Raw genomic sequence first — 144,179 nt, forward strand, 5'->3', positions numbered from 1 at the left:
TAATGCACACACTCCACACCTTTACCACAGTGAAATTTGGTCATAAATCATTACTAATCCTATGGTTCTGATTATGATGAGTATTACAGTATAATGAATAATTCCACAAGGATTGTGTGTTTTGGCAAGGTGAAATGATGCCTTAAACAGCTTCAGCAGAGCCTCTCCTGCTTTAATCTGCTCATAATTGCTGTTCCTCTGCAGTGGGTTGTTAAGGGGGTTGCTAGTGGTACCCGTGCCCACTCTGGGTCACGGGGGGAGGCTATATATGTGGCCAAGTAGGAGCCTCACGCCTCCCATTTGCCGGCTGGCAGCCCAGGAGGAGAGCACCGGATGCTGATGTCATTCATTTTGGCTCAGCTCTACCTCGCCCACACCTCCGCTCCACCATGTGGATACTTGATGGCAACCATGTCACGTACGGAGCCGAGCTCCGCTGAAAATAGTGCGCGCCTCCTCCCAAAGCTCCCATGATATCATCGGGCGCACTGGAGGACATTTTGTCGCAGCTCTTCTGGTGTAATGGCAGAGCGTAATTGAGGCACCTGTGGTAAAACCCAGCTTTGTGTGTCTGATGAATGGTTGGACCTGCTGTCATTATCATGCCCCCCTTCCTCCATTGCACCTCCTCCTCCTACTTGCAACTTAAGCGGGATCCAAATGCAGGGGTTTTATTTTGTTGTGTCGTGTGCCATTCCCAGTGGGGTGTGTCAATCACATATCAATGAGGACTATGATGTGCTCAGTTTAGCCTTTTCACCTCTCTCCTCCTCTTCACAAGCGCTCGCTTGACAAAAAAAGAAAAAGAGAAAGCACATGCATATTTCGAGGTGTGGGCGTGTGCCAACGTGGAGTATCTGTTACAAGCAGTCTCTTGCTCTTTTTTTTTCTTCCCTTCTTCAGCTGCAGCAAGCAGAGCTTTGACGGGATGCATTGTGTTTCGGCTCGGCTGAATCGTGTGGGCTGGTAGCACTATTGTCCTGCTGTACCTGCTGCCTACGCCTCTGGCAAGGACACTGGCAATATTAGATGTCTAATAGGTTACACCTTGCCATGTAATTGGAGCCTATTCATTTATGCACTTAGAGGACACATGTTAAGAGGAGCCGGAGCTGTGTTTTGCCATCACAAAATCTATGCTGGTTCAAGGCCAAACGGCAGCACAGCATGGGAACCTTCTCTCTCAAATTAAAAAAAGATTTTAATACGTAAAGAATTCCATTGCATTTTTACTGCATCTTGTTATGCAGCACCAGCATTCCTTTAAAAATAAAATATTATAGATTGCACGATTTTAGGTTTTAATATTATATTCATGCATCACATTTTTTTATGTTTCAAAATAAAGGACCACACCTAAATTAAATGTTTTTAAAGCAAAATATTATAGGTATTTATACTTAGTGTTTAGATGACTGTGGTGTTGGAAATGTGGAGTATATGTCATTGGAATGTGTCGCATGCATATTATTATTTTCATGCATTGTGCATCCCGCAGAAAACCTTAATTTTCCACATCATCAGATAAACATGGACTCACTGCTACTGAATGATAGTTTGGAGCTGCCATGTGAATAATGCTGGTAATTCATACACTAGATGACCGATAACACAAGAATCTTTTGGGTAAAATGCCTCAAAAATAGAAACTTTTAATTAGGTTTTTTCTAGGAGTTGCATGAGACCTATTCAAATTAAGCTTTTCATGATTGTAATTGTGAAAGTGTACTGAATAGTTTTGTTAAATTATATATTTATATGCTTTGTGTTTTATATATATATAAAAAATATCACATACTAGATAGACTGAGACATCTGTGGATTCATTTGTAATTTGATGCTCTTCTATTTTGACAGCTATTGTGCGCTAGACAGGGCAGAGTAACCCTATAGACAACATTACCAACAAGGCATCATGCAGTCTGTGCTGGTTTCCCTAAATACAGAAAGAGTCCGACCTGGAGGACCTGACTGGACAATTGAGGTCTGAGGAGATACCAGAACAAAACGACACCTCAGCAGACACGTCTTCTCAAGTCGATTCATTCCAACGTGGAAGAAGTACTTTTATAGTCGCTTGACAGAGATTGGATTGTTGTGCAATGTCATTGGCCTTATGACTGTTATTTAAGACTGTTCTCCTCCTAACTCCCTCTCCTCTTTTAGGATATTTTTTGTTTGTCACTGCGTTGACGATCTCACCTCTTCTCTGGTATCTCTGGGCATATACTGTGGGATGTACTTTGGATATACTGACCTTTGAACCAAAGCAAATTCAATGATTTCCTTCTGTTCAGGATAATAACCCCTAATCATCAGCACTTTTACAATGAATTTCTTCAGATTCCCAGTCCAGTTGCAGCTGCTGATCAGTACTATGCTTGCGCCCTGCTTGGGCCTGGAGTTTACAGGGTTGCAAGGCCAATGGGCACGCTATCTCCGCTGGGACGCCAGTGCCAGAAGTGACCTCAGCTTCCAGTTCAAAACAGACGTGTCCACTGCCTTAATTCTGTACTTTGACGATGGTGGCTTCTGCGACTTTCTGCAACTCATGGTGGTCGAAGGGAAGCTCCAGTTGCAGTTCAGCATTGATTGCGCAGAGACCACAGTTGTATCGGACAAGCAAGTCAATGATAGCAGCTGGCATTCTGCCACCCTGAGCAGGTACAACCTGAGAACTGTGATGGTTCTGGATGGAGTGAGCAAATCGGGTGAGGTGCGGCCACAGAGGCAGTACATGAAGATCGATAGTGACCTCTTCCTGGGCGGAGTCCCTCAAGATATTCGTATTTCTGTGCTCACTCTCCCAACGGTGAAGGATCTTCCGGCATTTAAGGGAATTATCAGGGAAATGAAGTACAATAACAAGGAACCTATCCTACTAAGCAGTCAGAGGGTTCGTATGGACATAGAGGGGATCTGCATGGAGAACCTATGCGAGAACGGAGGAACGTGCTCCGTTGTGGATGGGGAACAACTTTGTGATTGTTCTAAGACGGAATATGTGGGCCGATTCTGCAATGAAGGTAAAACTGTTTATACGTTACATTTTGTTAAAGAGCAAATGCAATACTGACTTTGTAATGTATATGCAATGTCAATTTTTATCCCAAACATTTATTGCCTAATTTATCTAATTCTATTTGAAATGGTCAGTCTTAACTGCTGAAATGTGAATAATGTTTCCCAAAATCCTTCTTGCCACTGAAGTTTGACTCTAAGGTCCAGGTTAATGGCGTCTCTTAGCTTGTCTACAGAAAGCTGCCCTGTTTTGTGCATTGGCAGCTTCATAAAATCCTCCTCTATTCCCCCATCGCTTCTTACGGTCAATTGAAAGTGAATACACTACTAGCAAAGCCTGCATTTTACCTCTGTAAAGCATAAAAGCTGTTTGTCTCTGGCAAGCGTTTGTGTGTGTGTGTGTGTGTTAATCGTACCAGGCTGAGGAGGTGGGGAGTTAGGATGCCTTTTCAGGTGCCTTTTCAGATCCCTTGGTTGTTTTTCTGAAGTGGCCATTTTAGTTTCTCTGGGGATTTGAGGAGGCCATTTCACAGCTCTGGGTTTTGTTGTTGGACCTCTTCAACAGAGAATGAATCATAGACAGGGGATATAATTGGCCATTTCAAACATGTCAATTGCAATTCTTTATGGCAACATTACTGGTTTCTCTAGAAAGAAAATTTTCTGACCTTGGTTATTGAATGTGCTCATTTATATACAGATTTCATGGTTTGCTCACATTTATTTAGTAAGTATAATCATAACTATAATCATTTTGTTACACATATAGAAGAAAATCACAACTTTGAGTTCTTTCCCATGAAACATATTTTAGATCCTGGTAGATGATCCTGATGAATGAAAGGTACAACAAACATTTATTTTCTTTCTTTTTTTTTATGCTTCTCTGCTTTTTTTAAATATTTTTTGCTTTCAGTATATCCTCTTAAATGCTTTATTGTAAGAATAACATTAATTTACAAGAAAACAATTACAGAAAGTAATGTGTACAGTATATATCCTGTCTTGATAAGGCCTGAGTTTTTCTCCCTTTTGACTGGAGTGTTTAAGCTCTGTGATTGATCAGTGCTCGGAGTCCTATGAGTTTATACTCTCATTGTAGACACAACCTCTGCTGTGATTCATTACACAATTACTGAATGTGATTTAAAATGTTAAAGCCAGGATGCTATCTGTGTACTCATGTATTTTAAACAGAAGTGAATGTGTATGCACGTACAGCCTGTTTCAGAGTGCAAGAAAGTGAAAATGAGAGAAAGAGGGATGTTTAGAAGACTGGGCACTAGGGTTAGATTTATTGGTTGTAAAGTGAACAGAGTTTTGGGCTTGAGCTACAGCCGTTGTTCCTCTCCATCTAGTTTGGCTCACTGAGTCCTGCATTCCACTGATAGCGGCTAAAGCCAGACGTAAAAGCAGCGTTGATGGCTTTGAATGCTGGGAATCAGTTCAACCAATCATAAAATAATAAATAAAAACCTTTTTGGAGGCCATTTATACTGGTGCACAGGGGCAGCCTGAATTTAAAGGCACTGTAAAACTACAGCTGAACTTTCTCCATTGGCATCTCTTAGAAATCCAAATCGAAAACCAGTATTGGGAAATGACACAGTGGGTGACATCAGTATTTGATAACATTACAAAAATCCACTGAGCAATCTTAATTCCATCTTAATCTTGTGTCTTCAGGCTTTTGGAACATCTGTACGTGGGTAATAAATATTGGGTCGGAGCCATATGGCAAGCTGGTCTGAAGTGTTAAGCATTAGCCTTATGTACGTTTGACTGAATCCAATTGCCATAGCAGCAGCAAACAACAATCTGACACTCCTCTCAATGGCCAGATGGCTAAAATGGCCTCAGAACTGTTTTGCGCTACCGTGGCGTATGTTCCTCACTCTGTGAAAGTCGTGATTGCAATGGCGCTACATCATTTGCGAAAGCACGTAATCTTTTGGCGGATTAGAATAATAAACATTTGGCAGCCAAACAAACATTCAGTCTGTCTTCCCATGTGCATGGTCTCTGAATTGGTGTGCTGATTTTTATGTTTGAGCCAGCCACTCTTTACAAATCTGCTCTTGTTTTTAAAAGTAAACAAAGCAAATTCAAATTAAGAGGATATGTAGAACTTAGAGTTGTTTTTAAGGATAAGACACTAAACATTTTCTAGTTATGTTAACGCTTGGAATTTTTGCATATAAGAGACCCAATCTAAGTAATTGAATTTAATATTTTGACTTTTTGAACAAAATTGTTCAGAAAATGCCATTTAGTATTATGGTTTATAATTTCAAAAATTTTAGAAAATTTCTAATGTATCTAGAAACAGATTAAATTTACTTGACTCCTTATTGCAGGGATCATTGCAATTTGTTTTTGTTGTAGATTCAATTAGTCAAACACTCTTCCCTTGTTGCAGTTGAGAAATCAAGGAAAATATATTTTGATGTGCCACAAGTAAACATTCTTTTCTGATTCACCACTGTTTCTGAGAAACTAGGTCAGCGTAGAAGACTGACATTCATATTCCAGCCAGAACTTCAGTACAGGTCAACTCAAGAGCTGAATACATCAATCAAGTCACCATGGCTCTCACATCCGGAGTGTAACTCCGCATTCCCCACTCTCCAATCACATCCTAATACTTTCCCCACCAGGTTAATGCATCTCATCAGAGGACTTAATGTCCTGTACCAGCCTTTAACAAGCACGGCAGACAGACACACACTTACACATTGGAACATGTCCCGAAAATGAGTGACCACGAGAGACAACATATTGCATTTTCAGCCAGTAAAGATATCAACGCATACAGGACTAAATTAATGTCTAATGTAGCTATAATTGCTCTGCACTAAAAGCATTTCATGGAGGCAGACCCCATCAGGCTTCCCTTAATTTCCTGTATTAGATGCAGTTTATGTGCACTGGCAACAGGTTCATTCGGCCTGTCGGTGTCTGGTACTATATCTATAATAAAATCTTCAATTCTTTAGAGTGTTTTTTTTTTTTTTTTTGTCAAATAAATTACTTTTTTAAAGCCTAAATGCTTCATAATGGCTGTATTTTAAGATGTGTTTTTCATGTTTAACAGCTTAAGTTTTGAACACAAAAATACCACTTCTAAAAATATCTAAGCTCAAGAATTGCTGATCTCACAAATCGAGTAGTTGTTCATGTTCAGATGATCATAAACCATCCCTAGCCAAAACAGATTATAAAAATAGTAGAGCAGTATTTGTCACACAGAGCATTGCAATGCCCGTTTATCAGTGTTGGATGCCCTTTGGTTTGGGTGATAACCAGAGTGCATTAATGAAATGACTCAGCCCAGTGCTTCAGTGCCAAAGGCAGCCAGTGACACAAAGAGAGAGATCGAGAGAGAATATGTGTCTACAGTGAGAGTAAATGCTACCAGGGCCCGAGTATGGAACAGTGCTTTAGACAAACATCAACCCCCATAAATCCACAACCCTCTCTGAAGGGAGCAGGTTCTGTTGCCTGTTTGGATTTATGATCCAGGCGTGGATGTGGGCTCTGGGAGTGTATGTAAGTCTTTGAAGATGAACTAAACTTCTTAGATGTTGTTGTGTCATGGTAATTCATACACCACAGATGTGATCCTCCCCTCCTCATTCTTCAAGGAGAAGAGGGAGTGGATGCAAGGGGCATTTTAAGGTTTTTCTGTGTACATGCACAGGGCAGATGTCTGCTCTGTGCATGCTGGCAGGTGTGTCAGAGTTTGCATGATAGTTTTCATGCAAAGGTATTATGAGTGGGCTCTAATGGCTGCAATGTATCTCTCCTTTTTTTCTCATTGTGTCATCTTTGCTGCAATACCATCAGAGGCCAACAGCATCCCAGGTGAGTTGATAATATCCTTAAGACTGTATTGAGCTGTCTTTACAGGCAGTGAAAGGGTTAACTGTGTAGAGTACATAAGTATTCAAATGTATGGGAACATAAACAGATATTTGTAAATATTACATAATCTCAGAATTACCATAATGATAAATACTTAAAGTGTGATGAATCAGAAGTAGTGATAGATATATAAAACAGAAAGAACCATTCACAATAAGATCTGTAATATGCATTTGACTTTAATAACTACATTAGCAGGGCTCCAGACTCATTCTTCCCACTGATCGCTCTTTTGCGACTAACTTTCTCAGATGGTTGCAAGAACACATGATTTGGTCACACACATGTATGTGTGTATATATATATATATATATATATATATATATATATATATATATATATATATATATATATATACGAAATATATACGTGTATATGAAACGCGAAAGCTGTTTGAATCTGGCAGTTCTGTGATGCCACTGAACATTATAAATCATACTCTCAGTGGCACAGAAATAAGAATCCAATATATGGTGCAATAATACTAAATTTTTTAAAATGTAATTTACATTTGAAATTATTTTTGTTAAAATGTATCAGCCGACATTCGGACTGCTAACCAATCAGCAAACAGCAGCTGACTGTGACCCCAGCAGTCTATGATATAAACAGATAATTTTTGATTGCACATTGCTAGCTAGCGATATGTCGAAGAGCTCCTTTCTTAATTTTTTTTGGAAAAGAACCTTGGCTTGATGGACAGCCGGACACAAAGCCTAAAGTTACTCCTGATGAGGATGTTTCTCCCTCCCAGGGCCAAACATCAACAGACAGTGTTGCCAGATTGGAAAAGTGTCGTACCAGAAGTTAAAAATTATTGTATTTGGATGAAAATTATTACATTAAACAATTAACTACATTTTGACACGACCTGCAAATTACCACTAGGAGTATGGTTGGATGGAAGCAGTACGACAAAAATACTATCCCATAATTTTGCACAGTAATCTGACAATAAATGTGGCACACCCAGATTTTCATATGCCCCCCCAGAGTCTCTTTTCTGGCTACGCTACTGCTCTCTACAACTAACAATGTGTTAAGCTGTCACGTTAGATAAAAAAATAAAATAAACTAACCAATAATTTCCATAGAAATGCAAAATTAGTCACTTAATTACCACTTTCTGTCAACTTTTAAAAACTTAAATTAAGATGTTCATAAACCTTTTCTTCTACAAATACATGATGTCATTGAATGCTCTGAGACATACCTTATTTTTGTCACTCTCTGTTTCTCAAAGGATTTGCACACATGATGGCAGATCAAGGTATGCCGCACCCCTTCAATTGTATTCACTCTGTTGATACTGATTATATATTGCATGCCTGAATTGACTGTATTGCTGGGCTCTGACTGGGCTAAACTGTAACTCTGAACCTTGAAGGCATGGATGTGAACTGTGCTCTGATCGTTTCTTCATATCTCTCCATGCTTACCTTCTGTGGATACTATTTATCTCTCTGTTGCCTTTCATCACCTTTCTCAAGCCAAGGGCAAAGGTACAGAAACTTTTTCTTCAAGTTCTTCTCTTTTATGTTTGCATTCTTTTTTTTAAGTCAATTTTTGCTAATAGCTGCTTGCTATGTGTGAGTGGATCAAAAGTATAATTAAATGAGAGTTAATTGAAGACAAATACACAAAGGTATTTTGATTGCAGCCTAAATGGTCTGAACTGTGATGTCTGCCTCCCCGGTGGTCTTTTACCCAGTAGATATTTGTCTCAGCTGCTAAAATGCTTAAACGGCACAGTATGACTCACTCACTTTCATGAGGGTTTGTCTAGTTTAAGACCATGAATGATGCTTTATTTGCCATGCAGTGTTTTTTTGCAGTTGTAGGTTTGATCTTGCATGTGGATCTTTGAGAGATGTTGTGGTTGTATTCAGTCAGGTGCCACAATGACTTCCTCTTCATGTTGTTTTTTTTTTTTAAGAAAGAAAGAAAGGACTGTGATATTTCAGTTTGTCAGTACATGTGTGTCATGTCATTTCATAGCTGGCTTCTCTAGTGGGGCTTGTAGATGGGCCCGATTTAGCATTGACTTGCTGCTGGGCTGAACATCCCTGTGGAACGCTGTTGTGCCACATGTCATCCTGCCGTCTCACCCGATCCAATATTTCAGCATGTCTCCGAGTGGCCAAATAACTTCATTCTTCAATAGACAAGGCCTGTAATTGGTTTGATTGTTTGCAGGACCTCAGTGCATCAACCAAAGCACAATCACACACAGTATACAGTTACTGTATTTTTTAAGTTCCCAGGTTTTCAGCGTAATTGCCTAATGTTTATCTTTTGTTGGAGAGTCACCCCCCCTCCCCCGCAGTACTTAGCTTCAGATTTTTTTTAAATACTGATTTCATTTGAATACTAACAACCATATGGTGTATTATCATTCTAACTTAATGTATTGATCAAATGTAAGAATTTGACGTAAATGGTGACACGTAAATTTAATCGGGTTAGGAAAATATAAGTAAAAAAGTGTAACAGCAATCAATTTAAGGCAAATATCACAAATATGATGATTAAAGTAATACCCGATAGAGCACTGATAAGACTATTGCTTCAGTTTGTTGTTTTTTTTTTACCTTTTTTTTCCCCCGGACAAGTAACTTTTTTACTCAGACACGTAAATGACTGATTTACATGTCCGAAGGACAAGCACATGTCAAAGCTTAATGTCAAGCCCTGTACTGTGTGTTTTGTTGGCTCTAGGACAATTTTTTTTGTAATATTCCTCATTTGTAAGTCGCTTGGGGTAAAAGTCTCTTTTAAATAAATGAATGTGAATTGAGACTTGTGGGTTCGCTTAGAAGGAATACAGAATTGATCAATCAAACCAGGTGTGAAAACATGCAAAGTCATTGGACATAAGAAGTGCATAGTATAGTATAAAGGGTGTGGCTTTCTGTTGCATGAATGCTGATATGAACTAAAATTAATCCTGGCATATGCTGCAATTTCACGTGCCAAACTAGTTTCTTCCCTCAACCCAATTTAAGTGCTAAGTCAGAGCCCAGTCAGCGAGAACCTGGCAGACCGACAATACAGTATAGGCAGTCAGATGCATTAGCACGTATTTGCCTGCGTTGCATCAAAAGCACTTGTATTGTATCCCGGTCTCCAACACTGTCTCTCCCGCTACCACCCTGCATTAAATCCTTCTGCTAGACGGAGGGACATTATTACAAATCAGCCTGGCTGTACGCCCAAGTGAAGACAACAAGGGCTTCTATTTAGGAGCCTATTTGCATCTCTGTGGTGCTGAACGACACTACAAAATTTTTCTTTATCTGCATTTTTTTCCATTGCCACATCTCTTCCCTTACCTGTCATTGCAGCTTGAATTTGTACAGCACATAAATCTCTAAATGTTTCTCAAATTTTTAAACCTTTCTTCAGAAACCTCTTGCAGTTATACCTTAGGGAGTTTTCTAATTGTAGTGATTTGTTATATTTGACAGTGTTGTTTCTGCAATACTATAAAGGGAGGAAGTGAGAGGCAGCAGCTGTTTTTGGGTATCCCAGGGCTTGTCACTCATGTCTGCTTTTGGACGCCATTCCTCGGCACCTAGTCTGAAGTCAATCATATCAGTCAGCACCCTGTTCTCCTCTCTGGCACAGGCATATGTCAACAAACAACAGAAAGTCAGAAGACAAAGATGGAGAAGGGTCTATGGGGACTTTCTGTTTCTCATTGCTTTTGATTCTGTTCTCTTTCCTTTCATCTGTTAGTTTATCTGTGATGCAACTTCATACTGCCAATAAGAGTCCCAATCGAATACTTTTATGTTTGGTGAAGTAAGCTGAAGTAAGTAAAAATATTGTATATTGCATAGCATAGAATATCGAATGAAGTATTTCATGAGTTCATATTAAGTTTCTGATATTGTTGAGACCTTGTGTAACTTCAGAGAAGACCGATAGGATATTACTAGGGTCTTCAAAATAGGTCTGTTTGATCAGAGGTTGCTTTTTTCATAGCCATAGACATAAGATATAAAGAGTTCTCGTTTATGGCTCATTGAGCTATCAGTAGGGTTGGGTACTGTTCACTTTTGTACCGGTACCGGTACCTGAAATTTGGTACCAGTACCCAATGGAACCTTTTTTTTTTTTTTTTACACACTGTAAAAAAATAAACCCAGAAGTCTCAATTTCAACATTTTGAACAATAGGGCCCTTCAATTATTATTATTATTATTTTTTATTGTATAAAGGAATTAAATATTTATTTTAAATCAAATGAAAATTAATTTTTTTGTTTTTTTGCCAAACAAAGGTTTACTGTTGAAAATAATACATGGAAGAAATATGTTGTGTAAGCGAATAATTGTTTTTTTTTTTCTTCTAAAATTAAGTGATTAATGTGATTGTAATATTTATTTTTATCATTTAATAAAAGCATGTTCCTATTTATCATATTATATAATTTGCAAAAAAAAAAAAAAAGTACAGTACAAGTCTGCAAATATTGTTTAATTCACAAAGTGGTTAGATTGGTTACTGTGGCTCTGGTTCAGACCACCCAGAGCTTTCGTAAGGCATCCTGCAAGTGTGCGAGACTTTGATAGATATTAGTTGGTACAGGAGGCAGTAAATGAGTTGACCTTTTCAGACTGCAATGGAGAGTATGAGCTTTGTTACAGGACCGAGGGGAGTAGAAACACTGTAGCTCACGCTATGATGATGAACTCACATGCAAGGTAATGAATTGCAGTGCCATTATGCAAATACTATGCTAATTATCTAATCAGATTTGATTCCATTAAGGATGTACCCAGCTTCCCTTCCCTTCCCTTCAGATTTGTTTAAACTATTCTTTTTGCTTTTCCTTATTTTTCTATCGTTTTCAAACCTTTTCTTTTTTACTGCATTTTATATTCTTTTTCTTATCCCTTTCCTACCTTTTTTTTTCTTCTTTCATTTGTTTTAATTATTTTCTACTTTTTCCTGTCTACTGGTGATACGAAATAAATCAACTTTTTGATGATATTCTAAATATATGACCAGCACCTGTGTTTCAGACTTTTAATTGCTTTTATGTTTCTGTGTCATACTGAACTGAAACTTTCCAAACTAAACTGAACTAACATTTCTGACTGCTTAAAATTTGAAATGAAGAATCCTGTTGTGATTTGATTTGATTTTTTTCATATTTACACCCCACTCGCTGTAGTACAAAAGGCTTTGCCAGTCTATTCCTCTGATTGGGGTGTTTTTATGGCACCGTTTAGTATTATTTCTCCATTACCACACATCTGAAGGCAGGTCTGCCCTACAGTGAGTCGTTGTGTGTGAGAGCTAGATAATGAAATCTTTATCACATGTATGGGAGGCCTGTAATTCCATTTGCTCTACTAATCCCTCAGTCACTCTGTCTCTCTGTCACTCATTGAACAAACCTGTCTAGCCAGAATTCCCCTTCCATTCATCTACAGTTTACACTCTTTAATGGCACAAATGTAATGAGCCTAAATAAGCCTACTTTCAAAATAGACCCTAATTACTCTCTTAATAAAAGTAGGTTACAAATGTTGTCTCTAAGCAAATATGTTTTTGAAGGATAGATGAAGCATGCGTCCTCTGTTTGGTAAGAATATTTTAGGAAACATGCCAGTTTGATGTAACTAGCAGAGTTGTGTTTTGTATTTCATGCTGTCCATAATTTGTATTTGTATTTTTTTTTTTTATGCCATGCACTGAAGATTCCTCGGGCCTCATCAGTGCTGGAAGAGCTCTTAGGAAAGCATGATTGAGCCACCTTGCTGGCTGTCTGCTGATCAGAGAGCGATGGCCTCTCTTGTATAATCAGGACCTGCCACACAGGGCGTCCTTTAACAAAATAGCCTCATCACCTCCCCCTCCGTGATCTCCCCCCTCTCCATACAGTGTAACCGAGACAACAGAACTCCTCACCGTCCCCCTCCCCACGGCACTCTATTTCCAAATCCCAAAGGCTCTTTTCAGCGTAACACGGAAAAGAACATCAATCACACCTGATACGCACACATGTACACACAAACAAACAAAAAAATGAAGCCTTACTCTTCCACACCCCGGTCCACCCATCTGAATGCAGTTATGCACATAATTGCCTCCAATTTTCCTGAGTCACACCTGACATATTAAGCTACTGTACACAACGATTTCCTATCTGGTCCCCAGAGGGAACAAGTGCCATTTCATTATGGCTAAATGTGATTATTGTCCTCCTGTCCAACTGGCTTGTGGCAGTCTTTTGTCCCTGACAAAGCAGGAGAACAAGGCTACCATTCTGATTTTGATAGACTAGTCTGGATGTTGCACGGTGAACAAAAGACTGTTAATTATGTGTTGAAATAGGCATTCATGACAATGAAATGAACAAAAAGATAGAAATCAGATGCACTGAAAACTGGGGGTAAAATGGGTGAAAACTACTCTCACAAACTGGTTTGCAGAATAGGGTTTTACATGTAAGAGCAAGGGCTATATTTATTTTTTGTTTTAATAATAATTTTTTTATAATATTATGTAAAAATTTGTTGGTAATAATAATAATTATCAAAAATAATGTCATTATAGTAGGGGCACATTTGCAAAAGGGACTGCTTCTAAACCACTTCAATTAGTAAAATGTATCTGTTTTGGTTAGGGGAGGGTTTAGAGAAAATGGTGGTCTTCACGTACAACATTTGAAAGTGTAACACAAGTTAATGGCATTTTTTGTGTGCTACTGTATCGGGGAAGTCGTGGCCTAATGGTTAGAGGGTTGGACTCCCAATCGAAGGGTTGTGAGTTCTAGTCTCGGGCCGGATGGAATTGTGGGTGGTGGTAGTGCATGAACAGCTCTCTCTCTCACGACTTAGGTGCCCTTGAGCAAGGCATCGAACCCCCAACTGCTCCCCGGGCGCCGCAGCATAAATGGCTGCCCACTGCTGCGGGTGTGTGCTCACAGTGTGTGTGTGTGTTCACTGCTCTGTGTGTGTGCATTTCGGATGGGTTAAATGCAGAGCACAAATTCTGAGTATGGGTCACCATACTTGGCTGAATGTCACTTCTCTTTCACTTTCTTAAAAGGGGCCATCGGATGTTACATGCACTTTTACAAGTTGTTTGAACTGAAATGTGTGTTGTTGTTCTTTTTTTTTCTACTAAAAGCTCATTAACATTTAAAGGAAAATGGTACAAAATGGCTTTTTCTGAAAAGAGCTGTTTTTGACGGGGTAAAAAATGTGTTTTTTTTTTTTTTTACACTACCATTGAGAAATTTTAACCAAGCTACTGTATGTTACAGACTTTTCATTAAGACCCTAAAGAATCATATTAACTTGTGGAATATGGGCATCCGACGACCCCTTTGAGATACTACCTCTCATTCTTTTTTTTAAGACATCTCAATCACTTGGTTACATCTTTTTGAAAATGTTCTGCTTCAAACAGTAAAACGATTTTTTTCACATTCTGAGTGAATAGCATCGTTCTGTTATGTCATTTAAAAATGTCATGTTTCAGTAATGGAAATTGATTCAGAAATGACACAACTTGTCTTTATGACACTGATGAAAATAAGACTGGGCCATTCCTAATGGAGTTCTCTAGTTTCTACAGAGCAAAACAACGGAGAGATATAACCATATATACTGTTTTCAGGATGCTTTTGTCATATGAAATTAAAAGCATGCTTTTTGATGAAATATTTTTTTCAAATATTTTCTAAATGTTGTGCTGGCTGTAATTAAAAAAGGCTTAAATAGGCCAGAGACATTTTTATACACGTATTTTTGTGGCTACTCTAAGGTTCAAGACAATATTTTTCTTTCATTATCCTTGATAAAACATGTTTCTTGTGGTAATGAGAGTTTACATGCAAGTCACTGAGTGTAGATATCTGGTTCTGGACAGAGGTCATACAGTGCCAAGCTGTAATTGCATAATTAAAGTGAGCAGATCTGAACATCTGGTGTCCAGCAATGCTCCTATTGATCCTCATTACTTTGTGTACTTGGAGACAGCAAAAGGCTTTTATTCCCACAATCACTTTTAATTGTGTCAAGCACGAAATGAGCATATTAAGCACTACTAGCCATCATTGGTTGAGAGTTATTTGAGTTATTTATTCAGACCTGCAGTAGTATTGTGTAAATGCTGGAAATAGTAAGCATCTAATAATCATTAAGAGGATTGCTGATATAAATGAATATGGAATATAGCCAGTAGGATACTATTAAAGGAATTGCTCAGCCAAATAATAATAATAATAATAATAATAATACATACAAATATTGCTGAAATGTACTATGTACCGGCCACTCAGGCCATCCAAGATGTAGATACGTTTGTTGTTTCATTGGATCATATTTTTTGAAATTCTGCATTTCATCACTTGCTCACCAATGGATCTAATGCAGTGAATGGGTGCTGTTAGAATGAGTCTAAACAGCTGATAAAAACTGGAGTTGTTCTGATTCCAATACTAGTATCGTAAATATCACCGATACCACAACAAATTCGGGCATCGGCAAGTACATGAACCCATATACCGATCCAATACCATTTTCTTAAACAGGACCTAGTTATGACTGAAAGCTTTGCCTAACCGCTGCATGGTTCTCCTTCGCTGCTCAGAATGCATTGCAAACACTGGAAGTTGAATGAAGTTGAATGAAAACGCGTTAGCAGTATGCCCGCTGTTTAGCAGTATTTCAGACTGGACCAACCAGACAGTAAAACGGCGACTAGGGATGCCACAAGTACTGGCACTTCACTACCAAGTCGGTGCTTAAAATGTAAAAATGTGATGATACCAGCGTCTATGTAGTACAGGTAGTAAGTTACCGACTCCCGAGTATATTCGTGCGTTCAGTCACGAACGCATAAACCGTCACTTCATTAAAATTTACCATTTCATTTGAGAAAACTGTCATATCTTAAACACAGACACTCAAAGATCTTCATGGCAACCCATCAAAATAAATGTTTGGTTTAACGTGAGTAAATTTACAATATATTAAGCTACTGTTGTAGCCTACAGTAGATTTAGCTATGTCTCTATGTAGTAATAATAATACGTCTCTATTAATAATAATAATTATGCCTAGACGGTTGCTTGTTTTTTTACTTGTTTTGTGTAAAGAGATTATCTGATTAATATATATATATATATATATATATATATATATATATTTATATTCCTAGACTTATTTGTTGCAATTTTTATACAATTATATTGTAAAACTAAAATACCTTTTCTTAGTTTGCGGTGTTAGATTTTTGGCTGCATTTGAAGTTCTTTTTCGCTTAAGAAAATAAATAATATTACTGTCAAATTCATGTCAAATAATAAAAATACTGTAATAAATACAGTAGTTCAAGTTTTATTAAGGGATAAGTCTGAAGCACACCATAAAATAATTCTAGCAATTTACACAGGGCTAGTAGTATATACAGCTGTATATATAGATACAAACCCAGGTATCGGATCAGTATTCTGTATCGGCCGATACCCTGAGCCCAGGTATCGGAATCGGTATCGGGAAGAGAAAAAGGGTATTGGAACATTTCTACTCAAAACATCACAATAATCCACCAGTAATACACACAACTCCAATCCATCAATGTCTTGTGAAGTAAAAAACTGTTTTTAAGAAATAAATCCATTATTATGGTGTTTTAACTTTAAACTGTCGCTTCTGAAAAAAAAAAAAAAAAAAAAAAAGACAACACTTGTCTGGAGTCTGATTCTGACAGCACCCATTCACTGGAGAGGATTCATTGGTGAGCAAGTAATGTAATGCTAAATTATTCTAAATCTGTAGTGATGAAGAAACAAACATCTTAAAGGGCCTTAAGGATGAGTAAATTTTAATTTATTTTCTAGGAATTGTTTCTAGTTTTGCTATGAGCTAAAAAAAAAGAGAAACTTTTATGGTATGTCCTCATCTATATATCTAAGTAAATGTGTGCGTCTAGGTATGTATGAGACAAACTACACCTGCTAACTAATCAAAACAGACATTTTTTTGCATGATTGTGCATCAGTGGAAATCTTAGAGTAGCTCACACCACTATTCCTAATGCTAATGTGTGGACACGCTTAAGGGGTAAGAATAGCTTTGAGAACTATGCTGCATTCCGTTCAACTTCAAACTTCCTGCTTGAGAAAGTGTCATTTAATTTCGGACTTGGATGCAGGTGTTTTTTTTTAGTCCAACTGTAGCATTTTGTTTTCTTAAAATGTATATTTTTCAAAAAATTTTGACTGCCGGCAGAATCTCTGGGTGGATGTATTTGACCCAGTTCATTTTTTTTAACTGAACCGGGCTAACCTGCCATGTGTGTATGTGCTGAGCACCGTTTGAATTGTGTGCATTGTGAAATATGCATGAGTCTTGCCTGGGCAAAGCGCCATGAGGAAGCAGGTCAGCCCTGGCCTGGACTTGAGAACCTGTTATGGGTGCACACACACACTCTCAAACTGGACTTCACTGACCTCATGCTCAACCGCAGGTTGTACAGTCACTAAAAAGGAAGCAGAGAATAGCGAAGGCTTGATTGCACAGGTTTTAATTTTTGATTTTAATTTTCACAATTGATGCACAATACATACTGGAGTACGTTTTACAAGAAATTACTACTGCAGTTTCACATTTAATTCAATATTTTTTGTCATTTCAGTGTAATTGTTTAAATTTACTAGCAATTTCTGAGTGAAAATGGTTTTAAATTTATAAAAAATAATCACTACTTTTATTATTTTAAAGGCACAATATGTAAGATTTGTGTAATAAAATATCCAAAAACCTCTTGCACACTGTGATATAGTTCATGCAGTTGTGTGCTAACATTATCCCAAAAGTTCCCAAGGATTTATAAATCCAGAGAAATTCCAGTTTTAAATTATGGCTTGTGACGGGTCATTGTCGCCTATCAATGACGTATGTATACTAGGGATGCACCGAATCCAGGATTCGGATTCTGCCTATTACTGGGCTTTTTGACGGGGTTCGGTTTCGGCCGAACCTTAGTTTTTTTTTTCACCGAACCAAACCCTAGGCTTGCGCTACGCTGGTCGACGTCACGCGGCTGTTGATTGCGTGAAGGTGTTTATATGATGAGGAACAAGGCCCGACAGTTTGCTCTAAACTAAACTGTTCAGGAATCTTGAGCTCATGGGACGATTTAGGGGCCGTTCACATATCGCGCCTAAAAACGCGTGGAAAACGCTAGGCGTGCCGTTTTCTCCTTCTTTCCAAAGTGCTCGGGCAGTTGCGCCCCTCACTTTTCCTCCTGAGGCGTCTGCCTTTGCTAAGCAACCATGACGTGCTCTCTCTCCATAAAGACACGGAAATTCCAACAAAGGATAAATGGATTTCCAGTAGCTCTGCTACTAAATTAATTTAAAAATGGCAATCCATATACAACTATGAACAGCAGTTCCTTCATCTTAGCTGAGCTTTCAACGTTGTTACGGGAAAGGATGAAGCTGATTGGTTAGTTCTTGTCACATGACCGCAGAGCGCTTGCGGCATTCTGAAAAGTTGAAATGTTTTTAACTGGATGCGGTGCGGAAGCGTCTGTAAAAAACGGGCGAGTCGCGACCGCGTCGCTTCCATTATGAACGCGCATACCGTGCGCCTACATTGGAAATAATGAACTTAAGCGCGCAAAAGACGCGATATGTGAACGGCCCCGTATACCGTAGCAATACAGAGCCAGCCAGTCACATCGGGTGCTGACGTGGAGAAAAGCTTTTTTTTTTGGTGAGCCTTTGACTCCTCTTAGAGAGGATCCTCTTCAGTGGTGTAAGACAAACCAGCAGCAAATTTTGCACTCTTGTGAATTATCTCATCATAAACAACAACGTGCAGATGCATGTATGATGTAAGTAGGAGATTCATTCATCAAACAGTGTATAAACAGCTTTACTGATTATAAGGGGTTGATTATATTTTTTTGAGAGTACTTAAACTCATGCTATATTAAAATCAGTCATACTATTCCTTGACAATGTTCACTTTCTCTGTATAAGTTAATCGCTGTTTGAATAATAAATTAATTCATTACATGTGTGAACTTAATTCGAACATCTGAATGGTGAAAACGTCATCTCCCATTGTTCCACTCTCCTTCATAGCGTCATCAAGCTTTGCATTTGTTGTTTTAAAAATGCGACCTCTGGGGACAAAAAAATTACATATTGTCGTTTTAAATTTATGCAAGTTTGGAACAATTTGTTGGTAAAAAAATTATAGAATTTTAACTTTGGGGTAAACTACCCCTTTAAATGTAGTAATATGTTTTATTATTATTATTGTTGAATGCATTGGTTTTAGTTTGTAGTGTTTATTTTTTTATTTATTTTTTAAAGATCTGGCCACTTAACATTTTAATCACACTTTCCCACCTTAAGTTTATGCGTGGCATCGCTGTAATTGTGTTTATGAGACAAGAATCCTGTCCTTGTTCAGACTCTGACCTGTGCTTTTGGTTAAACGCTGCACATCTATTCTTTCCTGTTCTTCTCATTCTTAGAACACACACTCACCAAAAGTAACCAGTGTAGGTGTCGTGCCTGTGTTTGGTGTGCGCAACACCCTACCAGTACTTTGGAAGCCTGAGATAGTCACCTGATCTGGCCTTGCTGTAAATGATAGACTGTGACCTCAATCCAGACGAGATGCCCTGCCAACCAGAGCGAGGCAATACGGTGATGAAGGATGATTGTCTGTTTCAAAGCAAGCAATATTTAATCAGAGGGCAATTCCTGCGTCCCTACAGTGTAAGTGCTCAATATAGAACTTAATTGTTTTAGAACCTAAGTAACTGTAAGATGTTTTCGCTAATGTTTCACAAGACTTTGGAACAGTTTTATTAAAATATGACACTGGGAGCTGATGGCAAGTAAAAAAGTATAGAATACGGTTTCTTTAATAGTGTCATGATATAATCAGTAGTTTCTGTAAATCAGTTGAAAATTTTTACCTCAGGCAAAGTCAGTAGCAGAGGGCAGAATGTAATTTATCTGGTGCACACATCTGTTGTGTTTAGAAAACATCTGGGGCCAGACACCAGCATATCTACTGTACAATACTGATTAATATATGTATATATATTCATGAAACATGAAACAACTTGTTACGTTATGATAGATTACAAACATAAATGTTTTTTTTTTTTTTACACTGATGAATCATTTATTATAATAGTGTTTTTTTTTTTTACAAAGTATTTCTAAAAACAAATGTATATTTTAGCTAGTGTTCGCTTTTTATTTCATGGTGACTTTAATGAAATGTAATTTGCTAGTTGACAAACACTTTCAGATATTAAAAAGCAAGCATTAGTATTAGAGCAAGCATTTCTTTTTAGCCACAACTTAAGCCACTGTTTCCGGTGTTCCAAATCAAAATGACACAAACACCTCCATTCCTTTTAGGAGGCGGTTAATGTTTTAAGGTCTTTAGATCCACCATCTGGCATCACACCATCAAAAAAGCATTTTTATTTTTATTTTTTTTATAAACACTGTGGGTCTTTGTCTCAGAAAGCTCTATTTAGGAATTGAAAGACTTCAAAGGCGGTGTTGTACCCTTTCATGTCCCAGATTAAACGGTACGCTTAGTCTGCACGAGTGGGTTCGCTCTACACACGGGGAAATCTGCGCTGATATGTTACGTACGTGTACATTTATAGGTGTTCCTCCGCATGATGGCTCGGTTTCATGCGATATGCAGATCCGCGCACGAGATGATAGAGCATAGAAATGAGAAGGTTACACATCAAATTATGACATCCTCTCTGCCGTATTAATATTCCTTTCTTATAGTAAAATGGCTTCTGTGTGGATTGATTTTTTTGTGTCTTTTGTGTCACAAATAATGTTTGCATAGGGTACTAGATACCCAAACTCGTATTAACATGGACACATCTTTGGTTTGGCGTGTGGGGAATAGCTGGCAGCTTCATGCTAAAGGTGTAGACTTCCTGTCAAGAGGTCACTGCTTTGATTACCATTTGCCCTGTCACTTTCCTCCCATCTAGGCATGGTGGGAGTGATGGGTAACATAACTGAGAGCGAGACCACCAGACATTCATGCTTCTGGGCTAATCACAAGCTGTTGTTTGGATGTCATCATGTGCTCATGTGTCAAGATTGCTGCCAGGGTTTTGCAAGTATTGCTCGTATGTGCCAGGAGCATTACGCTAGCAGAGGACTTCCTCTGTTTACACCCCCTGGCATCCGACATGGCTTATGAATTTAAGATAGCCGACCTTTAGTATGAGAGTGTTTGCTATTTTGGGTAAGTTGACTGTATTGAATAAAATATTTAGCGATTTTAGTTCAGCTCTACTGCAAGAGCAGCTGTTTACCTGAAATTTCTTCTGATGGCAGAATAGTTTTATTGGTTTACTGCCTCCATTTATGGAAATAACTGATCTATTCAGCCATATTTGTGTATTCTAGAGCACAACGTCCCGTTATGTTAACCACAGAACTTATTTGACTCATAAATAATAATAAAAATAAAAATATAAAATGTTAGACACCTTGAGCAAACCCATGGTAAACTTTTGGATTTTGACAACATGAAAAGAAAACAAAGTAAACTTTTCTGAAAACAGTAGGTTCTCCTCAGAAACATCCATATAAAATTCAATATATTGGATTTTCTTCCTGTATTTTGCATATCATGAACAGATCTTGCGCTGCCTGCTACAGTAGGCTGTTTTCTCCTCTTTGTAGTGATGGAAGTTGTTGCATTTGGATGAAAGGAATTTGTTTTTGTTGTAATGCACACTTATGTATCCATTATAGTAAAACCAGGAATGTGTACTTAGAACGTAATGGGGTCCATTTTGATTTTATGTTGACTTATCAAACAGAGATGAAAAATGATCACTTTTAACAGGAAAATATTCAGTTTAGTTTAGGGGTGGATGATATGGCAAAAATATCACACCACAATTTTTTCAGGAGAATCACCATTTTTTTTTGTCATGTTAGTTTTAATATTTTGCAAGTTATCTGAGCAGTACAGCCTAATTTCCCTATTTTAACAAAATATAAAATAAAAAAAGAATGACAGATCTTTAAGTCAATGTGGGCGAAGATTACAATTTTTGTCATTATTTTATATTTGTTATTAACCCCTTACTAGTCACCCCACATTTTTTTCAGCATGGAAACAGAAATGAAATACCCAAAATAAAAAGGTTTCTGCTCATGATTCTTTCTGCGTAGCTACATAATCAACATATGTTCACAAAGCTGACACTTCAAAGTTTACTGTTCAACAATCAGAATTACCCAGACTGTTATGATAATAGAGATATATAAGCTCAAACATAAAAACAAAAATAAACATATTAAAAACATATTTTTTAAATGTATTTGTCACGGGAGGAGCACAAGACAGACACAGTGGGCGTGGCGTCAAGCCTCGGAGAGGCTTTTATTAACAGAAATCATAAAACAAAGGGAATAAAAGTGGCCAAAAGGGGGAAAGTGTCCAAAATAACAGGGAATCTGGTGTCCTCGTTGTGCTGCGGGATTTGTGTAGGTCGGGCAGTGTTCACCAAGGAAGGGTCCAGGCAAGGGGCGGAGTCCGGCGGCCGCACGCGCTCCCCTCTTTGGTCTGGGGCGCGAGGGGCGGCGGCTTCTCCTAGCGGCCGCGTCTCTCTCGTTGGCCGCGGCGCTGGTAGGGGATGGACGGCCCGGCATCCTGGCCCGTCGGCCGTGTATACGGGTGCGGTTCCCATCCGGATCGCGGGTCCGGCAGCTCACGTCTCGGTCGCGCGGGAGTCCCTCAACGCACCCTTCCTGGACCCACGAGGACACCAGTGTGCATGCACGGGGAAGAGACCGGTCTCCTGAGGAGAGGCGCGTTGGGCTTTTAAACAGCGGCGGTAATGAGGCTCCACTTCCTTCAGGTGTGCCCCATCACACGCCGCCAGCCCTGACTCGTCCAGCGCCCCTCCTCTCACACACCCACTCAAGTCGGGAGCCTGGTGAAGGGCGGCGATTTAGGACGGGGTGCCGGTGACAATCAGGGAGGAGGCAGCTGACTCGTCACATTCCCCCTCCCAAGCGACATCCCCGTCCCCAGGGCGCCACCCACACGGGAGTGCTACCATCCTCAACCAGACTCCAAACGGTCGGAGTGGGCGGGGATTCCTCTCCGGGCGGTCCTCCCTCTCGCAGCGCACCGGAACAGGGACAGAGAAACCGGGTTTTAGTGACAGCCTCAACCAACCACAGGGTAAAATGACAATGGAGAAGTCACTTACCCTTTGTGCAGTTGGGAGGCTGTCCCCAGTTTTCCTCCGTCCCAGTTCGGGTTCTCACAAACGTTTGCAAGCGAGAGGGAGTGACGTCACCAGATGTTTCCCAACTGCGCTGTCTAGGCTCCGCCTTGCCCGCATTCTCCACCAGTGTCACGGGAGGAGCACAAGACAGACACAGTGGGCGTGGCGTCAGGCCTTGGAGAGGCTTTTATTAACAGAAATCATAAAACAAAGGGAATAAAAGTGGCCAAACCGACCTTGTCAATTTAGGAATGACTTTTAGTCCGACCGACTTGCCGGTTGTAAATTTGCGTTATGGTCTACCAAACTCTTCAAACATCTAATACAAAAGCAATAAAATAATATTAATTATATTTTAATAAGTATTGTAAATATATAAATTGCCTAGGCCTACATAAAAAACGAAGGCTACGTTCTTTCTTTTAAATAAAAACTTGTGGCGTTCGCTTCGTCTCATATTCTCATTCACTGTCAGAGTCAACGGTTCGCGCTTGTTAATGATGGCTGTGGCTGCAGTAAACAAAATGTTCACGGTCACTGTTCAAAGTCATATGGGTTCGGGCTCTATAATACATCTAAAACAATCATTAAACGTGTTTAGCACTATTAGTCTACTGTCACTGCATGCATAAGACCTGCCAAAATTACAACTGATACAACATATGCTGTGGCGCGCAATACTACAATATTTCTTCAAAACCAGATTGTGGAGACATTTTAATCATCCATGGTCAGAAATTGTGATATCGCACACCCTAATTTAATGAAATATTAAGTTCTAAACTTGGATTTAATTGGTTGAGTTGTGAACTAAGTTGCCCTCCGTCATTTCCTGATATGCTGATTCAACTGACAAGCTAAAATCCCCTTTTTCAAATTTGGCAAAAGTAAAAAATCCTCCTGGGAATGGCTTTATTATAGTTAGTTTTCCTGGTATAGTGCATATAGCCTATGTTGCATTTAATTCTCCTCTTTGTCATTTAGATTTCTGTCACTTTAGACATAGCTGACATTCTGTTGCACTTAAAGCAGTTTGTTACACACTAGTGTCAATGAATAATGTGAGCTTGTGGAACATTTTGAAGCTTAAAATAATGAATACTCCAGAGGTGTTATTTTCACATTCATCCAGCATTTGGTGAGTTTAACGTGTCATTCCTCATGTCTGCCACTGACAGAAAGCACTAAGGGGCAGAGGCATGACAAATAACCCACCCATGTATTACAGACATTTTTTTATAGACATTTTGGTTATATTTAAAAGGAAAAAAAGAAAAATGTAGGACAATTTTACAGGAAGGGGCAGAAGCGCTGAAATTTGGTCAAATACTGTATATGTATATGGTGATGATGACACATGATTGCAGTGGAGCTGACAATACTGTACGTAATTCTACTATTATTGTTCTGTGGAAATCCCAGCAAAGGAAGTATCAGTTTAATGACCTTAAATAAACAGACATTGGGACAAAAGTATCCCAAATGACATTAGCATGAAGAAGAAGGGTTTTGAGAAGCCTGTTGAGAAATTTGAAAGAATGATTGAAGCTCATGGGACACTTCAGCTGGAAGAATGACTTAATGTAAATAAATATTGAATAACAGTACTGTATAGTGTATCTTCATAGGCACTGTTGTTGGCTCCACAAACTCTGATGTCCCACTGGATGATTCAGGGCTTGGTTAGCTATGCCAAATTGTTAAGGCTATTCTTCCACATTTCTATTTTTAGCTGCCAGCTAATATTTTGTCAACTCTACTGCGCCTGTGGCAGAAGCGCTTAAGTGTATCTTTTGCAATTTAAGTGACCTGCTTTCCGGCTTTGACTTTTCCCATTACTGGGAGTGACATTTCATTTAGGGCCCATCATTCATCTTTCTTGTGCCTGGGCCATGAGCATCTGTGCCCTCTCTCTCTTGCAGCTAAATCTATTTTTACATTTCCTATTTATTTATTTATTTGCCCCCCCCCCCCTTTAAGGAAGAGACTAGCTCCTCTTTGTGCAGTTTTGTGGAGGAAAAAAAAAACATTTCAAAACATGCATTTCAGCTAACTTAGGAAAACATATTTTTCAGTGAATCATATGTCAGGTAAGTTAAGAAAAAGTTAAGAAAAAGTTATTATTATTAACATTTGGAAAAATCAAAATGACACACTGTGGAAGAGACTAGCTTCTCTTTTTGCAGTTTTGTAAAAAAAAAAAAAAAAAAAAAAAAAACAGTTTTATCAAATGCACTGTATTCATAACATTTAAGAAACTCTCTCTACTGCTTTGTAGAATTCAAGGGCAATCTTGATCAGAGGCAAACTAAAAAGGGCAATTTGATGATGCAGGAAGAGTCACTGTGATTTGTTTGTAAAAAAAAAAAAGAAAAAGAAAAAAAAACCTGTAAGACATGGTAGATGTGGCCCTTGTGGAGTAAATCAGTGGAAAATAAACTGCACCGACTGCTTCCCATGCAGACTCAGCTCTTTGTTATGGAACTGATATTTATGCATTTAATTTGTTAAACTATTTTACTCATTGATAAGAGGAAGAGTGATCAAAATGACATTAGCTCCTGGACTTTGGTTTGTATGAACAAAGATTTATATTTTTCTGACAAGTCTGCCTTTGTTCCCTTATGAAACAAAAATATATTGCAATATATTGGAAAATATCATGTAATATATTAGGCATATATTCTTATATATATTTATTTTTTCCAATATATTGCAATATATTGAAAGCGGCAATCATTTGTATATTTTGCAATATATTATATAATATATGTATCATCAATATATTATTAAATGTATTCAAATATATAAAATATTAGAAAATAAAAAGGGAAAATAATATATTACAATATATCACAATATATTTTAAGAAATATATTGGTAAATATATTTTCCTTTCGTGTGGGTTACCTAAACCTAATTTTAGTAAATAGTCTTTACGAAAAATATAGACTAAGCATATTTGAAGCTTATTCTATGTATGATAAATGGTATTTATTGTTTGTTTGTTTTTTGTCACTGTAAAGTTGACATTCACTAAACTTTAAATTCTGTCATGACTTAAAATTTGTGTCAGCTTAATAGAATGCAAAATGTTTCCTTTATTAACCTTTTGTTGTAAAATTTCAGGATTGTTTTCATAAGAAATGTAGATAAATTGAAAATCAATACGTTAATCCTTTTATCTTTAATATTATTATTTAATCACGTGGATAATTATAATACCAATACATGATTTTATGGTTGGCTAATTTGCACATTGTAATATGGTTGTGGCTGGGACTTCCACATGCATATGCTCAGTTATTGCCTTTATGAAAGTGACCTTATTATTACTGGAAAACTATTTCGTTTCCAAAATCACAAGGATCAAAGAGAATGGCCTACATGGATTTGGAAACCAGTGAGGGTGACATATCTGATTGCATGTTATGCAAGGTGAGAATATGAGTGACCTTTTTATTTTAATCAGCACCAATTATTCCATGTAATAATTTCCATCATAGTTTAATTATGGAAATGTTTCTTTCTGTTATCAGATAGTGATCTTTTCATATGTGGGTTCCCCGACTCGTCTGTGCTTAGATTATATTGTAAAATTCCAATTCCAATATTTGCCTTCCCTTATAAGTGTCCTTGTTTGTTTTATCTATACTGGAAGCCCTATCTGATTGAGCCAGAGACTGCAGGGTGTAGTGCATTCTGGGAAAATGGCCACCCCTTTAGGGAGCTGGTAAGGGCCATTGATAATTGGTTATAGAGGCAATCTTGATGTATTTTGCATGCAGTGTAACCTCCCTAACATCTTATCTTATTGTTGAGGATCTACACTAAGAAATCATTGTAGTTACTGCATTCACTCTAGTAGTATTGCAACATTAAATGGCATTAAAAAGCCATTTACAAGTAATAAATGATCTCAGAATTTCAATAGCTAGTCTAGTGTTTATGACTTCAAGCCTTTTACATATTGTTTTGGTACAACAGTATACATTTCTGGCCAATCCGTGACCCAGTACTTGATAGTGAAGTTTACCCTGTGCTATTGTTGTTAAATTATCTTGACACTCTTGAGCAGTCTGCCCTCATGTTCATGTAGGAGGGTCGAGGTGATACGGTTATCATTTTGAATTTGCGTTTTGCATCACTGACAGTGTTTTGAATATTTTTGGGGGGTGTACCAGAAGCTCCTGCCCTGCCTCTGGCTTTCGATTTGGTTTGACAAACAAAATGGCTCATCGAAGACCACCTCCATTTTCTTCAGACACACTGGTTAGAATGGCAACAAGTTTTATTTCTTTTTTTTTTTCTCCTGATTCTTCGCAGTAAAAAAACATTTTTAATGGGTAAACATTTCTAACCAGCTCTGCTTTAACAAAAAAAAAAAAACATTAACATGCACAAACACAGCACTGAGATATACGTGCTTTGTTCTTTAAAACGAAAATTTTGTAGAATGTTTTTTTTTTAATGCATTTTAAAAATAGTTAATGAATATAATATATGTTATTTAGATTTTTACAATAAACATTTAATATTTTATTTGCAGAATTTTTTTATTTATTTTTAAGCTATGTATCTACTTATTTCTTATTATATATACATTAATCTATGAGAGCATACTAAATTCCATATAAATAGAGGCCAAAGCACTGACTTCAACATAGGCGCTTTTTCTCTTTTCTTCTATATGGTATACAGAACAATCAATATATGCTTGCTACATATATACATATCCATACATATCGGCTTTAAATCGACTATAAGCCCCCTGCTTACCAAAATATCAGCATCAGCTGTCAAAAAAAAAAAATAAAAAAATCGGTCGACCACTAATTAAAACACAATATGGTCTAGTGTCTGTGAATATTAAGCCACAAAAAATACTATTTAAATATGAATTCTGCATGTTCTGTCCGTCTCTGTGTGAATGAATGGAGCAGACGCGCATTTTCGTTTACTACACACACAGAAGCGCGCATGATGCTCGCTGTATTTTCAGGCTCTGCCGCCTAAATATACAGTATGAGAACATAAACGCATGGACCTTATCTCTACAACTGCTTTGAGTCACTTCACTTCATAATAATTTTACCAGGGATTTTATTTTTGTTCATTTGAATTTTAGTTCAGGTTTGACAAATAAATGCTGCTTACAAATTTCTCAGAATACACAATAACTACACATATTAAAATCACAGCTTATCCTGTCAAAAGAGGATGCAGGGAGAAAAAGTGACAATTTGATTGGTTTAATTGTGATTGGTTGGCACATGGTAGACTACACTCCCTCGCAGCACGTCTGATTGGTTTAGCTCTCCGTGGTGCTGAACTCAAGAACAATAGTGCTGTAGTAGAGTGTCTGGTGCCCCCAAGGACAGATTATCAGGCCATCTTCACTCTTTCTCATAATTTGTCCTGAAAGGATGGGGCTTCCACCAATGGCATTGCCTGAGACTCTTGCGATTTCATGGAGAGATGATTTTGATGATTTCAGTGAATTGGTTTGTGTTAATCCTCTTTTGTTTGACCCCCTTCCACATGCCCACTGACACAAAACTGTGCTCTTTGAGTCAGGTAATTTTGTCGATGCTTTGTCTGCATGAGTGCAAAATTCGTTATTAGTAAGTATTGGTGAAAGAATAGTTTTAATGTTAATACTGTATATAGTTCCCTTAAACAAGATTGTCAGCACTGTTAAAATGGTATTTAGTTTTAGAATGTATAGTTTTATTAGCCACATGTCACAGAACAATCTATTAAATTTGAACAGAAACCACTATTTTCATTATCTTAGTAACTCATTTACACCGTATACACACAAGGTGTTATTGACATTCGGATTCTACACGTAAATCCAGACAGCTGTACAATCTGCCTCAGGCTGTTTATATAAAGCAAGTCAATTCAAGCACATGTACTGAGAGAAAATTAGCCCAAATTATGCCCCTTAATCAGTACCCTGCTCCCATCCAAACGAGAGTAATTGTAGGCCGTGTTCAGTGCTATGAAATTGAGGGCGGAAGAGGCCTCTGTCATTTTTGGGGGTCTAAGACGTCATACAAAGGTTCAGCCAATTACTGTAATCAGCCCCAGACAGCACAGTGTGCTCCAGTCATGGAAGAAACGAGAAAAGAAACAGACTGCTTTTCCTCTTTGTTTGATCCTCTGTCCTCTCCTGCATTGATATTACTGAATGTTACCATCCATTTGAAACATTAAGACTGCAATTATATATTGTGTTATATTAAATATTGATGTTCCAAAAATCTTAATTACATTTCCAAAATAATGAATGTATACATGTTAAAATGTACACACACACACACACACACACACACACATAATGCACAGTAAAGCAAATTGAATGTTTTCTGACAATTCAGCAATTCAGTGTGGATGAGAAACCTTTGGAAAATGCTAATGTGGACAGAGTGTTTTAAAACAGAAATGCCATTTTCAAGTGTATCCGGATTAATGTAGATGTAGCCTATAATGATCTAATCCTTTATTATGTAGGTGTCCATAAAACAAATGAAACACATTAAGTCAGAACATTCAAATAAATATGGTAATAGTAATGTGAACAAACGTACGTGTGTGTGTGTGTGTGTGTTTATGTGAACTGGGAGGTTTTGTTGTTGTCTGCATGTGCTATGTTAGATGTTGCTCTTAATGAGAATGGAAACATATCTGGTGGTGGGTGTATTTGTATAGTTATGGTTCACAGCTTCTGTCTTTTCCTTTAATGCATTCAGTGTTATTTTCATAGCTTTTTTTCAGAAATTTCTTTTTTCTTTACGCAGAACTCACACGTTAGAGTGTTAGAGGTTTAACGTATTAAAGGGAGATTTCAAAAACACATTAAACGAAATGTCTTGTGTTCTTTCTGCCGATGACTGCATTCTCTAGGAGATCGTCTTTTGAAGCGAGGAACAGGAAGGAGGAGAAGAGAGAGTGATGCCTTCTGGGGCTAATGAGTGGAATCATAGCCGTTTGTGTAGTGAGTTTTGTTGATTAGCTAATATTCGATTTCTCCACCTCTTGTGCCTCGCAGGAATGTAGCTCACTGAGTTTGTTCAGGGAAAAAAGCAATGACTTTTGAAAGCTCGGATTACAGGACCTTGCAAAATGAAAATTAACCTAAAGCTTTTTTGAAAGAGAAGCCTTTTTTTTTTTATAAAGCCTTATCATTACAAAGTTGTCATTGAGTTACATTTTAGGTTTACGCTCAGCAGAAACAGCAACACAGTTGATAAAAGCTCTGGATTGATTGACATATACTGTCTCGCCACTGTCTCATACAGAAAAACAGGACAGTATATCTGACTCTTGAAGGGCATTATTGAAATAGAATTTCTACTTATGTGGTTTACACATTTTGTGTATTGTAGAAGCCCTGTTGTTGTTGTTTTGATTATTCTTAAAAGCTTGAAATCACCAAGTAACAAAATATAGATTTTCCAATTTTGTTTTGTTTTGCAAAGAAAACACCTGGTTGAATGCTGTGACTGTGTTAGCAATGTGAGATAAGGCTATGAAAATCTAAGCTTGGAATGGGAATGGTCTGTGGAGAAAGAACAGGAGAGAGAAACGCTCCTCCTTTTGTTTCACTTGGTTTCTTACAGTCTCTTTGCCGCTAAAGCTGTCCTTTTGTGTGTGTGACAGCTGAACATACTCAGATAAACAAAAAGGCGGCATCTGCACTGTACTATAACTTTGACTGCAGCTCCACTGGGAGATTCCAATCCTTCTCTGATTTTCTTTCCTGATTTGAGGCTTCTGATGAACTTCGCAGCCTCAAGATTTACTTGATCTAAATATATTTAGGAATCTGAACATTGTGTCCCTTTGATAATGGAGATTGAATGTGAAATTGCAAGGTCATTGGGTGTAGAATAAACCTAATCATGTGAATCTCTTTGACCTGATAATCTGATGTTCACTTGTTATATTTTGTAATGTGATGCTATCTATGATTGTAAAATATCTGTTATTTTTTTAAAGACAGTTCACCAAAAATTGTATTTTCTTTACTCACCCCTGTCTTGCCTTCTACCTCGACTCTACTTTAGCATATTTACATTTGGCACATTACAACTACATGACCATTTTTCCCCCTTAATAATTAATTTAATTCAGTAAGGATGCATAAAATTGATCAAAGAAGACAAAGTTGTACATAAAAATATATATTTTTTTATTCATCAAAGAATCCAATATATCATGGTTTCCACAAAATGTTAATCAGCACAGCTGTTTTCGATGCAGATAAAAATAAGAAATGTTTCTTGAACACAAAATCAGCATATTAGAATGATTACTGAAAGATCATGTAATACTGAAGACTGGAGTAAAGATGCTGAAAATTCAGCTTTGCCATCATGGAAATAAATTATATTTTATTATTTTAAATTGTAATAATATTTCACAATATTATCAAATTTGATAATTCTGATCCTAAATATAGCCTTTCTGAGCATAAGAGACTTCTTTAAAAAAAATCTTACTGAACCTAAACTTGACAGCATGAAAAATGGCCTGTGTGTGTGTGTATTCACATGCCATTATGCCATTTGTCATGCCATTTTACGTGTGTGTGTGTGTGTGTGTGTGTGTGTGTGTGTGTGTAGAGAGAGAGAAAGCAACTACATCTTTTGTTCTATGGAAAAGACCCTCCAGAATATTCTTAATGTTTGGAATTACATGAGAGTGAGTAAATACAGACATTTTATTTTTAGAGGAAATATTCTTTGAAATAGTAAATGTATAAAAATATGCATATCAACTGCATGAAAGTAAATGCACCCACTAAGTAAAAGTGTTTGAACAGAATTTAAAGGGGACTTATTATGCACCTTTTTTAAATCCAAATGAGCTGGTGCTCAGGGAAAGAGGGCGGAGCTTCAAGAGCGCAAGCACAATACCTGTGCTAGACTTTCAAAATAAACACTCCACTATTAGTACAAGCCTGTTATCTTTACATAAAATGGTTTAAAAGTCAGTCATCTGATTGTACTTTGCATAAAAAAATGCACTTTATGAATTCCACAGACGGGAGCACGGCGCGATTAAAAAAATGACTCATGGGGCCATTGCATGAGTTGTAATGTGCAATTTTAACTCCCACTTTCATATTTAAGATCATTCTGGTAGCATGTGAAGGCAGCATCAGTGAAAACAGACAGACAGACAATGGTAGCTTTAACAACATTAGCCTTACAGAGTGCCAAAAAGCTCTTTCAGAAAGACAATTTGGAAAACTAACACGTAATACTTACTATTTGTGGAAATGAAGCTGGATGACGAACAGTTGGCACTACTTCATCCTTCAGGAGCAACCTTCATGCAAAACCTGCTTTATACTGAGCCTCATTCACAAAGCAGTATGTGTTAAAATGATTGGCGCAGACATAAATGAATTTCGGTAGAGTTGAGGGAGCATTCTCTACAAACACAAAATTAATCCGGCTCGTCTTCAGATTTCAGAAGTAAGTGGACAGAGCTATGTGGATTAATACATCCAACTACAGAACACCTAAAGTGCTTGGGAGATATTGTCGTCAGTGCAGCAATAGTGAACTGTGTACAACTCGATGCTCAGGGCGGTTCTCTGTTAAAATAGCAGTGTCTGTTAACTTTCGTGGGTGGGGGACTGTGGCTAATGTGACATCACAGGTTGTTTGGAGACACTGCTTATGATTTATGGGGATTAAAAAAAAGGAGTGGGGGATTTTTATCATTATAGGGTGGTTGTGTACACACACTACAAACACACATTTATGTACAAACAACATGTGAAAGTGAATTTTGCATAATAGGTCTCTTTTAAATGGCCACAGACTTTTGAGCAAAGTGAACTTTACAAAACTGTCTGTAAATGTACATCAGTGTAAATGTGTTGACCTCAATGCTAAGCAAACAATGTTTTCTGCCATCTGATGAATAACTCATACACTCTGTGACTGGAAAAGGTCAGCACGAAAGCCCTACATGCTCTCCACCGATACTCCGAGCAGATAAACAATCCTTTCATCTCGTACCAGTGTAGCTTCAACAGGCTGGTCTGCTGTCATCCAGAACATTGAGCAAACATGGCTACTGTTCCTGTCTCTGCGCTCATCCTGCTTTAAAGTGAGTGTTATGTAAATCAGACTTAATTAAGTCGCAGATCACCTTTGAGCAGACCTGCAGAATCCAGTCTGGTCTAGTTCTTACTGCTGCCTGCCACACAAAAATGGATGTTACAATTATAGATTGTTGTCATGCAGCTGGGAACTTTATTTCATGACCTAAATGATGATAATTAATTACGCACTCATTATAAGGCAAAATAATGCATCAGACTGTAAACCATTTAGATCATTTGAGTCTGTACGCATTGTTCAATTATGTCATGTATTTTCATATTGGTTCCTTCACCTTTCAGCCTCAAAGATCCTAGTTATGTAGCAGACAAAAAGCTGAAATTAAATGAAAAGCAGATAAAACAAAAAATCCTCTACAGATCCTCACCTAGTTCACTTTAGTCAGAGTAAATTCAATTTGACAGGAACATTTTGATATTGTACCATGGTAGATCTTTTGGTACTACTGTGCTTTTTTTTTTTTTTACTACCGTTTTACCATAATTTTGCTGGAACATCCGGTTTATGAAAATCAAATGTGATCAAAACCTTCACAGTATGAGACACACTAGATGTTTGAAGTCTGTATTTTATTATTTTTTATTTTTTCAAGCTCACCAAGGCTGCATTTATTTTTTAAAAATACAGAAAAAAAACAGTATTGTGAAATATTTTTGAAGTTTTCTGTTTTCATATATTTTAGAATGTAATTTATTTGTATGATGCAAAGCTGAATTTTCAGCAGTCAATGCTTTGGTCTTCTTTCAGAAGTCATTTTAATATGCTGATTTGGTGGTCAAAAAGTATTTCTTATTATCAATGTAGAATATCTTTGTGGAAACAATACTTTTTTTCAGGATTCTTTGGTGAATAGTTCAAAAGAACAACATTTATATGAAATGTATATCTCTTTACTGCATCTTTTCATATATTTAATGCTTCCTTGCTAAAAATAAATATTAATTTATTTAGAAAATGAAAAAAGAACATTTGAATTGTAGTGTATTTAGTAGTCTCTATTTTCTAACGTCAGTCTTGCCTTTGAAAGTGATTTTAATGTCATCTACTCTGAAATATCCCCACAAACTTACAAGCTGTTCCTTTATTCACCAAATTTTTGATAATATAAACCAAGGTATAAACAAACCTCTAAACAGCCTCTTGTGGCCTGGACTCTGTATACAGGTTCACTGAGCGGTAGAGGAAGTGGGGGATGGCAACACACAACACTGTCAGTCTTCTTTAAAAAAAAAAACCTACATGCACAGAAGCAGGCAATCAGATCGACGTGTGGAGCTTCACACACGAGTAGTTTCCTCTTACCCTCCCTGACCATCTCCACATAGAGCCAACCCACACGCACTGCTTGTTTTATCCATCAGCTTTTAACCTTAAGGGATCTGGTTGTAGTAGCCATCCTTTGTTTGGTGGCTGTTGGCCCAGATTGAAGGAAAATAATGATTTAGACTCAGGTCATGGAATAATATCATTCGGTTTATGCCTGCATTCCCCAATCATTCGTCTCCACTGAGCAGCAGTCTCAAACTCTACCCCCACAACAAGCCCTGCAGCTTTTTACCGAATAAGAATACCATATAAGCCCCTTTCACACTGCCATTCCGGCAAATACAGGGGTAAAGTGTTCCTGTAATTGTTCCCTGGTCGCTAGATTTGGCACTTTCACACTGCCAGTGATGACCCGGTATATGTGCGTGCTTTCACACACAACCCTTGAAGATCCCGTAACGACACGTGACATCAGGGCATGACGTGTAATGTACGAGTCGACAATGCTTGGCACGTTATACTTTAACTGAAGCAAGCAAACGATCTCTGCGTCAGCGCGGAACTAACTGATCTCTGCTTCATTACAGTTTGGACATATGTTTTCGTCGCGAATGTTGATCTTCCTTCAAAACAGCCGGTAAAAAAGTCGCGCGATAACGCGCGTCATCACTTCGACACAGCATTAGATCTGGCTTTTGTTCACACAGCGCTCGTTCCGGATCGATTACCGCAATGTTACTATGTCCCCGACCCGGGTTCGATTCGGTAATCAATTCCGGGACGTGGTTGCTTTCACACAGAAGGCGACCAGGCAATGTTACGGGAATATTGCGGGTCCGACGTGCAGTGTGAAAGGGGCTATAGACTGCATTACAGTGTATATATATTATATATAAAGCATGATACAAGAGCATTTATGTAACTTTTATGCAAGTGTTGTTTTGTTATCTTTTTTATTTTATTTTCTATTATAATTTTTTTTTCACAGTTTTAGCAGCGTTAACCATGCCAGACCATCAGAGGGAATTTGGACCGATTTACACAATGCATTTTGAGGAATTTCAGGCAATTGGCTACTGAAGAAAGATTGAAAGTGAGTGAGCGAGACAGGGAGGAGGGGGAGGTGATTATGGGAAGCCTGGGGACTCCTTCTGTCTGGTACCCATGAGAGAACGGGTTAAGAACACTTAGCCCAGGGGGGAGTTTTGAAGGGGGGGGGGGGGGGGGAAATAGGCCTTCCTCCCTCTTCTCTTGAGTCAGGTCCCTTATGGATAATATGGACTTCTGAGAGTATTTGCAGGGTCATTGTGTTTGACACTGGTTTGCCTGAAGGACTTGCGCTCTGTTGCTGGCCTGGTGCCATGTCCTGTGAAAAAGACCCCAGCAGTGGATCTGTCAAATGCATCTGTCTTGTGTGTGTGTGTGTGTGTGTGTGTGTATGCACATATGTGTATATATGTATATCTTTAAAAAATATTTCTAATAACATTTCTAGTAAGTAGTAATTTATTTATTTGTATTATTTTCAAATACTACTGATTACTTATATTGCTATACATATTTATTTTTAAAAGCAAATAATATGTGCGTGCGTGTGTGTATGTATGCATGTTTTTGTGTGTGTACTACCTCTCATTCCATCCTGATGATCCGACGGTACCTACTCGCATCACAGCTTTTCTAACAGACATTTCTTGCTGGATGAAGGACCATCACCTTCAACTCAACCTTTCCAAGACAGAACTGATTGTGGTTCCAGCAAACTCATCGTTTCATCACAACTTCACCATCAAGTTGGATACATCAACCATAACTCCTTCAAAAACAGCCAGAAATCTTGGAGTTATGATTGATGATCAGCTGACTTTCTCAGACCACACTGCTAAAAAAATTTCGGTCCTGCAGATTTACTTCATTCAACATCAAGAAGATCAAGCCCTTTCTTTCGGAACATGCTGCACAACTCCTTGTTCAAGCTCTTGTTTTGTCCAGGCTGGACTATTGCAATGCCTTCTTGGCAGGTCTTCCAACCAGTTGTATAAAACCTTTATAATTAATCCAGAACGCGGCAGCAAGATTAATTTTTAATGAGCCGAAAATAATACACGTCACACCTGTTTATCAATTTGCACTGGCTTCCAATAACTGCTCACATAAAATTCAAGGCATTGATGTTTGCCTACAAAACCACCGCTGACTCTGCAACCATTTATCTAAATTTATTACTTCAGACTTATGTGCCCTCTAGAAGCTTGCGTTCTGCAAGTGAACGTCGCTTGATTGTGCCATCCCAAAGAAGCACAAAGTCACTTTTACGGACTTTTAAATTAAATGTTCCCTCCCGGTGGAATGACCTGCTCAACTCAATCCGAGCAGCTGAGTCCTTAGCCATCTTCAAGAATCGGCTTAAAACACAACTCTTCCATCTTTATCGGGCCCTCTAACTTTAGTACTCACTATTCTACACTATTCTATTCTTCAAAAAAATAAAAATAAATCTAACTACCTTTCTAATCTTTTTGTATTCTATTTTTTTCATACAATTATAAATGAATAAAAAACTCTTAACACTAGCTTGCTTCTGTTCTGTTTTCTTTTTATTTACTATTTTACTTAAAAGTCCTTGCTACATGTACTGCGTTTAAGCTAACTGAGACTTTTTATAGCACTTATATATCATTGCTCTTTTGTTGTTTCTGATTGCTTCTATTGTCCTCATTTGTAAGTCGCTTTGGATAAAAGTGTCTGCTAAATTACTAAATGTAAATGTGTGTGTGTGTGTATATATATATATATATATATATATATATATATATATATATATATATATATGTGTGTGTGTGTGTGTGTGTGTGTGTGTGTGTGTGTGTGTGTGTGTGTGTTATAAATATACTGTATAATACACACACTATATATGTATATGTATGTCTTATATTAAATTCATTTAATGGGTAGTAGTTTATTTTTCTTATTTTCAAACATTACTGATATTATTACTAATATTAATAACAACGTTAATAGCAGTCAATAATTTATGTTTGTTTTTTTATATCAAAATATTGATGTTGACAAGCATATAAATTGCCCATCATTGTCATTACAATTAAAGTACCTGAAATGAGGAAACACATTTCCCAGTGCCACAGGGCATAATTGTGACCCAATTCCTGAGGTATGAGATCTAGGCTGTTTATACAGACTGATTGACTAAAGCAGCAAATTCCACTTTGTTAGATCTTTTGAAGAGCCTGTGTGCGAATGCTGACCTAAAAGGTTGGTTAATAGTATCTTCCTGTACATTTATATCCATTCTGTACTGCGATTAAAAATAAAATTCATGGGTATTTTGTCATTCTCGTCCCATGAGTGCATTGCCTGTTTTTGTGTTTCATTTAGGGATGCAACGGTTGACCGGCCATAAATCGGAACCGGCTGGTTTTTGCTTAAAATATGCGATCGGCTGTTGGCATGTTTTTGGTCTTTTTTTCGGCTGATTTTTCCGGAAGTGCACCCGGATGCATTACATACACATTACAATGCATACATTGTAATCATTCGCTGTCATGACATTTGTGTGGAAGTATTTCAAAATCTGTGCGCAAGACATGGGCAGCCGTTAAGCACTGGAAAGCGAACAGCTGTTGGTGTGCTGGCGCACAACTAAAAGCCCCTTTCCTGCGCTCACTGAAACTGCGCACATGTACTGTAGCCTACCTGTCCGACCCCTCCACAAGTGGAGACAGTGAAGGGATGTTCAACTCAACTTCTCGCGTGTTGGATGAGAAACGAAACCGACTAAACTGTGAAAAAACTGAAATGCTTTTTTACATTGATTTTTTCATGAATTTTTTTTTTTTTACCTTAAAATTACATAAAAATTAACTTCTGTGACACACTGAAAAAGTGTTTCATTCATCCAAATAACAAAATTTAGGTTTAATGATTCACATCTATATTTTTTTTAACTTGAGCCAATAGTTATTTATTTTTCAATGGCTCAAGTAAAAAAATATAGATGTGAATCATTATCCGATTTATTTTTTTATTTTTTTATTGGACGAATGAAACACTTTGCGTCTTTGTTTTATTTGCACCAACATTATTTGATTTTAACATTTTGGAATAATTAATTTATATAGCATAATTTTATTTAGTCTCACTGGTAAAGACCCTTTTTTTAAAACAAATTTAAAAACTAAAACAGATACTGAAAGCTGATTAAGAAACATCTTATTGAATGTGTGTTGATTGTGTTGTTTGGATTGTAGAACTATGCAATTGTTGCCTTTAAATATCACATGGTTACAGTTAACGTTTTCATTAGAGGCCAGTTCTCTGTAGTTTCAACCCAATTCAAATACAAAAGCTAAATGCTGATGTTTTTACCTTCTATGGTTGTATTGAATGTAGGCTTCTTACTGTGCAGTTACTGCCGTTCATTCCAGAGGGTTACGGTTATTGTTCTCAATAGCCAAAAGCCAGTTTGACCTATTAAATACCAAATAAACATATTGTTTATGCATACATTCCTTCTTTCTTGTTTGTTGCTTAAAAAAAAAAAATCGGAAATCGGTATCTGAATCGGCCAGTTTGCCTGTAAAAAAAAATCGGTATCGGAATCAGCCATGAAAAATCATGATCGGTGCATCCCTAGTCTCATTGCTTTCTGTTTGCAACATATGCAGCATTTCTGAACCATAATGTATTCTGGAGTTTAATGTAGGCAGAACAAATAGAGGCAAAAGGATGAGTTTACTATTCTGAAGCCTTGATTTGTATTCTTCTGTTCTTTGGAGAACATTCAGCAAAGCCCTCTTTTGCTTTAAAGGAGGGCAGCTCTCTGTTTTTTGCCGCTGATTACAAGTGGACAACCAATCGCAGCCTAGTGTCCTGCACATAGAAGAAGCAGGTTTTGTGTTTTTGTTTGATGTGTTAAGTGACTGTAGGTCTGTTTGCTGACTGGGGGAGGTTTTATTTTAGATATTTAGATAATTCTGTGTGGCTTACATTTGACAAAGAGAAGAGTAAATGAAGCTTAGGTCTGCAGCAGCCTGTCAGTTTAAACTGAAATGACCTTTCCTCTGCCCTGTTAATTGTTCTTACGCAACATTTTTTTTGCTTCTCCAAGGAAGAAAACACATTGACTTTAATATGTGTAATTTATCACAAACACTCTGAATGCCTCTGTAAATTCGTTTAACATTTTGATTAATCTCAGCTTGTTCTATCTTTCATGTCAAAGCGTCAATTATTTCCTCTAACTGGGGAAATGTGGTACATCATTTATGAGGAGTTATGGAAAGCCAAGCAGGCAGCTGTCTTTAACACTTATGAATCTTGCGCACACATACATGGCCTTTTAGACTCTATAATCACTAATCATTCATGACCAATAATGTCAAACCTGATTCATTAGAATCTTCATAATGTTTTACGACCTTTCATTGATTCCCAAGCAGGAAAGATGAGATTCACGATATGCGGTTTCAAGATTCAGCTGTTCCTTTTTCACACGCAGATGATTTTCAATTCAATTCAATTCAATTCTGTATGAATGGAGATATATCAAGGGAATAGATGCCCTTGATGCTGGGGTTGTATCCTTTATCAGAGTCTCCTGCTCTTTCTCTCTGAGAGTGAATGGGCTGTTACTTGGTGTTTCTTGGGTCGTGGGTTTATTGACAGGTACGAGCAATGGATATACCCCTGTGGAGGGTAAAGGTCATCCTGTTTATGTTTTTTAAGCAGGGCTAATGTGTTTTTGTAGTCTCTGCTCGTAGGAGACAAAGGCCCAATCCCAATTATATTTTATACCCTTTCCCCTGCCCCTCCGCTTACTCCTTGTCCCTAACTCTCTGCTTACCCCTTCCCCTTGTCCCTTAAGTGATAAGGGAAAGGGGTGAAAATATTCCCCTGAGAATTTGGAAACCACTTCCTCACACGATGTCATACGTCGTCTGGCTCCTACAATACACACACCTGTACAGGTGCTCTGGTGTGCATTTCAGCCTTTAATTACCATTTTATGATAATGCGCTGCTGACTGATGCACATACACACATAAACACACATCAGATATTGCGCAGCTCACACATCCAGGAGAAAATAAACTTGTCAGCACTACCCTACGACTTTTATTAAAAGCAGTATAAATACTCAATGGCTACATTTATATTTTCCAGCAACTAGAGGATGAAATTGCTGTTTTTAAAGTAAACTCACTCTAAAAAGAGAAACGCAAGCATGCGCATAAATGCAACTTTCATCTCTCTCTCTTTCTATCTCTCTCTCTCAAATTGGCAATATTTGAAAAAAGAGTTTAGCAATTTATTAGGGGTACTAGCCCTTTTCAATATCTATGGTGGTTATCACCCTGATCAAAACATGAAAATATGTTTTGGCACTATCGTGCATTCTGTAATTATATGACGGTAGCAAATTTTAGCGATTTTTTTTTGCAAACATGTCTTTGAGTAACATTATTGTAAATATGAACTCATGACTGAATGTAAACATAAAACAAATTATTACTTTTTTCTCAAAAAAAAATCTTACATTTATGTGTCTTTTTGTTCGCTCAGACAGCCATGTTCCCGCTGAAGCTGATTTATGCTGAGATAATTCATATCCCTTCATTTGAAGGGCTATCTGGCCCCTCCCATTACCCCTACCCCTCCATCCAAAAGAGAATCGAGACACCCCTACCCCTTCATGTGAACGCGCGAAACAGAGGGGAAGGGGAAGGGGAAGGGGAAGGGCAAGGGCTAAGGGGTAGAATTGGGATTGGGTTTGTCCCTTTGTGTCTGTAGTTATACACAGTAAATGTACTTTACGCAAATACTCTGATGCAAATACTTGGCTAAGCTTGTGCTCCTGCAGTACATACTTAGCATGTTTTCTTGCTTTACTGTGGTGGTAACAAACCTCCATACTTTAGCAGTTGATAGTTACCTTCAGGTAACTAACTATATACATGTTGATAGTTAACAGACTTTAATTTCATCAGGATTTCAAACAGTTCAAGTTAATTATCATTATGAAGAAAATTAACCATTGTAAAAGACCACAATAGCGGCCAACAATCATGCATGCTTGCATTCTGATACGTTTTTTAAATGAAACCATATTATATAAATTGCTATTGTTATAGTGCTATTATTTTCACCTGTGCTGTAGACTCTTTTTACTGGGTTTGTACTGGCCTTTTATTTATTTTTCTTTTTTTTTGGAAAATTATGCTCTTTGTTGTTTGTGGTAATACAGTTTTGCATTAGGAATATAAATGCCCATGGAAATCAGGTGGCTTTATTAGACCTCACTAAGTGCACTCAGTTGTCAACAATAAAGTACAGTTATGATGACCTGTTATTGTATATCACAGTGGAATCATGTTGCAATGTATGGTTCCTCTATCCCTTAATATAACCTTACAATGTGTTTTATAAAACCGTAATCCTACTAACAAGCTATCTCTCCCACACACTTTCTCTCTCTCTCTCTCTCTCTCTCTCTCTGTGTGTGCAACATCGTACAAATATGAGATGCAAATGAAGGGGGTTGGGAAATAAATACTGAATTTGGGCTCTGGCACTAAATGCCTGTCTTATCTGGTTCAAAAGGGAAATGATGGGCCAAGCCCCACTGCCCTCCACCAGCATGTCTCCACGGCAACACCAAGGCAGCTGAAAAATGGCACCCAGACATAGATGCCCCTTCATTAAATATCAACACAGCAGCTGACAGCAGAGATAATTACCAATAACACTGTATTATGTTGAAAGCAAATAAAATACTCATGGGACTGGCTGTCATGCCTCAGGTAAGAAAACATACTGACCCAAAGAACAAGTATACTGCATATGAATAACGCTGGCTTTTGCATACCTCACAAGCTGCTTACAAATTGAGAGTAATAGGGCACGATTTATGGCTATATGCTTTAATACATTGATATAATACAGTGTTATATCATGAATATTTTAGATCAGGCTGGTAATGCCCATTTTCCCCATAATTTTGGTTTTGATTATATATGTTTTTTTGTGTGTTATTTGAAATAACAGTGGCCATTATGAGCAGTTCGTTGTAGTGAAAATGGCTGCCAGCATTTTCCAGCTTTTCAGTGTGATCAGAGGTAACTGACATCCGGGCTTTTCATTGGTTTTGGAGAGGAGAGTAACAAATGAGTTCTCTTGTGTGTGAAGACATTTCTGATGATTATCTGTCTTCTATTCTATTGGAGGAATCTGTCCTCTTCTCTTTGGCTCGTCGGCTCTCATTTTGAAGAGTATTTTAGCTCAACCACCCATCTTACTCCTGAGATGGCAGTATCTTTCTCCTTTAGTTTTTCTGTGCTTTTCCTTAGCCTTTTTCAGGATTACATCAACCACTACATGCCATTACCCCAAATTACAGTGGCAGAAACGAAGCCTTTCAGAGGGAAATGTCACTGTAGCTCTGGATTGTAGATACTGTGAAACGTGACATTTTCAGGGAATGCAGATCCTAGAGAAGAACTCATGTGAAAGAATCTGCATTTCCTCTAGTGCATATTGAATCCTTGTGCTTAATAAATGTGTGTGTGTGTGTGTTATGTATCATTAGTGGCATCATTACTCCTAAAGACAACATCTCCAGTCGTGCAAAAAAAAAAAAAAAACAGGACCTTGTATCTTGAGTTTTTGTTCTGTAGGACATAGATTAAATTATGCAGAGGTTTATGATCTTATATTTGTATTATATAATATTATTTCTTTATATAAAACTTTATGAATTTTAAAGTTTGTGTATATATGTGTGTATATATAACTATAATAAATAAATAAATAAATAAATAAATATATATATATATATATATATATATTAGGGGTGTAACGGTTCACAAAATTCACGGTTCGGTTCGATACGATACACTGATGTCACGGTTCGGTTCGGTTCGGTTCGATACGTTTTAGATACAGCAAAATGTAAAAACATCTCAACTTTTCAGAATGCCGCAAGCGCACCGCGGGTCATGTGACAAGAACCAACCAATCAGCTTCATCCTTTCCCGTAACAAGGTTGAGAGCTCAGCCAAGATGAAGGAACAGCTGATCATAGTTGTATATGGATTGCAATTTTGAAATAAATTTAGTAGCAGAGCTACTGCAAGCGATTTTTAGAGCAGGAAATCCATTTATCCTTCGCTGAAATTTCCGCGTCTCATGGAGAGAGCACGTCATTGTTGCTTAGCAAAGACAGACGCCTCATGAGCGAGCCCGAGCGCTTCTGCCCGAGCGCTCTCTTGCCATCACCATTATAGCTTAAAGGGAATCCAAAGTGCACCCAAACACCAGACCTGTTGGTTATTGGAGGATCTTCTCATTTCTAGTCTGTTAAACGCATTGGCTATTTTGCAACGAGCCTTCAGCGCGTACTGAGTGAGCGAGCGCCTGCTGAGTAGCCTAACATAAACATATAAGATGGTGTTTTTTTCTTCTTCGGGAGTGTCAGGGGCGTTGCCTGTTACGTTGTTTGGGTTATTGGGCTACCTTGTTGAACGCATATCATTATATTTCTATCTCTCTCTTTTTTTTTTTTTCCAAATATAATTAATTACTCCAACGAACCGTTCGGTATACATAATGCGTACCGCGTACCGAACCGAAAGCGTCGTACCGAACGGTTCAATACGAATACGCGTATCGTTACACCCCTAATATATATATATATATATATATATATATATATATATATATATATAAAATAAAAAGAAATTCATACTTTTATTCAGCAAGGAGAGGTACAATACACTGATCAAGCGACAGTAAAGACATTTATAATGTTATAAAATAAGCCATTGGATGAATACATTAGATTGTAAAATAGAATTTCTCTTTTGGTTGGAAGTCGTGGCCATGCTTAGAGAGTTTGACTCCTTACTCTAGGGTTGTGGGTTTGAATCTCGGGCCGGCAATATCCTGACTTAGGTGCCCTTGAGCAAGGTTCCGAAGCCCCAACTGCTCCCCGGGCACCGCGGCATGAATGCCTGCCCACTGCTCCCGCAGTGTGTGTGTGTGTGTGTTCACTGCTCTGTGTGTGTGCACTTTGGATGGGTTAAATGCAGAGCATGGATTCTGAGTGTGGGTCACCATACTTGGCTGAATTTTTTTGTTTGTCTGAATTTTGAATTGTAATACTATTTCAATTTTTTTCTGCTTTTTGTGTTTTTGATCAAATAAATACAGCCTTGGTAAGCAGACTTACAGAAAAAAAGCTGAAAAAAAAAAAAAACATTACCCTTCTAGCCAACCCTAAACATCATATATATTTATACATCTTTATCAATTGGAGTATTAATTGTAATGACAGCTGTTCTTTTATTAGTGTACGTAAAGTCAAATCAATTCTAGATTGTAGAAATTACTTTTTCTAGAAACCATGAACCCTTAATGGCTTAACACATCAGCTGTAGTTAACACGATCATTGAATACCTTTACTGCTGTTTTCTTCTTCTTTTTTAGATTGTCCCTCAATCCTTGAGCGTCATACCTATAATTGAAATAATGAAGAAAAAAATTATGAAATACTTTTAATGCCAGAGATCAAAAAGAACTGGCAAATTTAAATTAGCTGAGTATGAAATAGCTTTCTCTGGATTGTGAAAGCAAATGCTTAAACAGTATCCCGAAGCTTTTCAAAAGCGGAATAACAATTTCAGTAGAATGGGGCACAGCAATGCTTGTCATTTTAAGAGGTGATCAGCTTGATGTTTCACTTTTTTGCTGCACTAAATCGAGGTAGGTGAGGAGAAAATTATCTCATCGCTGACAGACGGGCTGATAGAACATTGCTTTTAACAGGGACTAAGATTGCATATGGTTATCTTTTCATTTCTCATCTCTCATTCTCAGGAAGAAAGGCTTTGCTGGTATGGGGAAGTCTGTTTAATCTACCACTCAGCATTTGAAAAAAATCTCATCCTACCAGGAAAGTTGCTTAAATAAACAGTTCACACACCCTCAGGCCATCCAAGATGTAGATGAGTTTGTTTCTTCAACAGAATAGATTTGGAGAAATTTAGCATTAAATCTGACTCTTACCAATTGATCCTCTGCATTACATCGCTCGGCAGTGAATCCTCTACAGTAAATGGGTGCTATCAGAATAAGAGTCCAAACAGCTAAAAAAATAATAATAATAATCCACAAGTAATCTACACGATTCCAATCCATCAACTGATATATTGTATAGTGAAAAGCTACATGGTTTAGTCCTCTGTCTATAATATTGCTTTCTTCAGTGAAAATGTTTTGTCTCGTCTGAATCAGTAGAGAAATATGTACAGAACATGCACTGTTTACAAATGAAAACAGTCCAAAAACGTTACGAAACAAATATGTCTGTGTGTTTGGATGTGAGGGGCCAAAAGAGGAAGCGTTATTGTGGATTATTGACTTGTATTTTGGCCCGAAACAACATTTTCAAGTTCAAATATCTTAATGATGGATTTGTTTTCTTACAAACACACAGCTTTTTGCTTCAAATAATGTTAATTGATGGACTGGAGTTGTGTGGATTACTTGTGGATTATTGTGAAGTTTTTAATCAGCTGTTTGGATTCATTCTGACAGCACCCATTCACTGCAGAAGATACATTGGTGAGCAAGTGATGTAATGCCACATTTTCTTTAAATCTTTTACAATGAAGAAACAAACTCATCTACATCTTAAATGACCTGAGGATACATTTTCAGCAAATTTTCATTTTTGATTGAACTATCCCACTAAAATGCTCAAGCTAGTGCTGCATTTAACAGTTTTTTTTTTTTTTTAAGTTGGCTGTATAGCATGAAGTTTTATGTTTGTGTTTTTAATGCATTTTGTATTTAAACTGGCAAAAGCATTTATGTATCTTTTATAAGGATTTTAGTGTAAGCACAATGTGTTTCAGAACTTAAGATTGTATGTTTTCTTGCTCTGAGAAAGACCAACAGATGGTCCGATCTGGAATTCCTGTCTTGTTGCACCTGGTCTGAGTCCAGAAGTCCCTGCTGATTTCACTCCTACTCCTGTCCTAGCTAGGCACGTCACACACCCACAATCAGACATGACCACACACACTTGTACCACAATCAAAACGTTACGTTATTCTTACACCGGGCTCGATATGACCATCTGTACATCTGATCCAATCTTTACAATCACTGATTATATCATCATTAACATAATCTATACATGTGGAGTTGAAGGTTCAAGGGATAAAACAGATTTGGATGTTCGAGATTTTAATCTTGTGCAGTTTAATTGTGTTTGGACTTCCTGATAACTTGTAATCACTGTAAGAAATGACAAATAATAACACGTCAAGCTTTTTGTTTCACACAGTGTATACATGTTAATTCTTCTACCCAGTGGTTGTAACAGGCAGACTGGCACCCAGACACCAGCGGGGAGGCAGACAGACTGAGAGACATGGAGAAATAGAGGGAGAGAACGCTAATAGTAGCAGATAAAAGCTGCAAAAGGAAGGAGCAAGCCATTTAATTTCTTTTTGAGTTTCTCTGCAATTTTGAATAATCGATTAATTTGACCAAAAGTACTGTACAATGTAAGTCTAATATTATAGCTGTGGGTGGGTTTGATTGCAGTTTTGTGTGAGTTTGACAATTGGAGGTTGTAATATATGGTTGCTAGAGGCTGGTGAGTCAGCAACTGTCCGGGATGGAAGTTTGGCCTGCACAACAGGGTCTCTTTAGGTCAGCCCGAGGGAGATGGGCCCTGTTTTTTTTTCTTCCCTCTTTATTGATTTTCTCCGTCACCACTGCATGACGGATGCTCGGTCTGCACCGTCTGGAAGCTCCCTTTGGATCTGCAGGGAAAGATTAGCCTCAACATTGCCCTCAGATGACAGACGAAAAGAGAGAGAGAGAGACTGAGAGAGAGACTGAGAGAGATTGATTAGCTCTAATTATGTACTCTATTGCAAGAATGTGCTCATCTTTTGGTCACTTTTAAGATGAAGTTTGATGTTAGAATGAACATCTTCCTTTGAGTGTTTTTTCATGCATAACATGATGGAATCAAAAAATCTTTTTTTCTTTTTCATGTGTGTTTTGTGTTTGCATATTTTTTCATTTTCATTAGATTTTTTTTCTGATCAAGGTTAAGCAAATTCTTTGAAACAAAATAAAGGTGATTAAAAAAAAGGTGTAGAAACAATTTTCTCTAAGAAATTGCTACAGTAGTACATTTTACTGTAAATAAATGACAAGTAGCATTAAATTAGCAAGACTGAAATAGTATTCTCTTGTAAAGAATGCTCTAATAATATTTTTTTAGAAAAATCATTTTAGCATTGTTGCAATTATTTTTTTCTTCAGTTTGACCTTTAACTGAAAGGTGGTTGATTGTTTTGTTTTGTTTTTTGTAAAAAAAAAATTTAGTTATACATAATTCATCTGTAATTATATATATATAATCTTTCATCAAAATGTAGACTTTTCTGCTGATGCAAACAAAGCAGGAGAAATATATATATAAATTTTTCACAAAACTATCAAATCCTCAATGGGTAATATTAAGTCTTGTTCTGCTTTATTTCCCACTGAATGTTCATCTACCACTTAACTACTCCTTGTCCTAGCTAGGCATCTCACACACCCACAATCAGGCACGATCACACACACTTGCTCCATATACCACAATCAAAACATTATGTCAATCTTAAACTGGATTGATATAATGTCAGCACTTCTGATACAGGCATTATCATTTCCATTCGGTCTGTCTTCGGAGGCTATATTTCTGTGGAGGGCACTATGTGGCAAATGCCAGTTTTGTTCTTGTTGAGAGGCCAATTGGTCAGAAAGTTGCCTGCATCCCCTCACATGTGATTGACAGGTTGAGAGCTCTCACCCTGTAATGGTCTCCTCCCCAAAGCATGCTGGATTTAATGGCTTCTCTAACGACACTTCTTTTGTCCACTCATGTGCCTCTGATACGTTTACACATGAGCACATCTCTGACCAAACCACCGCCATCCGTCTCTGTGTAGTGGAGGGAAAAACTTTAGTGGACCATTGCAATTATGACTTGATAAGAATCTCTGTCCCTGGTGCTGATTTGACTAATAAGGATGTTTTCATTAAGATTTCATAATTCAGCACGTTTACTATCTCGCCCACAGCCATAACCTCACCCCTCCATTCTGTCGTGTTCTCCATTATAGAGGAGATTAAGTACCTTTGCCCCCTTGAGGATTTTCATTAAAAATCTATACAGATAAGGTTTGTTTTGAAAAGAGTGTTGCGGTGAGACAGAAACTGAGAAATGTGCTTCTGTGCTGGGGTTTTTGTTCACAGTAGTCTGTGTGATAAAGTTTTAATATTACAGGCTGGGAACTTTATAAAGGATGAAGTATAAAAACAAATACAAAGGAATTAATAAATGAATTGAAAAAAAAGCATTTTTTAAATTAAAAAAAATTTATTAAATAAAGAACACATAGTTTTTGGAAGCAGATCATTTCATTCTGTTGGCCAAATGTCTCTTTCTGTCTCTTTACGTATATCAGAGCTTGGAAAAATAGAACTGTTTGAGGGGTCTTAGGTATGGACTGTTAAAAATAATGAATGCTGTCAATAAAAAAATTATCATGTTTTCTTAAATAATAAACAAAACCATGGTCTGATAATTTGGACATATTTGAGCCAACCTGTCCTCAAACCAATACGCTCGTACAGGTCGTTTGTCCAAATCCCTGAAATACGACCCGTCAGAGCGTATACTACAATTGCGCCCCTATCGGCAAAAGGTTGTTTTCAAATTAATGTTTTGTACTCTTTTATTTGCAGTCTGATTTGTGTTTCGTGTAGCTCAGTTGGTAGATTATTGAGTTATATCTTGATATGTAATCATGTTATCAAGGGTTTAATCACAGGGAACGGATGTGCACGAAAATGTATATGCTCAATAAATCACAATTTAGCATGATTTCTGTGAGGGTTAGGTTTAGGGGTGGGGTTAGGTGTGGTCATTCGAACGAATAAGCCACCTAGTAAAATATGTAGGAAATACTGTTAGATCAGTGTAAAAAGCCCATATGTTGCATTCAAATAAACGTGCGTTTTGATTGGTAATGACGTTATACATAATTTCATGACGCAATTCGATACTGTTGTTATTTTTACGCCCGCTAGAGGGCGCTTAACTTTAAAACGTCATAATAAATGCTTGCACAATAGACCTATAGACGGTTTCAACAGCATCAACATAAACAAACGTTAATGCGCGTGAGCGCTTTTGTGGACCTAACTTAACTTCCGGTAGACTCCAAATAGAATCAATAACAACAGTCAAGTCCCTCTAGAGTAGATATTTTTTGATAACAAACAAAATATGTTTGCTGCGTGGATCAGGCGGACTTAATGAAAATGCAATTCATTATTTGCCAGCAGGAGATGTTTTAAAGCATAGACATAAAGCGCGAGAAATAGAGGTTTCCCCAGTAACAGCTGTAAACGAAGCAGAGCTGGTACGCTCATACGCTGCTTTATCAGGCATATAACATGCAAGCCAGAAATACAGCGATATAAAAACAACTGTGCCTCGTTTTGATATTTAAACATAAATGTAAGGAAGTATTATTATTATTAAACGTGCAGTACGTTACGTAATGTTACGTTACTCGTGTTTATTTAACGAAGCCTTTTTGAAAATCGATCAGTTTTAAAATTGTGGCGATCTCTCCAAAAATAAATAAATGTATGGTAAACACATCCCGCAGCACAACCACCTGAGCCCAACTTCAGTTTACTCATCACCTTGGCTTTAACTGCGTTTGTAGAAGGCACTGCAGCCAGACCGATATAACACAGACCAGAAATTAACTTAGGTCCAGACGCGTGCGCCCGATGAAACCGTCTATATGGTCGTTTTTTGTTGGAAGACACTGACAGGCTCATTTGAGCTTATTGCGTGTTAAAATGTCTTTAACATATAAGGTTAAATGGCTGTAATCCACAAAAATATTAAGCAGCAACACAGATAATAAGAAATGTTTCTTGAGTACCAAATCAGGATCACGTGACACTAGAGACTGGAGTTATGGCACAGGAATAAATTTCACTTTGAAATATGTTAAAATGGAACATAGTTGTTTTGCTTACACTTTACAATAAGGTTCTATTTGTTAACATTAGTTAACATGACCTTACATCTAAAGCATTTATACATTTTAGTTCATGCATTAAAAACAGTTAACAAATGTAATCTTATTGTAAAGTGTTACTGTTATTTCAAATTGTAATAATATATATATATATATATATATATATATATATATATATATATATATATATATATATATATATATATATATATATATATATATAATTTATTTTTTAAATTACAGCCCTAATGTATCATCTTCCACTTTCCTCTCTGTGTGATCCAACATCATATCAGCGTGGGAAGGTGACTCTTATTAAGTATTCAAAGCTTAAGATGATTGTGTAGGGTAACATCTGGCAGTAATGTTAGAGGTGTCTTCAGTAAAAACAACACTCTGTTTAATTAATAATTGATCAGTTCAGTACTCTCTCTAGGTACTTTAATGGTAAGGCAGAATCTCAGGGATGCGGTTACCACTCCAAGTCAGATAGAAGTAGGGAGATAAGGTGTCGGGGAACTATTTGAGGGCCCTCTCTTTCAGAAACACGCCATGCACTGTGGAGTAATAATGCATCTGCTAAAGTGGCAGCACAAGGCTTCCATGTCAGTATGTAGCTCACAATAACACCCATGTGCTACTAGTGGAAGCACTGGGCTCTGTTCAGCAGCCTGGAAATTGTTATTTGTGTTTTCAAGCAGGTGATATAGTTTGCATACTTGCAATGTTGAGAAATGCAGTTCGGTGTGTGCAGGAAGTCACAGATGCTGGTGAAATATTCCCTTTATATACACCAGGCTTGACACAGAGCTGCAGTATGTTCTATGCAGTTATAATTGCTGTTATTAAAAAGTATAATAATCTGATTTGAAGATTATGTCACTTTACATGTAGTACATATAATGTACAAGTATGTATGTGTCTGATAGATAGTGTGTATTTAATACATAATGGAATACATAAATATTTGGTACATAACTTATTTTGTTCTTGTATGTTATATATATGTTATATATACACACACACACACACACACACACATACTGTATATCTGTGTGTAAGTAAATGTTTTATATTATTATATAATAAAACAATAGAATTATTATTATAAAATATTATGATAAAAAAGTAGAGCTGCCCTCAACTAAAGATATCTCTGATCGACTAATAGTCATTCATTTTAAGCATGCTACTATTCCGCTTCCACACTCTGCACAAACGTGTAATGATGCTGAAATGTTTCAGATGATAGACAAATGAAATGAATGTTTGCATGTCCTTACCAATGTATTAATTACCACACAGACCAGCTGTTATGGTTTTTCTGGCTGTTATTTTTTTCCAGCAAGTAAGCGACTAATACAACGACTATTAGGGGGCAGCCCTATTAGAAAATTATTGCTATTCAAATGATTTATATTACATGTATATTGAATTGTAAATGTCATGAATGCTAAGTGGACTAGCAATGCAGAGTCGGTCTAAATTTGAATAGAAGATCTGGGAAGATCTGTTTTGATAAATGTCTGTGAGTTTCTGTTGTTGTGATTTTTTTATCGTTGGTAGGGAACTCCTTGACCCTCTTTGGCATGGTCCAGTTATCTACAGAGGCTGAACATTAAGCTCTCTTTATTTTTCCTATACGGTTTAGCCAATTATTAATGGATTGAAAGTCTCTTCAGCAGTGGGTAGCCAAGTACATATAACTGCCAGTTTTTGACACATGGATGATACACCACCCTCTTCTGCTGGACCAAACTCTTTCCCGCTATCCATCCAGTCATCTTTCATTTATCTGTTTCGTTCAGCTTTGTAATGAGCTATACAATATAAATAATTTCTCTGACTGCACAGAAGTAGTGGATTTTTGTTTTGGTGTTCACCAGCTGCATCAGGGTCCCATGTGTTTCCAATATGTTCCGCCGTCAGTCAGTTTGCTCCATTCTTAACCATGTGTTTATTACAATGTGAAGTGTATCACAGCTGGGCACCAGCACCAGCCCTAGCCCTGATGAGAAAATCTACTTTGCAACCCTGCAGTCTGCTCAGGCTCCCTTAGTCCAGTGAAAAAAACAGGTCAGGATGTCTTTACCCGGTCAGTTAAAACACATGCTACATCCACTAATGCTGATCGCTGAGGTGGAGCATAGACTGGATTGTTTTGTCAACATTTAGCTGGAGTATATATCGACCCAATGGTGGCCCAAGTGAAGCACTGATAAATCAATGATGCCATAAGTGCTGAGGTCCTTTTCTGGCTGCCTGATATAAATGATGTCCAGTGTTGGATTTGAGGAAATTTCCATTAGTTATGTGAATTTTTGCACCCCTCTGAGCCACACCAGCATAGCTTGATGATTAATGACCTGGGGACTGCAGGGAACAGGAGTAAACTCATTTCCATAAGTGTGGATGCTGTAGATTATCTACTCTGAATTACAATGACCAATGGGGATCTTGGCATGCAATCACTAAAACTACATTTTTAGTCAACTTGATATCAAAATTGCTGTTTTCAAAGTTTCTCCCCGTGATCTTTCATCTTCCACCTCTGACATAAAGAGACCATTTTTCTTAATTCTGGATTTTTTTTCTCTGATTATGACTAAGATGTGCAACAAAAATACTGAACATTAGTGCATACAGTATATGCTTCAGCGAGAGAAATGATCTCACTGATGATCTTACCAGATCTTTGGCTTTAAATGCACAGCCTTTTTATGTGTTTTGCTGCCCACACTCTGCCATGTGTCATCTCATCTCATTTTGTGTCATCTGGCCTGAAGTTAACTGCACTCCTTCAGTGGTCAATCTCAGGAAACTCGCAGAACTTGTATATTTGGGTTTGTTTCATTTCAAGAAGTCCTAACCCTATTTTTTCCTCTCTTATAGCACGAGAAGAGAACGTAGCCACTTTCCGTGGTTCTGAGTACTTCTGCTACGACTTGTCTCAGAATCCCATCCAGAGCAGCAGTGATGAGATCACATTGTCCTTCAAGACCTGGCAAAGAAATGGCCTTATCCTTCACACCGGCAAGTCAGCAGACTATGTCAACCTGGCCCTGAAAGATGGGGCCGTTTCATTGGTCATCAATTTGGGTTCCGGAGCTTTCGAGGCCATTGTCGAGCCTGTCAACGGCAAATTCAACGACAACAACTGGCATGACGTGAAGGTCACACGCAACCTCAGACAGGTAATGCTAAAGCTGCTGAAATTTCATGTTTTATGATCTAATTCATTTTCAGTTATTTTAGGTTCTTTGAGATGCTAAGGCAACTATGTTTTCTTCTGAGTTCTTCTACGCTGCCTCATTTTTACCTCCTCAGGCATTTACCTCTGTCTGAAGGAGTGCGATGGCTTCAAGAAGCTGTCTCTCTCACCCCTCTAGATGTTCACCTCTCTTTTCCAAACAGTCTGTCTTATCAGGGCAGTGGGAGAGGCTCCAACCAACCTCAACCGTTCCATTTACCCACAGCCAATCTTTGTTGAACTGTTAAATCTCTCCGCTGCTGCATTTTAAAATATGTAAATATTTAGGTGGTTTTGCACCTCAGAAGTGAAAGGAAGGATGTCGCTTTTTGCGCAGGCGTCTGTGGAGGCGTTGAGTGCCCACAAGCACAAGCTATTTCAGCTCTGATCCACTAGGACTGTGACTTATTTCTTCACTTTGTTTAACAGCTGTTTTACTATCATGCCAAGAACATGCATTAGAATTACCCTAAGCAATTGCCCAGGGAAAGTCAAAAACCAAATGAATCACAACAAAGAGGCAACCAGAGAGAGGTCAGCGTTCACTGACCTAGCTGAAAACCCACGTTATGAAGTATGAAGATTTTGCCAACAAGAGACATGACTTTACAAATGCCACAGGCTCTTTGGAGAATCCGCGGTTTCTTTTTCTTTTCCTCCTTTTCTTACTCTCACTCATATGCTTTGCTTGGATGACATTTATTCAGACCCAGACTAACCACTCATGAACCATTGACAATTGTCTTTAATTTACTAACCGGAACCTAAATTAATGTGCTACTCATCATGACTTCATTTGAGTTTTTCATTTTATTAACAACCCTTTTGTTCTTTGTTTAATTTCCTTTCTTCACCCTTTTCTCAAAGCATTCAGGTATTGGACACGCTATGGTAAACAAACTACATTGTCTGGTAGATATCATCCTTATTGACCTTTTTTGGGTTTACCGTGTGTTTCCCAGGCCCTCTTTCTTTCTTTCTCTTTTTTTGGGGTTTCATGGCCTCATAAAAAAAAAAAAAACAGACTGGGGTTTGTATTTCGGGGATTTATTCCTTTATTTCAAATGTCCTCATCCCATTTTTCACCACAGCTTTACTGACATTCTCTCTCTTTCTTTCTTTTTTTCTTTCAACTTCCATTTTGGCCCTTTTTTAGTTTTAGGAAAAAAACTTTTAAGACCCCCCCCCCCCCCCCCTTTTTTTTAAATCAAATACTGTCAAAAACTGGCAGAAGCTTTCCAAAACAAAAAAGTGACGAAAACAACTGTATGAAAATAAAATAATAATAATATATTAAAAAAGACTTTAGCACTGGAGCTCTGACAGTTGATTCCATTTGTTTGCATGCGCATGCCATGCCAACCCATTCATGCCGGATCAGCCCTTATGTTACTAACACCAAAACTCTTGTCTGAGCAACCCGCCATCTGCTAAGTATCCTGTCCTGTCTGTACTGTGGTGTAGGTCATGACTTCCTGTGTCCTCCCTCATTAGCCTTCATACTGTAGCTTTTGCTTTGGTCTACTTGTGTGCTGTTTCCTCTTGCATGATGTCTTGGCTTGAAGAAGATGCATGATTCCATGTTTCCAGTGGTTGTATGTCACTATTAACTTTTTTTTTAGACCATCTGACCTCATTAATGCTCATTCGTGGTAGTATTAGCTCATTTTGGATGCATGCGTTTGTATGTAAACTAACCCATTGTGCACAGAATTTGAACTAAAAATAAGCGATTTGTCTATAGTTTGTTACATAACACTAACCCCCTCAAACTAATGTCCAAAACCGGAAAACCATTTCTAACACCATCAAAGATAAAGAAAATATGCCGGCAAATATTTTCTTTACCTGTCCTTTGTAAGTCTATGAATACTAGACAAGAACGGCCTACCAAAAGTCTCGAAGTGCAGGTCTTTGGTACACAATCAAAGGCCGTCAGCAAACCAGCAAGATCGAAGCTAACCTATTCCTGGTCGAACAGCCATCACAGCCATGGTGTTGGTAAATAAATTTTCCCCTCTCCTTTTGTCGTTCCTTTTAATCAGGTGACAATATCTGTGGATGGCATCTTGACCACAACAGGCTATACACAGGAGGATTACACAATGCTGGGATCAGATGATTTCTTCTACGTCGGAGGAAGTCCAAGCACAGCAGACTTACCTGGGTCGCCTGTCAGCAACAACTTCATGGGTTGCCTGAAAGAGGTAGGTAGTGGACGAACCTCGCTATTTCGACAACATGCATCATATCACCATGTCCTTGTCTGGACTGAGAGGGAACAAGTTTGAATAGACCGCCCAAGCCAAAAAATAGATTCAGTACAGCTTATCTTGTAAAAAATGATAGAGTAGACATCATAACCTGTGGTGTGTTTCTCTAATGAAATTCGCTGGAGTTATAGGCTTTTGCCCAGATGCAAAATCATTTCAGGCCTATTTAATTAGACTTTTCAATTGTGGCGAATCATTTGATTAAGGTTCCACAGGCCAGAGAAGAAGCTTGTGTGATTGGATGAGATGAGACTTTGCATAATGATATGCATCATTCTCAAAAAGGGAACACCAAAGAGATTCTGGTGAACAGCTGGACACGGAGACATCTGTAAATGTGAAATTAAAATGTAAAAAAAAATGCTTGTTTATATAATGCTTATAAGGAAATTATGTTTTATTTGTTTTATTGTTATTTATCTATTGTAATTTGTAATTTAGTTATAATAAACTAAAAACCTAATTTAAGGATGGTAAAATTGACTGTGGTTAATGTAATATAAATGAAGTTATAATTTTGAAAAACCTTTTCATGAAAATTTTGTCACACTACAAGCCATCTTAGTCCTAAAAAGTAAAATCTTCTCTTTTCGCTTTCAATTCACCTTTTAATAGCCATCATACTGTTTGCAGAAGTTAGACGTTGTTCTCTTCGATCAGCTGTTCATTTCCACATTCCTCAGCTGTCAGGTTTGGATAACATTATCAGTAAATTGACTGATCTTTAATTTAGCTGGAAATAGGCAATTACTCTGTTTTGGGGGCTGCTGGCGAGATCTTCCATTAATTCATGCTGAACAAACAGCAGACAACAGATCCTCCTTTTTTCACAGTGAGCGCTACAACAGCCTGCTATCTTTTAATGACCCACCATCAAGCTATCGCTGCCGTTTCCATCTCTCAGATCGGCCGTCCTATCGCAGGGCTAAAAACCTGCAACAATGGCGTTTGCATAAAAAACTGCCTCGCATGTCAAAGATTACAGTAATCAGGCTCATGTGTGCTGCGATATAGCGAATGCTTACATAACACTGCTCTGCTAGATAGGTGAACTGGATGCTAAGAGCTGCTCAAGACGAGATAGCAGAACTTATACATCCTTCACCCACCCAAGAGTGGCCATAATGACAGACCTCCTCCTCACAATCTTTTTCATAGCCTTAGCCCAAATATGAAGAGTCATTTTATATGCCTCTCAGCTTTTAAAACCATACATTTGATGTGGAAGCTAAAAAATTATGTACTGTAGTTGTTATGGGTCATGTGTGACCGCTTGGACACATGGGGTTTGTAATATGGCATGAGACTATCGACGATCTGGTCAGGGTGGCATGGCCTCAAGAGTGCCATATTGCATTTTTAGATGGGTTCAGTTCAACCTAAAATGTCCAGACTTTGTTGTGTTTGCAATTAACTATTTTCTCAGTAGCTTACTAATGCGGTGCTCTTACTTTTTGTGTAAAAATTGAAATGACAAAAAATGTGTAATGCATTCATCTGTTGTCTTTATTCTGATATCGTTATTGTATATTCTACTCCTTTTAATTAGAATCCTAGTTGCAGTATACATAGAGCATGCAAAAAATATATATTTTATATGTATTGTTTTATATAGTTTCCTTTTGTTTTACTTTTATTCACTACACATTTAGTCTGCTCTAGGGTATTTTTGTTCTGTTAAACTTATGTGATAGTAACTACAGTAGTAGACAGTGCTGTTGTAGCAGCCACCCTGTGGCACAAGATGCTTACTGCAGTCATGTTGTAGAAAGGGTAATGCACAGACACATTTAAAACTGCTTTTACTTATTTAATGTATATACTGTAGGACAGAGGATGCAAAATATTGTCTTAACACCAGAATTAAAAAAAAAAAAAAATTGCACTGAATTAAAAGTTTATGTAAGACCACAGCTTTTTTCAAAATAAAATGATGGATAACCTTTTTTGTGCAAATATCAAAAACAGTAACACAATAGCACAGATAACAACGACTTCCTTTATTTTTATTTAAATGAAGCAGAGTATTGTATAGATGGTTGCAGGTTTCCTCAGAGCCGCCTTGTGTCCGTCTTTCAAGCTGAGCATGAAGGGCAGTAATCAGGGTATGGCGGGGCGTGTGGCTGCACGGGGGTCTGCCAGCACTAATGACAGGATACAGGGCTGGACTTTGGCTCCCTTGTTTTGTGCTCCGCTATCATGATCAGTTTCCAGAATGTGCGCATGGTGACTGTCATTTGTCACTTTGCTGTTCCAGCTGGATGAAACTGTCCCTACTCTCTGGACACATGCTCCAGAGCCAGCACCGCTCTATGGATGTGAGAGTTCTGATAGATAGTTCTGATAGATAGGTTAACATTCGCTCTCTTTCTCACACAAAACATCAGTTACAGTCATCGTATCATTCAGAAATTGAAAACTTAAACTTAATGTAAAAATAAAAGCCAATTAAAAATTTGAATAAATTGTACAATAGCATATAAATAATATAAATAATTATATGGAGGTCAATGGTAACCAAACCTGGAGTGACATGTAAATTATGACAGAATTGTAACTTTTTTTTTTTCATCTCTTTAAGACGACTTTTTTAGTTAGTCTGTTTTAAGCTGTCAAGTCAGGTCACCTTTATTTATATAGCGCTTTTAACCATACAGATTGTGACAAAGCAACTGAACGGCATTAAATAGGAAAACAGTGTGTCAGTAATGCAAAATGGCAGTTCATCATTGAATTCAGTGATGTCATCATTCAGCACAGTTCAGTTTAAATAGTATCTGTGCAATCAAGTCGACGATATCTATGGAATTGAAGTGTCCCAAACTAAGCAATCCAGAGGCGACAGCAGCAAGGAACCAAAACTCCATCGGTGACAGAATGGAGAAAAACCTTCTGCAGCAAAGTCAGACTGTGCAGAAGAATCATCTGACTCCCGTGGTCTTGTCCTGGTGGCCGTAAGCTGTTATTGAAGATGGTAGGCTTCTCATTTTAGCATGCGCATTAGCATTTGGTTCAAGACTTTTGTGCATATTAGGAAAATTTTATTTTAATACAGTGAATGCAAATGAGCTGTGATCTAGCAGAGGCTTGAGCAAAACAAAACAAACTCTGACAGAATAAGTTAAATAAGTTGCAAACCAGACCAGTTGCCATTATGCGGATAGTCAAACGTTTGGCTGTGCAAGCCCTGACTCGTTATACCATGTCCAACCAGGCCATCTAGACCCTTCTGCACCTCATTGCCCCGAGCTCCCATGCAAAACATCCACAAAGGGTCACCTGGCATTCTCGACTAGTGAATTTTCTATATTGATTTCCAAGTTTTCTCCAGTTTGACCTGGGGGCTATTAATTCCTTGAGAGTGGTGGGTAGGCACTGTAGGCAGAGATTTATAGTAGAAGCAGACAGCTGTGGATGATGAATGTGGGTGTCACTACAGGCCCAGCACTGGCAGAGTGGAGGCCGCGGGCACGGGGAGGACCCTGAAAATGTGCATTGCCGTTCTTCCATTTCTCAGATCAACAGCATGGGCACTACAACAGAACCTTAGCTTCAAATTCAAGCAAAATATGCCTTCTCGTGCTCATAGCAGTCTCACACACTGAAAAATGCACAATATACAGTTTTACAGCCTATGGAATGCATTGGAATGCATTCATGTGAACAGCTGGATATAAACTAATGCAACTAGAATCGTGACATTAAGGATTTGGGTTAGACTTGTGTGTGTTTTGGTCACAATGTTTAACCATTTGAGGTGCTGTTGATGTTCGCATCCTCCCAGCCTTGTTAGCAAACATACTGCTGTTCTTTCTTCACTAATGCAGCTGATTAATCAGCAAAACGATACATCAATTGACCTCTATTTTCCTATTAGTTTTGTGTGTATTTTATGTACAGTGCATTCTGAGATTGGCTTTAGCATGCAATGCTTTGCCGTGGGTTTTTATAAAACTTTTTTTCATTTTTTTTTTTTTTTTTTTAACAAAAGCTTTAGGAAGTACATATAGCCTCTTTGGTTGTAAATTGTCTAGCTGAAAAATAAAGACTTCGTAGGAAAGTTTCTTTTTCCAGTTTATTTCAGAATCTGTAAGGCAAGATAACAACCTGATGAAATTTTTAGGCCATCCACACTCTCAAACAAATTTATTTCTGTGTCTGGAACCAGTCAATGCTGAGATAGCTCTACACAAACAGATCCTTGGAGTTTTCTCATGCCTATCTATATTATGTCTCCGTTACTCTCGCTGGTCTTTACTGCAAACTACATACCAGGTTTTGTTAGATAAAGCCATGGCATTATATTCAAATGTCAGATTTCTATGTGAACAATATTCAAGTAAACCTTCTTTTCATCTAGGGAAACTAATAGTTGTTCTCCCTTGAAATGCTTTTGTTTGAATGACATATGATGCTTTTCTGCTATGGCTTGCACCAAGCTCCGAAATGCAATTAATGCAATTAAAGAATATTTCAGAAACAAGATATAACAGTTTGGACAACTGAAATATGATTTGCAAGCTCAGAATCAAGACTGGGGAAGGTTACAGATATTTCGCAGCTCTGAGCGGCTCATCAGCTGAATTAAACCGGCTGACATTTCATGGGCCGTCTGAGAGCATCACAATGACAATGCCATAGAACAGACCAAATTGCACAGTATCAATTTGTGTCAGACACTGAGGCTGCCCCTGGTGTTGTGGGACAATTTGCAAGATGAAACTTGATTTAGGTGATGAAAAATGCACCAGACAGGATAAATAGAAATGATAATGTTACAACTAACAGCAATCATCGTCTAATCAATGTCTGGCAGTTTTCAGTCATGCTGAAGTCCTCAAGGTCATATTTGGGACTTTGAGATGCTTGCGAGGATTCTGTGTGTAATAATAATCTCTTTATCCCTTTTTTCTTTCTCCATTCATTATTTATTTTATGAGTATGGGTGTGTGTATGAAAGTATTCAGGTACTGGACAGCAGAAATTTCGTTGCACTTCTTTTACACTGACAATAAACTTAAACAACAAACAAATTCTCAGAATCCTCTGTTCAGAGATGACCTGATGTTTCAATGTATTCTACTTGATGTACAGCATAATGGAACAACTTGGCTGCTGAAAATTCAGCTTTACAATCATAGAAATAAATTACAAATATTAAAATATATTCAAACAGAAATTTGTTATTTTAAATTATAATATTTTTGAATATTAATATGTTTACTGTATTCTTAGTAAAATAAATGCAGCTTTGGTGAGCATAATCTTACTTTCCTCAGACATTTGAATGGTAGTGCATTAGTTATTTACATGATTTCATATACATTCATATACATGTCATCTGAAAGCTGAATAAACAAGCTATCCATTAATGTATGGTTTATTAGGATCTGACAATATTTGGCTGAGATACAACTATTTGAAAATCTGGAATCTGAGGGTGCAAAAAAAATCTAAATACTGAGAAAAATTGTCCAAATGAATTCTTAGCAATGCATATTGCCAATCAAAAATTAAGTTTTGATATATTTATGGTAGGAAATTTATAAAACCGTCTATACATGCTCTACCATCATGCCAGTTTTTCAGACCTGGAAATTTTCTAGACAACAGCTGCAATACGTGCATTACATTTCTCTGATTCTGCAGCTGAAGTAATCTTTCCTTCATGATATTAGAGTTTTAAAAGAGCCAGTGTACATCAGTTTATCTGACAGCACCATGACGGTTTAAAGAGAAGAAATACTGTTTTTGGAAGAACAATAAAAGACTGAAGTTAACAGTTTTAGTCTTGTGGAGAAAAATGACGATGTTTGTATGAGATGTGAGGAACCAACGTATGGCTTAGTCTGAGAAATGTATCCCCCTCAGGGAGAATGATATTTATGATCTAGACACACAACAGAGGAGAACAGGCTGGATATCTCAGTGGCTTTTCTGCAGAAACAGGACAATCTTTCCATTCCGCTTTGCCCTTCTTTTACACTTCCTGCACCTGAGAGGATGTTTGATTTACACCCCGCAATGTCCAGGATTAACTGTAATATCAGGGCTGGAGCGTTTGTGTCGATTGCTTGCACTCACAAAACAGCATGATGTTCTAATTGTAAAATGTATTTAGGAGCATGTGTGTAAATAAATAAAAAAAATGTCCCGGTGGAGTTTTATTAAATCTAAGTCCATAAAAAGGCTTAAATTTCTTTAACTGTATAACTTATAATTTTAAGAATTTAAATTTGAGGATGGAAAAAAGGAATCATAAACAGCCTAGTGTAACTATTTTACTTCAGAAGACTATAATTTCATTTCAAATTAAATTTGTGGTGCTGGTGCATGTTCTACAGGTTCACGATTTCATAATACTGCACATTTACAGTAAACCAATAAATTGCTTATCATCTACTGTTGATGAATTATCACACTATTTGCTTTATTATTATTATTATTATTATTTTGCATATTGCAGTATGTTTTATATGGTTGTAAGAGTCCCAGAATCCTCCATTTTATCTCCCCATCTTTTTGAAAAGCTGTCAATATTGGCAAAAAAAAAAAACAAAGAAAAAAAAAAAGCCTGCTGTATTTCGGTCCTGTTTATAATTAAAAGTCCCACATTTTGCATAAAGGTTATGTAATTACATAATTATTCAATATAGTTTGATGCAGAAATATTTAAAAACTATTTCGAAAATGTTAAATAATTTTGCTTTTAAGTATCTCTTTGTATCCCTTGATTTTAAAAAATAAATACAAATAATAATACTAAAAAACTAAAATTTGTATACATCTTTCATTGTGCCCCTAATTTTTTTAATGTGCATCTAAATATTTAAATCTAAGAGCATGTGTGCTTTGGGGGAAAAAAGTAAGTGTCAAGCTCTGATAAAACTAAGCAATTGCTCAGAGCACATGGCCAGGTGTCTTTGCCTTAACTGACAGGCACTAGGACCCAGAGCACAATGTTAGATTTGGGAAGCAGGCAGGGGGCAGGACTTGCTTCCTCAGAGCTTTTGTGGTAGAAAGTGCCATTGCAGATTTGTAACCCTATTACCATAGTTATCAAGAAAACCAGACCCACATGCTTGTGCCAGCACAGCCCGAGACAATTACCGCTGAGAGGCAGTAGCCTGGCCTATTGGTATTATCACAGGTCATATTTGAATAGAGTCACCTTTCCTGGACTCTCTATTTAGAATCCAGCTTTAAAAAAAAAAAAAAAAATCTTATTCATTATTTTCAAAAGCCAGATAAAGATATCACAGAAATCATCCTCATTCAGTGATTCTTTGCTTACATCAACACAGGTTGTTTACAAAAACAATGACATCCGGCTGGAACTCTCCCGGCTCGCCCGCATTGTGGATCCCAAAATGAAGATTCAGGGAGATGTGGTGTTCAAGTGCGAGAATGTGGCCACTCTGGACCCCATCTCATTCGAGACGCCCGAGGCCTACATCAGCCTACCCAAGTGGAACACCAAACGCATGGGCTCCATCTCCTTCGACTTCCGTACCACAGAACCAAATGGCCTTATTCTCTTCACCCACGGGAAGCCGCAGGAAAGAAAGGATGCCCGTAGCCAAAAGAACACAAAAGTGGATTTTTTTGCAGTTGAGCTTCTGGATGGAAGCTTGTACCTGCTGCTGGACATGGGCTCTGGGACTATCAAAGTGAAAGCCACACAGAACAAGGTGAACGACGGGGCCTGGTATCATGTGGACATCCAACGAGATGGGAGATCAGGTCAGTGTGTGGATTCTCAGACAAATACTCTCACAAACACTTAAGTGTATTCTTTATTCCTATTACTATTAATGCTGAACACATTTAATAAATGCCTTTATTTATTTTTTAATCCAGTAGACTCTTTATTGTATATAATATGTACTTTATTTTAATAAATTCATTCATTAATATTTTTTTAAACTAGCGTTTGCACTATTCTGTTGCAGTATAGCTATTATTGTTGCCATTATTGATTTTTCTCATTTGTTTCTTTGTATAAATGTGAATTTAATCTTCAATAGATACAGTACAATTAGAAATATAATAATAATTATTATTATTATTGTTGTTGTTGTTTTTTAGTGTTGTCAAATCAATCAATTGCAATTAATTGTATAAAAAATAAAAGTTTGTGTTTATATAATATATGTGTGTGTACAAACACATGTATACATATACATGTATAAAATAAATATTTGCATGTAAAAAATAAAATAAAAATAAAAATATATATATATAAATATTACAAATATTTCTTAAATATATACATGTATGTGTGTATTTATTTATACAAATAAATAAACAGTACACACATATGTTATGTAAACACAAACTTTTATTTTCGATGTAATTAATTGATTTGATTATTCTAATATTTATTTATTCATTTATTTGTAATGGTTTTTAGCTTTTTTGTTACTTATGTTAACAGGTTACAGCATTACTGTATAGTGTAGGCGAAATAGGTACAATGAGTGTTTTTATGCAAAGCCTATTTTTTCACAATAAATACTAAATGGCTAGTATAACAAAACCATGTTAATGTGTGATTCCTTTAGTTTAACTTGTTTTTCTTTTTTTTATTAAATGTATTTAAAACATTATGTAACAGAGTAAATAAATGATCGTGAGTAATCTTACCTGATGCTGATATTACAATAGCCGGTATTAACAGTTTACGCGATCTTGCTCTTGATTTTATTATTTGTATTATTTTTTTATTATTATTTATTTGTCGCTAAGCAAATCTATGAAACATCCGCGCGGTAAGAGCATCTACGGTAATTCACGTTGGCCAAAACACACAAGGAAACGCGTTGTGAAATAAAATATCACCGGCAATCACATACATTTGCATTCGGACGGGATTAGTTTTCTCAGAGGATCACTGAGTTTGCTGAAAAACGGTAGGAAATTTGCTCTGTAATTATCACAGAGGTTGTGTGAGAAAAACACAGACGTGGCAGATTCGGACGGGATTAAAATCACCAAGTACGTCTGTGAAACGCAGATTTCTCTAACGACCCCATGTAAAACTAGTCCCGTCCGAATAGGGCTTTAGAAATAAAGACATTACACAAGACATTAAATCGGTTGGATACTGTAATTGCTTGTGTGTTTTCCATAGGCGTTAAGCTCTGCAGCCCAAAGATAACAGCTTTAAACAAAAACCACAGTGGTTAGTCACCAATAATGTCCAAAGCAGGACATTTAGTCCAAAGCAGGCTGACATTTCCATTTCATTTCACATCTACTTTGACATAACTTTCTATTAGGTTTTATCCCCTCTATCTTTCTCTGTGTCCTCCTTCAGCTCTTTCTTTCTTTCATTGCCCTTGACTCGCTGGCACTCTGTTTCTGAATCGATCGACGACTGCTCCATATCACTTCATAGCACAGGGCCCTTGGGAGGTCTTGTAGGACATCGATATTGCGAGGTTTTAGACAGAGCCATGTGGGTGACTGGAACAGTTTCAGTTCTGAAGAGATTTTTCCCATTGATCCCTGGTTCCTCACACGGGATGCCTTGTTTACATCAGTGCGTCTGTACAAGATTCACACACTCCCCATGAGGTCATAAATAAAAAAATATTTCCCTATTTTTCTCTCTTGTGGACAGGATAGACACGTGACAAACTGAACCCGCAGTGCATTAATTAACACTAATTTAGTTTTTAGTTTATCGTCTCTTCACATTAAACATTAATTCATTTAATTAAATTGTTTTATTCATTTAATTCAATTTCAAATTTTTTATTATATTTTTTATTTTAACATCACCTTCACTTAAGAAATTATATATATATATATATATATATATATATATATATATATATATATATTTATTTATTTATTTATTTATTTAACAACTTTTTAGCATTATGTATATTCTGTTATTTTAGTTTTACACTTCCAGTTTTAATTTTAATTTTAATTTAAAAACAAATTGCTCTTAAAATCCTGATTTATTTACATTTTACCTTTTTTTTTTCAGACAAATTTACCCCCACCCCCTCCCAAAAAAATATCATATATTTGGCAACAATATTAGCTTTACTGCAATAAAGAATAGAGCAGTTAAATAAGCTTTTTTATTATTATTATTATTTTTTTTTTTTTTTTTTTTTATTGCAGCTTTATTTTAGTGAACAAATATGTTTTTAAGCTTTGTCATTAAAATTACTTTTGGGGACATTTTTTTATGGGTTAAAAGCACAAACCTAAACTGCTAAAAAACTAATTGTAACATTACTGAAACCCTAACAATAACTTTGTGAATGTGTTTTATGTATTTTATGGCTCATATAATCTCTTTTTTTTTTCAGGCACCATATCTGTTAACAGCCGTCGCACTCCGTTCACCGCCAGCGGCGAAAATGAGATCCTGGACCTGGAGGGGGACATGTACCTGGGCGGCCTCCCCGATAACAGGGGCGGCCTGATCCTTCCCACCGAATTATGGACTGCTATGCTAAACTACGGCTATGTGGGATGCATTCGGGACTTGTTCATTGACGGTCGCAGTAAGGACATCAGGCAAATCGCTGAGGCCCAGAACGGTGCAGGCATCAAACCTTCCTGCAACAAGATGCCAGGCAAACAGTGCGACAGCTATCCGTGCAAGAACAAAGGCGTGTGCAAAGAAGGATGGAATCGCTTTATCTGCGACTGCACAGGCACCGGTTACTGGTCCCGCACGTGTGAGAGGGGTGAGTTAGCTGCCTTTACATTTCCCTTTTCTTTATTAGTTCATAAAAAACCTAGCAGCCCTGGTTTCCTAGAATTATTTTTTTTTGCTTTGTTTTAGAATAAACCCGAGAGGCAGGTTTAATTTCAATTGCCACATTTAAATAATAAAAAAGGACTGTTTAGAATAACCGTCACGCCAGTTTGTTTAGCTTCTCACCTGTAAAATCCCATCTGCTGCTGTTTGTAGACAGCAGATTAGCTCTCACATAATCAGTTAAACTATAAGCTCATTAATATCTCAGCATGTTGCTGTATGGAAGCTGATGTTTTCTGGGATTTGGGGTGTGTTTTGTCTGAACCAAACCTCTGATGATGCCATACCAGCTGCTAATACAGTACAGATCTTCAGATGTCACTGGAAAAAAAGAAAAAGAAAAAATTGTGTGAAAAACAAAGTGGAGTGGTTTTGGTAGATGACAGGAGATGGCTGTGTTTTTGAGTGGTTGTGGTTCTTTTGCTTGTGGCTGCATGGTTGAAGGGCTCCATATGGGCCGGAACACAGGGGTTCCAGGTTACCAGGTAATAGAGGGACTTCCAGCTTGTCTGTGAACACTGAACAAAGCATCATGTTGGCATGAGAACTGGTTACTCTGTTGGGCTTCATTTATTTGTGTAATATTAGATTTTTGCAGTGGTGCCTTAAATAATTATTTTGGGTTTCCCAGAGAACATTTCTGAGAATACTTTTTTTATTTAAATAACCATTTTTTTTCTTAGTGTGAAGAATATTTTATTAACCTGAATAATCTTTTCCCACTATAAAGAACCTTTGTGCAATGGAAAGTTTCCATGGGTGTTAAAGGTTCTTCGTGAAACCAGCAAAAGCATTATAGAACCTGTATTTTTTAAAGTGTAGGCTGCTGTTTACAGTAACTGTTTGTCAGGATAATGTTTCAATAACATATCTCAAATCGCCAATAAAATCTGACTATTACTTCTTTATCCCTTCTTATTTATTGATTTATTTTTAAAAAACTATCTTATGTATACTCTCTACTACCTGTATAACAGAGCTAATATTTTTGGCGGCTTTATGATAAACTGCTTGTGATTTTTGTCATTTGGGACTTTGGGGTAAAAATATCGGAAGATTAAAATAACAATAATAATAAAATAAAACAAAGTTTAGACTTTAGCCTCCCTATCAAGAACAAAAATGAGTCTCAAGAGGATACAAAGGGTCAGACGTAGCAAACATTGACATGGATTGTTGTGTTTTTGTATTGTCAGACGACATCATGGAAACATGATATAGTTTTCTGTCCTTGTGCAGTGTTTTTAGACAAATGTAAGTCATAAACAGCTGTTTAACACACCATTGGCAGAGATACAGATTGTAAATTGACCTTCTGCACGTTCATTTGCTGTGAATGTCAGTCATCATCATCTGCCTGGGCATTTGACTGAGTGTCACCTCGTGTTATAGTAAGTTTGTGAGAAGAGCGAGTATGAGAAGCATTCTGATACTGACTAGAGATGCGTCTAAACATTGTCATTCGACTGCACTTATGCCACAAGGCAAAATATTCAGCTTTCAACATGTCAGTCACCCACATACAGTACTAATGCACATCTGTGTGCACCTGGACATCACATTTACATGGCTCATGTCTGAACTAATACGCAAACATTAGACAACCCTTTCACTTAATAGCACATTATAATTTTTAGTGATGCTTGCTAAGCGGCCTAACTAGAAAACACAGAAGAAATTTCTAGTAAAGTCTGTGTACCTTGACTCTTGACGTTCTAGTGTACAGTATGCATCACGCAGCCAGTAAACAGACTTTGTGTCGTTGGGTACACCAGCTGAGATTTTATGATGAGAGTCAGGTGTCCAATAGTTCTGCTAAACTACACAGTCAAGTTCTTTGTGTGTGTGTGTGTGTGTGTGTGTGTGTGTGTTATGATTCCAAACCAACACTCTTTCAAGAGTGCACACCCGACTACCTGATATTTGTCCAGATCTATTATCTGCTCCACAGAAGCCTGTAGCTGCTGCTCGGGCCAGACAACTAGCTGCTGTCACACACCACACTGTCCTCCTGTCAGTACACATACACTTCAGATTTTCTCTAATGCACACTCAGCATTTCAACCCTGACAAAAACACCTCATTTTTTCTTTCCAGATTGAGGAATTGTGACTGTGTGCATCGCAATTTTAGGCCCAGAAGATTCATTGTCTGCTGAAATTCAAAACATTTAATACACTGGTCATATAATAAGAAAATATACATATATTTTTATATTAAAATACTTTTAAATTACTGTTCTGTTTAAAAGTAAAAAAAAATAAAAATAATAATTAGACTATAGTTTTTTTTTTTAATTATTTAAAATGATTTCTTATGATATGACCCCTTCATTAAATGTTTAGCATTTCTACAAGCTGATCAGTATGATACAATTCTATCTAAGCAGTAAACATCTAACCATGTTATATCACATCATTTTATATTATACAAAAGCCTACATATATGTATAAAAATGTGCATGAATGCGTTTTTTCCTCTCTCACTTTTGTGAGTTTGATTGGCATGAATTATCTTCTAAACAAAGAAAACGTCCCTCACAGAACAGCCTGCCTGAATATAAAACAAGCGCAAGCTGTAGTGTCTAAAATAACAATTTTAATAGTTATTAAATTCATTATGCAGCTGGGATCTCTCAAGTCATTTCATATCTTATTCTTATAATTACACACAACACCATTGCATATGAGTTCAGAAAACACTTTTGAGGAGTGCTTTATTCTTTATAGAGCCAGAATTCTAATTGAACTCTGGGCAGTTTTACATATTACAGTATTATATTTACTGTATGTAATTAATTGACTATAACATTGGCAGTATATTCACAATATAGAGCACAGTGCCATTTACTAATTATTATTTATAGTCTATTATTTTACTTAATAAAAATTGAATGAAAACAAACTAATTCCGAGTGCCATCTTTGCACAGAAGGAAAGCATAATACCAAGCCAGTAACATAACAATCTGTTTTGTGTTAAGATTGAGATTTTAATATTTCGTTTAAATCTGTTATATCTGAATGATGGTTTAAAAAAATTTCCTTTAGCTTCCCAACAAGATGCAATACTGTTTTAGCTTACAGTAGAATAAAGTAAATACTGTGTAAAAATGGTAAAACCTATTTTCATGCGGTAATTGAACTCACTTTAATGCACCGTCTGATGTGCCTTGCCAATTTAGTGCTGAGGTTTAGTTTTGCGCTTTAATTCCTTCAGCCATTAATGTAGAAAATGAGTTTGTTTGGTTAATAAATGCAAAACCTAATTTCCGTGCCAACGGCCCTGATCATTACAAAAGTACCTCGACAGGTCATGCCTCAGTAATGTAAAATTAAATAACGAGATTAGATGATTGTGGGATGAGCTGATATGTTGATAATTGGTTCGCATATTTTGTTCATATGCATGGTTTGCCATGTGGGTTATTAACATATGTGTCTAAACACTGTTTTATTGTGTTTTTGTGTTTGCAAACAGGCCAAGTTGTACTGGGAACTTTGGTTTTCTACTAAGCACCACTGGCTATAGTGTTCGAGTTAATTGCTATTGATTCAGGCAGTATGATGGTCACCTATGCTGGCCTGGGGGCCCCAGAGAGCCAAAGTGGATCCCAGAGCCACGGCCCTTAAATCACCTGAGGGTGCACTGAATGCTAGTGCTATGGTCCCTTAACAACACTCAGATATAATCACAAATATGTTTACTCACATTCTTTTTCTATCTATTTTTTTCTATCTTTGTCAATACTATATTTCCCTGAGGCTTGACCCTAGTGAAAAGCCCATGTGGCACGGAGGCCTGGGCGATTTCTGCAAAACTTTACAACAAAAACTGCAGGTTCACTCAGTAGTGCTCTGCACTTCTGTTTTACTTTCCTGTTTTAGCACAAAAGGCTTTAGCATATATTGATTTGATACTGTAGTGTCTGATTAAGCCACAAAGAGCACATACAGATGACATCCATGAGGGTTTATCTTGCAATTACTCTTTCCAGCCTTATCTGGGTAATTATGTCAGTGATTTTACTCTTTCCTCAGGTTGTCTTTTCTTTTGATTGCCTTCATTTCTCTCTCTGTCTCTCTGTTTCATTCTCTTTGGAGAGATGATGAGGGGGAGGAACCTTTGTAAAATGTACAATGATTGGAGTATAGCATTTCATGGCAAAATTCACAAGACAAAACGCACAGAATTTAAAAAAGATAGATCAGTGCGATTTATTCTTGCAGCTACAAATGTGTGTATCCACAAACAAAAATACAGACACGTACATTTTTTATTCATTTAGAAAATGTCTAATGTGGCATTGAGGAAGATGTGAATTATGTTGGTCTGTTTTTCGATGTGGCATTGAGATAGATTTGAATTATCTTAGTCTCTTTTATTTTATTTTATTTTTTTAAATTGTAAAAACGTAGACATCTTTGTCCATTCCATAATATGCAAGTGTATTTATAGGGTCTAGTGCTAGTTTGCATTTTTTATATGATATATCAAGTTAAAAATAGTGGTTTGTTAATTATATTTATTTTTTATTTAGAGTTATCTCTTGTGGCAATTTATTTAAATATATTTAAAAAAAATTAAATTAAATAAACTGTGTTACGAAATTAAAGATTATTTTCTTTACATATATATATATATATATATATATATATATATATATATATATATATATATATATATTGCATTTACTGTTTTTATGTATTACATTATTACTTGCTTGCTTACAATAGAAATAAGCTATTATTATATGTATAACAGTAAGTTCTGATTCTCAAATCTAACTGAACAAGAGGCTTAGTGCTGATATTTCACCAGTATCAGCTTTCTGTGCTTTGAACAACTGATGTCAAACTGATTTTCTTTTTTCCATTAATATATGACTTGACCTGAAAAGGGACAGACGCAGGTATTCGCACACGCTCAGCTAATCTCTCTCTCTCCCGTTTCCTGTTCAGTGCAAATTTACGATCCTCTATACAAATCACAAGTGCACACTGAGGGTTAATGTAAATAAAAAGAACCAGTTGGCATAAAAAAAAACAGTATTTAACATTCTTACCACATGCATTAAGTGTAAAACACATAGACTCATGAAAGAAAAAAACAGAACATTGCGGTTGCTTGTTATACTCTGCAGTTGGCTTGTCATTATTGTGGTATTACACGTGGTTATCACGATAGCCCTAGTCCACACTCACATTTACATACATACCCACAAGTTCAGACATATCAGACTACGGGTATGGATCAACACTCAAGTCAGGTCTTGGGGGTAAACATGTCAGTATAAGATTTCACAGCAGTCGATCAAAACGTGGCCTTGTTATCTTCCCTCATCCCTTCCTCTCCATCCCCAGCAGTCTTCTTGATTTCACAGCTTCAGGAAATCAGCTCACATTCTGCAGATTTTCCCTCCCTATCATTCACTTCTCTTTGAAAAGTCTCTAATCATTCTGAATAGCCAATCAGTGCAGCACTAACAACAGCATTCATTTGGCCACGGTACACAAGCTCATCCAGACAGAAGTGAAAGGGAACTTTGTGTCTGCCATTGTGTAGCTCTTTATTTAGAACCGGGTAAAAATGATTTGTTCATTTACGAGATGCATCAGTGTGTTGACATATCAGACCCCATCAACAGAAAGTGTTTTGCCATTCCATCATGAGTGGGAAGAGGTGGTCTCTGCCGCTTGCCTGAGGAAATGGGAGATAGCATTGCTTTGCTTGACAGTTGTGGATATTGGATATTTCGAGAGTTTCCACATTCTCTTGTACTCTTTTTTCCCCTTTCTCACTCTGTTCTTGCATTCTGTCTTTGCTAGAATATATTCCTGTTTTATACTATAAATGGGCCACATTCATAGCTTTTTATTGTTACCGTTTAAGTCTGCTTACGTCAGTAAAAGGCTGTTCTTAATTCTGATTCTTCTAAAATAAATTATTTCTTAGTCTAGGGCAGAAAAAGCTAATCCCATAATGCATTGCAACAGCTGACCCAAGATGACTGATGGAGCCATATGAATCTCCTTGAGCAAAGAGTGATAAAGCTCATTGGGTTCTAAAGTGTTTTTTTTTTTTTTTTTTTTGCATTGGGCAACATTTTATAATCAGACCTGGATATTTAACATGAGGATTTAAATCAAGGTTCCAGAAGCCATTTCAGGTTTTAAAAGCATTTTGATGAATTATTCAGCAGATTTCCACTGGAACTGATCAGGATTAAAACTCATTTCTGAGAGTTTGCGACTAATCAAAATGAACTGGAATTAATTAATTTGAATAAAGTCTGTCATGAGCCTACTCTGGCCATTTTGACTTTAATAAAGTCCATCAGATAGTTAGGCTATGATATATTGTACCTTTTATAATTTTATGCTGAAAATTATCATTTGTTTGCTAATGCGTTAGCACTGAAGGTACCTGTACTGTACAGGCTATACAAACAGAGAATGGCTTCATATATACATAAACACTTTTTAATGAAGAGTGTCAGAGTAGAAACGTTGAATTATTATGAGTTGTATTTTTTTTCCACTTTATCTCTCTTATCCCTCTTGTGTAATACTTGTTTGGTGAAGTAACATGAATTTCTGTAGCTCAGAGTCTGAGCTAATGGCAGTGCTCTTAGTAAGATAATGCTTTTGTTTTTGAGTCTGTGATTTAAAGAAAAATGTGAAAGTGTTTTTTTTTTTGTTGTTGTTGTGGCATGCACATTACTTTCAATATTCATAGGAAGTGCAAGCATTTTTCTTTTCAAAGTCTTTTTTTTTTTGCTTTTCGTTTGTCTTTGAGCACTTATCTGTCATGCACACTTGAATTATTGAAATGAGCATACTGTGGAACAGAAAATCTGCATTTTTAATTGACTTCAGGAAGCAAACAGCTGAAAGAGAGAGAGAATATATATATATATATATATATATATATATATATATATATATATATATATATATATATTTACTTTTTTTCACAAGTTAGAGAAAAAAGGTCAGAACTGTGAGATATAACCTTAGAATTCTTCTTTACTTGCAGTTCTGATTTTGTATCTCACAGTTATGAGTTTATATATATAAACTAGTAATTTTGTGTTTTTGTGTGTGTGTTTGGGGGGGGGGGGGGGGGGACTTTTAATTCCACAATTTGTTTTCACAAATTTAATAGAAACTAACTCTGGTTGGTCACCTTACATGTTGGTCAGCAGTCTGTTTTTGTAGTTCTTTTTCAAAAAATGCTGCATTGTGGAGCAGACTTCATGCTGATAATGTCGCAAATACAGACTTTTGATTATGTATAAGCTGACTCTCAGGTCCCTGAATAGTACTGAATAGTACTGAGCATTTAAATAGTGTTTTATCACACTGCAAATCCAAGCTGACACCAAGTAAATTAGTCATCATTGAGCATTCACATTCCATAGTATTTCATTTTACATCAGTGTGGCTTTTTTTCTCTCCCTCCTCTCCGTGCATGGAGGCACACAGGAGCCGAGGTCTCTGTCTGCCCCTCTGTCACAGCTGGTTAGAGGAGCAAGAGGTGACATCCCTCGATAATCCACCTAACTTGCTCTTAGTAGTCAGTCACAGGCCTGCTGAAATTTTCAGATCGCAGGTGTTGGCAGCCTCAAAAACCTTCATAAATTACTGTGAGCTGAGGACCTTCATCAGGTGATACCAGGCTATTAAATAGTTTCTGTAATCTATGCCAGTCACTAACATTGCTGCTTTCTTCCCTTAGAAAAATTTAAATGAGCCATGAAAGGACAAGGAAGGAGAGCACAGTAGGGAACCACAGAGCGAGAGAGAGTCAGCATGAGAAAGACAAGAAATATGGGAACTCTAGCAGTTAGCATATGTGGCCATAATCTACAGCTATGATGCCCATGATGCTCATTCTATGATAAACACAACTAACCAAAACCATAGCTCTCCATGTCATTGCTATCTGGGAGAAATAATTTGGCCCTCTCCCTATTCTCTACTATCTGTCTACAATAAAATAAGATACCTAAGAAGAGAAGGATTCATGGAGGGCTTGTGGGTTTGCTGTAAGTGGTGCAGCTCTGCGGTTGAAAACAGTTTGTTTTCAGTGGCAGGAGAGTTATTGAACTGTTTCTAATCCAGCTCTGAAGCTAAATGAGTGCAGACAAGAGCGGTCTGCAAGCTGCTTCCACAATCGCAGCTGAAACAGAACAAAGTAAATCCTTTTGTGTTGGCGTTGGGAGGAGGATGTGCCTACTGTATTTGGTCGCCCTCTTCTCTTTTTAAGCGTGCCTCTAAATTATTTGATTTGTTTATGGCAAGTGCAGGTGTCAGAAGCCTCCTTCAGGGTTTCACTATAAACCAGTCCTGTGCCCACACCAGTCATCTTTTAGAACACACCAGAAGGTGGGAACTGATTAACTCTTTTAAGTGATTTTTGGAGCATGCATAAGAAACTTGTACATTGTCTATTCGCAGGCGGCACGGGTTCTTTACATTTGTCCCTTGTGTGCAGTGTCCATGCGGTTGTGCTTTTTATTACCTGTTTTTAACATGGGTTTTCATTGTGTTGGACAACCATTAAAAAAACCCTCAATATATTGTTTTACATGCATCGTCATCAAAAGCCATCTGCTGCCATCTAGTGGCACGGGAAGGAAATATTAAAGTCTCTGATTGCCTACCAAAGGAGATAGAGGACATTTTAAAGGACAGATGCTGGGTATTTTTTATTTGATGCTATGCATAATAATGTGCTTCATTTCTAAGACAAATCAGATTTAAATGTAAAAGTATAATCAATACAATATTTTTTTCTATTTAAGTGAATTAATAGATTCAGTGTGTTATCACTTGATACTTGTTCCAAAGCCCTCTACATGACATTTAAGGCAAATCACCTTATGTAAAATAACACTGCTTCAAATCAACGGCCTGTAAGTCATTATAGTCACATTTAGGCCAGATGCTCTTTTAGATTTTTGACTGTTTATGATAGTCGAGCAGTTGTGCTTAGGAAAACCCTTTATTTTCTCCTTTATGACAAAATAATGCTCATTGAAAGTGACTGTTTTATGTATACTGTGTGATTGTGGCAGTGAGCCAAAATCACATGTCTCTTTTGCTCTTGTTAGAGACTGCCATTTGCATCATCCGGGGATTTTCTTCTCTAAAAAAGAGAGCACACACCTGTGACCATTCTTTAACATGCAGATGTGACTGTTTGTGGGGCTGTGACCACCTGCAAGTCTGTTTAACTACAAACATGTGCTGAACAATTTCCTGAATGATTTGGCTTAAGTAAAAGGTTTTAGTTTAGTTTTCACATCATTATTTGTCCACAGAAGCAGAGAATACTAGGACATGGTGTCCTTCCTGCAATCAGGACAACTATATGTTTCTCAATACCAAGTACACATAGTTCAGACTTGCGTCCTTGGTAGTAACTCGGGAGTGTGAATTCTGCTAATTTAACAGCAGCGTACTTGATAACGTCACTCGGCTCGCCTTGGATACTCTGATCATCCTCACTGTATGTATATTATTTACAATAAAATGAAAAGTTATTTCATACACCACTTCCTCTTATAAAACACAACCCTCTTTTCATTTTCATTTTAAAGATATAAAACATTAATATTTGGTTCAGACAATATGTGCATATACTATACTCTGATTATGTTTCACCACTACAGAGACATCAGAAGGAATAGTCAAGGTAAGGCTGCTTTCAGTTGGACACATAAGTGCCCAGTGATTGTCTGGTTCTCCAAACTCAAAGAAATTTTTTTTAATGGGTGCTATCTTCATAAATAAACCACATATTTAATTTTAAATAACTGCATTCTTGACATATTTGTTTAGAATCATTTTGGAGCTAGTAAACAGTGCTTGATCTTTGCATATTTCTCTTGTCAGATGAGACAACTTGGATAGAGGACTTGTATTTTAGTCAGCAGCAATGGTTTGAAGTTTCCACAAAAAGCATCTTGATGATGCATTTGTTTCTTATAAACATGTAGCTTACAATTACAATTATACATTAATTGTTGATTATTGTGGTACTTTATCAGCTGTTTGAACTCTCATTCTGACGGCACCCATTCATTGCAGAGATCAATTGCTGAGGAAATGATGTAATGCTAAATTTCTCCAAATGTCATCAGGAATTACCTTAAATCTAAACTGGGCAGTTGGACGCTTCACTGCAATGGCAGACATAATAAAAATCTCTCTTTCCATCTTAATTCCCAGCATGTGGCACCACAGGAGCTGATAAAGGTTAAGAGTCTAACCAGACAGATAAAGACAATGGCAACAGCTGCTCTGTTTTGAGCAACTGCTTACCAAATGGTCTCTGCATGTGTGTCTCATAGGAGAGATTGAAGATTGAATTGCTGCCTGCAATAATGTCCTTGACATCTTCAGTTCAGAGATTGTTGTCTGCCGATGAGCAGCAGGAAGACTGACAATTTAATGAACATTGATTGCCTTTTATGCCTGATGTTTCTCTCGTTATGTCATTGAGACACAGCTCAGTACAGGTCAGTCTGATCCCTCTGTGCCGCACAGATGATGATGATAGATCATATCACAGATACACCTTAATTAAGCAGCCTGCACTCACTCAATATTAGAAGCTAAATCAATACATTTGTATTCCAGAGCGCTAGCCATCTGGGTTAATCGAAACCTTGTGACACAAATGTATAACAGGTGCCTCAATCAAGGCCTGTAACTTGAAATAAATAAATAAATAAATAAATAAATAAATGTACTGACACAAATGCATTCACACAGGGTCCATTTTTTTATCGAAAATATGTACCAGTAAAAAAAAGAAAAAAATCCAGAGTTGACAGAAATAGAAATTAATATATATATTTTTTAATTACTATATTATGCTTGGCAAGTGTCTTTTTGGACCTTATAGTAGATCTATGTTTATAAATTATTGTTGTGTAATACATTTAATATTTTCTTACATATAAACTGTGTATATTTACCCCCCCCCCCCCCCCCCCCACATATACAGTAAATAGTCCTGCAGTGTGATTTTTAACTCTCAAAAAATATGAAATAAGAAAACAGCATCCATAAATAATTACAAAAATGTTGAGTATAGCATGTCACACTGCAGGACACTTCTTAAAATCTGACGTGCATGAGTGCTCAAATGCATAAATGCATGAAAAATCTGTTTGTGAAAGATAATACATTTCCGAAAGTTCAGATGTAGCATGGAGGGGAAAAAAATTCTGATTAAACATTCCATCCATCCATTCAGTCTTCAGTTAGTCAGATGAAATGTCAGTTAAAGCCCTTTATTTATTGAATTAGTCTTTCCCATGAGTAATGCTTTTTGCAGCTCATTTGACTTTCATGAACTGTGTTGCATTCAGGCATGTGATTGAAGTAGTTCTTTGTTCATTATTTAAATAGGAAAACAAAAGCAGGGCTTAATTAATATACCGAAATGTCAGATGTGCACTGCATTTTTATACAGCCACATGATCTGCATTAATTATCCCAGCTTACAAGTCTAAAAGAGAAAAGATGGACACGTTTTACAGGTTAATACAGTGAGTGAGTATTAACATGTAAAACATGAGTGCTCTCACGTGTCTTGAGACGGATTTATGAGATGCTTCGAGAGGAAACAGCAGTGTATCAAATTTCTTAAGTGAGTCTCTCAAGATGGCTGCATGATGCTGTTGGGTAACATCGGCCCCTTATTGAGAAACACTGCCACCCTGTGAGGATCTCTGATGCCTCATTCCCTTCACGGTTTCTGTCTACCCGCATCAGCCCGCTGCTCAATAGCATTAATACGAAATAATTTTTTTATTTGCTTTCACTTGGAGTTATCTGTCTCTTTCCTCAATGCCTTCACTGAAGTTGCCTTTTATACTCACCAAGGAAGCACATACTTTATAAAAAAAAATAATAATAATTCTAAATGGTAGTATACATTATTTTATCTGAAGCAACTTTGTCAAAATAATATTTTAACTAGGATATTTTAATTAAAGCTTGACAGGTTTTTTCACATATGCTTATCCAGAAGGGCTTGATTGATGTGGCCTCTTTAATTTCTTATAATAAATCCCAGCCCAGACACGCAAGCCTAGCTGTGATTCCTGCCTTGCTTTCACCCGGACATCTACATACTGTGGAGTCAAAGCAGAGATTTTATGCGTGGCTGGCTTTTCTAATGCTTTCATATGGAGCGTGAATGGCAGTCAGAGGCTGAGGATGTGGAGAAAGGGCATCCTAGCGGTGTGCCTGATCGGCCATCTGTGTGGCAGCTTGTCTTGAACATTTCCCATGGCAGGAGAGATCTGTTCGTTTACCTGTTGAGTCAGTTAATAGAGACTTGTAGGAGGCTTGTGCAGATTGTGTTTACTCAGTGTGCTGTTTTAGTCATGCATTTCCTCAGGAAGATGACTTGAATATTTGGAGGCCATCACCTTGACCTTGCATTATTTTAATATTGTAATTCATTGTCAACTCCAAGAAACTTCAAAACATTTTTTCTCCCAGAAGCAAAGTTTGTGTTTACTTCTAACTTGTCTGAAACAGATCTTATGTTGTTTTGTCTACAGAGGCATCCATCTTGAGCTATGATGGGAGCATGTATATGAAAGTGGTGATGCCTAGCGTTATGCACACTGAAGCGGAGGACGTGTCCCTTCGCTTCAAGTCTCAGCGGGCATACGGTCTGCTCATGGCCACCACCTCACGTGACTCCGCCGATACTCTTCGGCTAGAGCTGGACGGCAGTCGCGTCAAACTCACGGTCAACTTAGGTATTGTATAAAACCCCCTCTTTCGGGATGCAGTGCTTCTTCTTTTTCTCCCTCTTCCTATCTGTCCATCATTCCAGCCCCACTCTCCCCAGCCTCCATAATCATTTCATTCATTAGTAAGATATATTAAGATGTTGTTTTGTTGTTTTTTATTTATTTGCATGGTTCACCAGACATTTGATTGAGTTCAGTTTGAATTGATTGTTTTCTTAATAAAGTAATTAACAGTAAATTCAAATTTTGGCTACTAATTGATGTTAGGGATGGGTGGTATGATATTATATCACTGTTCAAGTAATATCATAAATACAACATAGTTATATATACAGAAAATTCCAAAATGGTACTTTATACTTTTATTCTGAACTTTTTGGATACAAATCAAGTTTATTCATAACAAACGAAGGAGTTCAGCATTAGCTGCAAAAGATTTCAGGTAAAAACATGTAATATTTTAATGAAATCTAATAAAATTAGAATAATATATAACATATTCTTTCAACTCAAAATTCTGATTGTATAAGCCACCATTATAATTCTTTATTGATTTAGCCATCAACAACTAATCTGTACAATTTTATGTTGTTTTGCACATTTTGGGACACGTCCTGCTCTATATTTCCGCTGTGCAAATTACAACTGTAAATAACACACAGCAGTCTTGCCCACTGATTTCATTGTGGATGTGTCTATTGGGTGTAAAGTTATTGCAAAATTTCTGACGCATAAATAGTACCACCATACTGCCCAAACCTAACAAACACAATGTTTGGTGCATTTTTGTAATATATTAACCATGACCATTGTCATAGTGAAGAGAATAACTCCTTTGAGACAGTCACAGCATTACACTACAGCATAGCATTTTTTTTTTTTTTTATGTCAGCTTTTGAAATGATAGGTAATTCTTTATGATTGTAAAACCCTTTCAAGTGGTGTGACTTTCTGATCGTCAGCTTAACACGAATTCCTGTCATCTTTTCTACATGACAATATCTTCAGTAACTCTTTTCTGACAAACCTCACGTTCTGTCTCAATTGGTTCCATTCGTATCACGTTTGTGCTTTGGTTGGTATTTCCTTTGTTACATCACTTCCTTTTAACCCCCATCACCTATCCCTCCCTCTCTCGTTCTCTGACACACATTCTCCATGCTTTGTCAAAAGATGGTATTCACCCCTTCAAAGGCCCTTAGCCTGCGGCCCGGTCGGCAAACAGCCCGAGAACAGAGCTCTCAGCTTCACCTGCAGATGGTAGCACCTCTCAACCCTCAACCTGACACCGTTAGATGAGAGATGAGAGACCCTAACTGGTCATTAAGTCACTGTGTCATCATTAAAGGAAGTGACATAACTCACACCTCACCGCAGGAAACAGCCTGAGGTCTGACAGTAGGTCTGATTATCTGTGACAGCTCAGACATAGTAGAGACAAACATAGCTCACACACTGTAAACATACTGAAAGAGACAAGAATGTCTTATGACTGCATACACAGAGAATTCATCTGGAATGATTTGACAGACTGTCAGCCATGGAAACACAACCGAATACATATGTATATCATCAGATTTACGCTCAAGACTGCCCTAGGTTATTTTACTTTTAGTACAATGCAGGCCTCTAGAACTATACTTTTACAACCAATTATTATTTATGTTAGAGATTGTAGTAAATTAAGTACTCAATTGAGTGGCCAGATCTCAGGAAGATCTAGCTGGAGGTACAGAGGCCACTGCATGGTGCTGGTGCTTATTGGATCGAGGCTGTTTGCTCCCACTTTTCTGTTGCGGTTGACGACACATGGTAAATCCAGCCACACAGAGCCCAACCCAGAGCATGATGCCGTCAAAATGAGATGGCTTGAAATCATAATGCTGCAGAACAATATTCAAGAAAAATGCCCTAACACCTAATTCTTGCTAAATGTATTTAAGATTATTTAGCTAATGAGTTGGTGTACTTTCTATGGGGCAGGACCTCAGATAGGTCTGAGAATGAAAAGCATAATTGTAATAAAATAAAAATAAAACAAAGCTCTGGGTTGAATAGTCTTTGTGGTTGGTGAGCTCCAAGTGGCCATTTTATAATTTTACAAACTAAATATTGCTTATAAGGCAATTATCTGTTTTCTGATGTTTAAAATCTATTTAGCAAAGTAATTTATTCATAGACATTATCTCTAATTCTTTGTCAGTTGCAGCTAATCCAGTGATTTTGTGCACAGTCTTTTCATTAAATTATAATGCTTTCATTAATAATAAAAAATGGCCGCCTCTTTCGCATGTGGACGTCCCCGGAAGGGTGGAATTATTGTTTTTGGATGTCTGCAGCTGTAACCTTGAAGGATGCAATTTCATCTGTCACTTATTTTCCCCCATCTAGACTGTATCAGGATAAACTGTAACTCCAGTAAGTTAACACTCAAGTTTCATTTTGCTGCTTATGATTCTCTTGTTAAAACGAATGTCTTAAGTCTTGTACCTTTTCCTGCGAAGGAGAGTTTGCATCTAGTCTAAGGGTCAGTCGATGCCATCTCTCCAATCACGATTACCACAATTATAAATGGTGGTGACTTAATAATCATGGCTTGTTTTTGATGGCCTGTTATTTAGCTGTCATGTAAATCTATTTCCTACCCTATTATACTTTTATAGAAAGATGATGGTATCTTCTAAACTACTTTGTTTTTACTGTCTTTAGTAAGGAATGCAGTATCTGAGTTTAAAGTAGTGCATGCATTAATATGAGATAGTATTGTTAATGCAGAAATATATGTTTAATTATTGTATTTAAAGACAAGTTTGCCATATTTTCATGTTGCAATAACTACAGTTTGTACAGCTTTCAAAGTCACATTATAAAGTCATCACATATCAACCGTTTTTCCTAAAAATAAAATCAAATAAAAGTAAATTGTAATACATTTGCATACAGAGAATGTAAAAACACTAATGTTAATTTTTTATAATGTCATCTAACTTCAGCATATTCTTATGATATGATGCAATATGGGTTTGTTTCTGTTTGTTGATTAATATGTTGTTAATAGGCTGTATTGTATGTCAAACTACTGCAATTTATTTTAAGCTTATTAATATATGGCTTAATACACGACTCACGACTAAAACAAAACAAAAATATATGCTAAAGAAGTGCATTCAATTCAGTTGTTACCTGAAGTTCTTGGAATACAGACATTTATTTGTTTAATGCTTTACATATTTTAGCCATGATATATTGTTACACTTTCTTTGCACTATTATACCATTAGTAAAGATACACATTTCTAGTTTTAGCAACAACAACAACAACAAAAAACCTGCTTTTACTCAAAAATAGGTCTTGAATTCTCTCAATGACAATGTTTTCATATAAACTATAAAGGTGATGTGTTACAGTAATATTATATATAACATAAACCAATATACCCATTCTGAATAACTGTGAACTAACTATGATTTTCCCACTTTGAAAGGTAAGAATGTTTATGTATGTGTATGTATCATGACTCTATAAATGGCTTGCATGTTTTATGGATCTTGATATCTGCATGTAATAGTTGATTGCTCTAGAGCGGTTTTGTGTGTTGTTTTATATGACTGTTTGAATACTAACCATACAGTGGTGTGATAATAGAAAGGTTACAGGCTGGATTCTGTGTGACTGTCCTTGCAATGACTGTACAGTAAGCTACTTTAGATAAAAAAGTGTTTGTGGTGCCAAATGATGAGTTTTATTGATATATTAGAGAGCCTGGCCCGGCTGGAAATGTACCAAGTAAACCAGTAATGCACAACTATGCCTCCATCAGTCATTCTGATCAAGTAGTGAACACTCACATCATGCTAGATTAGTCTCATATCCCTTTACCTGCACCAGTTCACACTTTCCATCACTCAGATTAATCTAATGCCGCTAATTATACTGATGTGCATATCAGAGCTGTTAGTTCTGAAGCTCTCGTAACGAGACCTGCATTTTTACAAGCTCTAAAATTATTATCTGCATCATTATCTGCATGAATCTGGTCAGAAAGTGTCTGATATTGTTTTTGTGCTTTCAGAATATGATAATTGCTTGTATGACCTTCAGTAGCTTTTCTGCTTAGTTATTATTATGTTTTGAAATCATGAAATGGACAATATTTCCCAGAATCATATCCAAGTTGTAATTATATTCAGTAGGCTACAGTACATTAGGTATGGTTTTTAGCATGGTGTAGGAATGATTTAATAGGCATGATACATTGTCTGAAAAATGTCAGTGATGGCAGATTGTGAGCCATCTCTGACCATTCATGTCGGTTAAAACACATTTGTGTCAGTGTTGAAGTGTAAGTTAATGTCAGGGTTGAAGGTTAATATACTTTCTCAGGAACTACTGATAACTGCATGCAGGTAGGTACATAACACAAGAGATTTTGAGGGATGTGGACTGTGATTTTTATAGCACGCTCTGAGCTGAATCTAAGACATCTCACTGCTCTTCTCTGTGACTCCTTAACTCCTCAAATGTATTGCATCATAAAGTATATGTTGCTTGCTTGTAAATTAACTCAGATATTGACTTTAAAGGTGAAGCATTTGATTTCTGTATCACTCGTGTTAACAAAACTGCAAAAAGATGGACTTTTGAAGTTTCTCATAAATGCTGTATAGGCTTTTCCCAAACTCGTGCTATTGGTTGAGCCAGTGTTGCCAACTTACAGTTTCACACTCACAACTGGGATAAAAAGTTATTTTTTATATCATTTACATTATCAAACCAAATGTGAGAACTTTGTCTTTGAGTGGTGTATCAGGACCTTTTATGAGTAAAAGCCATTTTATAATCTCAGGATTATGTTTTAAAGTGATTATTGTGGAAAACAAAGGAAACAAAATTAGCTAACATTTTACATTTTTAGTTTTTTTAAGATTATGTTTTTGTGTAATATTCAAAAACATCTGCACCAAACCTTTGCTTTCTCTTTTGTGTTAATCTCAACTAGAAAATAAGCAATTTAAGCTGATTTGCCATAACATAGCATCAAATTTAAAGCAACAAAAAGAGTTTGCACTTTTTCTCATTAAAAGCAAAGGTTTGGTCAGAGACATTTCAGGTTGACATTAACGTTTCATGACCGTCGTTCTCAGGCAAAGGACCAGAGACACTGTATGCTGGACAAAAACTCAATGATAATGAATGGCATACTGTGCGTGTGATCCGGAGAGGCAAAAGCTACAAGCTAACGGTTGACGATGACGTAGCAGAAGGTACTATCCTTAGTCCTCAATATGAAAGACAACACAAATTCTTGATGGATTCTTTTTTGTGAGAAGCTATAGATGATTCAAGCCTATCAATAAAGCACTTTTGTTGCAAGAAACTGCAGAAATAAGTATGTGAAAGGTTTTGAGAATTACTAGTTCTTGCTATTCTTTAGATACAGATTGAGGGATTTTGATAAATTGTGGAAAACAGTAGTTTCCAGTTTGTAGACAAACTGCGTAATAGTCTTGAATGAAATTTGTTTCAGTTGTTGTCATTCCAACACTACTTAAGTGTTCCACAGCAATAAAGTACCTATCTTTGGTTCAGGTTCATTGCTACACTGACATAGTAGCAAACAAACTCGCTTTGTGTAACAAGTAGTTGGAGAGTGACTCAGGGTTTTAGGGTATGATAGCAGGTTTATGCCTGTGCAGCAGTGTAATATTGTTTGAGGGTGTAGTATAGCAGCATCTTTTGTCTTGGTATTTCTTTCTAACCTGCTGTGGTTTATAGGTCAGATGGTGGGCGATCACACCCGGTTAGAGTTTCACAACATTGAGACGGGTGTGATGACCGAGCGCCGTTTCGTCTCCATGATCCCCTCCAGTTTCATCGGTCACCTGCAGAGCCTCAAGTTCAATGGCATGCTCTACATCGACCTGTGCAAGAACGGCGATATCGACTACTGCGAGCTCAACGCTCGCTTCGGCATGCGCTCCATCATCGCAGACCCCGTGACGTTCAAGTCAAAGAGCAGTTACCTGAGTCTAGCAACCTTGCAGGCTTACACATCCATGCACCTTTTCTTCCAGTTCAAGACAACCTCTCCAGATGGATTCATCCTCTTCAACAGTGGGGATGGAAGCGATTTCATCGCTGTAGAGCTGGTGAAAGGGTAAGCCTCTAGTAGGCATGGAGAAATGGCCACTTTATTATTTTTCTTTTCACCTTGCCAGTAAAACTACTTCAATTAACACTTAATGAGGAAGAACTAGATTTTAAAAAGTGTTATCTGGCATTTTAGGCACAAAATCTTTTCAGCATACAGTCATTGAGGCAAGTAAACTATAAGTCCGTAAGCAAAACCATATATAATGCCTTGTTTTGTAAGAAAGTTTGGAAGGATAGAACATTTCATGAAAATTTCTGGGTGGGGGTATTTACATCCTTTTTTTATTTGTATTCTTTTTACATAATCAATATTTGGTTCTTTGATATTTAAGTCAGTAAACAGTATTCACAAGCACGGCTGGGTTTGGACACAAATTGCACGATTCTATTCAATTTACAAAGTACAGTAGGTTATTTTGTATGTGTGTTTATAATCAGGAACAGTACATGTCAAATTTTCTCAAGAAAAAAAACCTCAAATAATGCTGTAAAATAAACGTATGTTAGTACTACATTACTATAACATTGGTTAAAATTAGCTGATTTATATACAAATAACAATATTTGTAATGATATTCACAATGCATCTGTTGTTGTAGTAAAAAAAAAGAAAAAAATGGGTCAAATTTTTTATTTTTATTTTATAACATGCACTTAATCATAAAGAAATCATATAAATAAATGTATAGGTATTTCAGTCTCTTGCAGTATAATCTAAGATTTATTCACCCCCTCGTAAAAAGCATAAAAATTTAAAAGATTTTATATCAGATTGCTTTGTTATAAAAAAGAGAAGTGGAGAGTAAAAAATGTAGATACCCACAATGAGCATTTCTCAAATTGACATGTTTATAGACGGTTTCATTGGGCGCACGCACCTGGCCCTAAGTTAACCCTCTGGAGTCTAAGGGTATTTTTGGGGCCTGGAGAAGTTTTGTCATGCCCTGATATTTGTGCTTTTTTCAGTTTCTTATAAATATCTAAATGGGTAAAGTCTAATATCACTGTAATCAGCACAAACTGGGCTATAATAATATGTGAAATGCATGCATGTACATGATTGTATTTTTGAGAAAAAAAATGTTATGCATGGTTAGTGAAAAACTAAAAATGGTCTGTGTTGTGTATATCGGTCTGGCTGCGGTGCCGTCTACAAACGCAGTTAAAGTTAAGGTGATGAGTAGACTGAAGTTGGGCTCAGGTGGTTGTGCTGTGGGATGTGTTTCCCATACATTTATTTATAGACTCGCCACGATTTTTTTAACTGATCGATTTTCAAAAAGGCTTCGCTGAAAAAACATGAGTAACGTTACGTCATGCACGTTTACTACTACTAATAATAATTCCTTACATTATATATATATGTTTAAATGTCAAAACGAGGCACGGGGGTTTTTATATCACTATTTCTGAAGGAAGACTTGGATGTTATATGCCTGATAACCAGTCCACCGGAAGTTAAGTTAGAGCCACAAAAGCGTGCATGCGCAGTAACGTTTATTTGTGCTGTTGCCATTGAAACCGTCTATAAAACTGAAAGTTGGAATGGGATATGATATTGCCTTTCTACTCTTCCTGTAAACTGAACCTTCAATTTTCTGTCTTTTAGGTACATACATTATGTGTTTGATCTTGGCAATGGGCCCAATGTAATCAAGGGCAACAGTGATCGAGCTCTGCATGACAACCAGTGGCATAACGTTGTCATCACTAGAGACAACAGTAACGTCCACACACTCAAAGTCGATGCCAAGGCAGTGAGTCAAGTCGTCAACGGCGCTAAAAATCTGGACCTTAAAGGTACGCAGTCAGCTGAAATTCATATATCGTCATGCCCCCGATCACAGTCTAATCACTACTTTGTTTACATGGGTATCTTTTGTATCTGGGGTCTGCTCAGGTGACCTCTACATCGCCGGATTGGGGACCAACATGTATAACAGCCTGCCCAAACTTGTGGCCTCTAGGGAAGGTTTTAAGGGTTGCCTGGCATCTGTGGACCTGAACGGACGCCTTCCCGACCTCATCAACGATGCCTTGTTCCGCAGCGGTCAGATTGAGCGAGGATGTGAAGGTACACCCTCTTACAACTCTAGCTCGAGGAGCCCATACTTTCTCATGAATGCAAACAGTAGTTCCACCTCCACTTCACTGAGCCATCACTCCATCTTTCTCACCTTGGTTCTCTCATCTCTCATCCAGTCAGCTCTCTGTTGAGCCCACTGGCTTATTAATTTTCATATTGGCCACATTGGTCATGCTAGGATCAGCCATTTGTTTGAATGAATTAGTGACATTTTTTACAAACCTACCTACAGAGGGGATCTTTACATTACAGTATTTTGAGTCAAGACGGAAGTTTATGCATTTGGTCTGATGTGTTTTGACCTTAAACCATTAAAAATAATATCAAAATATATAATTATTCTCAGCTATTAAGTAATTATGACAAATATGTTGTAATATATATAAAGTACCATTCAAAAGTTTGGGTTCAATAAGTTTTATACGGTAGGGATGCATTAAATTGATCAAGAGTGATAGTAAAAATTTATAATGTTACGAAAGATTTTAAATAAATACTGGGCTTTTCAAATTTTCGAAAATGTATAATGTTTTACAAAAGTTGAGCAGAACAGCTTTTTTCAATATTGGTAGAATAATGTTACTTTGAAGACTAAGACTAAGAGTAATGGACCAGGTTTAAAATATTTAAAAAGTTTTTTTTTTTTTTTTTTTTTTTTTGTATTTTTGATCTAACAGCTTCAAAAACATAAAATATCTTAATGAACCCAAGCTTTTAAATGGTAGTGTAAATATAACATTATTTTGTAATATTTAAAAAAAAAGTTTATTTGAAAAATGTGAAATCAACATAATATAAAATATTGTGTGAAATGATTACATAAAGTGTGTTCATTTTACTACTTGTTATTTCATTTTATATATACCATCCTATATCAAAAAAAAGACAAAGAAAATAAAATACATTTAAAAAATATTTAGAAATTCAGATTTTGTAAGAATTTGAGATTTTAATGGAAGCTGAGTGTCAGTTAAATTAAAGTGCAGATTTGAAGGTCGTATAACCAGCATCAAAGTTTCAGTCACAGCAGGGTTCCCACAGGCCCTTGAATGTTTGTGAATCTCAAAAAAACAATTTGAAAATAAACATACATTGAGATAGGTCCTTGAAAGGGCTTGAATTCATATTGTGCAATAAGTTTTCTGGAAAAAAAATCCATATTATTCCCTCTGGTCCGCTAATGTGTAATTTCACCCACACTTTGTGTCCTGTGTGTACTAGCTTGCTTGATTTACATTAGTTACGCTCATTTACACGTTACGTTAAGTGTTTCCAACGTTAGGTTCTTTGTGTTGTACGTTGCCATGATGTTAGAGTGACCATATTTCCTATTTTTCCCGGACATGTCCTCTTTTTGGACCTAAATAAATGCTGTTTTTTAATCCTGCTCCCATTGAATTTCTGACCATTATTGCCCGCTGCCGTGATTTTTGTGTCCAGTCCCGCCTGCTCCCACAAACATTCTAATATTACTTTTGACTAAAATGCTTGTATTGAAACATTTTGCATTCTGCCTATGATAAAAACTGTTGCTCGATGCCCCGACCCACACCCACTGTCCTCTTTTTGGAAAACTAAAAGATGGTCACGCTACATGACATTCCTGCACGCACAAAACTGTTACGATGGTACCTCAGCGTTTCACAGACAATCAGTGAAATTAATATTGAATAGCTTTGCTTGTTAAGATTATGTAAACCAAAAAATAAACACATATTCTTAAATATGCTTTCAATCTTAAAACCTATTTTGTAGGTGTGTTTGAGACATGAAAACTGTAGCAATGTATCTTAAAAGATAACACAATGTAACCTCGCTCTCACTTTAAATGTGTCTCCACATCAAGTTCTTGAGGGTTTGAGGGTATTGGACCTGGAAACTCCTTGAAGTTAATCAAGGTGTGGGAACCCTGTCATAGCAAATGATTGTATTTCTTCACTTCACTCATTGCTAATATCCATTTCTGTATGTATATGAGATCTCTGCCATATTTCAATGCATGTTAATGTCTTTGTTTTCTTGACTTTGTTTGGTTGGTTACTTTATTGTTTTTTAATTATTATTATTTTGCCTTTCACTTTTTGGTTCTAAGTGTTGTCTTATTCGTTATTTGATTTATTATAGCCATGTTTGGGTTAAAAAACCTTTATGCATTAGCATTTATATGACATGTCCGTCAATCACAAAATTAATTGTCCATCTCAATTCCATCATTCATCTCAATGTTGTCTTGAACAGAATGCCTCCCTTTATGTTGAGTATCCTACATGGTACGTTTACATGTTGTTGAACCAAGAATAAAATTGTATCAATCTAAATCGTTTGGTCTTTTGTTGTATCATCTTCATGTTTTGTTGCTTAAATCCACTGAGTGAGTGTGAAATGTCAATGTCAGCATGCCTGATAATCAAATACAGAAGTTTGGGATTGTTTTCTTAAGACAAATGGCTACTAGTTTATGAACACAACAGGTCTTAACAGATATGAAAATTTATGTTTTTCTCTAAACTAATGCACATTTAATGGTTTAATGTCAACGCGTACACAATTTAAAAACATGCAAGCCTAGTTTTTTCTTTAATAACCTTTTCTTTAATATCCCTTCTTGCAAAGTGTGCAAACTATAAATTTATGATTTCTCTTTTTATACCTGCTATTAAACTATGCTATTAAACTGCCACTACTATTAAAACTTTCAGAGCTTAAGGGCTTTTCACCACTGCTCTTAACCCTGGGTTATATCGTTCTAAGCCTCGCTTCTAACCCCGGATAAAGGTACATTTCACGGGCTTAGCGCCGGCTTTTTACCCGCTGTTATGGAACTGCTCCAGAGTAGAGTTAGCACCGCTTTTACACGATCAAACGAGTAGCCTACAGTGTGAAATTAGGTGTTTTTTTTTTTGTTTTTTTTTTTTACATTTACAGCTAGAAGCTAATTAGCAACCAACACAATCATGTGCCTCATTATATATTCACATGATGTTTGACGGAAAAAATATATTAGTTAGTGTGAAGAAGAGTTTTAATCTTACCTTTTATAGCCCAAAAAATTCAAATCCATTAATGAAAAAACTTGATAGCACTGTCGGCAATAACAAGAGAATGAGCAAAGGCAGGGTTGCCAGATTTACACAACAAAACCTGCCCAATTGCTACTGAAAACTAGTGCAAAAATAGCCCAATCTGTTTTAGGAATCAGGGTTGCCATGTTCCTGGGTTAAGGTGATCTCCCCATGAAGGGATTTTGGTGAAGTGGAAAACTGCAGAAAACGATTGGGTTAATTTTGATTAGCAATTGGGATGTTCTTGTTCCACAGACCTGAAAACCCTGAATGTACAGAGTGAAACGTCAGCTTATGAATTATTGTTAACCCAGGGTAAATAATGAGTAGTGTGAATGGTAAATCAGAATATGACCTATTTCAAGTGTGAAAAGCCCTATTGTGAGATCAGAAGAAAAGAACATAGTTAACATTTAATTCCACATATTGTCAGGACCACCAGATCGTCTGATATAGCTGTTGTGCTAGACATCTTTAAGATGTATAGGCTATTTGTAATAGTTTATAAACAGAGACATACCCAACACCATTTGAATACAGTTCTTCATTTCATACATGAATAGAGCAACTTGTGTGTGTGTGTATGTGTGTTTCACGTTTATCTCTCCCGCACAGCATCCAAAAGTGAACGTGAGTAGGTTTTAATGTTCACAGCCCAGCATGAAAGAAACATCACTCTGTACTGTACTGTTTGTGCACAGTAAAACTGTAAGCTGTGTATGGAATGACTCCACAATGGCAGCAGAATCCTTTGTCGATTCATATGGCATTGAATGCGCCATTTTTTTTATTTATTTTTTTATGTAATGAAGCTTTTCATCCACCAGATGGCAATGATGCACCTGTGCTTAGGAAGGCGAGGGCTCGATTCCATGCTGCAGTAATGCAGGGGAACATTTTGTTTTCACAGAACGCAACATCATTAAAATGTCCCCTCTCTAACAGCTTGCTTTATATAGTCTTAGCAGTTGATTTACGTTAGCATTAGCAAATTATCATGCCCATACTCTGCATTTGAAAGTCATTTTTAACATTTTTGCCTTCAGAACAGTGGATTAGAATAGAATATGCAAATTAAGCATATTTTTTCTGCATGTTTATTGGCTGAATATATTTAAACTATAAATATTTTTCAGGCACAATTTCATAGTGAACTTAATTTGCTTTACCTTTTATTTATGTATTTATTTTTATTTTTTGCAACTAAATACTTTCATTGAGTGCCATTAATCCTTTTTTTCAACCCAGCCATGCTGAATCAACCCATCAGCTTCATAACTATCATTATAATTTCTAACTCATGGTGCAGTAACTAGGAGTGCAAACCCTTCCTAAGAATGGTATAGCATACCCTGTTAGTAAAGCCTTTGCTTTATTAACAGAAGCCATCGGCCACTTTCTTACCTGTTTGATTGTTTTCGCTTTTTCTGTTTCTTGCTTTACAAAGTTGGTTTCACCAAAGCAGATCTACAAGGTATATAAGGTTCAATTCCATTCTGAGTTCGGCTGAAAGCTGCTGTTTTGTCTTGTGCCGTTTTGTTATGTACTCTTCCCAATACCCAGACATAAAGCGGACACTAGCTGGTTCACTGTAACAATGTCTTGGTATAAAATGGTTCACTTCTTTCTAAAAGAAAATGCCCTTGTGTTTTTCCTGAAGGTCGTGAGACTTGCAAAATAAGAAGAGAAAGTAATGATTGCAACTGAGAGTCTACATTAATAAAACATGAGCTCTCCTGTATAATTAAGTCCCCAAGTCCTGTTTTGCTGTATCTTGTCTTGTTTCTTTTTTATTTATTTTTTTATTTTTTTCGCTAACGACATTCAGCTGAGAGAGGAATTTAGCTTAGGAGAATCCATTAAGTATCTCACCATGGGTTACTTCTCGCTTGTCTTTAGATGCACTGAACAGCAATATGATTAGCAAAATAATTAATAGAATTAGCATGAAAATCCATCTGGAAATTTCGGCACGCACCGTAGACTTTAGAACAGAAAGACAGACAGAACTTTCTATTAATCAAAGAATCTTGAGAAAATGATAGCGCTGCCCCTGTTTCACCAAACCTGCATAACTGTTTTCCACATTGATAATAAATCACCAAATCAGCATATTGATGATAATTATTTCTGAAGCATCATGTGACACTGAAGACGGGAGTAATGATGCTGAAAATGCAGATTTGCATCACAGGAATAAATTATATTTTAAAATAAATTTAAATAGAAAACTTTTCTTTCGAATAGTAATAATATTTAACACTACAAACAGTAAAAAAATAAATAAAAAAATCGTATTGTATTGTATAATGGGAACATGACAATGTACTGCATAATATGAATGACCTTTATCAGCACTCTTGAAATGGTTATTATCTAATCAAATCTTGGTACTAAGTTGATTGATATGAAAATTTGTATAGAAACTTTAACCAAAAATAATATTGTCGGAATAAGGCCAGTTTACATAATATAATGTAATTTTGTTATTTGACCGTATCCCATGTAAATATGTTAATGTGCTACTGAAATAATGCTGAACGATGTGAATGGAAAAATCAGAGAGAACTATCTTGAAGTATAGGCTCACTGTGATTTTCCATTCGAAATCCTATCTGCAGTTTTGATAGTCAGCAAACTGGGGTGAATCATTTTATGTTGAACTTTTACATAGTACTGAAGTACTGCACTTTGCGTTGCACAGTAAATGCGCTTTTAGTCTTCTTTTCTCCCCCTTTTTTTGCACTAAAGTTTATGTTTGTGGTTAACTATTGTTGTATTTCACAAGAAAAATGCACTCAAAGCCAGTTTATTTGCAGTTCTCTTGTTTACACGGTTAATTCAGGGGGAATGCATCCACCCTCTTGCTCTGAATTGGGTAATGAGCTCTATTGTTCTTGCTGCATTCCCTCAAATTGAGCCCAAGTGTGCCAAAACACAAGATGTGTTTTGAACACACTCAACTCGATTGCACGTGGCTGGTGTGCACACTATTGTTCTTAACATGTGTAACAATAGTACATACAGTGCTGGACTGTGTACACATCTCGCTATTAAATGTTGTCATTGACCTTTGTTCCTCTGTGCAGATGTGAGAAAGTTCATGCTTGGCCCCGTGTCTGAATCTACTTTTGTAACAAGCTGTGTTGAATATGTATAGAGTATGATGTTGATTACTAAAATCCAGTCGCTAGGGAATGCCACGTTTGTTTGACAGCTTTCGGGATTCTTTTTGATAACCTCTACTAACCCAAACTGCATGTATATTGTTACACTCACCTGCATGGCACCTTAACAGCATGATGGGACGTTTGCCCCCAGTATTACATTGCTGTGCTTTGCCACCATAGGTCCTAGCACGACATGCCAAGAAGACTCCTGTGCTAACATGGGAATTTGCATCCAGCAGTGGGAGAACTACACCTGCGACTGTTCAATGACCTCCTACACGGGGATACAGTGTAATGACCGTAAGTCACCCTCCGTCCCATGCAAGTTCCACATCCTCTCTCTTTCTTGTGTTTAGTTCACTCTTCGGGTTCACTCGTTTACACAATTTTAATGATCACAAGGACTCTCTCTATGAAAGATTAATTGAGCAAGCTGTAATATACATAGCAAATGTTACACAAACACCAACAGTATTTGGTTGCTGAGAAGCTACAATAAGTGTAGTGTACATAAGTGTACACACACACACACACACACACAAACACACTCTGAATTCGTGTTCTGAAGGCTGTTTGAAGACGACAAAGGTACGTGTTGTTCTCTACTTTCTGATGCTGGTCAAATATGCTGTTTATATATTTTTTATACATTTTGCATATATATTTTTGGTATTTTATATTTAATTATTAGATATTTAGTGTTCTTTTAGTAATTTAATAAATTGTTATTTATAATATATATATATATATATATATATATATATATGTATATTATATATATATATATATATATATATATATATATATATATATATATGTATACAATCTAAAAGAAACAAACTATTAAAAGAAGATTAAAATATGAAATTGCATTATTTAATATTAGATTTTTTTACTTTATATATTTTTTTTAATTAGGAATTATACAAAATGTGGTAAAATACTACATATATATGAGAGAGAGGCAAAAGTGGCCCAGAAAATGTTTTAACAGTTAAAACACATAAGTTAAGCTAGTCGCATCCAAGGCCATATCTAAGGCCATCACATTCTTACTATTCTCAATTAATGTTCGGATGCGTGTCTCCAGTTCTGAAATCTTCCCTGCCTAACTATTTCCCTGCATTTATCACACACAAGTGACCATAACAGGAGAAGAAACCATGACTTGTCAGGATTGTTGAATGATTCCGTGCTAGTTTGGTAGATAATATCAGGAGAATGACGATAATGAATTTGAGCAGTTTTAACAACAGACAGTGACAGTAAGATAGAGTTTCCAACAGAGAAAGAAAGCTACACAGGGCTACAATCAAAAAGCCACTAAACAGCAGCACAGCAGACAGGAACCAGGCACTTCAAGGTTCAAGTCTACAATCACTTCACAGAGCTCTTTATGGACTTAATCAGATCTGATTATATAAAACGTGGGACAAAAAATAAAACACCACATAGGCATATCACAAGATACCATCACAACATGCTTGATCTATTCTGATGCCCCTTTTGCACGAGGTCATCATGCATCAAATCTTTCCAAACCCCCCGAGAACCAGAATCAATCAACAACAGAGCACTTCTACCACAAGCAGTCGGTCTTGATTCTATAGTCATAATGATGCCATTCTTTTGACATCACTGCCACAATAAAAGGTGTTATCTCGAGTCAGGGGAGATAAACACCATCCCTATAGACGCAGAAAGCGCCTCGGTGAGAATGTGATATGACTGTGATTGCCTTCCTACCCTCTGCCGCAAGAACAACACAGTTGACCTTCCAGAGATTGAAGACTGACATGCATAATAGTACGCTAGCCTGCTGCTTTGACAACTCCTATTTTTGTGAGAGGCAGCGGTGAATCAAAAAGCATGTTAGTGAAGATAGGGACAGACTTAATTGAATAATGCAGAGAGAGTGATGTTTGTGTGTCTGCTTTGTCAGTCTGGAAGAATTTCTGCCGTAGAGGAATTGTTGCTGCTATTATTATTGATATGAATGCTTAACGGTGTAGTGTTCAGTGCTATAATCAGAAATGTGACAGTCCATTTTGTTACACAGACTGAATACAGAGCCTTAATAATAACTCCTATCCAAGTTAGTAGACGAAAGACTGTTCCTCATGTATGTAGAGACTGAAAGTCTCTAGTCACTCTTTAACACTAGGTGGCAGTGATGTTTTATTTGGAAACGAAAACGGCCACAGAAGTCAGTCGTGAGCCAGAACAGCTCATAAAATGTGAATATTTGAATAATGCATTATTATATAGCACCCTCCTTTCCGAGTAAATATTTTAGGATAATGCATTCTCACATGTTCCTTACTCATAATTTTGCTGAGATTTTTATGATTGGAGACTGCAAGACAACTATAGAGATTGTGTCATTAATTTATCATATAATATGTCATATGTATGCATGTGTGTGTGTGTGTGCGCGCGTGCGTGTATATAGAATCGAAATGTTCAGATTAATAAATGTTAATGCAAATAGGATAGAATAGAAATGTTGAGAAAAGAAATGTTCATATTAATAAAGCTGTGAAGTATGAGCCCTGTTCAGTGTTCAGGTATTTTATATTTATTTTTATATTTATAAAAACTAGAGCTAGTGAAATTGTAAAAAAAAAAAAAAAAGGTATCATTTATATTCATAGTTTTGTGGAGAGCTTTAATTTTCATGCTGCATAAATTAGCTGATTTTTGAAACAGCTGTGATTTAATGACACGATTGTACTTTAATTATTCCATTGCAATCACTTGCCCTTTGAAAGGTCAGATCATATTATTTATAAACACGCTTCCACACAGCAAATTGTAATGCTTTATTTATCTGTCATGCTTCTTGTTACAACTGGTTTTGCGGTATTTTGGTTTGTAGGGTATAACAGATAACTTTGAATTTGTTTTCTAATGCATCTCTGAGATCATAATTTGTATTTGCATTAGTTTAACTATTCCTACTTTACATTAGAGAGGTTAGACCAGTTGTTCTCATCTGGCTTTGCCTTGAGATTTTACATTTGTATATCATGTGGTCACCCAACAGAGCACCAAAATTATTATTATTATTATTATTATTATTATTATTATTATTATTATTATTATTATTATTATTATTCAAAAGTATTAAAATTTTCTTTAAAAAAAAAAACTTTTTCTCATCTGAATACGAGATTATATGGTTAGTTGCCTTTGAATGATTTCTTTTAAAGTGTATTTGAGCATCATGAAAAGTACTCTATAAATAAAATATTTCATTCTGCATATTCTCTGAATCTAGCAGAATCATCCATTAATTTGGTTGTTCCAGTGAAGAAGGCCTGTGATCATCAAAATGCTTTTAGTCATAGTAGACTGTATTCAGCAATGGCAGATGTTTTTGCCCTTGGCCCCTAAATTAAGATTAAAACTGACTGCAGTGTTGTTGCATTGGACAAGAGCTTGTGAATGAATGAGATGCATTTGTTGCCTCTTTGAAGCAGCTACAGCTAAACAAACACCAAATTGCAAGTTGCCCCTCACATTCCAAGTCTTTGCTTATTAATTCGGACACACTGTGCAATCACGTTGATTGAGCTGCGGTAATAAATGACTGGTTAGAAGCTTCATTGGCTGTTAAATGAACTTGTGGCAAACGGATATTGCTTAAAGGAATTTTCCAGTATGCGCTAGACGAGTGTGAGTGACTGTCTGAGTAAGAAGCTGTTTATTCAGAATTTTAAACGGACTCGTTTCATGCAGGATTCTTTTATTTCCTGAAAGCAAAGCAGTTGGCGCTCAAATTCCATGAGACGTTCACAAATGGCGTTTGAAGGAGCTGCGCTGCATGCTTCCTAATGAATTCCCTCAGGATTTACTGAAGGTGCCTGTCATTTTCTTGGCTGAGGGCTCTTGATGGCCAGCACACTATGTCATCTCCATATAGCTTCATACTTTAGTTGAGTTTTAGACACTGGGACACCTTATGATGCTGTTTTATATGCTAAAACTTCTGAAGGGGTTTTACAAATTGCCTAGTTGCACTACAAAGCGATTCTTTTCCTTTTCTGTTTTCCCACAACATTAATTACCGGGGTTAACATAAAATATTGCTGTGCATAATTTAAATGATACCCAGTGGCATTCTTCCTTTTTTCCTCCATGTCCAACATTTGTTTCATAAATATATAAATTAAATGACAGATACACAAATAACATGCTGCAGGGATGGATTTGTTTTCCCTCATGTGTGTCTGACATGAACAGAGTCTCTGTAATTAAGGGGCATCTTCTTCTCTGTCTTTGTTGGAGAGGAGAGAGGAGGAGGAGGAGGACGCTTCACGTCCCTGGTAGTGAGACTTCACCAAAGCTGTGTTCTCCTCACTCCATTAGAAACAGGAGAACCCGTATGAGCCACACCATCAATTAAGATGGCAACAAAAGCAAAGGCCTGCCTTCAGCTATCTCGTGTCCAATGTAGTGTTACTCAGACAAAACATCTCGGCAGGGAGAGAGAAACGCATTAGAGATGGATAGAAGACCAAGTGTTGGCTTAAGTAGAAGGAAATGTTCTGTGATTTAATTATGCAAGGTGTAAATGCTATGACTAGAATTGTGAAATGACTTATGGCAAATGACTTTTTTTTTTTTTTTTTTTTTTACTACAGTGTGTATGAGTTGAACGAACATCAATGCCATCACAAAATCAGATTAGGAGTGGGAAACTAGGAAATAGAGGTCTTCACAGTGCACCCGAGACCCGTCGACCCCGGACCCGACCCGGGACCCGTACGGGTTCGGGTCTATATTTTAAATCATCAGCCGGGTCCGGGTCGGGTCCGAATCTATTACCTCGGGTCCCGGGTCTGTTTAACATTGTGTGTAATAGCTACCCGTGCGATCGCCGATCGGAGTCATCTGACTCGAAGAACACCCGGCCGTGATCAAAGACTGCTTGTGTTTTTTGTAACTTGTAACTTGTAAAATTAGGAAAAGAAAAGAGTGAGCCAAAAAAAGTAATCTCTCTCTCTCTCTCTCTCTTGCTCGCACACTCAGAGTTAATATACAAGTGCACGCACGGTATTAATGCTTGCAGACTTGACACACTCATATTTAATATATTTCAAATCAGCAACACAATCTGAGGTGAACTGTCACATGAATGTTTTCTATTACGCTCAAATTGCGTTAAAGCATTTTAGGTTGATACAGCTAGCACGCATGTGCAGTCTCAAGCGCATTTCATGTTTCTATGGCAATCAGTGAGAGACACTTGGACTGCCAAACCGCGTTTTATATTTTCTCCCATTTTTATAATATTATAAATGAACCGTTTAATCTTAAAGTTTTAGTGGTTCAGATTCAGACTCGATGCAGAGCAGAGAGCATAGACAGAGATCAGATGATAGTAAATAAATAACGTCAGCGGCCATGGCATTGCGCGAGCGATCGTTATTATAGTTCAAAAGGCAAACAGTGTAAGTTATTATGCGAATTAACTCGAGTCAGAATGTACATGTGCACAGTAGCATTTGTCATCCGTCACCGTGACATCAAGTGGACTTTTGAAGCTGAAATAATGAGTGGATTCAGCTTGGACTTGGAATAACGAGAGGAATAACATGAATAACTTTCTTGACGGAGGATTGTAATGCATCACAGGCAGTCAGGTACAAGGAAGAGAGACGACGGCTCTTTAAATTAGGTAAGACAAAAAGCTGTATTCTTCGCAACAGAAGGTGGAATATGTGAACGTCGGGTCCAGTCGGGTCTGTGTCTTCTCGGCGGGTTCGGGTCCTGATTTCAAATAATATACGGGTCCGGGTCGGGTCCGGGTAGGCATTTCTCGGATCTACACGGGTCCGGGTCCAGCTTTTGAAATATTAGACGGGTCCGGGTCGGTTCGGTGTAGTACATTACGGGTCTCTGTCGGGTTCGGGCACGAATTTTTGGACCCGTGAAGACCTCTACTAGGAAACTCTGAATTTCCTTTGAGTCCAGAGTTTCAGTGTTGAGGGCATGTCAGTGAGAAAATGACGGTACTCAATTCACGCAGCCATAACTGTTAAAAATGAATGAAATTTGTTTTTCATTTACAATAAAAGTACAAAATAAAACTATTTTGTAAAATTATAATATAAATAGCTTACACTGCCTTCATGCATTGAATAGAAACACATTTCACAACAGATGCACATTTACTTTTCATCATTTTGTAGAAGTAGAGTAAAAAAAAAATCATTTTCAGCAGAAAAGGTCCAAGAATCTCTATCTTGCTCCAACCAAAGTTATTTTAACTTTTAACACACCTGATGTTGTAATCTCCAATAACTCATGTATATACCCCTTGAAAAATATGCAAAATGTTAATCATTTTCACAAAATATGAGTGATTTTTTTTTTTTTTTTTTTGTAGTCTTGAATAACCTATTTATCATAACAGATCTTAATATATACTCCAGAAGACAAAATAATAACTGAATTTGTAAAAAAATAAAAAATTACTGTGTGTCATTTCCTGGATGATCCACGACAGTTTTTATGCTTTGTGATTGTTGTTCATTAGTCCCTTGTTTGTCCTGGACAGTTCAACTGCCTGCTGTTCTTCTGGAAAATCCTCCAGCTCCTGCACATTCTTCGGTTTTCCAGCATCTTCTGCATTTCTGAAAACTTTCCAACAATGACTGTATGATTTTGAGATCCGTCTTTTCAAATTGAGGACATCTGAGAGACTCATACATAACAGTTGCAAAAGGTCAAAACATATATTTGAACTACAGGAGAAATCAGCATACCATAATAAAAGTCAACAAAAGATATAAGAGCTAGCAGCAACATCTGCATTATCTTTCCATTTCCTTGTTTAGGTTTTGACACTGATTTCAGAAATGGACTTTTAGGCTGTCAAACACTGCTTCAGAAGAGCTTGGTGTTTGTTTTGTGCAGTTCATAAGAATCGCTCATCAGATTTCTTGGACGGTTTGTGGAAGCCATAGCTCATGCTGTGCTATCTGGGTGGGGCTGTTTCTGTGACTGCGAGTTAAAAATGCTGTCGTTGATGAAAAACCTGAGGTGGCGGGAAGATGAATCGTTCGTGTGAGTCCATATTCATCACCCAGGTGTCTCGCACTTCCGATGGCCCCTGACACAAGATAAAGAGCTGTGAGACAGGGGAAATGACCTCATCTGACAGCTCTCAAAGAGAACCAACGGCACAATGGAAATGGATTGGCGCGTTCACAGGAAATATTACCGCACGCTATATTCATGGTGACTGGTGCGAAATGCTCTGGCCTCTTCAGCTCACTGATCGAATTGGCAGCGGTTTATTATTTTATTTTAGTTTACGATGAAGCACGAAATGATGGCGCACTGAAGGAGCTGTCTTAAAAAAATACACTGTAAGAAAAAATACACCATATCTACTCAATAAAAATGAGGCAACAGATTACAAGCAATATTATTAATTAAATTTCACAAGGTTTAGTATTGAGTAAATATTAATTAAATGAGACCCTTAATAGTTATTCATTTAATATGAGTAGATTTGAATAGAAAACAGCACAGAATTAAGTATAACCCAAATAAAAATATTGAGTTGTTTTGAAAAAGATAAACTCCCTAATGTGTAAATAGTACTAATAAATATTAATTAGATTTTACATATCATAATTGAGTAATCATCATCTACATCAATCTGCACATTGATTTGAATTTAATCAATGCAATTAATTAAATCGAAATATTTCTTTCTTATGAATAATATGGCCCAGAAAGTACAGAAGTTAAATACTCAAATAAGAATTTTATTAACAATTCACTTTTGTGCTTTAGACACATTGTAGCAAATCATTGTACACTGCAACCACAGTCTCATTTCAAGCCAGAAGTTTGAAAAGGACAGAATGCTGACTTTAAACTATTTTGTAAAAACATAAATAAATTACATACAGAATGGTGATGTGTCTATAAACCTGTTTCCATGCTTTCTCATCTCACATCCCACTAAATTGGGTCAATACTGATCTTAAAGGAAAATCCTCCAGAGGTGCATGTACCAAAAAAAAGCAGAAAAGTGTAATTTGTACAGAGTAATAAACATTTCGTACTTTGAACTAGAAATATCACTGACATTCGTGGGATAAGAGTCCAAATCAGTGCTAACTTACAAACATAACACTTTCAGATGTGTAATTCCCAAGCTCTGTAGAAGCTAAACATTGTGTAGCAAATCATGTACACTGCAACTACTACTGTCTCTTTTTTCAAGCCAGAAGTTTGCTCAAGCATTTCAAACTTTTTCAGAACTTTTAAAAGGACAAAATGCTGACTTCAACTTAAAAAAAAGGAGCAGTAAAGATGTTAAAGAAAAATACTCCATAATGGCATGTGCCAAAACATAAATAATATAAGTGCAAATTGTACTGAGTAAAATACATTTGTACTTTGAATTTACAACAATTGAAATGTACGACATTTTTTGGACAAAACAGTGCCAACTTACAAACATAGCACTTTCAAATGTGCAATTCCCAAGCTCTGTAGAAGATGAACATTGTGTAGCACAAAAGTCTGCACTGCAATACAGTCCCATTTCAAGCCTGAAGTTTGTTCTTGAGGGACTGGACTTTGTTAGAAAGCTTTGAATCATCCAGTTCCAAGAAAAAAATTGGAACACCTCAAAGGTGTACTTCAGTAGTCTGGGATAATCAAGATTCAGCACGTAGGTCAAGCCAAAGAGGACAATGCAAGCCCTTGCAATATCTCCAAGTCCTGTGATGACTTCCACGCCCTTAATGAGGATCCCAATGTTCTTTGGGCAGTTGCTTGTAGAAGCTCCACGCTTTGGGGTCACATTAATGGCCATTATGAGCTGTTCAAGTTCCTCCAAGTTCTCAGTGTCCTGCAACATGAAATTGTCATTGTCTTAGTATAAAACTGTCAGAAATATTTTGCAAGCATATCAAATTACTAGAAAATACATTCATTATTGTTTTCATAGCTTATGAATCTATTTTAGTAGATATTATTTTCTTGCAGGCCTTGGTGTCAAATTGTTATTTGTTGTGTTTTCTTCTCTATTTTGATGTTTTTGTACAGTGTTCATGTAGGTTACAATAAGTCAAATTTTAGACCTTAAGACCTACACGATGCATTACCAAAAAAATTTCAAATCAAAGAAATTCTGAAAAAAAAAAAATCATTAATTTAATTTACATATAAAGGTCACATTTCTAGATTAATCAACAAATTGAGGAATTAAGTTAAATTTATATTAAGTTCACCTACGTTGAATTCTTTGATAAGATGTCCCCCTTGTTCTCCAAGGTATTTTTTGTAAGATAGAGTGCTGGGGAGGAAGTCAATCACTAAAAACAAAAAACTGGATGTGTCTGTAATTTAGAAAAGTAAACACATGACACCTATCAATTCTGATCATACTTTACATGTCTGCTTTACTTAATGTATAAAGCTTCGTCAGACCATAAGGCAGAGCTTCATAATGCTTTAAAGTAGAAAATACTGTTTATAATTTCATGATAATCCATTAGCCCCTTCCACACATGCACTGCAAGCCTGAAATTACAAAGACATCACCTGAAGGAGAATGTTCGAATCTGATATTAAATGGATTTAACCCGGTCAGCTCTATAGTACAAAGTCTGTGTCATTTCTGAATTACCCCATGTGTGAATACAACAGGGAATTATCCGAAGGATTCACAGTGAGCAATTGAAGGTATTAAAAAGGGTTAACCCTGTAAAAAAGGGTTTTCTTGGGAGTTTTTCCTCGGTCAGTGTGACGGTCTAAGGGCAGAGGCTGTTGTCATGATGCTATGCAAAGCCCTTTGAGACAAAATGTTTGTAAAATGGGCTATACATATAAAATAACCTTGTCTCTGATCAATTTGTAAGGCAAAAAACAGCATCTTAAAGGCATAAGCTATTATTAGTTTTTCCTTTTCTAAAATAGTACAGCATCTCTGGAGGACAATTGTCTATCATTCAGTTTGATGTCCTTATTGATATAATTTGGAAATCTTATGGAACAAAGCTACTTCTAATTTAACAAACTACTGTACCTGCAGCATTTCCATTATGATCTCCAGTCTTCTTCCAAGTGCTCCATCTTTGGCACAAAATGGCGTCAGTAGCTTGGGAGTGTGACAGTCAAACACAGACATAAATTTCGGTACCAGAAGTACAGTAGTTGTTCTTTGAAATTCTGCATTGATCTGAAACACAAAGGCGACAAAGATATCACATCAGTTCTTAGCCTTTTAAACCTCTTTCATATAAACTGTCTAACATTCAATACTTTTTGCCACTGTCAGAGTACTGAAGTCCTCCTCCACAATATTTGCCAATTTAATCATTCTGGAATTGTAAATGAGGAAGAGTTAATGTAATTTTAAAGATTTTAATGACATTATTGAAACTTTGTGGGAGAAAAAAAACGTGTTAGACTAATTATTAATCAAAGTATGAATATTTTTTTTCAATTTTTAGTGTACGGTTTAGCTGTAAAATTATAGAGTTTGTGCCAATGTAAGATTACCACATTAAAATTAACAGATTTATGCATGAAAATAAATAAAATTGTGGCTCTTAAACATAACACTGTTAATAGACTGACTTCACGTGGATTTAGCTAAGTTAACTTACAAAACAGTGAAACAAAGAGAGAAGTTAAGTTACCTGCCTCTGGAAGACGAGCTCCACACACGAGAAGTAAAGCCAACGGAACTGTGTCAAGTGCCGTCTGAAATATAAGATCCTCATCCAGCGAAAACCCCAAATATTGCGCTTTATATGGAACCTTAAAATTAAACGCGATGTACTTATTTACGCAATTTCATACAAAACATACTTAGGATATGATATTAACACACAAAAGTCCTAGGAACCATGATAGAGAAAAAGGTAACCCACATCCTTCAAAATAAACATTTGACTTCGATACATAAGAATTCTTCCAAAATGTATGATGCTGTGTCAGTATTATAGCGCAACAACATCACATAGCCTTCCAACAGAAGCCAACTTTGTGTTGCTGCTGAGTCTCTTTTTCTGTGATAACTCATTTTATATTGTAATATACTACTACATGCGTTTTTCTTAGTAGCCCAGTGATAACAAAATAAGTTTTCTTACCTAAGTCAACCAGTCAAATTTTGCAAGATGAGCAATGTGGAAGAAAACGAACATTCACTGTCTGTAGCCTACTCTCTTCAAATGCCTTGTAGGCCTGCTGCATTTTTTAAATAAAAAGGCTCACTTCGACAGGAAGTGCTTTTCAATTAAAATTAGCCCGATTACATTAATTTGAATTAACTCAATATTCTCTCCATTTGGGATTAGATAAATATAATGCTTAAATTTTATTTAACTACAATGGGTAGATTTTATTCCAACCATTTTTATTTGAAATTTAATTAAATATTTGCCTCAAAATCAAAAACACAATTATATTGAATACATTTTAATCAAAAACATTCATTCAAATCTACATGACCACAGAATCATTTCTTACAGTGTACAGCCAGATCGATCGGCGAAGGTTCTGTCAACAGAATTCTATACTGTATGAGATAGAGCAGTGTGTGCTTTGTTTGTTGGCTTTTTTTAATTGCTTTTGTTTATAATAACTTACCCAGTGTACACAAGAGCACACTTTTTCCAAACTCTCGTGAGCTGCTTCTTGCAAATTATTATATGTTACAGGACAAAACACTGAAAATAAACTGCTATAGGATTTACTTTAAAATAAAATTTAATTTATAAAAAAATATTATAAAGAAACCGCATGTAAAGCATTTAATTAAACATTACATTTTAGAGCAAAATTTAAATACAGTATATATTTTTAAATTTATTTAAAAATATTAACATAGCCTATAGTCCATTAAACTTTAATTTACAACTTTGAAAAATATAGCATACTCCAATAAGCATAATAAATAAATAAATAAATAAAATACATAACACACACACACACACACACATTTTGGGAAAATAATCTGTTTTGACCTATTTTGAGTTTTAGTTTTGAGCACAATTTAATTTTATTTATTTTAAATGTAATTTGAATGGCATTTTGATTTATTATAGGCTTATTGCCATATATTCTGGAATCGGCTTTTCCCTGACTTATTAATTTATTATTATTATTTTTTTTTAAATAAGGTGAATTATGTATAATAAACATTCACTGTGTCTGAAATCGCATACTTCCCTACTATATAGTTTAGATTCTTGAGCATTCGATGGACAATTTACTATACCATGAATCCACGAGAAAGGATTTATAAATGGCAGCGAAGCGACACAACTGACGCTGGTAGGTATGTGACAGTAACAACATGGCAGATAGTACATCTGAACTTCATTCATACTACCCATATTCATACTTTAAAGAACATACTTTTTTTAATGGTCGTGATGTAAATTCTAATTCAAATGTACTATCTATTCAGACAGTATACGCGCCGATTAACTACCTTTTGGAACACTCTTTTGATTCCTTAAAATGCTTCCTATGTAGGCACATCAATAGGTTTTGTTGAAAAACGTGTAGAAAAACTCTTGAGCTATTAGTTTCTGAGCTTGAATCCTCTGGCCATTCAGTACTCAAACCTTGCCGATAACATTGAAAAGTAATGTTGGTATTACTGTAATGATTGAGACTTTATGTGTTTAGCACTAGACATCTTCAAGGACACCAGAAGCTTTTAAACCGGGATGACATATGGTCGTATTTAGAGGAACGGACAGGAACCGCTTCAGTTGAAGCAAGTTTATTTGATCTCTCACACTTCCGCCCGAGAAAACCATGAAACACAATAAAGCATCTCAACATAATCTATTTATTTATCTTTCCTTTTTTTCTCCTAGACCTCAGTATATTCTTTGAACTCCTCTGCGTCTCAGCTAGAGGTTGCGAAATCCATCCGGAATCAATACTGTCGTCTGATACCTTTATTTGACGATCTCTGTGCGGGCTGCTTGGGATTGTGTGCAACCAAGAGACGCGCCTGACACGACCATCAAACATGATTTCCAGCGACTGACTTCATTCAATATGGCTCATAAAGAAATAGTAGTGTGCAAAAATCCATTTTTGGTCAGGCAAGGTGACCTTGTGGGAGGGGAAGTGGTCTTTGCTTTAAGGCTTAGTCACTCAAGTGAAGCCATCCATCACTGCGCATTTCCAGGAAAAACAAATTATGCCCTGTACCAGCACATAAACGTGGCCAATCAATATCTCTGCCCTGCCTCAAATGCCACACATTTTATACCATTTCTAATCATCTTGTTGTCTTGCCACCTTTGCCAATTCAATGGAGTGTATCATAGCCATTTATTTTTTCCTTATTATATATATATATATATATATATATATATATATATATATATATATATATATATATATATATATATATATATATATATACTGTATATATATATATTTATTTATTTTTTTTCAAAAAAACGCACCAGGGGCGGCGCTAGGGCTGGGCTAAGGGGGCATAAGCCCCGAATATTTTGTTACCTTGTCTTTCTCATAGAGCAAAACAATTAATCAGAAAAACAAATGTAGCTGCCGCGATTACCCAATCATGAGAAGTGCATATTACATATATATATATATATATATATATATATATATATATATATATATATATATATATATATATATATATATATATATACAGTACAGACCAAAAGTTTGGACACCTTCTCATTCAAAGAGTTTTCTTTATTTTCATGACTATGAAAATTGTAGAGTCACACTGAAGGCATCAAGGGCTATTTGAGCAAGAAGGAGAGTGATGGGGTGCTGCGCCAGATGACCTGGCCTCCACAGTCACTTTTTTTATGTATGTAATTCCATATATAATTCCACATGTGTTAATTCATAGTTGTGATGCATTCAGTGTGAATCTACAATGTTCATAGAGAGAAGAAATGTAACAGTTTAATGTTGTATGTAAACTGTGTTTGAGAGAGAGAGAGAGAGAGAGAGGTGTTCAGAGAGGAGTCTGTATGATGTTTAGTTTTATGGACTCAATGTTGAAAATGTAAAACATTTCAAACACTGTTGGCAGAAGTGAAAAATAAATAATTTTAGGAAGTTACAATTTTGTTTGATTCCATGATGTATTTTACTGAACATGAGTATTTACAATGCAAATCTAAATTATTTTAATTTACTGACAGTTACTTATATTTGGTCTTTTAACTTTATTAAGATCAGATTCTGCAGGTAAAATAACAATATTAAGGTGACTTGACTTGGACTTGACTTGACATAGCTTGTGACTTGACTTGACTTGACTTGCCCAAGAAAAAAATACTTGGGACTTACTTGAGACTTGAAGGTTAAGACTTGAGACTTACTTGAGACTTGCACATGTGTGACTTGGTCCCATCTCTGCCAACCACCACCTCTCTACTATGGGGACAGCAATCTTTTTGACAATATAAATTGTAAACACATTTTTAGCAATGTAGATACAAATTATGCTGTTTTTAGATGTAATTTTTAATTTTTAGATGACCTCTGAAACACCTTGTCAAGATCTAAAATGGTATATCATTGGGCATCTAAATTCAATCTTCAATACCACTTAATACAAAAAATAAAGTAAAGTAAAAATAGAAATAGTGATGAAGGATTTAAAGAGAAAAACCTGATAAAGGCCCTGATAAAAGCAGTATATTTTTTTCTCCAGGATTAAAAATCAACCCATGGTTTTATTCTAGAAGTCATCCGTTTCATGTCGCCAGAGAATCGTTATGGGGGACGTGGTCAAAGCTCTTCTCTCCTCCTCTCCTCTCTGTTCAATCCTGCTCTGATTGAAGCGGTAACTCTCAACTGCCTTTGATCAGGTCATGTGTCACTTAAGACTGCTCTGAATGGAGTCTCGTCTTCCTCATCCTGCAGAGTTCCAGATCGGCTTGGGCTCTCAATCAAAAACACAATTAGAACAGCATTAAAAAAAGACAGGGTTGCTCCGTCTTATCCTTACAATCAGCTGCCTTTACCTTTCTCCATCCATCCATTCTTCTTTTTTCATTTTTCTCTTTTTTATTTCACACCACGTCAGTTTTTTTTTTTTTTGAAGAATTAACCATTGATCACCTCCTACACTTGTAATGAATGAAAGCAGGAAAAGCAGATAGATGTGCTGCTACAGTCCAGCAATCAGGTTTATTATTTTTTTTTTTAAACTATGATATATATTTTTTTGGGCTACATATCTGCATTCACCTAATGGAAGAGATTGATGATGCATTTGGTTGTTATGTGATGCAATTTCATAAACTCATCCCTTTGGCTGCTCACACTGACATGGCTGTGTGGAAGATTGTTCCCGGCAAGAGGGGCAGCACTTCTGGAAAGCATTAATTACCACAGAATGGGACCATTAATCAGAGCTGTCTATGCCAGACAGAGCAGAAGGCAGCAGAAAAGGACTCCTCTCTGCTTCTGTGCTGAATGACTGGAGGTGTTCTTATGCACAGTAATCTAGTGCACAGGAGGACTGCAACCAAACTAGGACACTGACATAATGAAGACAGATTTACTTTGGGGATCTTACCATTTCATACATTTTAACAACAAGAGACAATGAGGACCTCACAGTGCTCCTGAAATTCCACTAAATTATCCTTACATTACAGATGGAAAAATTTCTAAATGCATGAAAAACAACTAAGATGACATCGTATCTCTATTTTAAAGCATACATCGGTATTTGTGTGTGTGTGTGTGTGTGTGTATACACACAGTATTTGTTTATAATAATTAACTGTTGTAAAATTAGTGTATTTTAATGAATCTTTTATGAATATGCAGTACCACTCCAGGCACCTGAATCAGGGAATCAATGCTTAAGTGCTGCAAATGTTAAGTTAACTTAACTAAACAGAAGTGTATGCTAATTTTGTCAATATTGTGCGAATGGAAACAGACTTGTAATGAACTTAATGCATTTGATCCAGTGGAGATAATTTAGTTCAAACAACCTTAAGGACCCCATGGAATAGAAATTGACGAATGCAGTTTTCTTTCTTTTCCTGACCTATACAGAAGGGAGACAGTATTTCCTAACTGGTTTTGTATATGTGTATGCATTGCATTCATGCAAAAATGTATTATCATATGGACAGTCGCCAAGTAATTATGCCAGTAAAAGATTCTTCAGACTGATTGAACTCATTTTGAAAATTCGGCTCATAATAGTCATTGGTGATTTCAAAAGGCTATTGTGTCAATGGTAACCATTCCAGCCAATCAGCATTCAGTAATCTGCTTTGCCGTTGCAACATATACACAGAAACTTTTGCATGTCGCCAAAATATCTATGAAATTTGGATTGAAGAAGGATCTGAAAACAAGTAAAGGACGTATACTGTACATTTGCCATAATGAGTTATGGAGGATGGAGTACTTTTTTACGCCTATGTGAGCAAATAGTTATATGGAATGGGTCGGCTTTGTTCGGTTGATTTACTGTGCAGGTAGTTTAAGTTCATAAAACAAGTAATCATTGCTGGTCCAACAGATAGTTAATCTTTAATGGCATTTACCAGTATAAATAGGTTCACTTTTGTAGATTAATCTTTAACAAAACCATTATTAGTTGTTTTGTAGATCAGTGGTATTTTTGCTGTTGTTGTTGTAGCTCGTGGAGGTCTGAGCGTTTCAAAACTCAGTGGCATTATGTGTTTTTGATTCACACAAAAAAACTGTCATTTGTTGTCGAATCGGACTATGAGTTATGATTTTGGTACGCTAAATATAAATACTTGCAAGAATGATTTGTTAATTGTGTTACACTGGCCGCTACTGTAAAGCCGTACTTGACTGTAGGACGCATACATACTGTATTTACTGTATTTTAGGGATAAATACTGTATATGACTCTTACCATTAGCGCTAAATCATGATTTGATATTTGCTTTGGTTATTCAGGTGACTTTAGTACATATATTCACTGTAATTGCATTTATTTGGACGAAGACTGGGATATGCAGATATATAGGAGGTTAATGAAGTGTACATTTCTATATGAGACAATTTTGTCGATGTTTAGTTGTATAGTAGTTTAGATGACCTCAAGGCTTATGGTAAATCTACAAAACTCACATTTGAACTCTTAACAGTGTTGTTAGTGGGCTAATTTCAACGAAACATTGCTATAATTCACTTTAGATATTATTGAGTCATTTGCAGTTATGCTTATTAATATAATCATTCTCCATCTAGGCAAGGCAAGGCAAGGCAAGGCAAGGCAAGGCAAGTTTATTTATATAGCACATTTCATACACAATGGTAATTCAAAGTGCTTTACATCAAAGAAAATTTTTAGAAAATAAAAAAATATATAAAACAAGCAATTTTAAAACTTTTAAAATGATTAAAACTACCTTCTACTTTCTGCCAGTTATGGCAGAGAAAAGACAGTTACCCGTCTTGATCTCCTTTCATAGATTTGCAGTTCCTTCTAGCTAAACATTCATCTTTATAAAGCACCGATGTTCTAACCCTAAGCCAATCCACTGGCCATTTTTAGAGCATTTTAGGTTATTACTCTCAATGATTCCTTTCAGCTCTAGATCGCCTGTTCTTATGAATTTGTCTATAACTGGCATCCAAGTACCTTTTTAGTTTCCCATTGTTGCGAAGCTGAATAAAGCTTCCCCCTGCCAGAATGTATTTTTTGCTTAGCCTAATGTTTTCAGAGATAATAAAACAGATGCTTTGTTGTTTTTTAGCATTACTGCGGCACACATTCAAAAGGATTTGGCGAATCGCATCGATCTCTCACATCAGCCGCTTTAAATACTCTGTTTAATGTTGCATCACATCCCTGCCTCTAATTATCGGAAACCTCTCAGCTAGGATAAAATGGATAATGCTTATTTGAACTTCTTCAAGGCCTTTTCTCAAGCAGTTTAGGCTTGGCTCTGTAAGTAAGCGCTAGCTGGGTGGAATCTATGTGATTTCACAATCTCACCAGATCCTGTTAAGGTTTTTTTTTCTCTCTCTCTCTCTCTCTCTCTTTCTGCTGTTTTACTGTTCCATCAAAGCTCTTGCTCACCGCTGATGTCATCATGATGTCATTTTTTCCCCCAGAAGGATGATTGCACATTCAGTTCATCTTCAAAGTATCTGTGCAAGTGTATATCCACCATTCTGAATTCTCGTCTCTATCCCACAGATATTCTTCAGCAGAGAACTGATTTAACAGCAGCATTTTAATAGCCATTCACTTTGCAGCCAAAACCGACTAATGAGTCCACAATAATTAGTTGAGGTATGTTGAGCACCGCCAGTAAAAGTCCAGGTGGTGTGACTAATTACAAAGGTGTTCAAGGCCTTACTTACACCAGAACAAGAGAGGCTTAGCTCTCACTCACAGGCAAGGAGTCATTTTTTAGAACCCAAGCAATCATTCCCATATTAATGTTTCTTCTAAAGTGTTATTTTCTTTAACAAGATGACTGAATGTTTGTTTCCTGTCAGTAAGCATTGTTGTCAAAGTCAGTCTGTCACTTTTCTGAAGGCATAGTAAGCGTCATGCATTGAATATCTTTATGAACAATCAAAAACAGTCAGTTGACAGGTACTGTAGGCATTGCTTTTACAGCATTAACATTTTCATGTCTTTAACAACAACAACAAATAAATTGCTAAATATACTGCTGCATATTTTAAGGTCTCACATTCTGTCAGTTTGGCTTTGGTTACCTCTCAGATCCCTTTGCGCAGGTTTTTTTTTTTTTTTTTTTTCTGGAGTCTCTTAGGCACTTTTTAAAGAGAGGACAGCTTAAGATGAAAGAGGTGGTTCCCCTGCAGGATTATGTACAGTGAATAATTTAAAGTGGAAAAAGAAAGCTTGATTCCGTTAACCTTGTAAGTTATTTATTGTTTTTAGATGGCTGTCATGTTTGCTAATATCCTCCACAGTCAGCCACAACTGAAAATGGAAATTCGTTGGAGTCATTTTAGGGACGTCATCTTCAGAATGCATGCAGACACTGACGGATAGCCAGAATTTTTCTGCTTGGGCGGAGGTACAGAAAACCAGAGCCTTGAATATTTATGCTTTATTCTTGACCTGGACAAGTTAAAAAGACCACTGAGGAGTGCTTGTGACCTGAAAAACAATAGGAATTTGAATCATAACATTTTGTCTCTTTCTGTCTCCAAAACGTAATCCATAGTGTGGATAACTTTAAGTAACCTCTCCTCAACATTATAGTTGAAGGTGATCACTTTAATGCTCAAGAACCTTTTTTTTTATTACTCCTCCCAAGATAATAAAGTTCCTTCACAGACATTTAGATGAATTTCCAAAGCTCTTCACTGACAGATGGCTTCTTTTAGAGAGTGCTGTGATAAATAGATTGTGATATAAAAGGTGAAACACAGGCCAGCATTTTTATGGTTTGAAGGCACAAGCTGCTGCAGGTGCAGATGCGCAGAAGAAAAGGTGTCTGGGTACTAAAACTATTTCTAGGCTATGGGGGACATCTGCCAAAAACCGGTTGATGAGGAGGAAAAGATAATACTGATGAGAGCCAGTGTGAGGATTGAGAAAATGGAGGGTGATTTGTACGGACATTAAAGGTCAACTGGGAGCAATTTTCATGCCTTGGCTTTCCTCCCAGGAAAGGACGAGGTCTGGCTGACTTGTTCTGCTTTATTTAATTTTTTTTTTTTTTTTTTTTTTTCAGTTTTCTTAAGCATTCGATCAAGGTCAGCTAGAGCTAGTGATGTCAACATCACTACCGCAATGCTGTTCATTTCCACATACCTTTGAGAATGTCACCGTAGGTAAAAAAATGCACTTTGAATTTGTACATTTATCTTTTTCAAATTCTTGACTTTGTCTTTCTCTCTACAATTCTTTTGGTCATTATTTAGAGTTTTGGACTGTCCATCCGCACAAACAGATCAGAGGGGCAGATGTTTCATTACATAAAGTATAGTTCCTCAGAAGTCCCTGGTATCCACATGTCCTTTTTGTGTCCTCTCCCATGTTCAGTTGATAAATCACACTGCCTTTGGTTTATGTGGCGGGCTGATGCCTTTGAAGCCTTTGGAGCTACTTTTGGCACAGCATCACCAAGGTTCTGAAGGACTGGAGGTAAATTGTTCAGCCCACAGTAATTTGCTCATTGTTTCTGGTATTTTTGTTCCTCAGAGCAAATGGCTTGTCATGTAACTCCCCGAGAGAGTTTGCCTAGACGGCGCTTGGCTGCTCCCTCAAAATCCCACCTGGGGAGTCCTGCCCTGTCAAAAGCTGGGAGTCTGCTCACCTGTGTTGAATTTCTACCTTCGTTCGTGAATAATTCATGCAGTAGCCGTGTTTAGTCTGAGGCGGTGGGTCCGTTTCTCCTGGAGGTGTAAAGAGAGGCAGAAGCAGTGGGCTTTGAAAAGGATTCTATGTGGATGCAGGCCAAAGTTTTAACCTTTCCATGGGTTCAATGTGACCGTAGAGACAGCCAGGCTAAATTTACCTCTAATGTCTCTCTGAGATCATCTCCAACCCGCTCTGTTCAGTAATAAGACCTGTTTACCTCCACAGCTCCGAGAATCAGCCCTGGCATACGTCGCAATTTTCCCTTCCCTCTTAAGAGGCTTTGCAGCATATATATATATTTTTTTTTTGCTTGTGAACTCCAAACCTTGTCTTCCTGAAACACATTAGTAATCATGTGGAGTGTAATCTGAGTACATGCGATGTTCTTTTCCCCCTAGTGTAATGTGTTTATGGAATATGGCATCCTTGTCAGATCAATAAAACCAACACGGACTGGCTTGGGGAGGACAAGCCTGGAAAGCAAACAAAAAGGGCCGCCATGTAATCATTTCTCATCCTTGTATCTTTAGAAATCCTGCCGAATGTGTGAGACTCAACGTGGCATGTTGTCCGTGGCACATTTATGTAACCGACAAGTTCATGCATGCTGTCGTCTCAATTGTTCAATCGTGGGATCTCGGACAGGCTGTCTTATGGAGGAAGAGACTGTGACGGTATGGTATGCGGCATTCATTAATGATGAGCTGATTTGAGATGAGCTTGCTGGAGGTTTTACTCCTTCAGGTTCCCAAACATCCCTAAGAATAAGTTGAGCAGGAGAGACAAAGGATTGCGGGCAGGAAACAATGGCGCGTTTCTGTTCCTGTCCATTTTCAGAACGGTCTGAACCCTATCCGTGCAACAGCATTATTGGGAGCTGGGGCAACCTCCCCTTGGAGTAGCATGGATACACAAATGTGCATTCACGAGACATGTTAATAATTGGGCGGCTTTGAGGTAAGGTCATTCAGCATGACCTGAATGGTAGTTTTCTCTGCTCTTTGTCATTTTCTCCAACAAAACGTTGCCGACCCTTTATTATTTCTCTGTGCTTTCATCTGTTCTTCTGAAAAGTGCTTGTGAGGGGTGATTTTGATTGAGCTTGGCAACTGGATCTTGTTGCACAAATTCTGTTGCGGCTTCTTTTCGTGACAGTTTCCCAAAGACAAATGTGTTCTGTCCCTTTTAATGTCTCTGAAGAAAGTTCTTTCTTTTCTGGCCCTCTTTCATTACACTGCATGAGTTTTGAAATATCTTGCCAGTTAGGTGTCTACTTACTGTGCAGTGTTATTGCAGCTGTATTTAAACCATGTGTTTGTTTCTTGATTCCTTTTATACTTTATATGAAAGTCATTTTCAATTTGAATTTCAATTTGAAGGCAGGGTGGGTGATTTGGTTCAAAAAATTTTTTTTGTTATGCTGGTTGAAATGTCTCTTCTCATCTCAATAGCAAATACTCAGTTAAGTGGTCTAAATGTATTTATATCATCTGTGCAAGGCGTAGGACCTTAAAATGTTCATCCAATCAAAATGTTTGGTCTGAACATTATAATAATCTTTCTTTCAAAGCTAGCTAGCAGTTGCTAGCCTTAATTTAAATTAATTTAACCTCAAACAACATGGCACCAAATATGAATGTAGTCAATGTGAACGAAGACAAAATTTGTCTGATTATTATTTATATATAAATATATATATATATATATATATATATATATATATATATATATATATATATATATATATATATATATATATATATATATAATTTACATACTGTCTTATGGTTTTGTGGGTTTTATCTGTTTTTAAAGCATATGATACTTAAAATTTTGGTGCTTTTTGAAAATGATTTGGAATTGTTTTGAAATGTTAAATGCATTCTTGCATTTCTGCTTTAAATATTTTCATTGCAACAGAAATGTAAGAATATCTAATAAAAACCCAAACCTTTAACCACAAGACTATGAATAAACAAAATAACACACACACACACACACACACACACACACACACACATATATATATTTGATATGATACAGTACATGCACCACAAACCTTGTAGTGCATTGTATCTTATACATGTCAAGATAGTTCTCTTCATGAATGTATTTTGAAATGTGTTGACATCAGCATCTTTGCTTGGGAAACACTGTGAGCCGTATTCAAAATGCTTACAAAGGTATTTGTACATTGATTGTCAGCAAAACGCGGCTGTGAGACATGCACTCTTTATATCCCAATTCTCAATATTTCATCAAGACGACATTAACCCATCACATGATTTAGCCTGTTCTCACTGTCAGATGGTTATTGCTTCGTCGCTTTGCTGTCTCACTCAGTCATGTTGGCTCATGAAGAGCGCTCATTGTTTTTAAGGGTGGGCGATATGAACAAAATTCTGTTTCACAGTATGACCAATTTTATTTCACAATAAAAATATATTTCATGACAGTTATTTATATATGTCGTTTTTCTGAAAATCTACAAAAAGGGCTTTATATAATAAATATACTCAAATACTTTGGAAAAGAAAAGTACTTTGCCTCGTTAAATTTTTCTTTATTCTTCTTTTTTTTTTTTACATTCAACTTTTATATTATCTACCCTCAATTGATTGGTATTAAATGCAACTTGTACAGCAGGTACAAAAAAAAATCTCATGCTATCGTTTTACTCAAAAATACTAAATATTTTATATTGAAATATTCTTTGCATACTACATTAAACTTACTTCCTTTTAATTTTGTACAATACCCTCTTAAAAATGCTGGGTTGTTTCAACCTAACTTTGGGTAAAATATGGACTAACCCAGAAATTAAGTTAATTTTTTACATTCAGTTTTTAACCCAAAAGTTGGGTTGAAACAACCCAGCATTTTTTAGAGTGTATCAATTCTAGTTATATTGTACACATTTTTGCCCTGGTGTCGACTTATTATACTGTGTTTTTAAGGGGCTTGTTTTGCTCTCTTTGTGATAAATGGCAACCCTTCACCTGAAGCTTAACTCAAGAGAGTTTAATAGTGACTAGAGGGAGAGCAGCAGCATGCAAACTGAACATAAGCAAGACAGCTACTGTTAGAGTTGACCAAGTAAGTCGTTTAAATTATACAGACTTTAATTACCACATCATTATTTGTATTATTCCAGGATTATGCACGTTCATACAAGCAGGTTGTTCATTATCACCGCAACCGCTTGCGCATCCACCTTGAATGCAATTCGTGTGTAAAAATGAACTGTACATATAGAGGCGGAAAGATGCAGATAACTATACATTATTTAAGGCTATTTCTATTTGTTATGATATTAATATATGAACTGTTGTAGTCAAGTAATAATAATGCTTTCTCCATTGTGATCTGATTGTGTGCTCTTATAAACTGGATGCTGCACTGCTCTCGCAGTTGACTGCTGCACATATGTAACGAACAATAACACGTTATTAACTACCCTTTAGAAAATGTTATATTTTGTGGATCCTCCTGATCTGTTTGTTCATCTTTCTCTATGTTTCTTTCACAAATACAAGTCTCAGTTTCACGCGCACTGCACGTGAGTTAAGCCACACACTTATTTTTATGTTAAAATAAAATCTGTTACGTTGATATTTTATACCATGGTTATGATGTATACCATCATACCACCCAGCCCTAATTGTCGTATTTCAGACCAAGCCAAGCTATGCAGTTAAACAATGGAAAACAATTACCTCCGGCATTCAATAATAACCCCATAGTTAAGATTTGACCTCACCTGTGATTTGTCTGCACCATAAACAAGAGAATGTCTTCTGTAGGGGGGCTGTCTGAGCATCCTCTATCTTATCCTCTCCGAGGAGCTTTATTGCCATGCCCTCAATGAGCAGGATTCAGCCATTTTCTACTGAAGGTTAAAGACAGACGCTTTTTTCCCTTAAAATGTCCTCAATTAGTGTTTTCACACCTCTTTGTAAACACCTGAAGAGTTGTGAATATCAAGTGACTCCATTGGATTTATATGTGAACAAACCCCTGACAGTAGGTCATGTCTGAAGTATTTACGACATATTTGGATTGACAGATGGACTTGCATTAAGGGATCTATGAATTTCAATACAGTACTTAAAGTGTAGTTTTACATTAAAACACATGGAGCTTTTAACACAAGTTCATATGTTATATAAATATGTGCTTCTTTAGGGAGATGGTTCATTGGAATTCTTGAGCTTAGCTTGAGCTTCAACTCTAATGTTCCCATCTGTGCATCTGCAAATTAAGACAATTAGTCATCAAACTCCTTGAAACTGCTCATGCACACTTTACTGTATATGTTGTGGAACATCTGATGCTGTCAGTTTTTTTTTCTTTTTCTTGCTTTTTCTTGTTCTTTATAATGCAGATGTGAAATATCCAACCATATGCTCTGCTATAAGGGTCAACATTAGAATTAACCATAAGTTTTATTGCAACAACAGCCATTTCCAACACCGAGACACCAAATCTACGGGAAGCTGCTGTATGACAATTACTGCTTCTTATGTAGAATCAAGGACTTTTATATTTCTTAGTTTTTTTTTTTTTATTGACTTAATAACAGTGGCATCAGATATCAACCTCTGACCTGCAGGAACTAGAAGTCGTGTTTGGTTACTCTGTAAGGCAGGGAACCTTATGCCGTCCTCCGGTCGCTGAGGCTGACGTGCATTTGTTAAGTCTGCAAGTTCCCTTGGTGGAACACATCAAAGGGAAGAGGTGTGGCTGACAGCTGGCCGCAGGAGCGGCTATCCAAGACTGTATCTGAAAGATAAATGCACGCATGCCGAGAGCTTCCTCTGGCCCTCTGGCTCCTGTAGGGAGACTTGTGTAATTGAGAAAGATGGCTTCTGCCAGAGTGGGGACACAAAGTCCTCTATGTGCGTCTGTTCCTATGGCGAAACAAGGGGAATCTTCTTCCAAAGCTTACAGTGTTGATGTGCTGATGTTCCTGTAGACAAATGGTCCCATCTACAGGAGGTGTGACTGGTGTAAATTATGGATTATTAATGTTCCTCATTGAATGTGTATTTATATCTAGGAAGAAGTTGATGGTGTTGAAGGAGATGAAAGAACCTAATTTTCTCTCAGTTTCTGGGTGCTTCTTCAATTTTGGGGCACTTTTGTGGACAACAACAACATTTATTTGTAAAGCATTTATTTCGTTTAAAAAAAGTAGTATTAGTATTAGTTAAAAAATTAAAAATGTTTTTCAGAAACAAAATTAAATATTAAATATTTTGCAGTTGTAGAAAACCTTTTGTTAATACATTTTCAGTCACGATTTGTTGATTGGGGTTGAAATGACACCCGTGGACAGTCAAAATGAGTGTAGAATTTATATGAATCAATTTGACACACATTGTAACAGCTTTAGTTTCTTTGATTAGGTTATTGTAACTTTATGCTAGATTTGGATGTTTTGAGACTTATTGTCTCATTGTGGGACAAAAAAATAAATGAATTGAACAGTTGGTATGGGTGAAAGTTTGTCAAGGCTGTTTTAGGCCCCGTCCACACGGAGACGCGTTTCTGTGAATACGCACAAATTTTTCATCGGATAGGCGTATCGTCCACACGTATCCGGCATTTTCATCAGGTGAAACAGCTATTTTTTGAAACCGGGTCCCAGGGTGGATAATTTTGAAAACACCGTTTTCAGAGAGTTTAAGTAACTCTCATCTATCCTTGAATCTCACTTAGAGAGTGAAGGGTGGCTTGAGAAGAGTGCTCACGTGTTTCCCGGTCCCCTTGCACACTCAGCAGATGTGTCAGTGTTATTAGAAAAGGAGCAGCAGGAGCTCAAAGCGCCTCACCCTTCTCATGTGCACCCATCACACTCACACTCATTCCCTAAGCCGACTGGAACGTCTCCTTCCCTCTCTTCTGCCCCGTCGTTTTAGCCTAATTGTGTCGATTCACAGGCAGAGGGAGCCGCATACATAATCAATTCCGATACTCAGACTGAGGATCCCTGGCTTTCTGCACATCAAAGCTGCGGAGCCAGCCAAGACCAGCTGGTTATTCTCGCCCAGCCGTCCCACGCAATATCAGCAGGGGAGGACGGGCCGAGGACAAACATTTGTCACAAGATGCCGAGAATGTTTTCCTACTGTAAATATGCTCTTCTTCACACTGTTAAAGGTGCTGAGCGTAATGTCCCCTCTGAGTGATGACTTCAGTAGAAGCGATGGCATAAAAGAGATGCCCGACTTCATTTTGACTTCAATTGCAGACGCTATTATATAGCCTCCTACTGAATGTTTTCTCAGTTGGTCGAGTATCCAGAGAGCTATTCACATAAAAGTCTTTGATAGTGCCAGCGACTTCAGTGATTCATTTTGGGGGGGAAGTAAAACGGAGCCTGTCCAGATGGTCCATCGGCGAGGTGCGACTTCCTACTACAACCCATTTAAAAACGACCCCTCGTGCAGAGTCAAAACGAAGCGCTTAATTTACAGAGTAGGATCTTGTTGTGCCGTAATTGGTTTCTTGTTCTCCTTTTCTTTCATTTTCTGGTGATCTTTCTACATTGTCCTGTCTCTTTCCTCTCCCTCTCTGTAAATGTCAGAAGGTTCCTTGTTGTACACTTTAACGCTTTATATCAAGCAACAGTGTTTCCGCGTCTTACAGTAGGGAAGCTCATGCACATTATTCCTACTTAAGTCAACTTGATGGTGTTAATTCTCTCATGGTCTGCTGGGAGAGCACTCAGCCATAATATTTAGAAACAACACACTCATCATATGATGTATCGTTACTCCAGGCTATTAAGACAGACAGCAAGTAATGCCTTGGAGAGCAGCTCTTCAGTATCTAGCACACTCGGTGGAAACGATAGATTACTATCACAACAGACACACACACACACAGAGACAGTTCATTTTGATCGCTCCTTACATGGCATGAGATGATGAACTGTTGTCTGGGGGAGCAATTACATTTGTGTGCCCAACCAGGACAAACACAAATCTTTGACAAGAAATTATATTACAGTATCACTCCAAGAGCAAGCCGAGTGTGCATGTCACGCCTTTGTGCTGAAAACGGTTTGGCATCACATCCACTCGCTTTCTTACAGTTGACTTGGCAGGATGCAAACTTTTGGTCTTGACTTGTGGGTAATGTAGAGCATTGGCTTGTCAGGAGAGCTATGAGCCTTTTGAGCTGGTACTGGGGACCCACAAGAAAGAAAAAAATAATAATGTCTAGAGAAATAATTCACCCAAAAAGCAAAAATCCTGTCATTATTTGCTCATCTTTGTTTACCTATTTATTTATTTATTTTTCAGAATATCAGTGCTATATACCAACTCTTCTGAAGTTATACAATAGTTTTTTTGTAAAGAAGAGAGTAAAATTTTATTCAATATTTACTGCTGAGTGAAGAAACCAAATTCTCCAGTCAAAAGCCAGAATCTGACATTTCAAAACACACTTAAACACTTTGCTGTTCTGTACGCCAGCAATTTGCATCTTACTTGTATTCCTCTTAGGAATTGAGACAAAGTTTATACTTCATTAGATAGCCTCCTGATGTATGAAAGAGCCATTTCTGAACATTAAAACTTTCCTCTGAGAGAACATTAATATGATGATACCACCAAATTCAGACAGGCGAAGACCACCGAGTAATCTCAGCACATCTTCAGAAATGTCCTGTTTTATTTCTTTCTCTCCTTTTGTCTCTCCTTATTTATTTGCAGCTTATCAGAGAGCAAAGCCTTTACTGTATCAGTGTACAGCAAATTAATGTGGGATCCGTATTTTTTCTTCTGTTTTTCTGAGGATTTGTCCAAGAAAGAGGTATTTGGTTTAGCAGAGGATTTAAGTCCCCTGCTGCTCTTTTGAAATGTCGCTGTCTTTGATGTCCAGAGGACAGGGGAGTGCGCTTTTATTCTTTTTTTTTTTTTTTCTATATGCAGCCATTGTGTTTTATATAGTTTCTGTGGAAAATAATTTTAAGTCAAACACTTGATTTCATCCACTGGGATTTGATTGGATTGTGAAAAGTGGTCTCTATATGGCCAGTGGTTTGAGGTTTAATGACGTCAGATAAAAAAGAGAGTCTTGTTTTGGATGAAGACAACAATTTTTCCTCTTTGGATTAACGTGGAATGATGACTCACGCATAATAAGATCAGGAAACATGTATTAAGAGAGTAAATAGGGTCAGTGCTGGCTTCATGTCGACTTTAGCCAAGCGATAATACAAGTGTGTTTCTTTCTGCCCTAGTTGGGTTATAACTCATCTTCTCCCAACAGTAGCATCAGAATGGCTGGTAACCAGCCTCCCTGAGGGTTGAAAAGATCAGGCTGGGAGGTGGTTTGTTGCAGGCAATAAATCCTTTGACATAATCTTGCCACATTTGTGGGGAGCTGGGCTCCTTTTAGGTATCATTAGTGTGACATATCATCTGATATGCAGAGTTTAGAAGCCTTGGAAATGAATTTCACTATGAGGACCAACGGCTGCTTTAAAGTATTTTGTTTGCACATTTTAAAACTCTTGTCTTTTCTCAGATACCTGGAGGACTGTTTATTGTGCATGCTGTCAGCATTTTGAAAAATGGTGCTAATGTGGGTGATGCAGGTTTGAATCTGGCATCTGTAGTTTTCTTTTAATTATTATTATTATAAAAAAAGTACCATAAATACAGATTTCCTTGTACCTTAACTGCCAGAAAAGTGCATTTTTATCACATCAATGCCTGTGCTAATTTACAGGGCATTCGTGAAATTTAATCAACAGAGGTTGCCAAGTCAAAGTCATGTATTAAGTATTCTTAGCCGTGCATTATGTCATGCGATTAGTCACTCAAGCCATCAGTGTGACAGAAAAATGTGTCGACAAGACTTGTCATGCTATTGAGACCCTGGTATATTTACATGCCAAAGACACACATATGTATTGACCGATCAATAGCATTTGTTTCAATTAAACTTAAAGTGAGCTATTATAACGATTTTCTGTGCTATATGTTTAGCAGATGTATTTCTGACCCAGGTATTTGATTAGATGGCGGCTCTCCACTGTTTGCCCCACAGACATTGATCAATAAATTGCATTAAACCACTTTAGCTGCTGTGGTTGAAAGTTACAGTAGTGTTAGTGTTTCACAGAGTCATAGCTGTTGGTAACAAGGTTCCCTCTCTAATCAGATAATAAGTAAAACAAATGATGTGGTAAAAAAAAAATAAACACTTCCTGAACCAGATTTATATATGACAGAACACTACATGAATTTAACTGGCCAAAACTAACACACACCAACTAATTATATGTACATATATATGGGTGTGTGTGTGTGTGTGTGTGTTCCAAAATGAGGCCTGGAACTTTCTGATAAAATGAATTCATGTGTTCTCTCAAATTCTTTTCAACAATATTGTTTAAAAATGGTAGTTGTATCATTGATCCTCTTTCTCCTAAACGAACGCCAATAGGCATTTCCAAAAATGCACAAGGATTTTTCACTGTTGAAATTAGCCTTGGTTTGCACTCGCTACCTATTTTGCTCAGAGGACCAATGTTCCAGCAGAGCGTTTTCTCCTCCCTGCAACAAAAGATCAATGTTCCATTAGAATAAGTGAGCTGTTAAATTCATTTCAACCTTGGTGCTATTATTTGATTTGGGTTCGTGTTACGACATGTTTGCCTCCTCTCTCACTCCAAATGTTTCGACCCTCTCCTTGGCTTAATCCGTTTTATGATGGCCAGCAAATGCCAATCAATATCTCTCATTGTAGTTGCGTCTATGTTCTCACAGTGCAGTCATTCTCTGCGAGAGGATTGAGTTTCTACTGTTGAAGGCACTCAGAGTAGCAGAAGGGTCTATGTGTACACCCATCGTCTTGATCTTCATGGTTTCCGCTAGCTCATCTCTTCCACACCTGCTCCACCATTAACAAACAGACGTCTACTTCCATGCAGCTGCTAATTAAATTAGAACCATTAATCTTCATCAAATCTGGGCTTGGGCTCTCAAGTTTCTATTACACACAGTGGATGAAAGCTCTAAGAAAGGAGAGGAGGAGCAAATAAATTGATAAACACTTAAGAGTATTTCTTTCACACCACGAATAACTGACGACCAGTTGAATGAAAAGAGACAGCAACTCAGACCAGCTTCGCAGAAGGGTGTAGTGTAGAATTGCGGGTATCTGACTTCAGGTCTAGAGGTGCAGGCACATTTTCACCCCTCTGAAACCTTAAATTGCACCTACAACCATAAGTCAGGACTCCCTGATCTTTGGCCTACCACTTTCCAATGCAATAACCCTGGGCGCTTTCTTTCTCTGAATCAAAATGCATACTCTGAATTTATTAATAACTACTGCGTTGTTATGAATTCAGATCATGTGTTTTCAAAATTCTCCGCATCCCATTTCTCTGTTGTACTTCAAATACCAAGATGACCGGTTGAATTTAAAGAGGAAAGTACACCAGGCTCTGTATTTGGCCTCTCTTGGGCTGCCTTCAGTTTTATCTGATTGTGTGATAATGGAAAAAGTACGATTACAAGGACCTTGTGTGAGCTACTTGTTGAACAGTCTTATCAGTTGGGCTGCATAATGATTCAGTAGGTTAGACATGTTTTGCATGATTAATTACTCTTTTGTGCAAGGATTGTTCAGCTTTGCTGCCCTTTGGCAAGCAGCTATCGCCATGTGCCTCTTTTCAAACATGCGTTAATACATTATGTGTCATGCAGGAGTCGTATCCTGTATTAGACTGTATGATGTTATTGCAGTTATTCACCAGGGTCATTTTAAAATCGTGTCTTTCCTGCTGATAATGAAAATGTTTTTGGTTTAAAGAACCATTTCCTTTGAATAGTAAATATGCTCCATACTGAGTTATTTCAGTGTTGCAAATAAAAATGCTGATTTATTTTTTCCTATTTGAAAAAACTTAATAGACAGATAAGAGACAAGCATGCATGTTATTATCACACTTTTCAAACATTAAGAGATGCTTCAGTTGGTTTGGGCAGTCTTGCATATGGGCTTCAAGTGGCACTTGAGATTAAAGTATAAATAAATGTTGCTTAACTTCAGCCCTTTATGCTTTAGAATGCTGAGGCGCACTGCCAGTTGGCAATATATTGTGATGTAGATAAGAGGATACATTATGCATGAGGATGTTATTGTCCCGTTGGAATCTGGTATAATAAATAGTACCAGGTTTTAAGGCTTAGTAATATTGAATAACTGCAATCTGGGGAAATGTTAGTCGCTCGTGTACAGCACAGGTGAAATTACGTCTGACCTCTGCCTTTTGTGAGTAGGCATTTGAATATTTGATTTTCTTCAAGTTGACTCCTGCATCTGTTTTTCATCAAATCACAGAACAAACATGTGGCCTCTGCCTCCATTGCCGCAGTTACAGACAGTGTTCATTTCACTGCCTGTCATTACTGTTACTAGAATGTCTGCTCAACATTTCTCTAAGTGGCAGCTGTGGGCTGAATATTTCAACACATCTAATGCGGCTCACCCTCATTACTGATCCGGGTCACTCTTACTGTGCAGAACATTTTTGTTTCACCATCACATGTGTGTAAATATATCGGCTAAACTTTAAAATTGGAGAAACGTAATTGGAGTTTTCTTAAGTTTATGCAAATTGTGCCGCCTTTGCAATGTCCCTGAATGCTGCACTCATTCCTAAACGAAAAAAAAAAGATACAAAACCAGGAAGTTTTCAAAAATTGCAATATTATTTCACAATATTTATATTATACCTTATACCTCAACATCAAAGTTCGACTGTATTTATGTATTAGTGTTTTAGTTTATTTTTAATCAAGTAAATGCAGTCTTGGTGATCATAAGTGACTTCTTTCCAAAAACAATGAAAAATTCACATCCTTTTTCGGCAGCAGTTTTTTTTATTTTTATTATTGTGTGAATAACACCTGAAATAGAACCTGCACTTTCTCAGATAGTTAAAGATAACCTTGTAAAAAAAAAAAAAAATTCCTAAAATTATAAAGTGACAAAATGTACTGCATGACAGGAATGATCCACACCAAACAACTATGTTCTCTAAAGACAAGCTACAAAATAACTAAGCTTCAAGACCTTCAATAAAGTGAAATCCCGCAGCTGAGCAGAAATGCCAGCCTCTGGCTTTTGGCTGATGAAACATTCAAGTTTTGTAATATAATCCCTGTGTCATGATAAAAACTCACGAGACAAAAGACATGTGAACAGGCATGTCATGATCTGATGTCCAGAGATGACACACTCCCTCACCTCATTCAAGTTGTCCTGCAACCTGATAAAATGGTGTCACATGCAGCAGTGTCAGTACACAACAGCGGCAGACAAGAAGCCCTGTCCATCAAAGAGTTCCCACGAGCTCGGATGCTGTTTGAATATGAAGGGGAGGCTTGCAGGTTATTGTGTGTGGTGATGGAGCCCGGCTGGCTACCGGTGGGGTGACAGAGAGTCTATTTTCTACATGACTGGGCTTTATTTCAACCCTGCCGTGAGCGAGATCACAGTGATTGATTTTTCTCCTCTATCATAAAGCACTGCGATTATGCACAGCATCCAATCTTTAATCAGAGCTAAGTGTCTTAATCCATTATTTCTGGTGGGGATAGGTGGGCATGGAATCGTCCTAGTATAAACAGCGTTTGGTTTCTGGCCAGACCTGGACGTCGGGGTATTGAGATGGCTGGTCATCAGAGTCTGTCTTAGTTGTACTATAAATCAGGGATTTTCAAATTCGGGGACCACTGGGGACCTGCAGAGTGGGCATTAGGGGATCTGTGGATAATCTGAGAAGAAAAAAATTTACTAAATTAATTTTAATTTTAATTTTAATTGAAAACTGCTCACAATATTTCTGTATTGTTGTTTGAAAATGTTTTTGCAAAACTGTAATGTTTTGTAGAAAAAGATATGCTGCTCATTTAAGATTATATTTGATTTTATAAAATTGTATTTTTTTATTTAAAACACTGTGGCCAAAAGTTTGAAATTTGGAAGTTTGTGCCACAAACTGATCACCTCCATGCCACGCCAAATTGAGGCAGTAATTTGAGTATATTGAGTACATGTACAGTTTATATACATATATATACATATATATATATATATATATATATATATATATATATATATATATATATATATATATATACATAACTACTGTATATGCTGCTGTATATACTGTATGTATATATTATTTATTTATTGAAGAAGTCTCTTCTGCCCACTAAGGCTGTATTCATTTGATCAAGAACAATAATATTGTGAAATATTATAAATATTTAAAATAACCATTTTACAATTGAACGTACAGTGAAATATAATTTATGACTGCAATAATAAAGATGATTACAGTCTTCAGTGTCACACAATCCTTCAGAAATCATTTTTAATGTGATGATTTGGTGCTAACTGAACTCATCCTAAACTTTGGAATGGTAGCATTTCACCATTTAGCAAAAAAAAATAAATAATAATAAATAAATAAATATTAGGCAACTGTTTTCAACATATAAAATTAAGAAATGTTTTTTGAGCACCAAGTCAGCATACATTGATTTATGAAAGATCTTCTGACACTTGTAAGACTGGAGTAAGAGAAAATTCAGCTTTGCTGTCATAGAAATAAATGTAATCATAAAATATAGTACATTTGAAATTAAGTAAATGCAACTTTGGCGACCATAAGAAACATGTGGCAAAACCAAACTTGGCTGGTAAATGGGTTTTTATACATGAAAATATTTTTCCATTTAATATTTCATAAAAGTGGGCCCTTATCAGAAGGATCATCATATTTTGGGGTTAAAGGTCCACAAAGTGAATTATTCCAGTTGATGTTGATATTTGAAAGAACTCACTCTATTCTCCCTATCATTACTAGACACACCCCTTACAGCTGATTGGCAGCAAGTGTGTTTTGGAATTTTTCAAATATTGCTTAGTGCACCTTGAAAATGTTTGAAAACCTCTGTTATAGATGAAGTATCTTATCTTAAAGTTGTTGATAAGAATGGGATAAAGTATTTGTTGACCTTCACCTTGTTTGGTTGAATGTGCAAGAAATGTTTTTTCAGACTCCAATGAGTCTGTGCATTTCTGTATCAGTGAGCATAAATCCAGAGCTGGGGGCAAAGACGGGTGTGGGGTGGGGGAGGCAAAAAAACATCCATGAATCACCACGGACAGGTCATTGGAACAGTGCAATGCAGCGTCTGAGAGTTTCAAGATTAGAGGGGCTAATAATTTTTGAGGGCCATGTTTTATGTTAATGTGGCAGGCCACACTGTATATTTCTGCTGAGACGGTGCCTTTGTGGCGCTTAATTTTGCTTTAATGGAACTGTTGTGTTAGTATCTGCAGCAGACTCTAAGATTTAAACCCTCTGGAATTAACTGGCTTTATTGGAGAGGACGTCCTGTGATCTATCTCATGTCTCCGGACATCAGGAAGGACATGCGAAACCAAACAAGTAAAAAAGGAAAACACATGGCAAATTAACTCGGTTTTGTACCTGAGTGCGGTAAGAGGTGGAAATGATTCTAGGGGTCCAGCAGAATTGTTGTAGAATCAGATATATTTATTTTAAAGTTTTAGTGTCAAAATATTACATAAATATCAGTATTAGGGGGCTGTCATTGGCATAATGGTAGAGAATCGGACATGTAAACCCAGGGTTTACTCTTTACTCATCTCTCTGTACCACTGTGTGTACCTCTATGTGTTCACTATTGTGTGTGTGCACTTGGATGGGTTTAATGCAGAGCACAGATTTCGAGTATGGGTCACCATACTTGGCCACTTCACTTCACTTTTTTAATAGGCCTATTCACAAAGTTTGTTTTGTGTAATGCAAATCATTTTAATATTTCAGTTTGGTTTAATTTAGCATTCAGTTTTGTAATTAATATGGATGATGGGGATTCTGATTATTGTTTTCAGATGAAACCTTGGCCTATCTTTGCCATTTAACATTTCAATCATCTTCTAGACAGTCTTCTGTTTTTCCCAAACTCCCAGAGTATTTTATTTCAAGAAAAAAAAGAACTCCCATGTTCCCCAAAATAGAGACGAAGTATGTTGTTTCCATTTATATCAATATAGCTAACTTAATAATAAATTCATCATATCATCATAACATAATCAATTAATAATTTCACTTTCTACTTCCACTTTGCTGCATTAATTCATGGTGCTTCATCTTGGCTGTCCAAATTCATACAGATTTAATTTTTTCTTCGATAAAATTCATTAGTGATGATCTAAAACCCTTTCTGAATCATTCATGAGCTCAGTATTAATAATTAATCAATAATCGTTATACACTCATTACGCTAACTGTTCATTAAATAATGTAGTTTATCTTTATATGTCTCTGGGCTTCATTGGAAAGTGTCTTTGGCAAAGTGTTTTTTTCAAACATTGCTCAACTCAAACAACTGTGAAACTTTGTTCTCTTTTTTATTTGACAATGATAAGGAAATTAACACAGTGACTTAATTTTTTTTAAATCATAATTTATGCTGTTAACCATATTATTGGTAATTGACTTTTCTTGTGGAAAAAAAAATAATAATAATTAAAATGGACAGAGGCAAACAAATCTCCCAATATGCATTTTGCACAATTTGCTTATTAAAAGTAAACTTTTTTTGTTTAATCACTATTTATTGAAATTGCATGTAGTCCAGCTCTCACGCCACAACACACATGCATATTTCGACCCACTTCCTTTCAGAACAGCAAGCTGATAAAGGTCACTCGCGCCATGACCATTTCATTGCATAGTTAACCCCGTTATACGTGAACCCTTGGTTTTGCTCGTTTAATGTGGTTGAATTCAAATTCATATGCCATTCAACCATCAGCAAATGCATTTAAATGTACTAAATGCACAATGTAGTACTACACAGAACATTTTAATAAACAGTGTTAACTGGCAAAGAAAAATAATGATGTAAATGACTCTGAAGTCTCATAGCAGTAGGACATTATCATTCCAGCACAAATGGCACGATTTAGCAGGCCATCTGAGTTCCAGAAAGAAGAGGCTGTCATAGGCAGCACAGTTCACGCATGGCTGAGAAATGCTTAATATGTGGATCCATCCCACCTGCTAACAGGAGCAATATACGGTGAGCCTTTTTGTCCTTGAGTATTCTTATTGAAGTGTCAAATATAGCTACGTGAGTGCAGGTTTTTGTGTGTGCACATGGATAAAGATGAACAATGGTTCTGAAACATATTTATGATTTTTATTTTTTATTTGGTGTAGTATTTTTTTAGTTCTTGTTGCATAGGATATTTTTTCTCACACCTCAGGTGAACACAATTTGGGTTTTTTATGCCTGTAGTGTCTTGCTTTAAATGGTCCAGTATATTTTATGCCAATTTTTTTAAGGTGCATTACAATTTGAAACTGATGCATTCAGAAATTCAGCACGAGTTTCCACTCACAGCATTCAATGAGCAGCATTGATGTCCCCTTTCTCTTAATCTCTAAAGAACTCAAAATGCATGATTTCCCGATGAAGCAGGTGGCAGAGAACTCCGAAGGTCATGCTTTGGCAGCTCAAGGTGTAACCGATCATTCGGCAGGGTGAGCGCATTACGAGACACACGAAGAGGTGTCATGTCTCACTTCACGCATTTATAGTATAAGACTTGGGAGGATGAAAAGTTATCTGATATGGTGTGAATGTTGTCGGTGATTCTTTTATCTACCGCAGCCAGAGTGGTATTAGCGCAATAAGCCATGAGAGGCAGCAGATGCAGTGATTTCTACCGTGGTTATGGCTTGCTGTTTTGGCATGATGCTTTCTTGACTGTGGTGAAATCACTTGGATGGCCTGTTGCTTTTATAATACGGTGGCAAAACTATTAGATGATAAATGGTGTGTATTATTTCATTCTGGTGGGATGCTGCCATGTAAATAAGTCAGAACATGTCTATAAGATCTTTTTTTATTAGATTTTTTTTAAGGAAATAATTTTATTAAGCAGGGTTTCTTTAAATTGACTAAATGTGACTATAAACTTTTACATTGTTACATAAGATTCCACAAGATTTCAAATAAATGCTGTTCTTTCCATTCATCAAAGAATCCTAAAAAAAAGTATGGTTCCATATTAAGCTGCTCAACTGTTTTTGAGCATTTATAATAATAATAAACTTTAACTGAAAAGCCAATCAGCATATTTGGATTATTCTCCAAGGAACAAGTGACACTGAAAACTATAAAAGCTTGTTTCTTTTTTCAATCGATTCCGAGTTTGTGCCCACTATTCTGATTTTTTCCTTCCAAATTTCAACTTTGCATCTCACTCTTTTTACCACAGGATAAAAGTAGCTAAAACAAACTTCCATTGAAGACTGTGTAATTGCTTGCAAAAACATTCTTTCTATCTGTCTATCTATCTATCTATCTATCTATCTATCTATCTATCTATCTATCTATCTATCTATCTATCTATCTATCTATCTATCTATCTATCTATCTATCTATCCAATCCATCCATCCATCCATGTTTATGTCTGTCTGTCTGTCCATTAAAAATATTTATATTTCATTTGTATTATAATATAAAATGGAATACAATCATTTTTAAGGTAATCATGAGTTGTTTGTTTATTAATTTTTCTTTTTTTTAATGCATGTGCTGTACTGAAAATATTCAAAACATTTATTTATTTATTTATTTTAATGCAAAGAAGACTGCTGGAGCACCAAGAGCTAGAGCTGTTGCAGGAGAGCTGAGGAGAGTTGGACAGCGCTCAAGGATAGCCCAGAGGCTAGGTTAGCCCAGACACTGCCAGAAAAACTCTACCAGAGACACTCCCAGAAGGCCGAGGGAAGAATCGAAAAGAGAGAGGAGGAAGGAAAGATGATGCCCAAAATGTTTTTTTCTACACAAAACATTTCACATGCAATATGTTTACTGCATACAGTACAGCACATCACTTTGTACAAGTGTATTTCTCTGACTTTAAGTTTCTTGAAAATTTAAAAATTTTAACCGTGCCACCACTAAGGGGCTGTTCACTAATATTGGCTGACTCTTCTACCAGCTGTTTGGAATTTATGCATTGAATTACAGTCAGGAAATGTAATATTCATATAGGCCAGAGCGGTGCATTTTAATCTGTGTCATCCTCATTGAGTGCAAAGGGCAAGGATCCCACTGGGCATTTTGGGACGGGCAGTTCTTGGACAGAGAAAACCCTGTGAGCTACATGCCTCATTTCATCACACACATTGCTCAGCAATTGTGGCTTTTTTTAAAAAGTTTTGTGAAGTGTACAGTTCTGCTATAGTTTTACTGTACAGTTCTGCTATAGTTTTACTAGTTTTAAAAACATTGCTGCTCAAGAAACATTTAATATTATTAGCAATGTTAAAACATGCTGCTTAATATTTTTTGGAAACTGATATATTTTTTTGAATATATATATATATATATATATATATATATACACACACACACACACACACACACACACACACACGCACACACACACACACTCACAAACCCGGTTCCAAAAAAGTTGGGACACTGTAGAAATTGTAAATTAAAACAGAATGCAATGATGTGGAAGTTGAAATTTCAATATTTTATTCAGAACACAACATAGATGACATATCAAATGTTTAAACTGGGAAAATGTATAATTATAATAAGTTGATTTTAAATATTATAGCATCAACACATCTCAAAAAAGTTGGGACAAAACCATGTTTAGCACTGTGTGGCATCCCCTCCTCTTTTTATAACAGTCTGCAAACGTCTGGGGACTGAGGAGACAAGTTGATCAAGTTTAGAATAGGAATGTCCCATTCTTGTCTAATACAGGCTTCTAGTTTCTCAACTGTCTTAGGTCTTCTTTGTTGCATCTTGCTCTTTATAATGCACCAAATGTTTTCTATGGGTGAAAGATCTGGACTGCAGGCTGGACATGAATTTACTTTTCATTCAGCCAGAGGTTTATTCATTACACTTTTTGGTGTGAAAGGGTTTTTTACAATTGCTATAAATATAACTTATTATTAAAAACAATCATGCCCTGCTCATATTTAAAAAGAATTGTGGCATAACGCAAATGTAGCATAACACATTACATGCCATAAAAAAAAATATCTAATTGATGTAATTAGTTGCTTCTCTAAGAGAGTAATGCAATATTGTAATGCATTACTTTTAAAAGTAACTTTCCCCAACACTGTAATGTGTGTGTGTGTTAATAATCAAAACTTTGAGGGACAGTGCATTTATTATGGTAAATTTTTTAACTATAAAAATAATTTCAATAATATTTTTTACAATCACACGGTCTATTTTTTAAATTAAGATTTTTACCATCTTCATAATCTGATTCATAATTTTTCTTTTTTTGTCTGCAGTGTGAGCCTGTGGCTAACTAGTCATGCATTTACTGATGTGGTTATTTCCACTATTTGGTGTTCCTAAAAAAATCTTTGAGTATCACTTTGTCCTTGAGAGTGTGATGGTCGGGTGCTGACAGTTGGAGTGAGGGAGCCAGTCATCAGGGTGATTAGCTTTAATTTGGCTTCAGTGCTCCCTGACTTCATAGGTCACCAAGCTTCGGCTCTAGCCACATCCACAACTCTTCCAGACTAAAAGTGGGCGCTGGAATCAGGCCTGTCTGAAAGGCCTCTGTCTCTGCCTCTGTCTCTCTTACCCCCTCCCTCTCGAGAACTATAGCCTCACAGACTACAAGCTTTCATTGTTTGTGGAGCTGGGACAATACGGGCGATGATTGCCTGAGAAACCTCTGCTGATGTGCTGTGTCTGTGGGCGGGGCTGGGCTGCCATCCTTCATCTTACTGACTCACACCATTTTAAAGGGTCATAGTATTAAAGTGATGATTTTAAGGGTCAAATTATGAAAAAATCACATTTTTGAAATAAGAATTCACTATACTTAAAATAAATAACTTACTCTTGTTGGTATATTAAAACAAACTCATGATTCAGTTTTCTGAAACTCAAAGTAAGACAGAATAAATATAGATAACAGTTTCTAAACAAAAGAAGAATATATATATATATATATATATATATATATATATATATATATATATATATATATATATATAATTCATTATTAAATAATAAAAATCACCAGTACTAGTTTAATGCAAACATTTTTTAAAAAGGAAAAAAGGAAAACATTACATCAGGAAAAATAAAATGCCAAAAAATGCATGATATGACCTCTGTAAAACAATAATAAATTGCGGTGAGTTTGTAATTGGCAACATGCTCATCTCCAAACCATAAAACAGAAAAGAACTGGATGGTTAGGGGGGATTTCTGGGTGACGAATAGATAAACAGCTTCAATTACTGATCTGTCCCCGAACCCTTAATTTTAAAACTAACTCATTATTTTCACTGCACTAATACTATGTTTTTTTTAAATCATCATAAACACAAATTTGCATTGATTCATTATCCTTTAGCGCCATGGTTGCAGAGCAGTTGTTTACAGATACCAGATTTTGATATTAACTGCCTTTCATGCAATCCTTATCGCTGCAACAAAGGTTCCAATTAACTAGAGTGTGTGCCTTCCATTTTCTCTCTCACTGCATTAAGCCCAATAATGAATCATTGTCAACCACATGGAGGGAGAAAATGAATTGGAGCTTGAGTCCTGGGGCGTTATTTTATGACTCTAGTGTGGCATTTCAAATGGTAACATATTATTATTGAAATTATTAAGAATTATTGGGTGATAATTTGGCCACCATAACCCACTCAAAATATGGAACGCCACATTACAGTTGACTAACAGGAAGAGAAATGGTTGTGAGCTGGTAAGAGCTGAATGCATGTATGAAATTGAAAGTAAATTAAAGGAAGAAAAGAGTGACAGAAAATCTATCCCGTTTAATTTAGACTAAAGGGTTACTAGAGGGATGGAAATGAAGCATGGGGCAGTTGTAGCGAAAACTCATCTCAGGGAATGGTTAGAGTGCAGTGGAGCTTCTCAAATCTGTCAAAACACTTGTGGATTTTGTCAAGCTATATCTGTACCCGAGTGGCTTGAGAACATAGGGATGTCTCTCTCCACTAGATAGCCAATTTAAACAAATGTTCCCCCTCCTTCACTATTATTGGAGATCCTTCTGATTTTTGCATGGGTTTCCATGCAAATGTGACTTTATATGTTTGCTGTGTTCATATTTATTGTAAATGCAGCACTTCTACCAACATCTAACAGATTTCAGAATGTATTTTATCTAAATAACACAAAAGAGGCGAGGAAAAAGCATGGTGATTTATTAAATGTTTGTGAGCAAAAAACACCCTTAATTGCTTATAGTAGTTAATTTTTCTTTGTATCATTATACAGTTTTAAATGGTCAGGTTTGCTTAAGATCTCTTTAATAGCACAATTTGTTCTCCCAGATGGTAATAAGACTCAATTTAGACTAAATTGTACCTTTATTTTAAGTATAGTTGTATATATCTAATTAAATTTGTAATAAATGTTTAAAACAGTTTTTATTTTCTTATTTCTCCTTTTTGAGAGAAACTATGGAGGAGCAAACTCAAAGTCTGGGATAGTCCTCTATTTTCTGCTGCATTATTAGTTGCATGCTTTATTTAACATACATATCTGTAGTGCTTCTCTCATCTTTAACAATAGACTCCTTTAAGGCAAGCATTTTCCCTCAGAGCAGCCGGCGTGAGCAAACGTGTGCAGAGCATAAGTGGATTACAGTTCTTAAAAGCCTAAACTTGTCTTCTGCTCATGAAATTTAGAAAGCTTCACAGATGCTTGAGTTCCAGGCTTGATTGTGCAGAGGAGCTTAACTAGGAATTGCACTTACTGTAGAGATGATTCAGTTTGAGCCAGAGGTAAAAACTTCCATTTGGAAAATTAAGTTGGGGAAGTTTTAACTTAGGTCACTTCTGAAAAGGTTGGATGACTTTCGAGTGCCTTATAATCTAATGGGCCCAGTATATTTCATTGAAAAGAAATGTTGCATTGTTGTGTAAATCATGTAACTGAAACATTTCCAAATTAATAAATAGTGACCACTTCTGCAGGTGTAGGATGGTGCTGGAAAGAAAAAAAAAGAAAGAAAGACGAAAAAGGACATAAGGAAGGATTAGTCATGGGAAATTAAAATAAAAAGAAGAAAGCAAATAAGGATGGAAAGAAAGGTAAAACAAGAAAAAAAAAGTAAGGATTATTTTTGTCTTTTGGTGTGAAGCTATGAAGGTGTGTTGAGTGTTGTACCTGTGAACTGAACTCTGTCACCTTTTTACCATCTGTGCAGTTCGATTTCTTTTGTAAAGCTGTTAGATAACACCTGTCATATAAACTAACAAAACTTTCACAAACAAATGTGAGAGTCAGAGCACGTTTAAATTCCCCTAAATGGCTGAAAGTTTTGAGCTGGGGTGTCATTTTCAGTTTAGACGTCTTTATCTCTCGCACATGTATGGAAATGAGGATATACGCCGACATAATAGAAGATGAGAATAGAAGATGATGCGGAGTGACTGAGGATTGGATGTTGCGGCAGAAAGCAGATAGAGACAGAAGCTCGCTGTGGAGGAAATGGAAAGAGACTGTCAGGGGGATCTAAAAGAAAAACACAATAGGTAAATCTCTGACAGGCAGGTCTGTATAGACAGAAACGAGAATGAGCGAAAGATAAAGAAAGCAAGAACGAACGCTACTGTACAACACAAGTGCGTGGCTCTTTTTGGAGAAACGTACATTTAATTTTGGCGAGTGGCACCTGCCATGATCCATTATTTAAACTCTCAAGGTAAAGAAAATCTCGGTTCTAGTGTTGAAATTGCATTCAGAAGCAAGTTCATAGCCCGCATTAAGAAGAGTAGCTTCATTCTGTGGCAGTCCAACCTGTCCTCCATAGAGACTTTCTCACTGGCGGTTCTGGTGCCAGACATTCCCCGTATGGCCATGATGCCTTCCTCTCCTAGCTGTTGATTGTGCATTATCAGTGCCCCTCACACACCGAAAATTACATGTAGCACCAGAGGTGGTCATGAAAATGATAGCTGGTTTCCATGGCAATCAAAGGACCTATTGGAAAGTGGCGAGGCCTGTCGCATTGTGATAATAGCTCCTCTCATTTCGCTCTAATTGAAAAAGCTTTTGAAAGAAAAAAAGGTTCCACCTCCGAAAATGGTCTTTCTCTCTTTTAGAGTTAAAGTAAGGTAAATAGGCTGGTGGAACGCCCCTTAAATGTGGGCATGCCATTTTGTAACATCTGTCTCTCACCCAAAATATTTTTGTCTTTTATGTTACAGTCATTGAGCATTAAAATAAAATAAAATAAAATAAAATAAAAGGAAATCTAGTATTTACAATCTGAAGGCCTTGAAGTAGTTGGTACTCCAACTCTATATGAAATCATCCTCATAAATAAATTTGAGTTGATTTAAGTTATAATGAGGTTTTAGTAACAAGGTTCGGGAGGAGCGCGTCAGATATTTAGCCTTATCAACACCGGTGGACCACAATCAAGTAATCAATGCCATAGTATAAATACCGCTGACTTAGCTCTATTCATTGACGGTTTATCAGCCTCCCTCCTCCACCCCATCTCCTAATTTCGAGTTCACTTTACAACTAGACAGCACGCCAAATACGTATATGTAAGCGTGAACTCATGAAATGCCTGTTTTGCTTATATATGAAAGAAATGGTTTCTTTCCTAATGTTGCAGATTATACAGGAAAGTTGTTTCAGAATGATTTAAACCGGTTACTTGTTGAACTACAGTAGTAGTCATTGAATGAACTGGCTCATAAGAGTCATTTGTTAAGGATATCGGACTTCTCTTGTTGTACTATATGTCTTTTGATTTAGTAAAAAGAACCGACTCAATAGAAATTGAGTTGTCTTTGTGGTTTGTACACAAAAACATTAATTTTTAGTATACAAATTACTTTTATGAGTCAGTTATTTTAGGAAACAACATGAGACAACGTTGGGTTTTGTGCATATTTTTGATTCACTAAAAAGAACTGACCCATGTACACTGGATGCACTCCATGCCTGAATTGAGAATAGCATGCACAAACTGTTTCTGCTATTCTTTTTATTGCAGAAATGAATGCATCTGCCCATATTTGTTTCACAAACAAACCCTTGGATTCATTTGTTTTAGGATTTGTTCTTAACAGGTTATGCATGTCCTTGATTCAATAAAAAATAATTTTTTTGTGAATCAGACTACACCGGTTGTGTTGCATGTTAATTTTTGCATTCAATCCACAAATAAAATTCAATAGAAAGATGTTTTGTGCCATCTACTGCTTAATTATCCCACATTCAAGATTGACCACTTACATTCACAACTCCATTATAATTTATTTTATAATGGCGCTGAACTCAGACAGAGCCATACAATACATAAGAACTACTACAGGGACAAACCACTGGAGAAACGATGGCTCTTGTTTGTCGTTCCATGTGGGATTTGAACCTCTTGGTTAGACTGTACGCAGATTCTGCTGTGGAAACATATGAGACACTGATGCACATTCCTAGAATGTCTAACCTCTAGTTAACTTCTTTTTAAAGGTACATCAGTTGAAGTTATATAATTGTCTTGTTACATTGCAAAACAATAAACGCACGCTTGCGATTTACAAGTCCACTTGAGGACTAGCAGTCACAGGTGATAAGCGTTAAGTCAAAGTCATTGAACAGACTGTAAAAAGAAGTGTCATTGAAAATAAAACACATCAATGCTAAGTGAAGTGTTTACTTCATACTGAATGATTCATTGGGCACTGAAAGTGCTCTCAATGAAGTCAGTGGAGCTGTGCAGCTCACATAATATTCCTGTTTTTATACTCAGAACAATACTAAGATTTATTGAGAAATAACCTTTTATAATTGTATTATATATATATATATATATATATATATATATATATATATATATATATATATATATATATATATATAAATGAGTACTTCTCAGTGACTGAACTGTGTTTTTGAGCCTTGTCAAAGGCAAATGGCACAATAAATGTAAGGACAATAAGTCAAGTGTCCTGCAAAATAAAATTAATTCAAGGCATGGATAGCTCTGTAGCAAAGTTAAGGCCATTTTAATGTCATTGTAGCAGCTACAAGTGTGATAACTTATGCAATGCTGTGCATTGATAAAAATATGCAGATCGGTAGAGATTCTGCTGTGTCATTTGTACTTTGGTATGTCCATGGTGTGATTAAAATAAATGAAAAAAAAATAAAATAAAAAAATAAACACCTAATAAAACTGCAATCCAGAAAAAAAAAATATATATATTTTTTATGAATATTCGTGATTTTGTTGTTTTGGGGCGGGGGATTAATTCTTTCTCCTTGACAGATTTATTCAGTAAGGATGTTTTAAAAGATCTAATGTCACCGAAAGTCATAATAATGATAAAGAAATTAAAATTTAAAAATGTAAGCAGTGCAACTTTTTCAGTGTTGATAATAATAATGAAAAAAAAGGTTTCTTGAGCACCAAATCAACATATAAGAATAAATTCTGAAGGATTTCCTGTCACTGAATACTGAAGTAAATGGTTGTTGAAAAATTATGGAAATGACATTTTTTAAAAAAATATTAAATTATAAAACATTTATGGTTGCACTTTATTTTACAGTACGTGTACCAACATGTACTTATAGTGTACTTACACTGTATTTATCTAAGAAAGTTCTTGTAATACAAGGTAACTACATGGGGTAGGGTTAGGTTTAGGGGTAGGTTCAGGGTTAGTACCTAGTTATTACACAGTTATTGTAATTACTATAATAAGTACATAGTATGTACATGAGGAACAGGACTGTAAAATAAAGTGCTACCACATTTATTATTATAAAACTATAAACTCCCAGGCCAGTTAGAGAAGCACCAGACAAAATTTCCAAAGTCAGACCAAAGCATAGAAGCCTGCCACCCTACGACTATAAATCAATTTCTATTTAGATCAAGCAGATTCAAATGTGAAGGCCTAATGTGGCACTGAACAAACAGGCTAGGTGGATGATGAATGCGAGGGGGAACATAATGGGCCGACCGAATGATAGCCTGCTATCACAAGCATCCATCTTCCTTAATTCCCGGTGCAGTCTACTGGATCCTGTCCAACACACTCAGATGAATTGTCAAAGACACAGAGAGGCATTTTGAATCCGCCTGTTTGAGTTATAGCCGTCACTTTTCTGCCTACCAAACTTCACTCTTTTCATTCTCTGAAATATCAATTATTAAGCCCTGCTTCAGAGGTGTGCCAATGTTGTGCAGATAATCTAAAAATTGTAGAGAAGTGCAGTGTATTTTTCAGTGTGGACACTAATGAATTTTCCTCATAAACTCTCTGCGTCACATCGTTTACTTGACTTGCGAAGAAGCCTTGTGAAGTTGTAGAAATGGTGTAAATGAGGATATATTTGTGTCATTACACTTTCATATACAGCATGCAAAAGTAATACATTTCACATTTGCTGAATCTCTCTCAATTGTTGCATACAGTGTTGCAATGGCAATGCAATGCCGTTAAAATGTCTATCTAGTACTAGTCGTTTTATGTATAACAACTTTGTCTATGTATGTATAATTTAATAGTTATTTTTGGATATTTAATCATATATTACATACTTCAAAGAATTATAAATATTTATTAATATATGCACAATGTTGTAAATAATTAATTTAGAAATGCTTGGTTTTATGATCTTCCTGGATATCAGAATAGACTTTCACTTTAGTGCCTGCTTGGATGAAGCTTAAGATTTTAATACTGAGCAAATACAAAACATTTGTCATGCCTCATTCATAATGTATGTATTCAGTGAAAATAAAGTAGATTCACATTTGGATAGTGTCCGTTTCCCTCCCAGCATTTTTGACACTGGGTGGTAAATATCTCCCTGACAACTATAATAATAATTCATGAGATATTGCAGAGAGATACATATGTATTCATAGTGTGAAATGCAATGTTAAAAAGTGAACTAATAAACGGCATGAGGTGATTTCAACGCAGTAATCAAATAATGCAGGAACCCTTTTGATTCTGTGTACATTTGTACATTTTGAATTGTTTGCATGTTTGTGTAATATGCAACCCCCTCTCCCCCACCAACGATCCTTCTGTGCTTTTTCTCTCTGTCTGCTTTCAATACTTGTTCTGGAAAAGCAGCATGATTGATTTAATAAGTAAATCAGCTTGCCCACTGAGAGCCTAAAGCAGTAATACAATCAAAATCAATGAGCTATAGAAATGAAAAATATACTTTTTTATTTTGTCATGCAGTCATGTAACAGTGATTTTGCTAAGCTGAAAATTGGCACAGTTAACCAATGTGAATGAGTGCATAACATCTATTTCATTAATAGTATTGGAATTAACCAGGGCCCAGTTTCCCGATAACGCTCACTCTTAGCGTGCTAAGAAGACCTCGAAAGATATATCTTACCAAAGTTGTTTATGTTCCCAAGTGTGTTCCCCGAAGTGTCCCTTAGGAAGCTTCTTTGCACGCTGCTTCTTACGTCTGATGTAACAAGAGCGCTGTCCAAAGTGAGGATGCTGAATTAGTTGGCATCGATTGCTCATGAATCGATTTTCGAAGATGCAATACAGCGTTAAGAAAGACAACACATTCTGCAAATGAAACATTCCTCAAATTATTATAGTAACATTTATTTGAACATATTTTAAGTTATCAGTAGAATATAGACTATAAATTTAATTATCAAATGGTCAGTAATATGTTGACACGATATGTTTTCACGGATAGAAGAACCGGGTATCCCTCGCTAATCATCCACCCTCCTTATCCCTTTGTGCCACTTGTGCCGCTTCTTGACATAGGTTTAACGACTTGTAAAAATTATGTAATACACTTTAATATCAATGGTAAGGTACTTTACAATCTGAATTGATTGACAAGCAGCTGCAGTTACTTCTGTTTAATGCGGTATTGATTGCAATTGGTTTATGTTTTAAATAAAAAGCAACCTATCTACAATGAACGGAGAGAGAGAGAGAGAGAGAGAGAGAGAGTTAGATACAGAATATGATGGGGAAGCAACGTAAAAAATTGCACCAAGCCTCTCGTCAGAGGAATTTGAAGTTTTGCTGGACATTGCCACCAGGGCGGAGATCACACCCCTGTGGTCCACTATTACCTGCACATTTATGGCCGCGTCTCCCTTTCGCGATGAGTAGCCTACGCCTGATCAATCACTGATGGATTGGCGATAGGGATATGTGCCATCCACCAGGATGTAATCCCCGGCATGGCGCTGTAGCAGAAATGAGTCAAATCAGACAAATTAAAGAGTCTATCAGAGCTGTGTGCATTGAAACATGAGCTGAATTCCTCAGGAAGTCATAAATCAGTTCTAGTGCCACAAGAACCAAGCAAGATAACCAACCAACCAACTTGTTCACACAACAGCTTTCAACATTAACACCAATAGAACAATTATTGACAATTTTAATTCGAAGAAGAGATTGTCAAATTTATTGTTCGTGATTGGAATGCAACGCTGGACATCACATGTAAACCCTGGAGATCAAGTTAAATACTTGCATTGACTTCCCCCACCCAGAAGAACCAGACTGAAATTCCTAAGGGGGAAGGGCTTTAAACCTTTGTCTTCACAGAAAAGTCCTTTGCCAGAGAATGGCAAAGAAACCCTTTTTATACATTATATATGGACCAGAATGAACTCAAAAAAGACTTATGAATGAATCATTCCATTGCTTAACTCCATATTCATTTACGTGTAACCCACACATTTGACTATCATGTATATGTCAGGTATTGGTAAGGGAGGAACTCAGGTGCAGACAGGGATTCTCAAACAAAGGGTTTATTACAAAAAGGGGAAAACAAAACCCACGAGGGGGAAAACACGGAGCAAGGTAAAGACTAAATAACTAAAACAGGACTGGACTGACAAGATAAACAAGGACTCTAAATACTAACTATAAACACTCACGGTAATACAAGGACTTCAGCGGGTACAGCACAATCTCACACACAATCACAATTGTAGGACACAGTTGAGGTACAATCACAATGACAATGAACCGACGCAAGACAGAGCACACTAGGAGATCTAAATAGGGGAAACAATCAAGACACGACAGGTGTTACAGATAGGACAATCAAGACACGACTAGGTTAACAAGGGGGGCGGGGCAAGGGAACGAGACAACACAAGCACATGGCCCAAAGACAAGGCCATGCGCTTGTACACAAAACACGGGTCTGTCATGATCCTGCCTCAAGACTAGGAAAAATCAAGGACACGAGGGCAGAATCATGACAGAACCCCTCCCTTAAGGAGCGGCTTCCAGACGCTCCTCAAGGGAACATCAAACACGGGACACGACTGACATG

At 36.7% G+C, this 144,179-nt stretch overlaps 1 protein-coding gene across 9 annotated transcripts; it reads left to right on the top strand.

Annotated features, from left to right (window-relative positions):
- The first annotated feature begins 1,861 nt into the window (after positions 1-1,861).
- LOC113081349 (neurexin-3a-like) lies at positions 1,862-94,911 on the top strand. Of its 9 annotated transcripts, XM_026253447.1 has the most exons (17): positions 1,862-3,026; positions 6,868-6,885; positions 8,189-8,215; positions 8,436-8,447; positions 53,696-53,997; positions 56,099-56,260; positions 63,631-64,069; positions 66,658-67,041; positions 79,704-79,907; positions 82,293-82,319; positions 85,046-85,165; positions 85,677-86,058; positions 87,664-87,854; positions 87,955-88,128; positions 91,818-91,832; positions 92,650-92,676; positions 94,553-94,910. In XM_026253447.1, exons 1-17 carry the CDS (start codon positions 2,330-2,332, stop codon positions 94,726-94,728), a joined length of 3,357 nt encoding a protein of 1,118 aa, XP_026109232.1. In that variant the 5' UTR covers positions 1,862-2,329; the 3' UTR covers positions 94,729-94,910. The 9 variants fall into 9 exon arrangements, with proteins under 9 accessions (XP_026109232.1, XP_026109233.1, XP_026109238.1 ...); XM_026253448.1 differs by lacking the exon at positions 8,436-8,447; XM_026253451.1 differs by lacking the exon at positions 82,293-82,319 and having other exon boundaries at positions 2,330-3,026; positions 94,553-94,911.
- Positions 94,912-144,179: the final 49,268 nt, after the last annotated feature.

The sequence above is a fragment of the Carassius auratus genome, unplaced genomic scaffold, assembly GCF_003368295.1.
Source record: "Carassius auratus strain Wakin unplaced genomic scaffold, ASM336829v1 scaf_tig00033886, whole genome shotgun sequence".
Lineage (NCBI taxonomy): Eukaryota > Metazoa > Chordata > Actinopteri > Cypriniformes > Cyprinidae > Carassius > Carassius auratus.

Bases quoted from the DNA above. Each gene is read 5' to 3' on its own strand.
- LOC113081349 (XM_026253447.1), top strand. From the start codon at position 2,330: ATGAATTTCTTCAGATTCCCAGTCCAGTTGCAGCTGCTGATCAGTACT. The intron at 64,070-66,657 runs GTCAGTGTGTGG...TTTTTTTTTCAG, and splicing joins CCAACGAGATGGGAGATCAG to GCACCATATCTGTTAACAGC. The intron at 79,908-82,292 runs GTATTGTATAAA...TCCCCCATCTAG, and splicing joins CAAACTCACGGTCAACTTAG to ACTGTATCAGGATAAACTGT.